This window comes from Eubalaena glacialis, chromosome 13 (assembly GCF_028564815.1).
Source record: "Eubalaena glacialis isolate mEubGla1 chromosome 13, mEubGla1.1.hap2.+ XY, whole genome shotgun sequence".
NCBI lineage: Eukaryota > Metazoa > Chordata > Mammalia > Artiodactyla > Balaenidae > Eubalaena > Eubalaena glacialis.
In genome coordinates, this window is record NC_083728.1 from 21,721,054 (window position 1) to 21,839,192 (window position 118,139).

The 118,139-nt window shown below is 39.4% G+C and overlaps 1 protein-coding gene and 1 pseudogene across 5 annotated transcripts; both read right to left on the reverse strand.

Annotated features, from left to right (window-relative positions):
* Positions 1–2,239: 2,239 nt before the first annotated feature.
* Positions 2,240–106,874, reverse strand: RALGAPB (Ral GTPase activating protein non-catalytic subunit beta). Of its 5 annotated transcripts, none has more exons than XM_061210413.1 (30): positions 106,633–106,874; positions 87,769–87,984; positions 84,050–84,252; positions 76,891–77,054; positions 75,136–75,322; positions 72,452–72,583; positions 62,181–62,359; positions 60,982–61,130; positions 60,639–60,855; positions 56,918–57,119; positions 53,949–54,116; positions 53,315–53,429; positions 52,785–52,932; positions 44,651–44,715; positions 43,324–43,453; positions 41,373–41,494; positions 36,783–36,965; positions 35,373–35,524; positions 29,635–29,822; positions 27,199–27,305; positions 25,485–25,637; positions 23,123–23,332; positions 17,745–17,903; positions 15,969–16,134; positions 13,183–13,305; positions 11,789–11,925; positions 9,988–10,096; positions 9,134–9,212; positions 6,737–6,885; positions 2,240–5,943 (listed from the first exon to the last, which is right to left on the reverse strand). In XM_061210413.1, the coding sequence occupies exons 2-30, from the start codon at positions 87,952–87,954 to the stop codon at positions 5,750–5,752; spliced, it is 4,476 nt and encodes a 1,491-aa protein (XP_061066396.1). In that variant the 5' UTR covers positions 87,955–87,984; positions 106,633–106,874; the 3' UTR covers positions 2,240–5,749. The 5 variants fall into 5 exon arrangements, with proteins under 5 accessions (XP_061066396.1, XP_061066394.1, XP_061066395.1 ...); XM_061210411.1 differs by having other exon boundaries at positions 41,373–41,506; XM_061210412.1 differs by lacking the exon at positions 106,633–106,874 and adding an exon at positions 88,300–88,314 and having other exon boundaries at positions 41,373–41,506.
* Positions 38,327–39,036, reverse strand: LOC133103283 (small ribosomal subunit protein uS3-like; annotated as a pseudogene).
* Positions 106,875–118,139: the final 11,265 nt, after the last annotated feature.

A 118,139-nucleotide genomic window follows, 5' to 3' on the forward strand; every position in this document is an offset into this window, starting at 1 on the left:
ATCTAGAAGCTTCTGCATCTCTCCTTATTAGGGTTTTCAGTGAAGAGCTTCTAAGACTTTAACCTTGTTCCTTTATCTCCCAAGTGGGCAAGACACCCCCAAATGCTGAGCTTCTCTCTCCCCCTCGCCTCTGTCATTCTTTCATTATGGAGTAGTCAGTAAATCTCCACGTCAGGTCCCACGACAGGAAGGAGGCGCTGGACCTCCCAGGGCCTGAGAGCCCCTAAGCTGGAGGGAGACTCTGGCCAGGCTGGGAGCCTGGTGGGTGCAGGAAGTCCACACGAAGAGCGGCTGCTGCTTGTGGAGGGCAGGAAGGCAGAAGCGTGGTATTCTCCAACTGGCCCACCTGCCTCAGCCACTGCCAGCAGAGGGGCGGAGGGGACTGGACGGTACTTGTGAGACATGCCGATTGGCATGCTCACCCTGCTCTGCTGAGTCAGAACCTCCAGGGGGTGAGGCTCGGACTCCACACATCAATGGGCAACCAGTCTGTGGCCGACTTGATTTTGAGACCACGGCATCTCGTGGAGCATAGGTTGGAAAGTCAGGCAGACCCAGTTCCAGGCTGGGGGAGCAGCTGTAGGAAGTGGGTGGTAGACCTAGGGGAGACATGGAGTGGAAGGACCCCCTTAGAGGAAGACACTGGCCCAGGGAGAAGGGTAAGAGGGGTCCAGCCACAGTAAAAATGGGGGCGGGGACAGCTGGGGTTTGGAGGGCCAGTGTGTTTAAAGGGAGTCTTAGCCCAGCTGTGGAATGACCTGAGTCCCCAGCAGAGGAGGGTCAGGGCAGATGGTATTAGAATGTGCATCCATGAAACACGGTAGCCTGGCAAGCTGTGCCACTCAGGGCCCAGGGGCCAAGACCAAGAGCTGGGTGGTCTGGGTTGGGGCGATTTCTTGGCACTGTTGTTCGTTTGTTCGTTTTTGGCTGTGCCAGTCGTAAATGTGGCCCGCAGGATCTTTAGTTGCAGCATGCGAACTCTTCGTTGGGGCATGCAGGACCCAGTTCCCTGACCAGGGATCGAACCCGAGCCCATGCATTGGGAGCACGGAGTCTTAGCCACTGGACCACCAGGGAAGTCCCTTGGCACTGGGTTCTGAAGGGGCTGGGGTCAGAAAGAGCTGAGCAGCACAGCTGAGAAAGGCTCGAACACACATATCCTTGCCAGACCCCAAAACAGGGCCACCATGCAGTCAGCCCAGGGCTAAGCCCCCCTGGCCACCAGAACCCAGCAGCAGGTCCTGTGGTGAGGAGGCAAGCAGGTGTGGACACACACCTGCAGGGGAGGCAACTCACAGCCCTGGCTTCCAGTTGCACTTTGGGGGGTCATGCATTGTCACGTGGAGTCAGTGCCAGGCTGGAGGGGTGGCTCTTGGCAGAGTCATGCACCACAGCTGTTTGCTCAAGTGGTACCACCACCCCCCACGTGTGACCTAGGCATTAGGTGTTAATCTGGCCCCATGGAACCTTCTGCAGCCAAGACCCTACTCAAAGGGCCAGTGGGCAGCAGGAGGACCTCCCCCTGCATCTCTGCTTTCCTGACTGGCCAGCCCTGGCAGAGCTCAGATCTTCTGCAGGCAGGGAGCTCAGCTGGCATTTCTGTGTTCCCAGGACACAGAGAGCCAGCCAGCCGCTCAGCAATTGCTAGCCTCTGTAAGGTGGGCCTCTGTTGGCAGTGCTTTAGTTACACAAGCTCCTTCCAGTCTAGAAGGCCAAATAATTTTCTTTTTAAATTTATCAAATTTTGAGTATTTCATGATACTCTACAAAACCAGGGTGAAAGCCTACTGATCTAAATTATGAAGCACACCCATGCCAGAGACAAACCAAAAGCACACATGACATTTTTAGATAAGAATCTCCTTAAAATTTAATTGACTAAATGTATTACATTCAATATTCCATGGGTTTCTTCTGGACAAAGGGGCTGCATAAATACAAACAAGCCTCTGGGCCTTCTTCCCTAACTGACGAAGAGGAAACACAGGAGGCGAGGGTACACAGGACACCTTCATATTTACATTTCGCCTTTACTTTACAGTTCAGTGCCAGAAATATTTACAGAAAATACAATAAGAAAAAGATCATGTCTTGGCAACATACCAAAATTCATACAAATTGTGTATATGATTTCAAGCAAATAATGATACTGCTTATTTTTTTAGCCACAACTGCCAAGCCCTTCAGAGGAGAAAGATGTTCTTGGTCACTGCAAGAGACAAGGACTTGGGAAACTTGGTTTGCTTCAACAAATATTTATTGGGCGCCTACTGTATGCAAGGCACTGTGGAATCCCAAATTATACCTTTCCCTCACCATTAAAAAAAGAAAAGCATCTGAAAAACATGAGTTGATACTCCGAGAAAAACACTATACAGTACATGGCTTCTTTAGCTACTGAGAACCCACAGTTTGATTCCACATTGAACGGGTGGATTACCTCCAATCTCTCCATCTCGGGAAAAGAGGCTGTCATGGAAATCCCTAAAACAGACCACCTAACGCAACTTACCGTTTCATGTAAACATATAAATCAATTCTTTTTAGGAAGATATAACCTGAACGGGTTTTAAAATGCTGAATGGAGAACTACCAGCAGGAGTGTCAAATTACCTCCGATACATTTTTTACCACCTACATGTCTTTGAGCAAGGCTGACTCCCACTTTCTTTGGGTAAAATTCCACCTTCCAATATAAATAAATACTCTTGAAGACACTGCTTCTCTAAAAATCACTCTGCAGAGTCTGACAAATGCTTCCTCAGTGTATACAGGAAGTAACCACTCATGAAGGCCTCACACACACAACCTGTAGGGAACTGACATTACTGGCCCAGGATGTAGGTATTTTGTTTTTATAAATGAGTCCAGAGGAGAATGGGCGGCCTCAGGGGACCTGAAGACCTGGAAATGGAGGACAGCATGCATGCATGTTGTGTATATATTGCCAGGACGGGAGGGGGTCAAACCACCATGTAACTATCCAGGTCAAAGGGCCAACGGACAGGAGGGGGTCTTAGGAGGAAGCACTGGACAAAAGAGAGCCAGCTGAACAGGAAAAGGCAAAAGCCCTCCTCTCTGTCCTCAGTGCTCCCAATCAGAGAGGGGGAGAGAGCCCCTACCCCCCAAATGTGAGAAGGGACTACGAGGGGCTACCTGCCTCTGTCCCCTTCCTTGTCAACAAATGTCACACTCATCCACACCCTGGTGCACCTGTCACATGCAGCAACTAAACTGTTTAAGCCAAAGACCAAAGTGGTCCTGGTTTCCCCCCAAAGGTTCTGAACCTATTTATCAAGCAAATTTATCAAGTGGACCACTAAAGATTATTATTAGGGACTAAATATGCTCCTCTGGCATTACGGTACTCAACGTGACTTTTACAAAGGCAGTTGAGAGAACTCAGTGACCATGAACTCAAAGCCACACTAGTGAAAGGTCCAAGGGTCCTCACCGCACCCCCTTTTTAGGGAGGTGTGATTTGAGCAGGAGGGGTCAGCACCTGGCGAGGTGCGTGTGCCCCATACTCTGTCTGTGCTGTACACACTGGGGTTTCACGCCTTCGGGAGCAGCACAGCCCTAAATCTATCCCTCCTTCCCTGGGGGACCACAAAGTCTTCCAGATCATAAATGCATTCAACATGGTTGTTCACTGACTTATCAAAGCCATTAGAATTACAAAGAGTTGTCAGAAATTAGAGCAAACTGAAGCATCAGGAAGGCCACCCCAACACACACACCACCGTACATTTTGCTGACAGCAGAACTATGCCAAAGGTAAAAGTGTCATCTGAAGAGTCACACTGAAGAGGCACACCTACATCAGTTATTTTTAACCTCTGGAATGTTATAAGTTGCACATTAATTTATAGCCTTCTTTGTCCACATCCATCAGAACAAGGGCCTATTTTTTCCCATGAAATGTCAATCTGGAATTTCCATGAAAGTTGTTAAACCTCACTTCACACCTGCTGAGCTACTAAAACATTTTTAGGGTAGAACGTGCTAATCATACAACCCCCTCCCCCATGCTACCATCTGGAAACATCAATTTATTGCCCAGATTAAAAAGAAAATCAATTACTGAATAATATTATACCCTGAATGGAAACTGGAGTCATAGAAGGAGGAGGTTACTTTTACCTGAGCTTAAAACAAACACGAAGAAAAAGGTACGGCAAACTTAAAACCAAGAGCTACTATGCCGTTTCTTGCTCATAGATATCAACATGTACTTCTGGAATAGAAATATCTGCACAGGGAATTAGGTCCTATACTATTCCCCACCCTCTAATTAAACTACCAAAACATCAAACCAAACAGACCATTGTAGGCCTGACCTACAGAATCTACTGACATCAGAGTTCAAGTGGGAAATCACCCCTTATACAACTGTGATCACTCCTCTTTGGACTTTTAAATGTCACTTATTTTCTTAACATAAAATAATCTTAATAAAGAAGAAAGCACACAAGAATAGGAGAAATGAGCAGTGTATACGCTAGCACTGTAACAAGAATCCTTGTAAGGAGGTTCTGGGTCTGGCCACCTCAAAACATTTATCCCTGGCAGAAAAGTAGCAGCGAGGTAACAGAAGTATTTCAAAAACCCGGGCAGGGATTTGTTGTGCCTTCAGCCGGCAAAGTCCAGAAAATATGACAACAGCCATTTCTAAAAGCAAGCCACCCAAGGAGGTGGTCACTAATGTTTGTCAATTATGATGAAATCTAGTAGCTCTCTGGGAGAGATCTGAATTAGTAGCGTTGAAAGGCTATTTCCTGAACCCCAAATTAGAATCCTTCATAAACTACTGCAGTTTCCTGCTTGGTCCTGAAATAAGAGACAATGGATGAAACCAAATAATGTTTAACCTTTGCTGTGAATTTATATTTCTTAATATTTAACCAAGAAATTACCAAGGAATTACAAATGGTTAACCTGTCATAATGTCACGGAGCTAGACAACAATGGAGAGAGTGGAGGCATCAAAGCTGTCTTCTAACTTAACTCCACAAACTCCATTTGTATCCTCATTAAAGGACTGGGCCATGCTTCCATTTTAGATCTGTTCCTGGGCTGCCCAGAAACTGAGGCCTTCAGACAGACCTTTGCAGTGATGAGAGTAACTTTTTGAAATGTGGAGAGAGACTATGAAATATTTTAATCTCAGACTTCTTATCTGAGCAAAAAACACTTAAGTTCTTTTCTGTCAGTATGACATTTGGATGACAGCTGGATGACAAATGGACCTACGAGTGAGCAGAAAGTTGAGGTTTCCTTCCTTCTCCTCCATGCTATCAACACGAGTCTTTAAATGTCCTGGAAGATTCTGAGACAGATTTTACTTTTGAACACAACCTCCTAAAAAGTGAGGTATAAAACTATCTTCAACTTCTAATTTGCAAATTTGAAACTACCAATGCACATGTTTAACTGAGATGCATAAAAGCCTTTCTCCTCAAAAGGCTTATATTTAACTAAAATTGTCACTTTTAAAAGAAAGTTTATGGCTAAAACGTATATCATCATTACCAGCAGGAATATGACTGTGTCTGGGAGCCCATTTCACTAAAAAGCCGAAAAGTCTTCTCTCAGATGGGTTTATAATGTGTCTCTTCTATTCTGGTGATTAAACAGTAAGCTCTTGGGGAGTGATTTGTTTTATTGTTACAGTGATCACCTATCAAATTGTTTTGCTTTGATATTATAGCTCCAAACTAGAGTTCAATAGTCCTAGACAGACAGTGGTCTAAGAACTACAGTTCTTGAGTCCAACCTCCTGAAAAAGTGAAGTATAAAACTCTGGCTCCAACTGCTTGTTCCGGTACTTGTTGACAATGTCGGTGATCTTCTGTTTCCGGCGGACATGTGGTGGACTGTAGGAGTCACTTTCCAGTCTCTTTCTTCTACAAATGTTAATTACAGTCTGCCTCACCAGAAAACCTTGAAAACAGAGGGTTTTAGTCAGCTAGGTGAACTATCAGTATTCAAGTGAACTATTCTCTGCAAACTCAAACTATTTCATTCCATTTGCAAAACTCCTCGTCCCCAGAGAGACAGAGCTCTACTAAGATAAAACTGTCAGAAGAAACACACAATGACATGGAAAAACAAAATCAAAATGTAGCCTGACAACCCATTTCCTGCCCTGGACTGTAAACAACTATGCTCGTTTTGCAGTACTGCAAGTTTGTGAATTATAGTTGTGCTCGTACTTAGCAGATTAAGCACACTTCAAAACAGAGCCAAACATGCTTCCTTTTAACAAGAGCCACAGGATTTTCCACACGTGGGACCTACTAAGTAATATCACCATTTCCTTATTTATACTTCTTTTTGGTTCATGAAAATGTTAAAGAAAAAAAAAAAAAAAAAAGAAAAAAAAAACAAAGAAAACTCAATGGGACTTCCCTGGTGGCGCAGTGGTTAAGAATACGCCTGCCAATGCAGGGGACACGAGTTTGATCCCTGGTCTGGGAAGATCCCACATGCCGCGGAGCAACTAAGCCCGTGCGCCACAACTACTGAGCCTGTGCTCCACAACAAGAGAAGCCACCGCAGTGAGAAACCCACTCACCGCAACAAAGAGTGGCCCCTGCTTGCTGCAACTAGAGAAAGCCCACGCACAGCAACGAAGACCCAATGCAGCCAAAAATAAATAAACAAATAAATAAATTTATTTTAAAAAAAAGAAATGAAAAGAAAATTCAATCCTTCAGCCACATATGAAGCTTACCGAGTGCTCGCCTACTGACAATCATCCCATCCACAAGAGGGATGACCACGTTAAATTTTCCAGTGGCTCCTTGAATTTTAATCCGGAATAATCCAGTGTTTAAAGGGTGGATGAAGATGACAGGAACTTCTTTTTCAAGAGCAGTAGATCTTAAGACAAGAAAAAACTCTTTTTACCCCAGATATTCAAGAGCTGAAGTCCCCCATGTGTAATATAAGAATACCAAGGGGACTTACTGCCAGGCAGTATTTGAGAAGAGACAAGTGATCAGTCTGCTCAGAATCTTCTTTCTGGGAGCCCATGGTGAAGCTCCCCACACCAACACCTGACCCTAATTACCTATCACTGGGGTTGGCCTTTTGAAGCTGACCAAAAAAGGGGCTAAAAATTGTGCTTAGAAAACCACTGGGGACACGGGGTGGAAGGAAAGGCCAGAAAAATGTATGGTGGGGAACCATCAATAGCAACCAGCCATGGGACTTTTACTTAGTTCCTCCTTCTTGTAGCGAACAAAAGTGCGGCTGGCCAGAGGGTAGGGAATTCCACCACAGTCAATGCTGGCACCTCAGAGCAGAAGTGGGAATACAGTTTAGGCTCACTATGGGAATCCCTGATATGATTTTTTTTTAGGGGCTGGGGAAAGAGGTCGGGAGGACCTTAGTTTGGGTCAGTTGCAAGTGTCCTCCTCAGCAGAGGTGATAAATGGCTGAATCTTATCACAGTCAAAGCCCTCAAAGTCTCTGAACAGGTAACACAGCTGCCAAGGTCAGCAACTGTACCTTTAGAAGACTGAATTACACATCATGTGTCGGGGCTATGCCGATGCATCTAGAGGTACCCATGTTACTCTTCGATGCTATATGCCAGGGTTTTGGTTTGTTTTTGTTTTGCAACACAGTGAGCTTTCTTTCTAAAGTGATTTTGGCCAAAGGGACAGTGAGTCAATATTTTAAGACATTTAATAAAAACCAATCCTATACTAATTCTGTCCCCAAGACAAATTCTAAACTTTGCTAAACTACTAGTAAAACACAAATTTTACAGTCCAATCATATTACAACTTTTGACCTAAAAAGATTAAAACAACAACAAACAGTACAAGAGACTTAAAAGTTCTCTTCCAAACTAGTTCTAGAAAAGTACCCCTCATGAAATCTATCCTGGTCTCTTCAGCAAGTCACTGTCATGGACGAAAAAAAGAAAAACAGGACTGTTCTGTATTAAGAGAGATTGTAGGAATTAACACCAGATGGATGAAATGGATGCTGGTTTAAACAAACCAGCTATAAAGACTATTTTAGGGAAAATGGAGAAATTTAAATGTGAGCTGGCTACTAGATGAAATTAAGGAATTGCTACTAACTTTATTACTGTGATAATGTTATCTTTATCTATTTGAAAAGTGTTCTTAATCTTCAGAGGTGCATATTTAGAATGTTAGGAAATCTGTAATTTGCTTTAAAATACTTTAGCATAAAAAACATGGGGACTTCCCTGGCAGTCCAGTGGTTAAGACTCCGTGCTTCCACTGCAGGGAGCACGGGTTCCGATCCTCGGTCAGGGAACTGTCAATAAGATCCCGCATGCCACGCGGTGTGGCCAAAAAAAACCAAAACAAACATGGAAGTTTTAAGAATGACTTGCCCTATTCTAGAAATTTAATATGATGTTAAAATAAACCACCTTTACTGACTTCATTTCTACAACAGTAATCTAAAGTCATCTCACGTGCAATACAAACCAGATCATGGAAACAGAAGGAACTTATTCAAAGTTAAAATATCAAGTTTAGCTTGATATAAATTATTTGTTTAAACCAAAGACACGCAAGCAAAAAGCTTTGAAACGGTAAAAGCTGCACAGATACATTCTTACTATTCTTAGAATCATATTATTCTGTTTTTATCCTTTTTGTGCATGAAAAGTTAAAATAAAAATCTTAATATTATAATAAAGTTAGTATTATGTTTTACTTAGAAATATTTTTCCATTAAATAGCTCCTATGTGATGAGGATATTTTAACTGCTATCTATCCAGAATGTTTTGACCAATTTAATTCCATTATTTCTATCTAATATTGCTACTCTATTATCAGCCTTCATTAATACTTAATTGCCTCCACTTCTCCGTCTTTCTTTTTGCCTCAGATAAATTTAAACAGCAATTAATTATGCCATTTAAAAATCCTTGCTAATTTGATCACCTTGTGCATTAATCTACAAACTTCTCTCTTTGATTCTTTTCCCCTAATTATGTTTACTTCTTACTGCCTTCATCCCTTTTGTTTCATTAAAGTCTTTATCTCTTAATTAAACTGCAATCAACATATTGTAAAAAATAGGTTTCTCTATGCTTAAACACAATGCTGATAAACTTTAAGCAAGTAAAGAGCGTACCTCAGAGAAGTGCTACTATTTGCAGTAGTTTCCACACCAGTACTGATTTCTGTCATCAGGTCTGAGAGGGGAAAGTTTTCTGGAAGAAAATCATAGCATTACAATTAATATCTCCCTCCTAGGAAACCTATTTTCCTAATCTCTTCACATAGCAGGCAACAAATATATGGACTGCGCTATCCTAAAATATATAATCCTAACTATTCTTCACAAATTTTAAAAAAAAATTCTCCCTTAAGACATATTTTAGATAAGTTCATCTAAAGCAGAGAGTTTTTACAGAACATCATCTATAGTCTTGGAGGGCTTGGAAATAGCTTTAGAAGTTCTGGAAAGCAACTATCGCACTTTCTTATAAACTCTGAGCTGGATGAGATTCTAGGATAAATACACATTGCTAATGTTCTTATGCAGCTTACATAAAAATCATGAGAAACATATCCATAGCAGAATCCCTAAGGACAAATTAATCTTTACACTAAAATAAGACAGCAGGGTCTGTGGAAAGAGGGTGAGGGAGGTGTTCCCCCTTCTCCTTTCCAGAGGTTCTGGGGTAACTGGGGGCTACATGCAGTGGGACCAAGTGGCCACAAACCAGTAACTGTCATACCAAGAAGAGCTAAAGGCTTTTTGTAACCATGAGTCTCATCAAATCTTCACAACTATGAAATAAGTGCTGGATCACTCATTTAACAGATGAGTGACCTAAGGCTTAATGAAATCCAGGCTTGCTGAACTCCAGTCCCAGCTCTTGGCCACCATATAGGGCCTATGCTGCCACTCCCTTTAGACATTTAACAAGCCATCGTCATCCTATTATAATCTTATTTATGGACAAACTCCTTACACAGTACCTATATCATCATAGCGTTCCACCCAGACTACAGAAACTCTTGTCTCAGGTCCAAGGGGAGGCACAGGGCGCCCCTGAGGCAGCTTCTTCATTCTGGAACTGGGACTGAGCTATATGAGGCAGAGAAAAGCAGAAGAGGGGAAGAAAAACAAATAAAAAACACTGGCTTAATAAAACTACAACCATACATTCATCAAACTACCCAGTGAAATAAGGATCACGTCACGGGAAGTCACTTCTGGAAAAAAGTATAAAATACGTTTGCAGAAAAGCCCTTCTTTGGTTCCTCTGTTTATCAAGTCTCAAACTAGAACAAGGAAATGAAGGTCTAGAAACTTCAAATGAAAAAAAGAAAAGGAACACTAAACAATTATAGTTATAAAAATAAAATTTGATGCAATGTCTTAATGAGTGCTTAAAAAGGATCTGAGTCTATCTCTATGGTCAGAAAGCAGTACGATTTTTCCATTATAGCAACATCACTGATTTGCCTGGGGATCCTTTCAGTGTTGAATTCTTGTCAACAGCTTTTCCTGTATCTACTGATATAATGATATGATTTTTCTTTCCTTAAGTTTGTTAGTAGTCTGCAAAGTATGTGGTAAATAAAAACATGGTGCTTTAAGAGTTGTCATTCTTTGGATTTTAAGAAATAACCAAGCTTTATGTGTTTTATTTCTTTTTCTTATTTCCCTGCATAAAACCTCTACTATCTTGTGAATAGAAGTAGTGAGAGCAAACATCCTTGCCTCCATTTGGGGGGAAAGCTTTCAGAATAATGTGTAAGTATAATATTAGCTGCAGGTTTCTAGTAGAGTTCTGTTTCAGGTTGAGGAAGTTCCCTTCTGATCGTAACCACGTTGGCATTCAGAAAATGAGTAGCAATCCCTGACTATTAGATCTGACTAAAATTCTGCATTACCTGACTTGTTCTTCTCCAAACTGTGTTCTGTGAAACCTTTTTAAGGGTAGCAACTCATGATTTTCAAAATCAGTCTACTTCAGAGAGTTTTATATAAGTTAACTTTTTTTTCCTAAATCAATTTTAAAGGTGAACCTCTCCCATATTCTTTTAAGCAAATACTTACGTTAAAAATAATTTTAAGTGTAGAAAGAGCCAAATTAAACCCCTTTACAATGGAAGAAGGGCTTCAGAAAAGTTTACACTACACTTCATCTTTTTTATTATTTGTTCTAAATCAATTTTCTTACACCTGTAAACTGATCCTGTACTCTTGTTATCACTTACTTGGTCACTTTCCAGTAAGGATTAAGACATAACATGAGGGGAGGACACAGATAAGACATAACATCTGATAAGGTAAGAAAAAAGGATAAAAGTAAAATGCTGTCTTCTTGTAGTAGCTGCTGTGTTGCCTCACTCAGTGCATTTATTCAAACACTGGGCGATTCTTCAAAATGCTATCATCTGTATGTTGTCAGACTTAAGTTGAATTTTGCATGATTAATGCTATGAAATGTATAGTAACTGTTGTACCATTAGTGGATATTTTAGGGACCAAATAAAAACCTAGGCTTGAGACAGAATGGGTGAAAGAACCGAGCATGGAACTGAAATGGCTAAATCAAGGAAAAAAACAAAGGCTGAATTAGAATTAAATATTTGTTGCAAGCTGAAAAAAAGAAAATCATAAGAATTTGATTAAAAAAATTAAGATACTAATGAATCAGTACTGCTATAATTACTCTCTGGGTTAAAGTTAAAAGCTTTTCAGGTGCAATTCTATAATTACTTCCATTTCACTACAAATTTTTGGAGGTTTATCAACAAAGTGACTTACCCTCTGTGAGGAATTAAGATTGTCTGTGTGATTAGGGAAAAGCTCAAGCGTCAGGGATGGCTGTTTCAGAATTCCTGGCATAAGATCCATATTTGAATCACTATCTTGGTCTGAGAGGTTACTTTCCAATGAATCAGCTATAGCGTAAAGAAAAAAAATAATTATAATACCTACTACTTCTTTAGAGCAAATGTGTTTATTAAACTAGTTATGCTAACACTCCAACCTAAGTCACTTAAGCAAAGCATTGCTTCTACAGCAAGGGTTGGCAAAGTTTTTCTGCAAAAGATCAGGTAATAAATATTTCAGGCTTTGCTGGCTATACAGGTCTCTACTGCATATTCTTCTTTGTATTTTATTTACAACCCTTTAAAAATGTAAATACCATTCTTAGTGTTCTGAATTTTGCCTGTGTGCCGTAATTTGCTGGCTCTGGCTCTACTGAGTTGGTGCAAACAGGCTGGGCCAGAGACACCAGGCAGGGACTCAGTTCATAGAGGACAGATGGGGCCTGGCTTCTGGAATTCAGGTGGTAGATCACAGCCTTGACATGAAGGCAAACAGCTGCTAAGACACTGACCTAGACCATGGAAGGCGCCTCCTGCCAGGGACACAACTGGCCCCAGAGTAAGAGACAGAGACGGGCCTAGAGTGCAAAATTAAGGGTCCAAATACAAAGGTTAGGAGGCTGCCTAGGTAGGCTAGGGTACACAAAAAGTCATTAGCCTAGAGATGAGATCATCAAAGTGTGATGTGCAGCATCCTATCCTATGGATGGTCTCAATGAAGAAGCTGAAGTTTTCCACCTACCGCCTGGTCAGGCACAAAGAAATGAGTTTAATTTGCAGGAAGCAAAGGTTCTAGGCAAAATAAGACTAAGAATTCAGACTGAGAAGTAATGATCACTCCTGATCCTTGAGAAGAACAGGCTTAATCACCACCTTTTCTAGGCTGAAGTTTCTCCTCCTCAGTGTTAGAAGATCAGCCAGATGCCATCATGAGAGCCTTCCAATTGCAGTATTCTCTGGGGTTCCATATAAAGGCTCTCACATGGAAACAAGGAAGCAGGTGAGGGCTTACTCATAATTAGAGAAAGAAATGAATAAACTGGAAAATAGGGCTTCTATGTATTAATCAGATTAAAAAAAGTTAAAAAATGGGCCAAAGTGGATCTCCTTTATTTAAAAATTATTATTAGAGGGCCAGTATTCTTGTTTTTACCTACTTTCCTTTAGTTAAGAGGGGATAACATCCTGTACCTCTGCATAATCTAAAAGCTATCATGCTTTCGAAGCTGAAGAATGTCTTAGATGACTTCAGAATCTCCCCCAATGCAATACTACTGCACAAACAAGTGAATACAAAAATAGTTCCATACAAAAAAATGCCCTTACTTAAGGACTCCACAGAAGAAGGAACCACAAAAGCTATTTCCGTAAGGGCATCAGCATAATACAGCACCTTCTTCTGTCCGTTGAAAATGCTAGCCCCAGCATCTTCAGAGGAAATCACTTCATCTAGGAATGAGAAACACTACATTACTGCTCTAAAAAGTGGGGAAAACCAATATCATCCTGCTTCATGAAATTTTAACTGGTTAATAAAGTGATAATAAATAGAAGGTACATTTTCAACATGAACCAATTAATGTGTAAGAAGAATAAACCATAAATGTTCATTAAATGTCTTTATACTAACTTTATTTATTTTTTAAATTAGAAGTTGTATTTGTTAAAAATTTATTTTATTTATTCATTTTTGGCTGCGCTGGGTCTTCGTTGCTGCGTGCGGGCTTTCTCTAGTTGCAGCGAGCGGGGGCTACTCTTCGTTGCAGTGCACGGACTTCTCATTGTGGTGGCTTCCCTTTGTTGTGGAGCACGGGCTCTAGGCGTACGGGCTTCAGTAGTTGTGGCACACGGGCTCAGTAGTTGTGGCGTGCAGGCTCAGTAGTTGTGGTGCACGTACACTAACTTTAAATCATAAAATCTTAATTTCATACTTTCTGAAACTACTCTAAATCAGACCACTTTTGATTAGCAGGACCTTTAGCTCATCTGTATAAGGCGGATTTAGGGAACAGTCTTTTTGGAAGAGGTAACAGTAATCAAAAGGGAGAAGACTACCACAGTCCCTCTGAAGGGAAGAGGGACAGATGCCTGCGTGTGTGTACTCTTGCTTTCAAGGCATTTCCTGTCCCTGGTCTCTCTCTACTGCTCCTCAGCTTTGCTTCTGTTCCACTTTCTCCAGTGATCAGTGATATAATATGAAAGTGTACAGGCAGTTTAGTAATAGTATCTGCTCTAAGCCAGCAAGATTGAATTAACAAAAGTAACACTCCTGAGAGCTAGTATAGTTTTCAATTAAAATGAACACAATGCCCTGCCCGTAATACATAAAAGATCAACAACCTGACAAAAAACTGGGAAGAGGAAATGAACAAGTAGTTCTCAGGTAAGAAATAAAAATATGAGAAGATGCTGAAACTCAATCATAATTAAAAATAGAAAATTCCTCACCTAACAGACCGGAAGACACCTAAATTGGTGAGGATGTGGCAAACAGAAGTTTAGACCAGAGGTTAGCAAACTTTCTGCAAAGGATCAGATAGTAAATAAGGCTTTGCATGCCATATGGTCTCTGTCACGACTACTTAAGTCTGCCGTTGTAGCATGAAAGCAGTCAGATAATACATAAAGAAGCGTGGCTGAGATCCAATAAAACTTTATTTACAAAAACAGGCATGGGCTGTAGTTGCTGACTCCTGGTTTAGATGCTGGGCAGGCACTTGTGTCTACTGCAGTACACACTGTGGTTACTGCCCCAACATCCACTCCACCCTCCCCTCCTCTACCTTGTTTATTTCTATCAGGATCATTCCATCTCTCTTGCCACAGCGACAGGCTCAGGGTGGTCCAATCACTGCGTATCTCAGGATTTGGGGAGAAGGGAGGTTCTGAGACTCAGCTAATCTCTCCTCTTCAGACTAGTGTGATATGTGAATGTAAAGCCTAGAACTGCCTTATTTGCACTATGAGGAAAGCCAGGCTGGGACAAAGCCAACACATGGAGAACAGATCTAAAGGAAAACTGCAGAGAAATAGAACAGGACTGCTGATCAAATGGCAACAAAAAATGTACACTAATCTCTGGAGTTTTCAGTTATATGAGGCAATAAATGACCTTCAAAATCTAAGCCAATTTGGGTCGGGTTTTCTATTACCTGCAACCTTAAGCATCCAACTGATACATTTATCAAACTAAATCCTTTATCAATTCTACTTATGAGAACTTAGTCTATAAATACACTCAAGCACATATTAAAGGTTACGTGGCAATTAAAATTAGAGCATATCCTCCAATACTTTGATTCAACCTTGGTTGAAAGTAGAAAAAATTACAAGTCACAAGTCACAATGATATTCAATGGGAAACCTTGAGAGAGTATAATCTTGTTGACAGAAAAACTCTGCTAATTCAAAGCACGGACACAGGCATTACCCACTTGAGAAAGGTATTATTAACTTTCCAGTGATTTCAAGAGCCCCCAGAACAAAAAGCACTAGCCAGGTGGGGCAAAGGCCTTAAGTTTAAACTTATACTTGCTCTGGTACTTGTTATCCTGATTACAGTTCCTCAGGAGGATTTGCAGAGATGGGCATGAATCTCTCAGAGATAGTCAGCTGTTTACTACAAAGATTATTATGTAATATCCCAAGAATGTAACTTAAATGACAGCCACAAAGTCTAAAAAACACACCTGTTAATAGAAAACTATATTTATTAGACAAAATACACTTGTTAGGAAACTGTACTGTTTGCTATAATCTATTATAATATTGTTATAGAAAATGGAATTTGTTCACTCACACTCCAAAAAAGGAACTTATTAACCTTGTGATAATTAGGCCATTCATTTTATGTTAATTAACTCTGTCATTATATATGTATATAACATATACATTCATTTATATATACATATACATAAGTATTCCCCATATTAACAGAAAATGTCTGGAAGACTATACAATTATTAAGTGACCTCCTGTGAGGATTAGAGGAAAGAGGCTTTTCCATTCTATACCTCTGCTTGTTTTTTTTAATAAGACTACAAACTAATAGTAAAGGGGGAAAAGTCAAGAGTAACAAAACAAGAAAAAACAAATGAACATATGAGTTTTACCTTGTTCAGGTCCTTCACCATCATCGCAACTGTTAATAGACCAACTGGTGGAAACATGCCCAGTCCAGCCAGGGTGTCTGCCCACATCTACCGCCCAGCCAAGGGAGAGCAAAAATTCTAGGAAATGTGGCTGAACATTTCTGGAAGACTCCACATTCTTTAAAATCTGAAATACATACCAATCATCAGATATAATGAAGGAAACAAAAGAGCGTATCAAAATAAGCTTCATAAAAATCGATTCACTTTGAAGTGTCTGATAAATCAAGCCCAAGCTTAGAATAAACTGGGGACTATATATATCACTGTAGTTAAAAATGCATGCTTCCAAGTTAGATAGATTTGGGTTCAAATCCTGGCTGGGCCTTGGGCAAGTTTCTTAACCCCACTGCTTCAGTTTCTTCATCTATAAAGTGAGTAATAATGATGGTTGTGAAGATTAGGTGAGATAATACAAGAAAATCCTTTAGCTCCCTCCCTAGCAAAATAATTATTGAGCTAGACATATTTACTAAAAGTAAACAAAAAACACTAAGTCCCCGCCTTCACAGAGTCTGATTAGTGAAAAACATTACATAGGTATGTGATTATTTACTTACAAATCTTGACAAATGCTATAAAAAGTATAAACCTATTAAAAATTCAATAATTAATGAGTGGGAAAACATTCTTCTCTTAGTCCAAAGAAGAGAATGCAACCATTCCAGAAAAAAATGAAGTGACCAGAAGGGTCTCTCCTCTTTACCAAGTACCAAACTTAATCCCTGGGCCTCAGAAAGAAAAGTCCCTTGTTCTAAAACAGTGGTTCTCATGGGAGTGATTCTGCTCTCCAGGGGACATCTGGCAATGTCTGGAGACATTTTTGATATCACAACTGGTGGGGCACCGCTGGGACCTAGTGAGCAGAGGCCAAAGATGCTGCTATATGTCCTATTCTATAGAACAGCTCCCATAACAAGGAATTATCCGGCCCAAAATAGCAACAGTGCTTCTGTTGAAAACCCAATGCTAGAGGAAGAAAAAGGAGAAATCCTCTACAAATTAAAAATGAGATGGGGAGAGGGGTAGTGTATCAACATCACCTGGGGAATCTCTTAAAACATAAGATTCTCTTAGCCTACTCCAGAACTTCTCTATCAGATCAGCAGAGATAAGATCCTGGAATTACTACTTTTAAAAGCTCTCCCAAGTAACTTTTGATGCAGCCAGTCCACAGATCACTGATGTAGTTCATACAATGTTAATCAATGGCAAGACCATCTGGAGGCCTAATAAAGTCAAAATATGTGGTGTGTTACGTCGAATACTTCTCAATCCACTGGGCATCGTTGCCAGGCCATTATCTCTTAAACATATCATCTCTTAAACACATCATCTCCTTAGAAGTGTACCTGTTTAGTTCACCCATATCCCTTCATGTTCTTCTAAGTGCCAGGAAACTGATTTGACAGCCAGTTCTCGTTTTCTTCCAATTAAAAATTTTTTTCAGAACTGAAACGTTTAAATAAACAACTTGAAAATTTAGTCAAGATGCAATAAGTAAGTCAAATTCAACTTGCAGGCCACTGGCTGGCAGCTGGAAATTAATCTAAATCTTCCCTGTGGCTAGGGAAGGCAGGTCTCAGCCATTCTAAAGGAGGCCTCAGAGAATCTTATTGTTTTCTAGTCACACTCAGTCCCTAGAAAGCTAAGGAAACTCAACCGGTTTAAGAATTACCTCAAGGGTTTATAAAATTTACAGCATAAAAATTTACCCCCAAAATCCAGAAATCTTACCTCCTGGTTTGTTTTCTGACCTGGCTTCATATAGAAAATAAAAACTGTGTCGAAGGGACGACATGGCAAGAGATCCAGATACCCAATGTCATCAAAAAATCCAGGTATCATGGAGTCAAGGGCAATAAGGTGAGGAGGTAGACGACTATTTGCAGGTTCCTATCGCCAAAGGAAGAAAGGAGAAATTATTATCTCTCTTCATCATTCTAATTATAAAAGCAATACTTGCTCATGTTTTAATAAACATTAAGTAAAAAAAAAAAATTATAAAGTGGCAGCAATAAGCACAACCATAATCCCAAACTACAGAAACTATTTAACATGCTTGTGTACTTCCTTCCAGTTCTCTTATTTGCCTTTTTCTGTTGAAAGACAGTTGAAATCTTAATATGTATATAATTTAAAATCCTATTTTCTCTATAAAATATCAAGCTTTCTAGAAAAAAATTTTATATGTATTTTATTCTTATTCATTGCCCGTGTCAATGCAAAATGGTACAGCCATGCTGAGAGGCAATTTGGCAGTTTCTTGCAAAGCTAAACATAGTCTTACCATACAGTGAAGCAATTACATAACTTGGTATTTTCCCATATGAATTAAAAACATGTCTACACAAAAACCTGCACACAAATGTTTACAGCAGCTTTATTCACAATGGCCAAAACTTGCAAGCAACCAAGGTGTCTTTCTGTAGGTGAATGGATACGTAGACTGTGATACATCCACACAATGGAATATTATTCAATGATAAAAAGAAATGTGCTATCAAGTCACAAAAAGACATGGAGGAAACTTAAATGCAAACTGCTAAGTGAAAGAAGCCAATCTGAAGAGGCTACATACTATATGATTCCAACTATATGACATTCTGGAAAAGGCAAAACTGTAGAGACAGTAAAAAATCAGGGGTTGGGTGGGGGAAGGAGGAGGAAATATGACTAAGAAGATTACACTGGACTTTTAGGGCAGTGAAACTATTCTGTATAATGCTATAATGATGGACACATGTTATTACGCATTTGTCAAAACCCATAGAATTGTACAACACAAAGTGAACTCTAATGTAAACTATGGACTTCAGTTAATAATCCATCCCATACTGGTTCATCACTTGTTACAGATGTGTCACAACAATGCAAGATGTTACAATACGAGAAACTATGTGTGTGGAGGAAGAGAGGTTATATGGGAAGTCTCTCTACTTTCTACTCAATTGTTCTGCAAACCTAAAACTGCTTTAAAAAATAGTCTATTAATATTTTAAGGCATTTTTTGTTTTGTTTCCCCCCATCCCTTATCTTCTTTGAGACCCTGATCTTGCCCAGCAGGTTGGGCCATCCACGATATTTTTCAGGAAAGCATCCCCCAGAGACGGCAAGGATTACTCTCTTCTACAATAGCAAGGATCGTGAGCCTGGTCTTCTAGTCCATTATGTAACATTCCTAACAGGGGTTGAGGCAACACCCTATCATCAAAAACATTACTATTTTTGCAGTCAAACAGAAGAGTATTCACACTATGAAATAAGTAAGACTACAAATAGCCTCGCATCAATTCAGGTCAGATTTTTCCACTAAGTGAATTTTATACAAACATACAAAAGAACTTCTAGTTTTCATTTTTCACTTTGAAATCATGGATAAGGAACTGTAGACCTGCAGCATGCTATGATACACCTTATAGGACAAAGGCTCCTCATTCTTTCTTTTTTAAATACGCTATCTCATCAGCTTGTTCTTCTGGATGATCTTCTGATTCAGGAACATAACATGCGTATGTTTTATATCTCTTAACTCTGAATAACTTTATTTAAAGTTTTTCCCTCTAGGTCTGTGTTTTAATACATTTTCTTAGAATAACTTTTGTCAATATCGCAGTTGTAACTCAGGTATTTTGGCATCATATTTCTAACTGGATATTAGAGCCACAGACATTAATATCTGTACTTTGTGTGTAGTGATCTTAATTCTCATTTACTTTAAACATTCTATTGATTCTCTTATGGCTGTCTAATTAGAAATCATATTACCTGGGAACTGTCTTTTCCTTTCCAATGTTTTTTTTCCTCTTATTTAGTTTCTTTTAATATTTCACGGACCTTCCTGGTTTTGATACTATACTGTAGTTATGTAAGATGTTACCCATTGGGTGAACCTCCCTGCACATTTAAAAAAAATTTTTCTGTTAATCTATAATTATTTAAAAATTAAAATAGGGACTTCCCTGGTGGTGCAGTGGTTAAGAATTTGCCTGGGGCTTCGCTGGTGGTGCAGTGGTTGAGAATCTGCCTGCCAATGCAGGGGACACGGGTTCGAGCCCTGGTCTGGGAAGATCCCACATGCCGCGGAGCAACTGGGCCCGTGAGCCACAACTACTGAGCCTGCGCGTCTGGAGCCTGTGCTCCGCAACAAGAGAGGCCGCGATAGTGAGAGGCCCGCACGCCGCGATGAAGAGTGGCCCCCGCTTGCCGCAACTAGAGAAAGCCCTCGCACAGAAACGAAGACCCAACACAGCCAAAAATAAAATAAACAAATAAATAAATAAATAATTTTTAAAAAAAGAGTTACTTCTTCTCCAGTTATTAAAAAAAAAAAAAAAGAATTTGCCTGCATATGCAGGGGACACGGGTTCAATCCCTGGTCCGGGAAGACCCCACATGCCACGGAGCAACTAAGCCCACTCGCTGCAACTACTGAGCCCACGTGCCTCAACTACTGAAGCCTGCGTGCTCTAGAGCCCGCATGCCACAACTACTGAGCCCGCGTGCTGCAACAACTGAAGCCCATGCGCCTACAGCCCGTGCTCCGCAACAAGAGAAGCCACCGCAGTGAGAAACCCGCGCACCTCAATGAAGAGTAGCCCCCACTCGCCACAACTAGAAAAAGCCCACGTGCAGCAATGAAGACCCAACACAGCCAAAAAAAAATTTTTTTTTAAATTAAAAATAAAATAAAAATAACTTTCCATTAACTAAAAAACTCTCGGTGTTAAACAGTGGCCAAGGTAGATATCCTTCACCTCTGATTTTTCACAAAGGGTGGCTCTAGTTTCCTCATTCCCCATCTCGTTTCCTAAACAGGCTGCCATTTACTGAGATCTACATTACTGGCCCTGGCTAAGTTTTTGGTTTTTTGTTTATTCATTTTTTAAAAATCAGACTGAATATTATTCTACTGAATACTGACTGTTGTATTGACTGATCTGCTAAAATAGGATCAAATTATTTTCTTAATAACTTTACTAATATTTACCAATAACTGACTCTCCTTGAGTTCCTAGGATAAACCTTACTTGGTTGTAGAAGTTAATTTGTTTAACACGCTGCTGAATTTAGTTTTACTAGCATTCTCCTTAACACTTTTGCACATATATTCATAAGCAAAGACTGGTTTATAGCTTTTTCATATGTGTGTGCTGTCCAGTTTAAGTTATTAGAGATAAGCTAAGATTCATAAAATAAACCAGTTTACTTTCTGACTTTTTCGTATGTTCTCTCTCTTTTTTTTTTTTTAAATATTTATTTGGCTGTGCTGGGTCTTAGTTGCAGCACGTGGGATCTTCATCGCAGCATGCAGGCTCTTAGTTGCGGCATGCAGGCTCTTAGTTGTGGCATGTGGGATCTAATTCCCGGGATCGAACCTGGGCCCCCTGCATTGGAAGTGCGGAGTCTTAACCACTGGACCACCAGGGAAGTCCCTTTTTCCTATGTTCTGAACCAGGTGAGAAAGCATGAGAATTATTTCCTTGAAAGCTTAAAAATTTCAAGCAGAATAGATAACATGAAAGGAAAACTGCAATCTCAGAGACAGGGCTGTTAAGGCTCTTCTTGTCTCCCTTCAGTCCACAGAATTTAATATTTTCTTCTAGTATATTTTTATTTACTGCTTCTACTCTGTTCAATTTTCTCCACTAGGAATACCACTAATCATTTGTAGACCGTATCTTTGTTCCTGGCCTTCCATAGTTACCGCTGTATTTCTCATTATTTTCCTCTTTCTGTTGTTTTCTTCTGCGTTTTAAGAGTTTTTTACTTTTTACTCTCCACCACTAACTCAATTTTCTACAACATAAAATATTTTTCATCTACATGCTGAAATCCAAACTCAGTCAGCAATGTTCCCCTCTGCTTTCCTTAAAAGTTAAATGGCCTTTAACCAAGTAGCTGCTGGAGAGTAAGGGCAGGGGGCAACTTATGCAATAAGCAACTTCTTGCCTGGCAATCTTCAGTTGTGCTTTTCAAAACAAACAGGCCTTAGTACAAACTCTAAATCCACATTCAGGGAAGCCATTTCACATTTTTGAGGCCCTGTTTCCACATCTGTGAAACAGAGATACCATTACTTTCCTTGTAAAATTGTTTTAATGGAATTAAGAATAATGACATTATTTACCTTACAGGCTGGTTGACTTTGTACTACGTACTACATGAAGCACCTGATACGATCATAATGAGATGGATACCCTTATCACCCCTATTTTATTTATCTATTTATTTATTTTTGGCTGCATTGGGTCTTCGTTGCTGTGCGTGGGCTTTCTCTAGTTGCGGCGAGCGGGGGCTACTCTTTGTTGCCGTGCGCGGGCTTTTCATTGCAGTGGCTTCTCTTGTTGCGGAGCACGGGCTCTAGGTGCGCGGGTTTCAGTAGCTGTGGCTCGCAGGCTCAGCAGTTGCAGCGCATGAGCTCTAGAACGCAGGCTCAGTAGTTGTGGTGCAAGGGCTTAGTTGCTCCGTGGCATGTGGGATCCTCCAGACCAGGGCTCGAACCCGTGTCCCCTGCATTGGCAGGAGGATTCTTAACCACTGCACCACCAGGGAAGCCCACCCCTATTTTATAGATGAGGAACTAAGACTCAGAAAAGTTGGGCAACTTGCCCAAGATCACATAGCTCGCAAGTAGTGATGCCAGGACATAAACCTAGACGGTCTGATCTCAGGAACTGCACAACAAAAGAAATGCTTATACTTGTTCCTTTTTAAAAGTGGCATAAAAGGGCAGAGTAAATTGTAGGCCATACTTTCAGTAATAAAGTTTACTGGGGAAGAGTTTTAGCATTCTTTTTTCTAATTATCTATAGATTTCATTAATATGTGTGAAATGAGTCCTACATTACCTAGGAAAATTCAGAGGCGCATATATTATTATATTATAAGCAGTCCCCTCAGACAGAACTCTAAATACATTCATGGGAAAACTGTCTTGGAGCTCATATTATAACCTACAGCATCACAGAATTTCATTTCCTTGTATGAAGGGTAAGGTTTTAAACAGTTTTTGGTTTTTAAAATTCCTTCTATCTTCATAAAAATGCTTTAGCTATCAGCAGCTGAATGTTAATTTATGAATATACTTACTCATAAAAGTTTATAGAAATTACCTTCAATGCTTCTAAGGACAAAAATCCAAAGTGTGAAAGGAAAAGGCGTGCTGTTTGGAATTCCTGGGCAGGAGGTGGGGGCTTACAATCTGTAATCGGATCAGGAAAACTTCTCTTCTGCAATTCCTCCTCACTTTGTTGTTCAAGGTGTATTTCATAAGCAATCTGCTGGGCCATGCCATTCCTTAATTTTTCATGTCTCTCTTCTAACTGAAATAAACCGAACATTTCATTTTTTTGGAATTATCATAAAAGTAATAGAATTAATCTTAAGTTTTAAATGAAAATAAAGCTACAAGCAACAAAATAAATGAAGATAATTTTCAGTGATCAACACTGAGTTTCAATTCGGTACAACCAAGAGCATACAATCAAGCAAATACGTTACAAGGTTAAAACAAATACCCAAAACATGTCCCTACAGCCTCAAAAATTGCTCCTTCATCTCCTTGCTGTAAGTGAAACCACTCTATCTCTGCTTCCCTTCACATTGGCAAGACAGGGGGCAAAGCTGCTGCTCTCTGCCAGATCCCTGTCCATCTTCATCCTGCAGTGATCCCCTCATGTTTTGAAGTCCACAACCATATGCATTAGTTGCTATACTCTTGGAGCTATCTCTGCTTCCCTCTGATCCATCCTATTTAAAATTCCATCCTCTGTGGTGAACAGCCTGGCTTATATTCCTACAATCTCCTCAACCTTCACAACTCTGGCCATCCATGACACACTTTGTACCTCAGATGTGCTGTACTTTCAAGAGCTACAATCCTGAAATTCCTTTCCTACAGCTCACCCATACCCTTACTCCCCCTTTACCATCACTGAGAGGCAAACAACCCCTCCCCGTATTTCCCCAAGCCATTAGCATCCTTCTGGCTTCATCCACCTCCCAACCAAAACTAAATCCCCAAATGTGACATCTTAATACCCTCTTCTAAGCATATAACATGGCTATGTTGTTCCTTATTCTTCCTTATTCACCCAGCCAATCTCCACACCATTCAAATTTTTTACTTATGCCTATGGATACTAAGGACTTTTGAAGAAAGTCAGCAGAGTGCATTAAGTAACTTCACTACAGATGATGCTACTTAAACCTAGCTGGGCTGCCTGGAAATTTTAAGAATCATCTTTGTTTCCCTATTTCATTGCTAAGAACTAAGATTAAAATTTACATAAGCTGCTTCAATTTTCCTCCTTTCCAACTCTAAATGTCTCTGAACCTTCACTGACCCTCTCCTCTCCTGTCTTACCAGAAGTGTCCCTTTTCTAGACTCAATCACAGACTCTTGACCCTACTGCCTCCAGGGCTTTACTCTGTTACTTATCACTTCCCCAGCCCACCTTACAGTGTTAGCAGGTGCAGACCCTTTTCCACTGGCTCCTTCCACCTCTAATTCTTCTTGAGTTAAAAAAAAGAAAGAAAAAGAAAAACTAGCCTTGCCTTTCCTTAGCTAAGGCTATTTCCTCACACTATTTTTCACTCTGTACCCTTCCCTTTACTGCTAACAGTAACAGTGTAGTTTATATTCACTGCCTTTTCTTTCCTCTTTAACCATTCATTCCCCAGACCCTTACACTTTAATACTCCTTTGAACTTGCTCTCAAAGGTCACCAACATTTCATGACAAAATCCAGGGGCCTCTTCTTAGTGCTCCTTCTCCTTGATCTCTCTAGCATTTGAAACTGCAGGCAGCCTCCATTCCTACCCTTATATTCTCTCATGCCCTGACATACCTGTCTTCCATTTCTTAAAATTCTTCTCTCTTGACCTAAGCGACCAATTACTTAATCTAGTTAAGTATCTAAATTAATATAAAACCAAATAAATTTTTCCCATTTTCCCAAACCTGTCCTCTTCCTCATGTCTATATTTCTATAAATGGCACTGTTATCTTTGTCACTCAAGCCTGAAATCTAAAGTTCTTCGGCTCTTTTCCTTCCCTCATCAATCCAAGACTGTCTGGATCTACCTCTACAAGACATGCCATATATTTAAACTTCCACTATCAATGAGGTAGTCCTTCCCATCCCCTGCCTAGATTGTCATAACTGTCTCTGAATTGGGCTCCCTTCTCCAAATATCCTCCACTAGGGTCTGATCATATCAGAACACTATTGAAACCACAGACCAGCCCAGGCAGCCCAGTGCCACCTCTCTATAAGATATGTCCAGTTCCTTTCAATCAGCCACAATCTATATTTGTCTTACTACATGGTAACCTCCTGGATGACAAATACCCAGGTCATCTTATGAATCACCTCCAGGAATACCAAAGAAAGGCAGTGTCTTGACCACAGAAGTTGTTGAAGAATGTTAATAGTCATTCTCTTAACAACAGCTGATAATAATTTATCTTACTTCTTCAGTGACGATTTCATGCAAATCTGGAATGCTCAGATCTGCTTTCACAAAAGGAATCTTGTCCACCTCTTCAGGAAATGGTCGATGTTTCACAGTATATTTAAATCCAACATCATTTTTAGGAACTGGACGAGGTTCAGGCACAAAAAGCTGTTAAAATAAAACAAATAACATTATGTTTATTACATTTGGGTGCCATCTGAAATGACATGTATTTCCCTGGTCTCTTAGATGCCTGTGTTTCCCTAGGATTGCATAACACAGAAATTCAGTAAGAATCTGCAAATACTACTGTTAATGGTAAAGGTACCAATGTACTCTATTTTATTTTTATAAAAATGTTCATCAACTTATGACAGATTTTTGTGACTGATAAATGGGTTACGGACCTCCATGGCACCAGGCCTGAATCTTCCATATTCAGTGGTAAGCCAATAGGTAAGCCATTTCAGAGCTTAAGGCTCAAACTTCCTTCTTCCCTAAGGGCTCTCAAATCATTCCATGTAATAAGGTACAAGTTTACATCCACTGGGCATCTCTAGACAGTGAGTTCAATAATTAGAACCTTAGCATGGCTTAATTGAAAAGATATGGCACCGAATCTAGGTCTTCACGGCGCCAAATCCCTGCTTTAATATATATTAGCTGTGACTTCCGTTTTCACACCTGAAAAATGGAAATAATCCACCACAAGACTGTCATAAGGATTAAACAAAAAAATATATGGCACATATTAAACTATCAAACAGTTTTAGTGCCTTTCCTGATCTCCTTCTTCCTCAGTCTTTAATGGCATTCAGTGGCTTATACAGTGCTGCTGACAGAATGTGATTGGCGTGATGCCACCAGGAGCAAATAGGGGTGTGCTCCTCACAGCAAACACATCTCATCTAACAGAGACATCTGGAATGTTCAATTGTTTTAGGCATTTGCTCCAATTTTGTGAGTGTCTCTCTTAAATGCTGGTAAAATTTTATTAAGTTATGTTTTAAAGAATTTTTAGTAACGTAAGTAAAAGCTTACAGTGTGATAAGTGAAAAGAGCAGTATACAAAAATGACTAAAATTCTATTTAAGTGTTATGTACAGAAAGGAACAAAAAGATTGGAAGGAAATCCACTAAAATATTAACAGTGGCTATCTACTTCTGGAGAGTAAGAGTACAGGTGATTTAAAATTTCTTCTTTATTATCTGAATTTTCCAACCTTCTCCCGTGAGCAAATTTTATTCACATAATTACAACTGTTATAAAGAAAATAAACTGTGCCACTGCAAAGAAAGATTTCATTAAATTATACAGCACATTAAAAAATTATAGCACTGTTGCCAGAGACATCAAGGCTCTGGCAAAATTTTTTTCATAATGGCATGTACCTAAATTTTATTATATTAAACACTGCATGAAAAAAATTCGGGCCACTGTTCAGAACAGTAGTTGCTAATCATAAGTGGATGTCAGGGTCACCCGGAAAGCTTTCTGAAAATACACCTGCCTTGAAGACGTCTTTAAAGAGTATTTCAGTGGACCTGGAATTCTAGGCTGCTAAGATGATTCTGATGTGAACTCACTGACTGAGAATCTGGCTAGGATCAAAAATATTTATCTGTGATTTTTGTTGTAATATTATTTAACCTTTAAATCACAACACACACAAACACGTGCACACACACACTCACTCCTAGTCACTTCCCTGTAACTTCTGATGGATACCTTCTGATTTGCTTTTGCTCCTCTGGGTAAAAGGCAAAGTTGTTGTGCCCAAGCAAGTCTTCCAGACATTCCCCGGACCAGCACAGTGACAGAGGGGAAAAAATCATCTAGAATAAAATGTTGGTGGAAAAGTTTTTATTTCTGACAACATATAAAATACACCTATTGTCAATTTTAGAGCCTCTAATAATCAAAGCCCTAGCACAGTGCTTGCCCAACTTTTATCCTTTGTGAACCATCTCTGTGGATTCTGCCATATTCAAGTACCGTTATTATTATTTAAATTTAAACTTAAAATTTTTGAAGGAAATGATGTATTTCTACCTTAAAAGGAAAACCATGAATTTTGGTGTGCTAATTATATATTTTTAAAACACATGTTTAAAAATACATAAAATAATGTTCACCGATGTATCAACCAACATCATCTCACATACTTCCAGCAATACACATACACATTTTTGGGTAACACTATCCTAGCAAATACTCTTAACTTTCAGTGTTGGGAATGACCTAAGTGCAGAAGACAGGCTGGGTGCTTGCGGTGCTGATGTTACATTCACCCATGCCTTTGTGCACCACAGCCCACCACAGGCAGGCACTGTTTCATCCCAACACAAGTTCAGGGGCAGGAAGAAGGGAGGTAAAGAACTCAGGATGGACTTCCTGAGTACCCAGATCCTTCTTCCTATTCCCTTCTTTTGTCTCTGGTGTAGCAGTCAAACTTGTTCAAACTTCTCTCTCTTACTTCTGTTATTAACTATTACAATGAACCATTAAAATACCCTGTACTTCTATAAAATCCCAATTGTTTATATTTTTGGTAGACTTCTAATGCAATGAAATTGCTTAGAATGAGAGTAATAGAGTCCTAAAAAATCTGGAAAAGGGTTGACATTTACCCCTCAGGCCAGGAAACCTGGAGAGGATACTGGGATTTTATAGACTCTTTAGCAGGTGGCTTGGGAGTGGGAAACTAGAGGAATCATGAATAATTGGCACAAACCAGGGAAGAAAGTCAAGCAACACCCAGGTCTAAGGTAGAGAAGGATGAGGTGCCTTAAGAAGGAAAGGCTTGGGACCAGTGCCTCTGGAGTTGGGCAACGATTAAAGGCTCCATCCACTTCATATTAAAGTCACTGTATCTTCCCACAAGAGGAAGGAAACCTGTGATGGTATTCACTCGTCCCTGAACTACTGGGAAACATCTCATTTCATTTTATGGATTTATGAGATCCTACCTACATATACTCAACAGAATTTGCATGGGACTCTAAGATCCTTTTCACGTTTGCAAAAGTAAGAAGGTAAGTCTTTAATCACTGAGGAAATCCTATCACTGTGGGGCAACAATAACAAAGAGACAGTATGAGGTTCAGAAAATTTGGACTCTAGTCCTGGTCATACCATACACTTCTCAAGTAACCCTGGACAAGTCACATATCCTCTCTGAGCCCCAGTTTCTTAACCTGTAAATGAGGGAATTGCACGCTAGGTGATTCCCTGTATGCCCAACGATTCTGTAACCTTCACTTTCCTTTACCTTCCCAGCAATAAGGGTCTCTCGAAGAACATGCTTCCTTTACATACTGGCTGATTCCAATTATCATCAGAAAAAAATGTACTTTGAGGAGTCTGCGTTGCAGTGGGAATCACACACCTTGAGATGGTTTATAATTGGGGGAAAGAGGGGAAGAAAACAGTGCATGTTTTGTCAATGGAAAATCACTGAAGAATTTTCAGGAGGGCACTGGCATGGTCAGATCTGCATTTGAGGATGAATGCAATGGTGGCAGCAAGTAGGATGGAGGTAACGGTAACAAATTTTGGAACTGGAAGGAGGAAGAATCAGATCAGGTAGGAAGCAACTGCAATAATCCAGGTAAGAAATAATAAAGTCCTGCATTTGGCTGTACTGGGAGGAATGCAGAGAAAAGAAGATTCCAAAGTCACTAGGGGGGCAGAAACTTGGAAACCAACTACATAAGGGAGTAACAGGAAGGAGCAGGCAAAGATGACTCCTCCAATTTCCAGCCTGTTTGGGTGGCACCAATAACTGAAAAAGAACAATGTGGAGTGAAGGGCGGGAAAGGAGAGGGGCAGGGTCCAAAGTTCAAGAAGGACGGAAGAGTAATAATGATTTTTATACACAGTAAACAACAGAAATATCCCACTAAAGTAAACTTTTTATAAAATTATGGAGCTCTTTTCTAATAGATATAAAGAGCCTCTAAAAGATTCTATTTAATATGTATATTGCATTTTCTGACCCTCTATTTTTTAGTTGCTATTATCTCATCAGCTAGAAGGCTTTCTGACAAATGCAAAATTACTTAGAATTTGCAGTCTTTCCTTCCCCGATCCTGGAAACAGCTTGCTAATACTGATGAACATGTTGATTTAGCAGTGGAAAAAGCCCAAAGTGCTGAAACTTACTCTGTTCATTTCCAAGAGGTTGCTCCAGCATTGCCAGGACGACACTGTTATCCAAGACAAAGTACCGGAAACTATGCTTGTTTATGGTTGGCAGTCTGGAGTATTTAATCAAAGTGGTCTCATTCACCAGACTACAAGGAGAGGCAGGACCACTGGGTGAAGGAAATGCGCCAAGCAACTGCATAATACTATGGAGAATGCAAAAGATAACAGTTAATCCCCAAAGGGAAATCTTAAGTTCACCTCATGCATCAATCTGCCCTTCTGTTCTTTTGGATTTATTTGACCACAGCCACGTTTCCTCTTTGAGAGTCAGATTTACTCCCTGTGGCGGATGCTGTGGTGTACTGTCCAGATTCCCCTCTCCAAGACTGAAAGACCCAGTCCCCCAGATGCAGGGAGATGGTGGCCATAGCTTTCAGCTGAGTCCTGGAGAGGCCAATGAGAACCACTTCACTCAAGATCACAGCTTCCTCCTGGGACAGTTCTCGTCCAAAGAACTGTTAATGCAGGGGTATAAAGTCCCAGCCCCCTGGCCCCAACATGAGAGAATCCTGAAGGGCCAGGCCAGCTCCAGAGCTCTTTGTTGCAAATGCATCACAGTTTATGTCTTCCCTCTGCTCAATCCTACTTCCTTCATTCCCTCATAAGGGTTGATCCTGAGAGCACTTTCCAATAAACTTCCTGCAAGCAAATTTCTCTCTCTCGAAGTCTGCTACCCAGGGAACCTGACTAATCATACTTCCAAATCATGAAGCTCCTAAAGATATATTTTTAAAAATGTGTGTGCTCCAGGTTTCAGGATAATGCTAAAGCATTCTAGACCTAGAAAAGGATCCAAAGATCAGCCAAGCCCCCTCAATTTTTCAGACGGGGAAACTCAGGCTCAGAAGAGATAAGTGATCATCAAGAGACCAGAAACCAGGGCCTACTGCCTTCTCACTGTGTGGCCATGAAGAGATATCGTCATTTTACAGATAAGGAACTTGATGCACTAGTAGTTACATCTCACAGAACCACTGTAATTATTAAATGAGAATATATAAGAAAAAATGCTTTATAAACTGGAATTCAACTGATCAAGTCTTACCATTCTGAAATGTTTATATCCACAGAGATTTCTGCATACCTTCAATGCATAATAGTAATAACTTACATATACCACTTACCATGTGCCAGGCACTGGGTCTAAGTACTTTACACATTTTATTTAGTTATCATAAAAACCCTACGAGATAGGTATCATTATTATTACCATTTTATAATTAAGAAACTGAAACACAGAAAGAATCTTGTTAAGAAAACTTAAAGATTTTATCTTGTGGTCCTAATATCATCTGATCCTTCATATGTAACTCATTTGAAAATTAGTATTCCCCAACACCATTGCAATCCTCTCCTTTTCTCTTTCATTCTAATGCTTGAACCCAAATCTCTCTGATAATAGAAGGCAACACTGCTCAACAGATACTTTCCTTCCATTTTCTCTCCTCCTAGGAGGAGGACTATCTAAGAATTTCAAGGACCAGGAGAATTTCATGATGAGTTCAGGCCTAAGGATTTATGGAAAACCAAGAGATGAGTAATGGGAAAATGTGGGTTTTCTATAATATGGGACAGAGATGGTTGTCACAAAGCATATGGACCATGTGAGCTTATGTTCCATGCAAGATTCTAAGACATTATCAAATAGGTTGCTGGCGAGGGTACAGGTCACACCAGCCTAACCACATTTTCTCTTCTTGATGATTACTAGACTGGAAAGGCAGAGAAATATCTCTGAAATCAAGACATGCAAGTATTTGGCAGTGTATCATTATAAACTTATAGACAAGATTTAAAAACCTCTGTGAACCTGAAGGGAAACCTCTCATCATGTGCTTTGCGAGTCTTTCTCTGTTCAATATATATATATATTTTTTAAAGAACTAACCATTTATTTATTTTTTTGGCCACGCCGTGTGGCATGCGGGATCTTCCCCGACCGACCAGGGATAGAACCTGTGCCCCCTGCAATGGAAGCGGAGTCTTAACCACTGGACCACCAGGGAAGTCCCTGTTCAATATTTTTCTCAGTATCTATGATTAGGACACACAGGGCAGCCTCATTAAATCTGCAGTTGGGGACTTCCCTGGTGGCACAGTGGCTAAGAATCCGCCTACCAATGCAGGGGACATGGGTTCGAGCCCTGGTCCAGGAAGATCCTACATGCCGCGGAGCAACTAAGCCCGTGCGCCACAACTACTGAGCCTGTGCTCTAGAGTCCACGAGCCACAACTACTGAGCCCGCTCGCCTAGAGCCCATGCTCTGCAACAAGAGAAGCCACCGCAATGAGAAGCCTGCGCACCACAACGAAGAGTAGCCCCCGCTCGCTGCAACTAAAAGAAAGCCCGCACACAGCAACAAAGACCGAACACAGCCAAAAATAAATAATAAATAAATAAATAAATTTTAAAATAATAAATAAATAAAATAAATCTGCAGTTGACCAAAAGTTGAGCTGCAGAGTTAATATATCAGAGTAAGAGTTGGGATCCAAAAGAATCTTAAAAGATTAATAATAATGAGGTAAATCTTACATAAAGAAATTTCAAGTTTAAATGTAAAACTCTGTACATTACATATTACATCCAAATACCCCCCAAAAAATAAGTATAGGATGAGAAAGACAAAAGGTAAATGCGTTAAAAAAAGCCTCTAAGATTTTAGTTGACTTAGTACAAATCACCAGGTTCTCAAAAACCCAATGCAGTCTCTAAGTACACTTTAATGAAAATATAATATTCTACAATTTAAAGGTCATTGACCTTTAAAGAGGTACACAGCCAAACCTGCGCCATTGAAAGGAAAAAGATGAGGATGATAAAGGCACTCTAAATCCCTGTCATATGAAAAACAGTTGAAGGTACTGGCCGAAACAAATCAGAAAGAACATGAGCATTGTCTTCGGATATCACCACTCCTCGGAAAAAAGGGTTTCATTATTAAAAGTCTGAATCAGAACCAATGGGTGGAAGTTAAAGCGGGAGAGATTTCAGCTCAGTGTAAACTTCAAGTTTTTAACAATTAAAATGAAATGGGCAAACTTGGGGGTTAAAGTATCCCAAAATTAGAGGCTAAATAACTTGCTAAATAAGTCTTAAAGGTGACTAAGCAGAGGGGCTGCTGAAATGTCTTCCAAGAGTCCTAATGTATATTATACAACAAGGGGAAAAACACCAACCAGCTGATCTGCATTCCGTAACTATCTCCTGTGTGCTCAGCACTGTGAGGGGTGTGAAGAGGGAAATGTGGCCTTTACCCAGGTTGGGGAGGTAACACTAGCATGTTATCAAATATAACCAGGTGTGATCATGACACTGTAGAATTCATGCAGTGTGGTAAGGTCAGACTAATTGAGCACAGAGGTGTGGAAAAGAAGCAGAATGACCAAAGAAGGTCCATGGAAGTAGTGGATATGATGTGAGCACCGAACAATGGAGGATGTGGCCAAGAGGAGAAGAGGGAAGTCCTGAAACCCAGGGGAAGTATATAGACAGGTATGAACATGTGCACTTCACAGCCACAAGTGGCCTGCCAGCTGTAGCAGAAGGGATGTGCTGGGAAAGATCAGACAGTTTGAGTGGGGGACTCAAGGAGGGCCTTGAAAACGAGACCAAAAATTTCACACCATATGGCAGTAAACAGCAATCTATTCAGTTTTCAATCACTCAAGCAGCAGAATAAGCACAGTACCTAAGATGATGAGTTCAGCAACAGAATGCAAAATGAAAAGTGTGAGAGACTGAAAACAGGGAAATCAGGCAAGAAGTGATAAGGGCCTGGACTGGGAATGCTATCTGAGGTCAGAGCAAATGGAGGAAATACTTTCAAAAGTAAAGTCTATTGGACTCAGTCACTGGCTTCATATGGGAAATAATAGATAAAGCAGAGATAAATCAGAAAATGAGTCAAAGTTTTGTGTTTGCATAACTGGAAAACAGCAATGATACTGACATAAAGCTGTAATTGTGAGGGAACAGAGAAAATGTGATTTGGATATGTTTCATGATGACTCTTCAGGGCCCTCTTCAAGACTTAAAACTGAAGATGGCTTTTGTAGAGCTGCCAGCAGAGATAAGACAGATGAGCCACCTGGATAACTACTGGCTAGTCCTGGAAGCATCCCAGGACTCTCTACTTATTCCGAGCTCATATCCAATCCTCACTGCCAATCATATTCTCAATGGAATGTCCCATCCAGCCTAGGATGGAGCAAACTTATTTTTATATAATGCAGAGTCCCAGTGAGAAATGTCCTTCCCCCTGTCTCCATATTTCTTACTCTTCAAGGTACACACATCAAGTCTTAGTTTTTTAATAATGCTTTTAAGTCCGCCCCAGCCCACACATGGTCTTCTCTCTGGACTTTTATTATTTCTAGTACTCAATCGCATTTTTCTAATTTTCTAGTTATTAGCCAAACCTCCACAAAGTCAATGAAAGCCCATCATTAGCATAGTGAGGACTGAACTAAAGCAAGTGCGCTTCTAAAACTTTACTGAATGACCTAAGCCCGTGAGGAACTGAAATAAACCCAACTTTATTGTGCACACTTTACTGTGAAGCTTTCAACAGGTCACAGAACTCATAAAAGATTCTGGGATCTTGGTAAGGGCTGATTTACATACAAATCTACAAGCTGTCTTACCTACCACTTTACCAAGAAGACCAAGATGAGCCAACCCAGACTGACTTGACATTCCTCCTTCCTGTTTTTATGTTGTTCTGGGGTCTCATCCACATTTACCCTTTCATAAGCCTCATCTTTCCATCTGTACCAATTCCACCTAATCTTCTCCACCTACCTCTTCCTTTCAGTTGACAAACTGCCTTTCTTCCCTCTTTCTACTCTGCTCACTAACTGGCCAAACACACTCTTTCAATTCTCTAATACTTTTTCAAGATACCAACCTGTCTCTGTCCCTTCACTACCAAACTGCTCGACACAGGAGTCTTCTCTTGCTGCCTAACCACCCTGCAACCTGACTTATAGCTCAAACTTTATCCATTCTCTAAGAGTCAGGTCAATGTCATTTTCCTTAGGAATCTTATTTTGATTTCCCTGAATCTGGAAGTATTCATTTCCTCCTTCCAACACCCCGGCATTTCATTTGTACCTCTTCTCTTGGAGCATTTAATCTAACTAGCATTATAGATATTTGTGTTCACATCTTATCTTCCCTACTGGACAAGAAGCTCTTTGAGGGTGATAACTGAATCTGATTTATCTTTACAATCCTATTACCAGTTCATAAGAGGAAGTTTATAAATCTTGCTGAATGAACCTATAACATGTAATATAAATGGTATAGCAGAGAATACAAACCACTGAGCTGGCAAGTAGGAGACCTAATGGTGTGACCACGGACATACCCTGTCTCTGGACTCAGCCATCAAAGTGAGGGGGTGGGTAAGGCTCTCCAAGATCCTTTCCAGCTCTAAAATGATATGACTTGAATTAACTGACAACCAGCATAGAAAAACAAGGACCCAAACTCTCAGTCCCAAGTTCCTGGTTTCCTCTGGTCCAAAAAACAAGACATTTTCTTTTCCATTTTATTTCTGGAGAAAAAGTATCCTAAACGGGGTTGTGTCACTTAATGCTGAACAACTGGGGAGGAGATGAAACAACATAGGATCACATCTAATCCCATCTAACTCTTAGGCACAATCCCTGTGCAGTCACTTTCATACCATGTTAGGGTGGCTTCAGCAGCATCCTTTACCCTCATAGATGCAGGGTTTGGCTCCTTATCTCCTTTGTACTTGACCTCTTGCTCACTGTTCTTGGACTTGCTTCCTGAAATACCCAGTTCCACAATCTCCAGCACTTCCTTAAGACAGTCCTAGAAAAAGGAAAAGCAGATTAGCTTTTGTAATACACCTATCTTATGAGACGACAAGAAAATACATGAAAGTGTCAATATGGGTGTGTTTTGGTGGTGGGACTCTAATTTCTCATTTTCTTGAATAGGTATATATTAACTTCATAATAATTTATTAAAATAAACTTGTCCTCCCCCCAATTTCTCTTTAAAACACTAAATTTGAGTGTTAAGAGATTTAGATAATAAGTAATGATAAATTCAATTCAATTTTATCAGTCACAATTCTTGTAGAATTACCATGGACTGTAAATCGTGAAAGGCCGAGTGAAAGAGATGTAACAGTAATTCAGTTAAACCTAGATGGTGTAAAACATGTTACATTATCCAAAGGGAAGCTCATAGGTTATTGACATTTTAAAGCAATTTCTGGTATGATAACTTTACAAGTCATCATGAAAATGACTAAGAATTAATCAACAGTATTATTTTTTAAAAACTATATAAAGCTCTCTATAATTTTCCAATAAACCTGGTATCTCTTCTTTTATTTACACTGTGAATTCTTTATAACTGTCTGCCTTCCCATAAGAAAAGTATTACATGGAACAATGGTAGAGAAAGCAGCCTAGATATCTGTGTCTACTTGAAAAGAAAGACACGTGTGTGAAATGAAATTTTTAGATACAAGCAACCTTTATGAACAAGCAGTGCTCTAGGTTTGCAGCCTGGCTATCAACTGCCCTTCTTGGTTTGATGACAGGTGACCAAAGCACCTACTGGCCATCTCTTGACAGTTCACAGATAAATTATTCAAAGCCCCATCTTTGAAAAGAACTTCTCTATGGGTTAATTTGCAACCAAATACAGTTGACCCTTGAACAACATGGGGGTTAGAGGCGTTGACCCTCAGTTCAGTCGAAAATCCACATGTATAGTCAGCCATCCATATATGCGGTTCCTCCTTATCCACAGTTCCACATTCACGGGTTCAACCAATCAGGAATCATGTAATAGTGTAGTATTTACTATTTTTAAAAATTTGCATATAAGTGGACCCACACAGTTCAACCTCATATTGTTCAAGGGTCAACTATATAAGTACGATGACAGTTTTTGAATTATGCTCACTAGGACAAGTGTTCTCCTGAAATATAAAAAGTATATTCTGTTTAAAGTATGCAATGTTGTATTTACATTTAGATATTCTCTTTCAAAAGATATTTTCCAAACATACATTTTTGTTTCTGTTTACTGGTTTAAGATCTAGTAGACTAACCTTTTCATCAAGCATATCAGGGTGCTCTGTCAGCCAGACACAGAGACACTGAAAAGCTGCCACTATCATGGAGTGAAGATCCCGGGAGTGAAGAGGAGCTGGCCGACTACACTGGTACACAATGTAGCTGCACACGGAACTGATGGCTCGCTTCCGGTCACCTGAGTCAACCATCACCTTCACCTGAGCGTATTCGTACGGTGAACACAGTTAGCCAGGAACCACTGTACCAATGTCAAAGCCTCAATACTGAGGCCCAGCCTTTCTGAGAATATGACACACCACAGGAAGCCTTGCTTTTTAAAGTATTATTTATATAGAAGAACATAACATTTCAGATGTATTATCATATACTACTCTATAAAAATAGAGGGCATTTTTCAAACCCTAAAACAGTATTTCACTTTAGCATACTTTTTCATGCTCTAAAACCTAAACTCCTGGGGTGCAGCTACTCATCACTGCCACAAATCACAAGAATAGCTGGCAATGGAACATGTGCACATTTTTTAAGCCCCCTAACCCAACCCCACAGCAATGCTCTATGGGCTACAAAGTTCTGTGCAGCTGCCCAGAGGTATAATTAACATATAGTAAACTACACATATTTAAAGTGTAAAATTTGATAAATTTTAGCCTAAGTATACACCTGTGAACTATCACAACAATCAAGACGGTGGATATATTCATCACCCCTCAAAATCTCATGCACCTTTGTAATCCTTCCTCTCACTCCTTTCTGCCCCCTCCCTAGGTTACTGCTGATTTGTTGTCACTATAGGTTAACTTGCATTTTCTAGAGTTCTATACAAATAAAATCATAGAGTACTGCACTATTTGGTGGGGGTCGGGGAGAGAGTCTGGCTTCTTTTACTCAGCACAATTATTTTGACATTCATCCACATTTTTCTGTGTATCAGTTGTTCATTCCTTTTTATTGCTGAGTAGTATTCCATTATATGTATTATACCACAATTAATTTATACAGTCACCTGTTGCATTTGGATTGTTTCCAGCTTCTGAGTATTACAAATAAAGCTGCTATAAACATTCATGTACAAGTCTTTGTACACGTATATGCTCTTTTATTTTCCAGGAGTGGACTGATTGAATCATATGATAGATGCATGTTTATTTTTTTAAGGACCTGCCAAGCTGTTTTCTAAAATGGTTGCACCATTTAACATTCCCTTCAACAGTATATGAGAGCTCCAATTCTTCTATATCAACACCAAACATTTGGTATGGTCAGTCTTTTAAATTTTAACCATCCTAAAAGGTATGGAGTGGTATCTCACTGTGATTTTAATTACATTTCCCTAGTAAGTAATGATAATGAACATCTTTTCATGTGCTTATTTGCCATCAGTATATCTTCTTTGGTAAACTATTTGTCCAATCTTTTGCCCATTTTAAAATTGGGTTGTTTGTTGTATTATTGAGAGCTTTTGCTGTCATTGTTATACTGTCTTTTTAAAAGATTGTATTAAAGGTCTTTACAAAGCAACATCCAGACTCCAGATCAAGGTGCCAAGAAGACCATGTTATGCAGTGGGGACTGGCTCGAGCATGGCAGGTAGCTCTGGCTTCCTATCCTTCTGTCCCAAGATGGAAATGGTGGATAATATCTCATCCTTAGAGTCCACAATGTTCATGTGGTCAGAAAGGGGCTTCTTAGGGCCAGTCTTACCACTTGGATCCCAGGACAAGATGATCTTCACTCTGATGCCCAGCACAACGCTGACACACAGGGGTATCAATATAGTAGTTAATGGGGTCCCCACTGTGGATCATCACACCATCCAGAAACTTCATGGATTCAGCCCTCTGTCCTTGGAGTTTCCCTGACATCCATGACCCTGTAGCCCTTGGCCCCCCTCTCCATGATGAACTGCAGCACCCCACAGCAGGCTCTCTGCAGAGCAAGCCCTCCTAGCAGTTTGTAATGCAGAGATTCTGTCTGGGCAATGGCACACAGACCTCGTGTAGCCACCTCTTCAGCACAAAGCTCTACGTAGCCCTCAGAGAATCCACACTTCTTCTGAACTACATCAGTCAATTCCTGGATTCTTCTCACCAAGAACATTCTGCTCCTGAAGGCCAAGGTAATGATTTCTGTCCTGGTTGGTATAATTCAGACCTCAATTCCAGAGCAGTCATCTTCAGCCAGCCTCTGAGTGAGGAACTCATTCAGTTTAATTCTGAAAAAGCCATCAACAACAAACGTCCTATTCTTGGAAATTTTCACCACCATATTACTACTGCACACACCAAAACAAAAGGCTATTACTGAGTTTTGAGAATTCTTTATATGATCTGGATACAGGTCCCTCACCACATACATACTCTGTAAAGATTTTCTCCCAATCTGTGACTTGTCATCTCATTCGCTTAACAGTATTTTTTGAAGAATGGTAGTTTTTAATTTTAATAAAGTCCAATTTAATAGTTTGTTCCTCTATGGTGTAATATCTAAGAAATCTTTGTATAACCCAAATCTCTGTACAACCAATAAAGATTTTTCTCCCATTATTTCTTCTAGAAGTTTAGAGTTTAGGTTTTATATTTAGGTCTACAATCCATTATGAGGTAATTTTTGTACATAGTACAAAGTATGAATCAAAGTTCTTTTTTTTTTTTGGTATATGAATATCTGATTGTTCCAGCACCATTTGTTGAAAACACTATCCTTTCTCCTTTGAATTATCATGGCACCTTTGTCAAAAATCAGATGTCCATACATGTGTGGATCTATTTCTGGACTCCCTATATACTACGCTGTTGATCTAGTTGTCTAACCCTATACCAATACCAGACTGTTTTGATTACCATAGCTTTATACAGCAAGTCTTGAAATCACGTAGTGTTAGCCCTTTATGGTTTGTTAGGTCCAGAGAGCACTCCATCTAGGACTAATTATTCCTTACCACTGCAAGTGTACTGAAGGTCACAGGCAACAGTACCTTGCTCTCAAAGACAGTGTGGTCCTGCATGTCTCACAAATGGCTATTCTTACCTTCTGCATCAATACTGCTCCTCACAAAACTATGGCCATTTCATCTATCCTTGAGACTCTCTGAGGTAAAGGCAAGCTCTAAGTGGTGGTGAGAACATCTCAGGTTTTCTTGCCTATTTTGTCTCTCATAACTTAGGTAAGTCACACCCTCTGTTTACCTGTCCCCTCATCTGTAAAACGAGGGCTTAAATTTTATCTCAGACAATATCACCTTATGTGTGTACATCACCTTTGTGTTTACAAAGTGTTCTATATATTTCATTTCATTTCATCCTCACATCACCAGGTGTTATACAGAAGATAATCCTGCCCATTTTATAGATAAGAAAACATTTAGATGTTAGTGAAGATGTGGAGAAACTGGAACCCTCCTATATCACTGGTGGAAACGTAAAGTGATTCAGTCGCTGTGGACAACAGTTTGGCAGCTCCTCAAAAAGTTAAATATAGAATTACCATACGACCCAGCAATTCCACTCCTAGGTATATACCCAAAACAACTGAAAATTGGTATTCAAATAAACACATGTATGTCCATGTTCATAGCAGCACTATTCACAATAGCCAAAAGGTAGAAACAGCCCAAATGTGCAACAGAGGGACGGACAAATTGGTACATAAATATAATGGAATATCATTCAACCATAAAATGGAATGAAGTTGTGACAGACTCTACAACATAAATCAACCTCAAAAACATATTAGGTGAAGGAAGCCATACATAAAAGGTCATAGGTTGTATGATTTAATTTATAAGAAATATCCAAAATAGGTAAATCCATAGAGACAGAATGCAGATTGGTGGTTGTTAGAGATTAGGGGAACGGAGACCAGGAAACAACCGCTTAATGGGTACAGGGTTCTTTTTGGGGTTATAAATGTTTTGGAACTAGATAGAGGTGGTGGTTGCACAACATGGTGAAAGTACTAATAGGCACTGAATTGTTCACTTTAAAAGGATAATTTTATGTTATGTGAATTTTACCTCAGTAAAAAAAAAAAGAAAATACTTAGAGAAATGCAAATGGACACCCAGTTCTAAGGTTCCACAGAACTGAAAAAGAGCTATGAAAGAAATTTGAAAATATAGCCAATTTTCACTTATCTCTGATAATGGAAGATGGAAGAATCACAGGTAGTCCCAAATGGCCTATTTTAGGATAAGCGTTTCTTTTGTTGCCAAATCTGCATTTGTTCATTGAAGTTAGATGATCTTATAATGGCACAAAATGTTGTTGAAAATTTAAGGGTATTATAAGCAAATACAAAATCAACAGGTATAAATCAACAGGTATTCTATTATTATGTACAAATGAATAGCAAGTATCGAAATGTTTCCAGTAATTTAACAGCAAAAAATATCATTCACACTCTTTGAACCTATTAAACAAAACAGTAAAGATCATTTTGTAAAATCTCACTTGGAGGCTCATTTTTGCACACCTTGATATCAACTGCATTGAATATAACCAACACCCCAATACCCCAATACCCCAAGAAGGGGTCAGGAGGTACAGAAAAAAGAGCCATAGTCCAAGGCCGCCGGGCTAAAATAAAAGGATTGTCCTTCTCACCTTCGCCAGGCCAGAGAGGAGCTCTAGAGCTGCCAGTGATATGCTCATGTCTTGCCGCCACTGGGAATTGAGTCTTTGGGTGACGAGATGAATGCTGCGAATCAGGAGCCCGGCAGCTGAATCTGTATTAAGAGCTAGGATATAACCCCAATGCCACATCCCACAGGGAGGGAAAACAACTAAGCATTAGTAACGAGAAGCACAGCATTCCACTAGGCACAGACCACAGCAGCCACAGTGAGCATGATGGGCACCCACACAGCGCTATGCTCCCCGCCCCACTGGCCTGAGCGTCAAGCCTGACTGAACAACAGTGCACAGGGCATACACACTGGACCAGAGCAGCTTCTAGCTCCCAGCTCAGGTACTTTCATACAGACATCCACTGGGATTTGAAAGTTTCAATATCATTCTTATAACAATGTAAATCTTAAAACTTCTAAATTAAATCACAGAGTTACATTTAAAAAAAAAAAAAGCAAAACAATGAAAAGGCTATCAATTATTTCGTTGGAATTTTATAGAGGAAAGAATTCAAATTTTAGAATCTCCTCAGATGTTGGGAATTACCCTAAAGCATCTATTGAAATTATTTTCAGGGTTTAAACCACCAAAAGTTACATGCAATCCCTTTTCAAACAAATTTTAACATTGAATTCTCTAAGACAACTTTAATACTTCTAAAAAAATTAAATAACCAAGTTATTGTGTTTTTATTTAGCCTCCAATTCTATATTTAAAAGTAATTACTACTTAGTTAATAATAAATTAGGACAAATTAAATTGAATTTATAAAGGAAGCTTTAGGGACATTATACCTGTCGATCCTATCAGAAAGAGGGCAGTGACAACAAAAAAAGGAATGATCATTAAAGAGAGACATTCATGCAACACTAACACAAATCTGGATTTCTTAGGAAAAATACTTTATGACATTACAAGCAGAACTCACTAACACCAGTTCAAAATACTGAAACAAACAATAACCACTTCAAACATTTATATTAGAACACATATAATAATGCGAAAATTTCTTTAGTTTAAAAGTGTCTTAGAAACATGAAAAATAAAACAAATTTTCACCTACACTTAAATCCACAAGCATAATGAGTAAGACAGCAATTTAAATAACTTCTTCATAAATGCAATTATTTAAATGTGTTTAATAGCCACATAATGACCTTATGTATCTGACATGCTGAAGGATACTTAAAACAAACTTAAATCACTGAAATATGCCTGGACTCCTGGGCTCATGAACTCTCCAAATGATTAAAAAAATTAAGCTCATATCTAAGGAGCTAGATTTCATCCCAATCTAGCTGGATTAATACTCACAGATTCAATACACCATTAGTATTTATGTGTAAAAACATAAAGGCACCCATAAACTCACAGAACCCATAAAGTAACTGCCCAGGATAAAGGACATTATTGAATAGGATGCTCTAATGGCAAGTGTTTCCTTACTCTTTCTTACATTTTGTGACTGAAGAGTCTAACCAGATATAGTAGGGTATATAGCCTTCAAACACAAAGACAGACTCTCCTCTGGGTTGCCATCTAATGCATAAACCATCACCCACCCTTACCACACTGCAAAAACTGATATACTGGCTGACTCTGCCATTAGACTCTGAGGCAGAGCGTAAATCCTATTTGACTCTGTACTACTAGCGCCTGGTACAGAATTCAGAAATGTTTCCTAACCACACATTATAATCACTTATAAAATCTAAGAAACCACCCCAAATCTAACTACTAAAAGCTACAGAGCTAAATGTTTTCTTTTTCTTAATGTTTTGGACTAATAGCCTCTCTGTTACACTTAGATACATAAAAGTAATGAACTTAAAATCTGGTTTAAAATTTCTTTGCTTGTTTTGTATATCTGTGCATTAAAAGTTATTCTATAAACTTTAGATTTCAAAAAAAAACAAACATGGATTACCATAATCTCTTAGGAGAGCCTGAGCAGGTCTTTCACTGTCAGGAGTTGTGGGCTCCGTGCTTCCACCACTTGCTGAACTAATACCACTATTCGTGCGACTATGACTCTTCAAGTTATTTTCTCCACCACCCTAGTCAAATAAAAATGAATCAAATATTTGACAGCTAGACCCATAGTTTACAAGTATAGACAGAAGTCAATCACTAAAGCCATGTTGATAAAATGGAATGTGCCAGCTAAACAGCACAAACTGATACATAGATAAAAATTGACAAAGGATTAAAACTGCTGTGGTGTTTTCACATAAACACCACCTACTGGAGGTATCAAGGGTCTGATGATTAGAGGGTGCCCATTCTGGGGTTTTCTTTGCTGCTGTTTAAAAGGGCCAGACCTTTTCCATCTTCACTAGACTTCACTAGCTAATGACTCTGGGTCCTTAAAGAAATACTCTAGTGCCTCCCAAGCAAAACATCAGAACAGGAATACAATCTTAAAAAAACAAAACACAAATAAACAAACAACTTTCAAATGTAGTTATATGATAAAACACAAACAATAAAACATATGATTAACTCCTGTATGTATAGGGGCTAACAAAGGTATCTGTTAAAGACATTCCTCATTTTCTTCCCCTACAAACACAATTCATTTTATCCAGATAAGGTGACTGTTGTTAGCCACCTACTGGGACATGAACATAATTTCCTTAATAATAACTTGACCACCCATCCAACATCCACCCATCTCACTCCAGTATACTCTATTAATTCCCCACCCACCCACCGCCCCACCTCTACTCCAGGTAGAGGGATCACATATCTTGAAGACAGAAGCAGGGGGAACTGGGAGTCTCTGGAAAGTTTTTTTGATTTAGAAGCATTGGTGCTTTGGGGGGATCTTCAAACTTTGGTCTAGAGGGGCCAGAAAGAGCTGATGAGATAGAAAAGAATAAACTAGATGCTGTTTACAGCCAACACTAGATCTACAAGGGATACAAGGAATTATGGAGTAGGGGGCTTTTTCTAGATTATTCAAGCCAATTCACCAACACAGCAAAAGAAAAGCTTTAAGTAAACACTGTCCAGGAATAAAGACAGTGTTTAGCTGGAATTTCTCTCATGCAGAATCTCTCAGGGACCTGATGAGGCACTGAAAGGTAAGAAACCTCAAAATAGATATTTTAAAAAGGATCCTTTCTGAATCAGTGAGCTGAATTTACAAACAAATGCCTTTAAAAAACACAAGGACAGACATTTTGGAATATAATTTACATAAAAACAGAAGTTGATAGTCTCTGACAAATTACACGTTGTATGCTTCTTACCATCTCCATCTGGCAACCAATGGCTTCTAAAAGTGCTGAATCTTGAACAATATTTAACATTGCCCCTGAAACAACAAAAAAATACATTTAAATACATGACAAGAATACTAAAATGGCTAAAACATCTCCATTAATACAGAGATAAGAATATTACTTTAGCTGAGTATTCCTGAAAGTTCCATAAAATTACTAATAAATCCATTGGTTGGTCAGAAAAGATGTTCTTTAGAAATGACCTAATCTCCTGATCTCTCCCCCAAATTTTAAAATGACGTTTTCCTAAAATAAATCTGAAGGTCAAAAAAAAAACCAAAAATCTGAAGGTCAAACTTTGCTTTATATAAAAAAATGACCATTTTCAGAGGAGGAACCAAGATGGCGGAGTAGAAGGACATGCTCTCACTCCCTCTTGCGAGAACACCAGTATGACAACTAGCTGCTGGACAATCATCGACAGGAAGACACTGGAACTCACCAAAAAAGATACCCCACATCCAAAGACAAAGGAGAAGCCACAATGAGATGGCAGGAGGGGCGCAATCAGAGTAAAATCAAATCCCGTAACTGGTGGGTGGGTGACTCACAGACTGGCAAACACTTACACCACAGAAGTCCACCCACTGGAGTGAAGGTTCTGAGCCCCACGTCAGGCTTCCCAACCTGGGGGTCCGACAACGGGAGGAGGAATTCATAGAGAACAGACTTTGAAGCCTAGTGGGAATTGACTGCAGGACTTCGACAGGACTGGGGGAAACAGAGACCCCACTCTTGGAGGGCGCACACAAAATAGTGTGCACATCGGGACCCAGGGGAAGGAGCAGTGACCCTGGGGGAGACTGAACCAGACCTACCTGCTAGTGTTGGAAGGTCTTCTGCAGAGGCGGGGGGTGGCCCTGTTTCACCGTGGGGACAAGGACACTGGCAGCAGAAGTTCTGGGAAGTACTCCTTGGTGTGAGCCCTCCCAGAGTCTGTCATTAGCGCCACCAAAGAGCCCAGGTAGGCTCCAGTGTTGGGTTGCCTCAGGCAAAACAACCAACAGGGAGGGAACCCAGCCCCACCCATCAACAGTCAAGTGGATTAAAGTTTTACTGAGCTCTGGCCGCCACAGAAACAGTCAGCTCTACCCACCACCAGAGCCTCCCATCAAGCCTCTTAGATAGCCTCAACCAACAGAGGGCAGACAGCAGAAGCAAGAAAAACTACAATCCTGCAGCCTGTGGAACAAAAACCACATTCACAGAAAGACAGACAAGATGAAAAGGCAGAGGGCTATATACCAGATAAAGGAACAAGAAAAAACCCCAGAAAAACAACTAAATGAAGTGGAGATAGGCAACCTTCCAGAAAAAGAATTCAGAATAATGATAGTGAAGATGATCCAGGACCTCGGAAAAAGAATGGAGGCAAAGATCGAGAAGATGCAAGAAATGATTAACAAAGACCTAAAAGAATTAAAGAACAAACAAACAGAGATGACCAATACAATAACTGAAATGAAAACTACACTAGAAGGAATCAATAGCAGAATAACTGAGGCAGAAGAACGGATAAGTGACCTGGAAGACAGAATGGTGGAATTCACTGTGGCGGAACAGACTAAAGAAAAAAGAATGAAAAGAAATGAAGACAGCCTAAGAGACCTCTGGGACAACATTAAACACAACAACATTCACATTATAGGGGTCCCAGAAGGAGAAGAGAGAGAGAAAGGACCAGAGAAAATATTGGAAGAGATTATAGTCGAAAACTTTTCTAACATGGGAATGGAAATAGTCACCCAAGTCCTGGAAGCGCACAGAGTCCCATACAGGATAAACCCAAGGAGAAACACGCCAAGACACATAGTAATCAAATTGGCAAAAATTAAAGACAAAGAAACATTATTGAAAGCAGCAAGGGAAAAACGAAAAGTAACATACAAGGGAACTCCCATAAGGTTAACAGCTGATTTCTCAGCAGAAACTCTACAAGCCAGAAGGGAGTGGCATGATATACTTAAAGTGATGAAAGGGAAGAACCTACAACCAAGATTACTCTACCCGGCAAGGATCTCATTTAGATTTGATGGAGAAATCAAAAGCTTTACAGACAAGCAAAAGCTAAGAGAATTCAGCACCACCAAACCAGCTCTACAACAAATGCTAAAGGAACTTCTCTAAGTGGGAAACACAAGAGAAGAAAAGAACCTACAAAAACAAACCCAAAACAATTAAGAAAATGGTAATAGGAACATACATATTGATAATTACCTTAAACGTGAATGGATTAAATGCTCCAACCAAAAGACACAGGCTTGCTGAATGGATACAAAAACAAGACCCATATATATGCTGTCTACAAGAGACCCACTTCAGACCTAGGGACACGTACAGACTGAAAGTAAGGGGATGAAAAAAGATATTCCATGCAAATGGAAATCAAAAGAAAGCTGGAGTAGCAATACTCATATCAGATAAAATAGACTTTAAAATAAAGAATGTTACAAGAGACAAGGAAGGACACTACATAATGATCAAGGGATCAATCCAAGAAGAAGATATAACAATTATAAATATATATGCACCCAACATAGGAGTACCTCAATACATAAGGCAACTGCTAACAGCTATAAAAGAGGAAAAGCTTTAAATGACACAATAGACCAGATAGATTTAATTGATATTTATAGGACATTCCATCCAAAAACAGCAGATTACACGTTCTTCTCAAGTGCGCATGGAACATTCTCCAGGATAGATCACATCTTGGTTCACAAATCAAGCCTCAGTAAATTTAAGAAAATTGAAATCATATCAAGCATCTTTTCTGACCACAATGCTATGAGATTATAAATGAATTACAGGGAAAAAAATGTAAAAAACACAAACACATGGAGGCTAAACAATACGTTACTAAATAACCAAGAGATCACTGAAGAAATCAAAGAGGAAATCAAAAAATACTTAGAGACAAATGACAATGAACACACGACAATCCAAAACCTATGGGATGCAGCAAAAGCAGTTCTAAGAGGGAAGTTTATAGCTATACAAGCCTACCTCAAGAAACAAGAAAAATCTCAAGTAAACAATCTAACCTTACACCTAAAGAAACTAGAGAAAGAAGAACAAAACAAACCCAAAGTTAGCAGAAGGAAAGAAATCATAAAGATCAGAGCAGAAATAAATGAAATAGAAACAAAGAAAACAATAGCAAAGATCAATAAAACTAAAAGCTGGTTCTTTGAGAAGATAAACAAAATTGATAAGCCATTAGCCAGACTCATCAAGAAAAAGAGGGAGAGGACTCAAATCAATAAAATCAGAAATGAAAAAGGAGATGTTACAACAGACACTGCAGAAATACAAAGCATCCTGAGACTACTACAAGCAACTCTATGCCAATAAAATGGACAACCTGGAAGAAATGGACAAATTCTTAGAAAGGTATAACCTTCCAAGACTGAACCAGGAAGAAACAGAAAATATGAACAGACCAATCACAAGTAATGAAATTGAAACTGTGATTAAAAATCTTCCAACAAACAAAAGTCCAGGACCAGATGGCTTCACAGGTGAATTCTATCAAACATTTAGAGAAGAGCTAACACTCATCCTTCTCAAACTCTTCCAAAAAATTGCAGAGGAAGGAACACTCCCAAACTCATTCTATGAGGCCACCATCACCCTGATACCAAAACAAGACAAAGATACTACAAAAAAAGAAAATTACAGACCAATATCACTCATGAATATAGATGCAAAAATCCTCAACAAAATACTAACAAACAGAATCCAACAACACATTAAAAGGATCATACACCACGATCAAGTGGGATTTATCCCAGGGATGCAAGGATTCTTCAATATACGCAAATCAATCAATGTGATACACCATATTAACAAACTGAAGAAGAAAAACCATATGATCATCTCAATAGATGCAGAAAAAGCTTTTGACAAAATTCAACATCCATTTATGATAAAAACTCTCCAGAAAGTGGGCATAGAGGGAACCTACCTCAACATAATAAAGGCCATATATGACAAACCCACAGCAAACATCATTCTCAATGGTGAAAAACTGAAAGCATTTCCTCTAAGATCAGGAACGAGACAAGGATGTCCACTCTCACCACTATTATTCAACATAGTTTTGGAAGTCCTAGCCACAGCAATCAGAGAAGAAAAAGAAATAAAAGGAATACAAATTGGAAAAGAAGAAGTAAAACTGTCACTGTTTGCAGATGACATGATACTATACATAGAGAATCCTAAAGATGCTACCAGAAAACTACTAGAGCTAATTAATGAATTTGGTAAAGTTGCAGGATACAAAATTAATGCACAGAAATCTCTTGCATTCCTATACACTAATGATGAAAAATCTGAAAGAGAAATTATGGAAACACTCCCATTTACCACTGCAACAAAAAGAATAAAATACCTAGGAATAAACCTACCTAGGGAGACAAAAGACCTGTATGCAGAAAACTATGAGACACTGATGAAAGAAATTAAAGATGATACCAACAGATGGAGAGATATACCATGTTCTTGGATTGGAAGAATCAATATTGTGAAAATGACTATACTACCCAAAGCAATCTACAGATTCAATGCAATCCCTATCAAATTACCAATGGCATTTTTTACGGAACTAGAACAAATCATCTTAAAATTTGTATGGAGACACAAAAGACCCCAAATAGCCAAAGCAGTCTTGAGGGAAAAAAACGGAGCCGGAGGAATCAGACTCCCTGACTTCAGACTCTACTACAAAGCTACAGTAATCAAGACAATATGGTACTGGCACAAAAACAGAAACATAGATCAATGGAACAAGATAGAAAGCCCAGAGATAAACCGACGCACCTATGGTCATCTAATCTATGACAAAGGAGGCAAAGATATACAATGGAGAAAAGACAGTCTCTTCAATAAGTGGTGCTGGGAAAACTGGACAGCTACATGTAAAAGAATGAAATTAGAATACTCCCTAACACCATACACAAAAATAAACTCAAAATGGATTAGAGACCTAAATGTAAGACTGGACACTATCAAACTCTTAGAGGAAAACATAGGAAGAACACTCTTTGACATAAATCACAGCAAGATCTTTTTTGATCCACCTCCTAGAGTAATAGAAATAAAAACAAAAATAAACAAATGGGAGCTAATGAAACTTCAAAGCTTTTGCACAGCAAAGGAAACCATAAACAAGAAGAAAAGACAACCCTCAGAATGGGAGAAGATATTTGCAAACGAATCAATGGACAAAGGATTAATCTCCAAAATATATAAACAGCTCATTCAGCTCAATATTAAAGAAACAAACAACCCAATCCAAAAATGGGCAGAAGACCTAAACAGACATTTCTCCAAAGAAGACATACAGATGGCCACAAAGCACATGAAAAGATGCTCAACATCACTAATTATTAGAGAAATGCAAATCAAAACTACAATGAGGTATCACCTCACACCAGTTAGAATGGGCATCATCAGAAAATCTACAAACAACAAATGCTGGAGAGGGTGTGGAGAAAAGGGAACCCTCTTGCACTGTTGGTGGGAATGTAAATTGATACAGCCACTATGGAGAACAGTATGGAGGTTCCTTAAAAAACTCAAAGTAGAATTACCATATGACCCAGCAATCCCACTACTGGGCATATACCCAGAGAAAACCGTAATTCAAAAAGACACATGCACCCCAATGTTCAATGCAGCACTATTTACAATAGCCAGGTCATGGAAGCAACCTGAATGCCCATCGACAGACGAATGGATAAAGAAGTTGTGGTACATATATACAATGGAATATTACTCAGCCATAAAAAGGAACGAAATTGAGTCATTTGTTGAGACGTGGATGGATCTAGAGACTGTCATACAGAGTGAAGTAAGTCAGAAAGAGAAAAACAAATATCGTATATTAACACATGTATGTGGAACCTAGAAAAATGGTACAGATGAACCAGGTTGCAGGGCAGAAGTTGAGACACAGATGTAGAGAACAAACATATGGACACCAAGGGGGAAAACTGCGGTGGGGTGGGGATGGTGGTGTGCTGAATTGGGCGATTGGGATTGACATGTATACAGTGATGTGTATAAAATTGATGACTGATTAAAAGAAAAAAATAGAAAAAAAATAGTTAAAATGGTAAAAAAAAAAAAAAAAAGACTGTTTTCAGGTATTTTTTAATTGGTGTGAAAGACCAGATGTAAACATCTCAATTTCCAGGGTAATATAAACTAAGAAAAATATTATGTAATACTTTCAAAACCAGATTCTGATATTTCCATTCTCTTTTTTTAATAAATTTATTTATTTTTTAAATTTATTTTTGGCTGCACTGGGTCTTTGTTGCTGCGCGCGGGCTTTCTCTAGTTGTGGTGAGCGGGGGCTACTCTTCCTTGTGGTGCGCGGGCTTCTCATTGCGGTGGCTTCTCTTGTGGCAGAGCACGGGCTCTAGGCACGCAGCCTTCAGTAGTTGTAGCACGCAGGCTCAGTAGTTGTGGTGCGCAGGCTCAGTAGTTATGGCGCACGGGCTTAGTTGCTCCGTGGCATGTGGGATCTTCCCGGATCAGGGCTTGAACCCATGTCCCCTGCGATGGCAGGCAGATTCTTAACCACTGGGCCACCAGGGAAGCCCTGATCTTTTCAATATAAAATAACAAAATAAAAATCACAGCTATATCTTTCTGACCAACTGCTTTTTACGAATGGTTTAGGGCTCGCCCATGGCTGCATGTTCTGAAGGCAAGCTGTATGTATTTATTACCAAGGAACTCATAGCCCTAGAAAGACTAGGACAGAAACAAGATAGTGAGCCTAGCACACTGCTTCTCATCCCAGTGGGGGAGTGCTCTTGTGCACTATGGATAAAGAAAGGACAGACACAGCTTTGCTAATCTATGGCAAGACCGACAATTGATTCTTCCTTGGAACACACATAGGGAGCTTCTTCAGAAAAAGGATAGAGCAGAATTAAATACTCTATCAACTGTAGAAATTATCTGATTTCAAGTGATGTTATTTGAATAACCTAAAAAAGTATAATTTGGAGGCTCTCTCACATCGAGATTTAACCTCTGTTCCTTCAACTCCTTTCCAAAATGAAAGGATTTACTCTTCCCTGTTTATTCCCCTCTCTTGCTGCATAACATACTATACTTCCTGAGTACCCATTCCAACCACTACTGCCACCACCAATTCTCTGGCCTTGTCATCTCCTCTCCTGGAATGAAATCCTAACCTCACTGGCACCTATTCAAATCCTGCCCTACAAGATGCAATTTAACTTCCACTTCCCTCTATGAAGTTTCCTTGCTCTTTTGGTTTCTTCTTTCTCAACCCTGAAGACACTCAACATGACACGCAATCAGCACTGCCTTCTGCTGTTATCTGAGTACTCTGTGAAGATGTTCCAATCTCTGCAATGAGACTTGCTCAAGGATAAAAGCCATGCCATTCTCTTCTTTCTCCTTGGAGTACCTGCACATAGGACCATGCCCTTGGCTTTGATAAAAAACCAGAAGTACAGTAAGAGACAGCTGCAGTAACCAAGCTGAGAGGTGATAAGGGTTTAAAATATGTAAGTGGCAATAATAATAAGGAGCCACTTAAGACAGAGAGTCAGTATGATTAGAAAACCAACAGGAAATAAGAAGGAAAAAGGGAGGAGGCACAGCAACAGCTACTCCTCAATCTCCTCTTGGCTGTTCAAACATGGCTTCCAGAATTACACCCCACTCCAAACATTTTCATATGTACGTAATAGGCAGGAGGAAGAGGCAGAGGCAGAAGTAATGAGGGCAGAAAGGAAAGAGAAGAGAGGGAAGGGGAGAAGAAGGGGAGGAAAGGGGAGAGAAGGAGAGAGGAAGGGCAAGAGGGAACGTGAAAAATGAAGAACACAAATAAAACTAAGCCAACATGACCTACCAAGGCAACTAGGATGCTTTCCTTCCCTCATCTCACCCCTTCAAAATTTTTCACATATAAAAGCAAACAAATTCTGCCTCTGATTCAGAATAAGTAGGGCTATATTATGCTTAGGTTCCCATCCCTGACCCCTGCCTCCTCAACATGCCTGAGGTCAACATACCTGGGTTTTCACTTACAAAAAAACGTGTGAACACAAACCTAGTATCATTTGAGTGTTGTTGGGGTCTGTCTCCGTTTGCAAGGCACCTATTAGTATATTCACAAGTCTCAACTTCAGTGACAAAAAAGTTATTGGTTTATCATAAGAAGAGCTGTCATCATTACTAAATTTTCCTTCCAGGACCACCTACGGAAGAAACAAATAACATTTAACATCGTCTGCTGTGGTACGCTATGCCCATGTAGGAACTGCTACAGTGGACACACAGATCAGTCTAACAAGCAAGGCTTTCAGTCTGACTAATATTAGCCACTGTGCTAAGTGTGTCACTAACTCACACAACATATGAGATCAGACATCACCAGCCCATCACCGCTTGAAATGGTAGGCCAAGGGCATGCTGGCTCACTGACAGAAGAAATACCTCAACAAATCAACTTTGTTGATTCACTTGAAATAATTTGAAAAATTTTTTAAAAGCTCCTGTTCCATTTTAAAAAATTCAATTTGACTTGAATTAACACACAAAAGAGAATACAGAATATAAGAAACTTTAATAAAACTTTACCTCGGATTTGACTGTGCCAAAGTGATGTGGGAGGGGCAACAAAGAAAGCAGGATATTAATGGAAGATCTTCTCAATTCTGTTGGATTTACATAGCTTTTGAATTTTGAGAGTTCTCTGCCAAAAAAAAAATAATAAAGACAGTCATTAGTATTTCTGAACTAAAGTATGTTTTTAGCTATTGCCAAATATACATTATGCCAATTTTCCACAATACATGTACTGGGTTTGGTTTTATAAAGAATGCAGTAATTACTTTCCACTGAGTTTATATTCTGCAATTTGTGTGTGTGTGAGAGAGAATCTCTAGGTTAAACTGTTATGGAATTAAACTAGAATCTGATTGATTGATTGATTTTAAATGTAAGGCCTATTCCACAAAAGACCTCTGGGCTGGGGCTGTTCTTACCCCTCTAGACCAGACCAAGAAGGATTCAACACGCCCGTGGACAAAGAGAACTGAAAGACTTCAGGGACGAGATAGGCCTGGATGTTCTGCACTCAATTAATATGGCCTGAGTCCCCTTGGGCCATGAAGACAACTGGACAGGATAAATTGGGAAACTGGGGAGGAAGCACCAAAACAGACCAGGCCAAAACCGACAACTGACATACTAGTACAGAATGAAAGCTTACCTGTCAGGCAAAATGGTTTCAAGAGCTGAAATAAAGTAAGGAACCACAACATCAATCCCTTTCAAGTCACAGCAGAACAAAGGAGGGGAGTTTAGAATAACGCTGGCCAAGACAGGATGGCACACATAATCATTTATCTGCAAACCTTGAATTAAAAGCATGTAAAATCTAGGAAAGCAAGAAAAAAATTTTAAACAAACTGCTGATCAATTGTTTTCATAATTGTTAATATTTTCTACACAGTCATCTTAAAGTCTATTTCCAATCTTCACTACTTCTATCCTTTAAAAGGTATTACTGGAGTTAGAACAATTCAGAATCAAATACACTAAGAACCAAGTTATATTTCCTAATCAAAAGAAAAAAAAGATTCACGTCTATTACACTTTCTTGAAGTTTTAAGCCTTGCAACTCAGTTACAGGTGCCTGCAAATGAAGTAAGTATTGATAAAAACAAAAGGCTGCAGTAATTATCAATAAACTGGAGGAATTACTGAATTGATTTCCATGTCAGTAAAATTTTGTAGCGTTTCACAATTCCTGAAAAAAAGTGTGTTGTGTCCCTTTCCCCCTCCCCCATTATTTTTGGGGGCACAATGAAAGAAAGAAACCTCATTCGACCCTGTATTCACCACGATATGAAGGTCACTCTGAATAAGAATCCTTTTAGGAATGTACTTGAACATACCTTACTTTCAACATCCTCCCCTAACCCCCAATGAACTAAGCATTCAATCTTCCATCATTCAAGAGCAACTACACTAGTATACTCTTCTGCTACTGTAAGGTACCTTTCTCCACAAACCTCCTCAGAAACAACTTCCTCACCACCTGGTCACTGCTCAACCCATTTCAATCTATCTTCTCTTTCTAGAACTCAACTAAAACCATGTTATAGCAAATAACCAATGGCCTCTCAATTGCTAAATCCAAAAGACATGTCTAAGTCTTAACTTTGCCTTTTTAAAAAAGCATTCAACCCTTTGATTACTCCCTTCTGCTCTTAATTCTTCTCTGGCTTCTATGGCTAGTTCCTTTAACAGATCTTCTTACTCCACGTGCTTCCTAACACTGGTGTTCCTCAGGCTGCCAACCTCAGTTCTCTAAGCTATCTCTTCTACTAGCCTGGTTTTAAACACTACTTAAGCCACCAAACATAATCAGATCAGTCTCTAGCTCCAGATCTACTAACCAAAAGCATACTGGAGACCTGAGGGCAGGACATGTCTACTGATTACTCTAGTACTCCCTGTGCACAGTGACTGGCACAAAGTAGGAATTTAATAAATATTTGTTGATAAATAGCCCGCAGGCACCTCAAATTCAACAGGTTCAACACTAACCCAATCCCTGGCCCCCTCACAAATCCCCTCTTCGGTCACACTACCACCCACCCAATCTTATGGGCCAGATGGAAGGCTCGTGTTCACAGCCTTCTCCCTTACTGCTATTGATACCGTTTGGAGTATCGCCCCAACCCATCGTCTCCCTCCTAAGAAATGTGCCCCCACCACATGGGGTGCCAGTATCCAATGTGACCCACCTTCACAGCTGTAGCTGATTAGACCAGAGGTAGACACCTGATTAATCAGATCCTCTTTCTCAGGAATCTGAAATTAGGATTCAGAATGCTAATTGGCCCTGCTGGTCACCTAGACAAAGGTCACGGAAATTTGAACTTAGAAGCATACTACAATATAAGAACATGATCTGCAGGTAAGAGAAGAATGAAGCAGTTCTGGGAGACCATGATGACAGAGAAACAAAAAGGAGGAAAGTTGTTTTGGTCCCTGAACACTTTCTAGCTCCTGGTTCCTGCCCTTCGTGAGACCCTGCTGCACGTCCTGACCTTAGAAAGCATTCAATAGCGTGAGTTTCTCATAACTCATTCCCCTTTTGCTTAAGTCACATTGAAAGAGCTTTCTGTTACTTAAAGTCAAGTGCCTATTAAGATACTGCTTACTTCCCTGCATGTACCATTCTGTTTCATATCTGTATTCTTCTACACTTTTTCCTTCTGAGTCAGTTTAATCCTCTCTCCTGAGAACCTAGTATGTACAGACACCTGAATGTTCTTATTAATATAAGTATCACTTCAGCAGCTGTGTGAATGATCAGTTGAGGAGGGCAAAAGACAGTCAAGAAAAATAGGAGGCCATTACAAGTTAATTTAGCAAAAAAGTGACAAGGCCTGAAGTGTCATGGTGGGGACAGAGTGGAGAGATTTTCGAGGGTTAAGTAGCAGAAAGGCAAGAGTCAGTTGACCATCTAAAGATACAGAGGGAGAGAAGAGAAGCCTAAAGACTCCTAGTTTCTGGCATAAGAAACTGAATGGATGGCAGAGCCATTCAAAAAGACTGGTTGAAGTCATAAATTTGGATAGGATGACCCTACCCAACTTGCTAACATAGTCTAAATACTAGTCATCTTTTATAAGTCCAGCACAATCATCCAATCCTCTGTAACTCTCTCCTGAACCCCCAGGGCAAGTGTATGCTGCTGCTTCCTCTGAATGCCTATAGCACTTTTTCTGTGTCTCTCTCTTACCAGCTTCCTATTGCTATTGGATTGGTGTTACTTGTGTACATGGCTTTGCTCACTTGAGAAAATAAGCTCCTTAGAGGCAGGATTGACAGCTAACATTTCTGGACCATCTATAGTGTCTAGTACTGTGGTAAAAATGTATTAAAAATTTAGTGTGGCCCTTCAAATCTCTCTGTAATTAACAAACGTCATGTAAGATGGAATTAACAATACCTCTAAAATAAAAAGGGTGTTAGGGGTCCTCACCAAATCTGGTAAGGCAGGTAAAAAGGAAGAATTCAAGCAAAAAATTTCAGTTACTTACATACATTTGCAGGTATTTCAAACCAACATTTACTTATCAATTCAACCTACTAAGCCATGCTACAATAGTTTCACTATCACAACTATATAAATGGAAAAATAAACAAAAAAAATTCTAAGACCTGGATAAATAAGCTGGCAGAATCTCTTCTCCAGTCTTCTTGCTACAAAAAATCCTACACAGTGTCCCACAAGCCTCAGCTCTTCCTGCTTCATAGTTATCAGGAAATTCACTTGCATCAAACATAGGATTGGAAACCATGGTGTCTGTGGACATTTGTGACCCTTTCCGTCGAAACTCCATGCTAGCTTGTGTTGTAATGGCTGGGGAGAAAAAAGGAGGGTTTTATTATATTTGTTGATATGTAAATAGGCTCATGGGACCCTGGACACAAAGATCAAATGTTGGTGTCATTAAATAGCTACTTGAATAGAATCCAATAATGCTTTTGTTTAGCAATTATGTCTTAATTTTTTTTTTTTTTTTTTAAAAGGGCTCTCTGAAATCTTCTTTGAAAAGGGGTAACAATTTACAGTGGTACTGTCAGTTTAACAGATTCTACAAGATGCATTTTTCAACTGAATTTCTGATTAGCAGAGTACATTTGTATATATCTGTATTCACATACATACAGATATATAACACAGAATTTGGCTTTTCTATTATTTATTCTGTTTTTTTCCTCTCCCTAAAAAATGATGCTTAAACATTAAGAAAAATAGGTACTGCAAATTTACACATTACCCCAGACAGACATCATAATTGAATGGGTAATCCCATGCCAGGTTGTATACTTTAGGGAGAGGGCAAGGTAAGGATAAGAAATGGGTAGGGAGGAAGAGAGAGCATTCCCACCACCCACCCAACTCCAAAACACACACCAAAGAATCGCCCAACCAAGCAAAATGAGAATGAATTTTAACAACCACAGACAGCAGCTAACTTGAGGTTGATAAATCAGAAAATTAGATTGGTAAGAAAGATTATCATGGTCATTCGTTGTCACTGAAACAGAAGCCCTTCGAAAGTTGCTTTTATTTTTAACTAAAGATTTCACAGTGTATTGAAAATCACTCTGAAATCTTTTATCACTCTACATGAAATGTTTAAATTATTTGTAATAACAGATTTAACAGAATGCAGAGTCAAGCGTAAATCTTTATGCAACTTCCCATGAGCCATTTTTAGTCCTGAATAAGCTATCCAGCAATAATACATTTGAAAAACACTACATGCAGAATGCATACAAATCAAACACTAAATCTGTATAAAAATACGCTTAAAGCTTTAAATTAAAAAAAAAAAAAAAAAAAAGCCAAAACACAGTTAGTGCAAAATCCTGGAATTCATGACATGACCAGACTAGTGTACGAAAATAATGGGACTGATTCAGGCAGATTAATTTGCTTTTGCCAACAATCTTCCCCATTCAAAACACAGAAAAGTATTTTTCTTCCCAAGTGCAAAAACTACAAGAGACAATGACAATCAAAATTTTTAATGGAATTATGAAAAAAATAAAAACATGACTGCAATTAAGGAGAAGCTTCTGGTTCCTACTTACAAGATTTATAAGAAAGAAGAATTTGGATAAAAGATGCTGCAAGATAATAGAAATAAATGGAAACAAATCAAAGGACAGTAGTAATTATAAAATACTTTAAAGATGGTGAAATTTTACAATAAGTTAAGAAGCTTTTTAGCTTTTTAAAAGTTAGATTAAAAGCTTTATGATACCACAAGCTAGTTCAAAAACAGGAAATTGTGCATTCAGATCCAAAATTATGATTTTTGTATCATGCAAAACAATGAACGAAGAAAATTACACTACAAAAAATTGAGGTTTTGAACTGCCCATAACGTGCATTAAAATTTTAGTTCATTAACCCTTCCCAGCTCAATGTTACAATTACAAAGCACAGTGTACTGTCATGTAACTCTAAAGCTAACCAGTTCACAGAAGCAAACATTTTAAGTTAGAGGTGAACTACATGGCAGAATTCCTTGATGGCAGCCAGTACTTAGAGAGCAGACTAACAGAGTCAGTATTCTCAAACTTCCCACCACCCCCAAGACCTCAAGAGTAGCACCCAACAGCACTCTAACCCATTCAGCTATCTGGACACCTCCTATCTCCTGGGTAATACAACAGCCTTTCTCATCTCTGAACACAAGGTGGGGGAAGAAGAGCTTCTATCCTTTCCCCACCAAAGAAAATGGTAAGAGTTAAAAGTAGGAATTTGTAGCCCACACATGATTTGAATTCTAGTTTCTATCTTTTGGCACAAGAGGGTGAGAAAAGCTGTTAAAAACTCCCTAGAGAGTGGGAAGATCTATAAATTCCCTTTAAGCAAGCCCACCAAGGAAGCAGCAGGTTGAACCACTCTGGATTCAGGGATTTTAGTGTCAACAGCTTGATACCCAAAAGTTACACTGTAAAGAATTGTATCTTAATAAAAATAAAAAATAAAAATATGACTAACTCAATCTAGAATATACAATACAAATTAATAAATATAAACATGGGTCATAAAATTCAAAATATAAGGCACATGAACATAAGAAAACATAAGCCAAAATGTTTTTTAAATGTTTTCATTTAGTCATCAAATAAGTACATTTACTTATCCATAAGTCAAACTTGCAAATAAAATATGGAAATGGTAGAATATAAAGTGTCTGCATTTGAACAAAATAAACAAAGGAATCCCTAAACTCAATCATGCAATCTCAAATTATATTCCTGAAAACGCCTTTATATGCACTACTTTTCTAAATTATTTAAAGATTTGTAAGAACAACCAAAATAATTTACATGTATATAATGCTAACAGTCATAGACCCTTAGTTCCAAGATGATACATAATAACAAAGAATGCATTTCTGAGAGAAAGCAGAGACCCTTATGACCATTTTATTAGTTTTATCCTTGAAATTAACACTCTCCCTAGAGATGCATAATCTAATGCAATTAGGCATCCTTTTATCTCAAGTTATTTCCAATCCCAGTGGAAAAGTGCTTCTCTTACCAACCAACCAATATTAATTATATTATTACATAAAGCACAGTTAATTCATAAAGCATAGTGCCTGGCACAGAGTAACTGCAGATCAATAAGTGCTAGCCATTTTTATTGTTCAGCTCTATAAAACAGTCATAAATATTCAGTATATTCTGCAGTACCCCAGCCTTCCATCCTGCACCCTATGCCACTACTTCCATGTATAATGGTAAGATGACAAAAATCAGATTTAGATAGAATTTCATTCCTATAATAAAATCTAAATGAAGATATCAGGGTTGAGTTATTAATTCTTCACCAGTCTTATTTACTTACAGAGAAAATATATTTTTCAAAGTGTGCCCTTGAAATAAAGTTGTCTAGACTAAAACCTAAAAGGTTAGAGTCTTCTGTGAAGCAGAAATTTTCTGATATTTATATGTAGTAATGAGTGAATGGCTGTCAAAATCTAAGAAAACACTTCTTACGAATAAATTTCTGGTCAATTATGTTTAATTCTTTATATCAATATTATTATCCTGGCTGACATGAAGGGAACTTCCAGGTCACCTACTGAAAGGAATCTGGTTTAACAAAAAGTGGCTAACCTGAAGTGTTAGACAAAAGCCAGACAAAAGCCAAACCTCATAGAACAAACATAAAAAGGACAAGTAGGGAAACTTTCAAAATTACTTCAGCTGGAAGGGGTTAAGCACAAGACACTGCTTGGTCAGAGACAGAGAGCTTTTTAAGATACATATTAATCTTGCAGGTAGGAAAGATTAAAAAGAAAAAAAAGAAAAGAAAAAAATGACAACGTATTTCTTGAGCAATATTTACCAGTCATGCTGCTGTCTCTGTTTATCCCATTATGAAGTTTACAGTGAACAAATGCTGCATCAAATAACCATGATCCAAAGAGATTCAAGATGCTGTTAACCTTTGGTCTCTGTGGGGCAGGCAGTGGCCGGGGCTCTGAACTAGTCTGATTTGGACTTGACAGAGGAGAGGTGGAGGATGTCTGGTGCTGAACTTTTGAGGCGTGAGCAGTACTAACCTATTAGAAGAACACAAGAATATAGCCACACTCATGAAAAGTTTGAGAAAACAGCAGGATTTTTTAAAAGGAGGGCAGATTAAAAAGCCCATTTTATACAGTATAACAATGGTCATGAAAACTTACTGTGCTTGTCTTCATGGTGGCCTTATTCACAGTAACAGCCCGGTGCCTCCGGTTATGTGGTGGGGTGGTATTGACAGCAGTGCTTTGAGGCATACTCAATCTATTCACGGGTGTTGGAGGAGCACTGTCTGATCGGGGTCTAGAAATGCCTTTAAAGAAAGATAAATGGAGTTATTCTTCATAGTTCAAAATATGTGGTCAGTAAATCTTCCTCAAGCAACACCAGTGAAGGCTCACAACAGACTACAGCAGAGACTGCTAACTGCCTCCCAATATCAATTTGTCCTTTCTTCCTGAGTTACAAAACACAAATTTTAGCTAGACATGGCTACCCAGAATAAACAACTGCCCTTTGAAGGCTCCCTTACAGCCAGATGTGGCCATGTTCTGACCATAGAGAAGTGGGCAAATATTGGGTGGGTCTTCCCCAAGAAATCTCCTTAAAAGAACCAATCAAAGGTAGATGCTCCTTCCTTCCCAATTCCTGAACAGGATAGCTGGAACTCTTTCAGCCATCATGGCCCATGAGAGTGTGTACAAAGGATGAAGAGCCAGAAGATGGAAGGGCCTTGGGTCTCTGACAATGGTGGAACTGCTATAGCAGCCCTGTATACAGCTTAGTCCTGCACTTAACACGTGTGAAAGTAAACTACCTTGTTTAAACCACTAGTACTTTTGGCTAGGTGGCAGCCAAAGTTAACTGAACTAATATATTACCTCTGTAATATATTAATTGCACATAACAAAACGTTTTTGAAAATGATAGGTATTAAATATCGCTGCCTTTTAACAGGTTAAAAAAATTCTGACTTTTCATGTGAAAAACAGTTTAAAACAACGGTTCACAAAAAGTATAAACTGCTTCCTAATGATTCACATAAGAATGATACCTAATGCATTGTAATCTGTATTTTCTTGGATTACTAGTGAGAATGAACACTTTTCTCTTTTGCAAATTATTTATTCATAGTCTTTGTCCATTTATCTACCAGGTCTTATTCTTTTTCTTTGCATTATTTGATCTATTTATATAATAATAACAAAAACCCTCTAGCTATCACACTCGTTGCAAATAATTTTTCCCAGGTTATTATTTGTAATCAACTCTGTTCATCTTTTGCTTTGGGCTGTCCACAAAAGTTTCTAAAACTAGACTCTAGAGTTATCTTCAAACATCTAGCAACATACACAAAATTCACCTAAGAATGCATCCACCAGACAGCTGATTCCACGCATGGCACGAAAAAATATTTGAGGCAGATGTTTAAGGCAGGGATACTGATTCAATTCTTGCGGCATTCCGCTCACATTTAAGAACTGTTCCTGAAATTTGGGAGTAGAGCTTATAATGGCTGGGTTACTCAAATCCACGGGATTACTATCAAAAGAGAGAGCAAGAATTAATTATACATTTAGAAATTTCTTTAGCAATAAAATGCATGCAATCTAATTTAAGAACAGGCTGTTTGTGCCTGTTTCTTTGATTCAGAGAGGAGATTAATCTGTATTTAATAAACTAGGGACTCAAACATCAACACTACTTTACAGAAGACCTGCAGTGTGCTTACATGAACCTACTTTGCCTATTCAGAGAATGAGAATCAAAATAAGACTAGTTTTTAATTTTTTTAACGTATACATGGATATTTTGTAATATGTTTGGAATTAAGCAATGGAATGGTAAAACTATAAATAAATCAACAAGAACCCCAAGGAGAAAATCTTACTTTAATATTAACATTTCCAATTTTTTAAAAACTATGTGAAAATTGGGATTAGTGTTTGTGTTCATGTGCACATACTAAAGCCATACATTTCAATGTATTTATTTTTTTTCTGTTCCATATTTTTTTAATTTATTTATTTTAACATCTTTATTGGAGTATAATTGCTTTACAATGTTGTGTTAGTTTCTGCTGTACAACAAACTGAATCAGTCCCATGCCTCTAGGTGGTTACAAAACACCAAGCTGATCTCCCTGTGCTATGCAGCTGCTTCCCACTAGCTATCTATTTTACGTTTGGTAGTGTATGTATGTCCATGCTACTCTCTCACTTCGTCCCAGCTTACCCTTCCCTCCCCACCCCCGTGTCCTCAAGTCCATTCTCTACGTCTGCGTCTTTATTCCTGTCCTGCCCCTAGGTTCATTATATCCATTTTTTTTAGATTTCAAATATATGTGTCAGCATACAGTATTTGTTTTCCTCTTTCTGACTTACTTCATTCACTCTGTATTAGACTCTAGGTCCATCAACCTCAGTACAAATAACTCAATTTCGTTTCTTTTATGGCTGTATATATATGCCACATCTTCTTTATCCATTCATCTGTTGATGGACACTTAGGTTGCTTCCATGTCCTGGCTATTGTAAATAGTGCTGCAATGAACATTGTGGGACATGGTTCTTTTGGAATTATGGTTTTCTCAGGGTATATGCCCAGTAGTGGGATTGCTGGGTCGTATGGTAGTTCCATTTTTAGTTTTTTAAGGAACCTCCATACTGTTCTCCATAGTGGCTGTATCAATTTACATTCCCAATAACAGTGCAAGAGGGTTCCCTTTTCTCCACACCCTCTCCAGCATTTATTGTTTCTAGATTTTTTGATGATGGCCATTCTGACCGGTGTAAAGTGATACCTCATTGTAGTTTTGACTTGCATTTCTCTAATGATTAGTGATGTTGAGCACCCTTTCATGTGTTTGTTGACAATCTGTATATCTTCTATGGAGAAATGTCTATTTAGGTCTTCCACCCATTTTTGGACTGGGTTGTTTGTTTTTTTGACATTGAGCTGCATGTGCTGCTTGTATATTTTGGAGATTAATCCTTTGTCAGTCGCTTCGTTTGCAAATATTTTCTCCCATTCTGAGGGTTGTCTTTTCATCTTGTTTATGGTTTCCTTTGCTGTGCAAAAGCTTTTAAGTTTCATTAGGTCCCAATTGTTTATTTTTTTTTAATTTCCATTTCTCCAGGAGGTGGATCAAAAAAGATCTTGCTGTGATTTATGTCATGGAGTGTTCTGCCTATGTTTTCCTCTAAGAGTTTTATAGTGTCTGGCCTTACATTTAAGTCTTTAATCCATTTTGAGTTTATTTTTGTGTATGGTGTTAGGAAGTGTTCTAATTTCATTCTTTTACATGTAGCTGTCCAGTTTTCCCAGTACCACTTGTTGAAGAGGCTGTCTTTTCTCCATTGTATATTCTTGCCTCCTTTATCAAAGATGAGGTGACCATATGTGTGTGGGTTTATCTCTGGGCTTTCTATCCTGTTCCAGTCATCTATATGTCTGTTTTTTGTGCCAGTACCATACTGTCTTGATTACTGCAGCTTCATAGTAGAGTCTGAAGTCAGGGAGCCTGATTCCTCCAGCTCCGTTTTTCTTTCTCAAGATTGCTTTGGCTATCTGGGGTCTTTGTGTTTCCATACAAATTGCAAAACTTTTTGTTCTAGTTCTGTGAAAAATGCCATTGGTAGTTTGATAAGTACTGCATTGAATCTGTAGATTCCTTTGGGTAGTACAGTCATTTTCACAATGTTGATTCTTCCAGACCAAGAATATGGTATATCTCTCCACCTGTTTATATCGTCTTTAATTTCTTTCATCAGTGTCTTATAGTTTTCTGCATTCAGGTCTTTTGTCTTCTTAGGTAGGTTTATTCCTAAGTATTTTATTCTTTTTGTTGCAATGGTAAATGGGAGTGTTTCCTTAACTTCTCTTTCAGATTTTTCATCATTAGTGTACAGGAATGCAAGAGGTTTCTGTGCATTAATTTTGTATCCTGCTACTTTACCAAATTCACTGATTAGCTCTAGTAGTTGTCTGGTAGCATCATTAGGATTCTCTATGTATAGTATCATGTCATCTGCAAACAGTGACAGTTTTACTTCTTTTCCGATTTGGATTCCTTTTATTTCTTTTTCTTCTCTGATTGCTGTGGCTAAAACTTCCAAAACTATGTTGAATAATAGTGGTGAGAGTGGGCAACCTTGTCTTGTTCCTGATCTTAGAGGAAATGGTTTCAGTTTTTCACCATTGAGAACGATGTTGGCTGTGGGTTTGTCATATAAGGCCTTTATCATGTTGAGGTAGGTTCCCTCTATGCCTGGTTTCTGGAGAGTTTTTATCATAAATGGGTGTTGATTTTGTCGAAAGCTTTTTCTGCATCTGTTGAGATGATCATATGGTTTTTACCCTTCAATCTGTTAGTATGGTATATCACATTGATTGATTTGCATATACTGAAGAATCCTTGCATTCCTGGGATAAACCCCACTTGATCATGGTGTATGATCCTTTTAATGTGCTGTTGGATTCTGTCTGCTAGTATTTTGTTGAGGATGTTTGCATCTATGTTCATCAGTAATACTGGCATGTAGTTTTCTTTTTTTGTGACATCTTTGGTTTTGGCATCAGGGTGATGGTGGCCTCGTAGAACGAGTTTGGGAGCGCTCCTCCCTCTGCTATATTTTGGAAGAGTTTGAGAAGGATAGGTGTTAGCTCTTCTCTAAATGTCTGATAGAATTCACCTATGAAGCCATCTGGTCCTGGGCTTTTGTTTGTTGGAAGATTTTTAATCACAGTTTCAATTTCAGTACTTGTGATTGGTCTGTTTATATTTTCAATTTCTTCCTGGTTCGGTCTTCCATTGGAAGGTTGTGCTTTTCTAAGAATTTGTCCATTCCTTCCAGGTTGTCCATTTTATTGGCAAACAGTTGCTTGTAGTAATCTCTCATGATCGTTTGTATTTCTGCAGTGTCAGTTGTTACTTCTCCTTTTTCATTTCTAATTCTGTTGATTTGAGTCTTCTCCCTTTTTTTCTTGATGAGTCTGGCAGGTGGTTTATCAATTTTGTTTATCTTCTCAAAGAACCAGCTTTTTGTTTTATTGACCTTTGCTATTGTTTCCTTCATTTCTTTTTCATTTATTTCTGATCTGATCTTTATGATTTCTTTCCTTCTGCTAACTTTGGGGTTTATTTTGTTCTTCTTTCTCTAACTGCTTTAGGTGTAAGGTTACGTTGTTTATTTGAGATTTGTCTTGTTTCTTGAGGTAGGACTGTATTGCTATAAACTTCCCTTTTAGAACTGCTTTTGCTGCATTCCATAGGTTTTGGGTCGTCGTGTTTTCATTGTCATTTGTTTCTAGGTATTTTTTGATTTCCTCTTTGATTTCTTCAGTGATCTGTTGGTTATTTAGTAACGTATTGTTTAGGCTCCATGTGTGTATTTTTTAGTTTTTTTCCTGTAAATGATATCTAGTCTCATAGCGTTGTGGTCAGAAAAGATACTTGATACAATTCCAACTTTCTTAAATTTACCAAGGCTTGATTTGTGACCCACGATATGATCTATCCTGGAGAATGCTCTATGAGCACTTGAGAAGAAAGTGTATTCTGTTGTTTTTGGATGGAATGTCCTATAAATATCAATTAAGTCCATCTCGCCTAATGTGTCATTTCAAGCTTGTGTTTCCTTATTTACTTTCATTTTGGATGATCTGTCCATTTGTGAAAGTGGGGTGTTCAAGTCCCCTACTATGATTGTGTTACTGTCAATTTCCCCTTTTATGGCTGCTAGCATTTGCCTTATGTATTGAGGTGCTCCTATGTTGGGTGCATAAATATTTACAATTGTTATATCTTCTTCTTGGATTGATCCCTTGATCATTATGTAGTGTCATTCTTTGTCTCTTGTAACAGTCTTTATTTTAAAGTCTATTTTGTCTGAGATGAGAATTGCTACTCCAGTTTTCTTTTGATTTCCATTTGCATGGAACATCTTTTTCCACCCCCTCACTTTCAGTCTGTATGTGTCTCTAGGTCTGAAGTGGGTCTCTTGTAGACAGCATATATATGGGTCTTGTTTTTGTATCCATTCAGCCAGTCTATGTCTTTTGGTTGGAGTATTTAATCCATTTACATTTAAGGTAATTATCGATATGTATGTTCCTATTACCATTTTCTTTGTTGTTTTGGGTTTGTTTTTGTAGGTCTCTTCCTTCTCTTGTGTTTCCTGCCTAGAGAAGTTCCTTTAGCAGTTGTTGTAAAGCTGGTTTGGTGGTGCTGAATTCTCTTAACTTTTGCTTGTCTATAAAGGTTTTAATTTCTCTGTCGAATCTGAATGAGATCCTTGCTGGGTAATCTTGGTTGTAGGTTTTCCTCTTTCATCACTTTAAATATGTCCTGCCACTCCCTTCTGGCTTGCAGAGTTTCTGCTGAAAGATCAGTTGTTAATCTTATGGGGATTCCCTTGTATGTTATTTGTTGCTTTTCCCTTGCTGCTTTTAATATTTTTTCTTCATATTTAATTTCTGATAGTTTGATTAATATGTGTCTTGGCATGTTTCTCCTTGGATTTATCCTGTATGGGACTCTGCGCTTCCTGGACTTGATTGACTCTTTCCTTTCCCATATTAGGGAAGTTTTCAACTATTATCTCTTTGAAGATTTTCTCAGACCCTTTCTTTTTTTCTTCTTCTTCTGGGACCCATATAATTCAAATGTTGGTGTGTTTAATGTTGTCCCAGAGGTCTCTGAGACTGTCCTCAATTCTTTTCATTCTTTTTTCCTTATTCTGCTCTGCAGTAGTTATTTCCACTATTTTATCTTCTAGGTCACTTATCCGTTCTTCTGCCTCAGTTATTCTGCTATTGATTCCTTCTAGAGAATTTTTAATTTCATTTATTATGTTATTCATCATTGTTTATTTCCTCTTCAGTTCTTCTAGGTCCTTGTTAAACATTTCTTGTATTTTCTCCATTCTATTTTCAAGATTTTGGATCCTCTTTACTATCATTACTCTGAATTCTTTTTCAGGTAGACTGCCTATTTCCTCTTCATTTGTTTGGTCTGGTGGGTTTTTACCTTGCTCCTTCACCTGGTGCATATATCTCTGTCTTCTCATTTTGTTTAACTTACTGTGTTTGGAGTCTCCTTTTCGCAGGCTGCAGGTTCATAGTTCCCGTTGTTTTTGGTGTCTGCCCCCAGTGGGTGAGGTTGGTTCAGTGGCTTGTGTAGGATTCCTAGTGGAGGGAACTGGTGCCTGTGTTCTGGTGGGTGGGGCTGCATCTTGTCTTTCTGGTGGGCAGGGCTGCATCCGGTGGTGGGTGTGTTTTGGGGTGTCTGTGAACTTAGTATGATTTTAGGCAGCCTCTCTGCTAATGCATGGGGTTGTGTTCCTGTCTTGCTAGTTGTTTGGTATGGTGTCCAGCCAAGCTGGAGCTTGCTGGCCGTTGGGTGGAGCTGGGTCTTAGCACTGAGATGGAGATCTCTGGGAGAGCTCTTGCCTACTGATATTACGTGGGACCGGGAGGTCTCTGGTGGTCCAATGTCCTGGACTTGGCTTTCCCACCTTGGAGGCTCAGGCCTGACACCAGGCCGGAGCACCACGACCCTGTCAGCCACACGGATGTCTGAAATAAGGTCCTGGAGCAACACCCCAGCATGTGTGGCAGACAGGTAGGATAGGGCAGCAGACCCATTTCAATGTATTTAAAACAATGGGCTTGAGGTATATTTTATATATAAATAATTTTAAACATTTCCATTAAAAAATAGATTTAGGCTTCCACTCAAAATAGTCTGCTTAACTGTCCATTAAACAGCCTTTCCAACCCAAAGTAATATTGTTAGTCAACCTACAGCCAGCACCTGGAAAGAACTTCCACTAGCTTCAAGACGAAAAGAACTAGGCTGAGAAACATAAATCAGTGGTTTATAGATGCCCTGAGCCTTTGCAACCTTTCTCCATCTACTCAGACTCTGAATTTCACATAACTGCAAGTGGGGACGGGGCGTGTGTGTGCACGTATGGAAAAGGGGCTTCTAGTGTTAGTACACTGTATCCAAAGAACTGTGGTCCACTATGTGGCACAGAGAAGATAAGAAGTCTCTAGTAGCAGTACCTACTGGGGATTAGTTCTATGTTCAAAAATCAGAAAAATAAGCAGTAAGCTTGGAATGGACTACACCTCAGTCCAGCAGAGCTCTGCTAAATTCGTATCTGTTTGATACCGAAAACTGGGGAGGAAGAAACAGGGGTTCAGGGGGAGCCTGCCAGCGAAAGACAGCAGTGCATATGCCCAAGAGGAGCAAAAATGCCAAGAGACAGACAATAGAGCAGCCTGTCCCAAGGCTGCCTTGATCCCTCCCTATCATGATTGAATGTTCACTGCTTCTTGGAGCCCAGTGAGACCTCTCTATCATCACACAATAACCCCTCTTTTTCACCTGCATTTGTTTAAGTAAGTTCCTATTCTGTATATCAAAAAAAACCCTGACTAAAATACTAAAATCTTTCAGCTCAAGAAGAAAGACAGAGCCTGAAGAGATCAATTAATAGTGAAGGAATAGGAAAAGATTATCCAAGAACTACAAACTCTTAAGAAATATATAACTTTCATGCAACAGAGCATAGAAAAAGATAGGTAGTTTCCTATTTAAGTTACCAAAATATAAATTAGTCAAAAAATAGAAACGGAGATAATCTGGGAAAACATTAAAATAGCATTCCATAACCAAGCAGAAGTTTTCTCTAAACAAGGAAGGATGATTCAATAGAACAGCATTCCATAACCAAGCAGAATTTTTCTCTAAACAATGAAGGATGATTCAGTACTGGGGGAAAATTAACATACTATCAATAGGTAAAAGAAGAAAAAACATTTAATTGTTTAAATGGATGCCAAAATATGATTTGAAAATAATTCAGTACTATTTCTGATTTTACTTATATTTTTAAATTTAAAATTTTTTAATTGCTTAGGAAATCAGGAACATAAAAAAGAATAACCATCTAATATCAACAACCAATATCCCACTCAAAATTTCACGCAATAGAGGCATTCCAATGAAAATCAGAATGAAAGGATGCCAAAACAGTATCATTTTAACTCAACAATGTACTAGAAATTCTGCCTAATGTAGTAAAACACATACAAAAATAATTATAACAACAATGGCAACTTTTCAAGCATTAGACGTACTGTTTTACATACTTTATCTTCAATACTTATAACAAGATGGATACTATTATTATCCCCATTGTATAGATTAAAAAGAGACTGAGACTCAGAGAGACTAAACTGCTTGCTCAAGTTCACAAAGAAAAACGTAGCAGAACATGAACTCATATACAGATCTTACTGCAATCAAAGCACTTGTAATTAATTACCACAGATTCGAGTATGAATTACTAGAAAGGAGACATTTATTTGCAGATATGTGTTCATTATATCTAGAAATTTAAAAAGAATCAGTGAAATACTCAGAGCATTTTAAAATCCCAAACATATAAAAAATATACAAAAATAAAATAAGTAAAACACTTTCTTTACAGCAGCAATAGCCACTTACAAGATTTAACAGTAGAAAAAAAGTTAGCCTTTCACAACATCAGCAATAAATACATAGGAATAATGGTAAAAAGAAAAAAATTATGCAGATCTCTGTGAAGAAAACTACAAAACACTTCTGCAAGATATTTAAGATTCTAGGGGCTTCCCTGGTGGTGCAGTGGTTAAGAACCCGCCTGCCAATGTAGGGGACATGGGTTCAATCCCTGGCCCGGGAAGATCCCACATGCTGCAGAGCAACTAAGCCCATGTGCCACAACTACTGAGCCTGCGCTCTAGAGCCTGTGCTCTGCAACAAGAGAAGCCATGACAATGAGAAGCCTGCACACCGCAATGAAGAGTAGCCCCCGCTTGCCTCAACTAGAGAAAGCCCATGCACAGCAACAAAGACCCAACAAAACCTAAATTAATTAATTAATTAATTAATTAAATAAGATTCTAAAAAAGAAAAATACCTACTCTTAGAAAAGCAAACACAATATATTAAGATGTCAGCTGTTCCTAAATATAAATACAAGCTTAATGCAATTCTCATCTTTGGCAGAGTCTGGTTAGATGTTCACTAGCTTCTCTTTTCCTCCTATGTTCTCTTGCAATTAAGTGTGGCATATGTTTGAGTTCCAGCCAATGGAATATGGGTAGCAGTGATTTACATCACACTTCAGGAGCTGGTCCATGAAAACCTTCCACACAATTTTCCTGCTCTCTCTCTTTTCCATCTTCTAGCCAGATACAGAGGCACCTGCCTACAAAGTTAAGGCCCTAATAAAGCCACATGTTGAAGATGGCAGAGACTCTGCCAGCCTGGGTCCCTGAACAACTACCTAAGCAGAGCTGCTCCTTACCCAAGACTTTATTAAACATACTGTACTAAGCCACTAAGATTTTCAGGTTCATCTACTAAAGGAGGACATGTTCCTTACCCTAATTAACACACACTCCAAACCCCAAAAGGTTTTGTGAGGTTCTTCTGTTCACTTGTGTTTTGTAACATGTCAAACGGATTCTAAAATTCATCTCAAATGTTAAACAGGCAAGAAGAGATTTTAAAAAATATTCCAAGAAATGTTTTAGGGAAAAAGATATTAGTCCCACCAAATATCAATAACTATTATAAGGTTAAAATAATTAAAAGTGTTAATCTCCTATAAGAATGAATTAAAAGATCAATGGAATAATATGTGACCCAAAGACAAAACCCATATATATAAAGGAACTTAATGGCACAAAGGAAACAAAGTCAGAAGAAATCATAGGTGAATATCTATCTGATCAAAGAACACAAAGACTTTCTAATCTTAAAGGAAACAGAAAATAATCACAGAAAAAGACAGATTTAAAAAAATAAACTAAAATCACTGAAAGATGAAAAACACACAATACAAACTGAAAAAAAATGATAGAAAGTGGTTAAGATCCCTAACTTATAAACAGGTCATACAGAGTAATTTAGAATCACTAATACACAAATAGAAAAATGAGGCTCGTCAAACCAGAAAGAAAAGATATGCAAGGAAAAAGTTTACAAATCAAGACAGTATACAACAGAACCAAAGTTCCACAGAGCACAAGGATGGGGCTAGTAGAGAGAAAGGTAGGAAGCAATGAAATTGAATTGAATAGAATTACTATAAAAAAAGAAAGAGCATGAAGTATTACTTTTAGCAATTTGTCCCTCTGTGAAATTTTATGGTGTACCCTCAGTGAAATTTTAAACAACGCTACTGGAGGAGAGGTCCTGAGAGCCAGACTGACCAGTCAGTGCTGGTCACAGAGAGGAACAAGCTAGTCTCCAGTCCCCACAGAATGTGACAAAGTCCTGGGAGAGAGATCATCATCCAAGCTGCACCAACAGGCAAGAGAACAAATGCTGCAACTACTATAGGGAACAAGCCTCTAGAGAGTGTGGCCCAAGAGCAGCTGAGGACAGCCTGACCCTGCTGGGACGGGGAGAGCAGGGGCACATGATGTAGATGTGTGTGCTGTCCAATTTGGCTCCATCTGATGACTGGGCTTCACAGCCACACTGTGAACTCCAACAAGGAGTTATAGCACCGTTCCTGCCCTAAGACACTCACTGCGTAAAGACCACATGAAATACAACAACAACAGTACCTCAACATATGTAAAAAGCGAAACCATGTCTGTGCAACACACTCATTATCCATTTCAGGAGGGATCAGACTGGCATCTTCATCGGGAACTTTAAATGGAGGAAATGAAGGACCATATGTAAAGCGTAGCAATCTAGAAAATAAAAAAAATCACACCACCAAGTTCATTTTGTAACAGAATGGAAAATAACATTCAAGCATTAAAATATACTAAGAGAAATATGATAAGAGAAAATAGATGAAACTTGTATTATACCTCATTGAAGTGAATAAAATAAATGAAAACCCTTGTTTATAAAATAGATAAACTGGAAGAGGATTTCCAGTTTTGTAAAGGATTTTTTAAAACATGTATTTCTTTTTTTAAATAATTAATGTTATTTATAATTTAGTTCATATATTTTTAAGTTATATAATTTATGTTTATTTTATTTACTTATAAAATTTCTTTATAATTTTATAAATTTATGTATTTAATTGTAAGTTTATTTTACTTATATGATTTTATTATAATTATCATATAAGTGATTTTATAAATTAAATATTATATCTCATATAAATTTTATAATACATCTTGTATATAACATTATAATATGTATAACATGTAACATACAATGGTGTATATAATTATACATAATTTTATAATATATACTATAACATAAATTACAAATTAAATATTACTTTATAAAATTAAAAATTACCTAAAAGTTTACTTTATAATTGCAAATAACAAATCATATAATCATAATACACAATTATGCTTATGTTGATTATATAATTAGTCACGTAATATAAATAATAAATTCTTTAAATTACTTTTAAAAGATTCATCGCACTGCAAACGCCTTCAACACAACTAAGCTATAATTTATTCATAATAACTGCTACATAACTTTAAATGAAGTTTAGAATTTATGGTCTGTGTGCCATAAAATGAATTTGACAATTCAATTACTTAACTAAATAGTAATATTCCAAATGTATTAAAACTGTTCAAAGCCCTCTGACCCAATTATTAACCTATTATAATTAGAATAGATTATAATCTATTATAGTTATATAATCTAAAGATTATGTCTTAATAAAATAACCAGAATATACACAAAGACTATGTATAAAGTACTCACATATCAACAATATTTTTAAAATAAAACACAGGGAAAAACTTAAATATCAAAACAGCAAGGAAATTATTAAATGAATTACAATTCCATTTATAAAATGAAAAACTATAAAGCCATTAAAAAATGATCTTGAGATCTATTTAGGAAGAAAAAAGGCACATGTAATTACTGGGACAAGAATCAAACAACAGATTAAAAAAAGCAGATAATACTGTATCAAATAATCTCAAACAGATTTTTTAAAAAAGAGAAAACAGAAAAAATACATTCAAACTTTGGTTATTTGTAAGTGATGGATATTTCCCCCTACATCTTCCAAATTTTCTATTATAAGCATGTATTGCTTTTATAATCAAGATAAAAGGATGTATTATTTAAAAATAGATTCATAATATTGACATTCACAAAGATATACCAGAATCAATAGAATATTCCAAACCTTCATCTTAGTTTAAACGATGATAAAGAGATAAACATTTATTAACTCTCAAAACGACCAGTCTACCTTCTGATACATGACACCAGCTACGAATGATCTGTTCTCACCTCCACCACTACCCCACCCCCAATCAAATCTGAATCAGATCAAGTCTCTAGATCTAACCACCAGTGGACAGGAAATACAGGGGACAGAGGAACATGCTAATTAACACAACTAGGACATAATCAGAAAAATCCAAAATGTGAAGCATTCTATAAGACAAACAATCCAGTTCAACAAAAAAACTGCAAGGAAATAAAAATGAGAGAACAGTAACCTACAGTTTAAAATAGGCTTAAGAAACATGTCAACTAAATACAATGTCCAGACCTTGTTTGTGTTCTGATTCAATGGAATCAACTATAAAAAAAATTGAGACATTCAGGGACATCTGAACACTCAACAGCTAACCAATATTAACAAACTATTAACATTTTGTTTAGGTGTGGTAAGTGGTATTGTGATTATGTTTAAAAAAGAATGCTCAGCTTTTAGAGTCATATTAAAAGAAATGAAAAAAACAAGTCTGAAAAAAATGAAGCCTAACAGTTTACTCACAGAATAGTGATGGCATTACATATAAATGGTAAAAAAAAAAAAAAAAAAAAAGTTAAATTATTATAATAAAATACTGCCTACTTTGGTTACACAGGAGAACATTATAGTATGGTCCTATTTCTGTAAAATTATGTATAAACATATATAATAAGACTTCTGGTGAACTTAACTCTTTCTGTTATACCTTTCTTTGGTTTGTTTTTTTAAAATAATGATCACGAATATTTTAATAATCAGAATAAGAGTGGGATTTTGGGGGTGGGAGTGGTAGGGCTCAGAATTTATCTGCCTCTCCAAAATACCTGCTTCATCTAAAATGTTTTGGATTAGACAGGCACTAGCCAAACTGACACATCTATTTTTAAAAAGTGGTTTGATTCTCTATCTAAAGTACAGTAATAAGAGACACAGAATAGAGACTTTTTACCATGTACTCTGTGAATCCCAGAAAGACACAGAACTAGGGGAAAGCTACCCAAGGCCAGACGGATGAAGGAAGGCAAGTGGATGATGATAACTTACCTTGAAGTGAGCGCACAGATGACCTTGCTCCACTGCTCCACCACTGCCGGGTGGTGCCTCCAGTTAGCCACCATCTCCTTGGCTGTTTTCCAGTAAGGAGGTGTTGGGAAGCACCGAGTACAAGCTAGTAACCAAACCTCAAAGAGAACACCAATCAACTTCTCTGCTAGATTCTCAGCAATGCCACCTTACCAACAAAAAGAAAACATCTTTGGCATACTTATTTGTAAAGCAGAATCTTTAATTCACTGACTTGGGAGAACTGGTCAAAAAATTAAAATAACTGCAATGTTAAGTTTTGACTTTCAAATAACCACTTAACAGTGAGAACAAAAAACTATTCTTAGAAGCTCCTATGAAGGAAATCATGGATACATCAACCCATTATCACTTCGAAAGTTTTCAAGTGGCCCTGCTCGATTCGTATTGAATCTTCCAGCAGTGGGACAAGGAGTACAGAGGGAAGAAGGGAAAGGATGAGTGTCTATAATGAACGACTGCTATAAGTCAGTTTCTGTGCACACAGCTCATACACATTAATTCTGCAGGATAGGTGTTTATAATATCTCTTACCAATTATCGATTATACCCATTTTGAAGATGAGAAAACAGGTTCAGGAAATTTAAGTAACTTGCCCAAGTTCACACAGCCAATAAGTAAAGGAATCAGAACAAATACCCAAGACTTTTTACCTCTAAACTTTGCTATAAAATGCTTCAGGTGTTTGAAAGCTACCCTTCAAGGGAGAGGGAGGCAAAGAAGGGAGCCGAAGGACTGGTGCTGGGCAGGACAGAGCCTCAACCATGAAAACAGAGCTGCTCCTCTGTTCCAAGCCCTGGAACTAGGAAGAACAGCAGTGGTCTGTACTCTGCATAGCTCCAAAGGCAAACTTGGGACGAGAAGGAAAAGTTCTAAGGATTCCTATTTCAAATGTGCAAAAATGAAGTTTCAACAATAATAAGCCCCAGAAGTGGATGGATTGCCTGCCTCATGGTGCTGAAGTCCCTGGCATGGGGAGTGTGTAGCAGAGAGACACACTATCTGTGTCTGGCCAGCTATCATCAATACCAGACAGGGTATTCCTATTATGGGGTCCCTTGCAACACTAAAATTCTAGTTTTTTTTTAAGATATCTTCCTGGACACTGCATTTGTGTGAGAGCACAAGCACACTCACATGTGTTAGTAAAGAGACTGCACAGATGAATAAGCAACAAGGGAACTTGGATCTAGAATATCAACTTATTGTCTGTGTATACTGTGCATACAAAGCAGGATGTCTAAAATACACTCTAAAATCTTATAAAATTGGAGGCTTTTTAATGGCTAGGCAATGAATGACATACTGTCATACTTCCAAATAGAACACTTTAAGATTCTGTAGGGTTCATTTGCTAAACAAAATATCTTCTAGCTATCAAGTTTTCAGAGTCTACCTGGATAACTACTTTGTAATCAGGTACATTAGTTGTTTCATATATAGGCTCTATCCTAATATACTGAACAAGTTACTGTTACTGTCATTATCAAACATGCATTAATTCACTGAGTCCCTCCCTATATTAGCAAAATCATCACTGAAGGTAACATAACTTTGCATTGTGCCTTTGAGGGTTTTCCATTCTAAGAACTGTTCATCTTGGTTTGTCAACTGTAGTGCCAAAATTTAAATCCCCACAGAGTCTACTACTCATTGAGACTAAAAGTAAACAGCATTTGGAGCTCAGAAATAAATTAGAAAAAAAATTAACAAACCTTGAACGGTTGGTGGTGCTAGAAGTATGTCATTAATCTGCAGAAGAAACAACAGTAAGACTTCCCAGGTTTCTCGGGCCATAATGGATGACTCACGGGCCAGTTTCTGAATGGCTCTCAGGACCTGTAAGCATAGTCGGATCTGACTGGAGCCCTGTTCCTGTCTGAAGAAGACAGACAGACATCACTGACAAGCCTTGAGGAGAGAATGCAACAGTTAAGGACAGGCGACTTTTGGACACAGCAAGCAATGATCCAATGATACTCCCTAACAGCATCAGCAGACAGAATTAGGTGCACCCTCTTCAGTTCAAAGTTACTTCCTCGTCATACAGTTTGGCCCTCTGGGATCTCAGCCTCCCACTCTTAAAGAGCTTGAAGAGCTCCTGGGGAGATAGAGGATAATACAAAACAAACTTCACCGCTAGATTTTCGAAGTCTGAACTGCGCCTGGCACATACAACAGATACTCAATAGGTTTCTGCTGAATGAATGAGCAAATACCCACAGCCACTTCTGCTGCTCACACAGCAGAATGGCCTTTGTATTCTTTTTAAAAATTTTAAACACACATTTACAAGAATCCTGCACGTGATTTCATAGTGCTCACAGTCCCTCTGAAGCTAATGTCTGCTAGAGAAGAGCCTACAGAACGGAATATCCTAACAGGTCCCCAAAACTGACGAGATATAGAGGCAATTGCCTCAGAAATGAGCACCTGCTACTGCTGCTCTACAAAAAAAAAAGGCAACATAACCCAAGATGGGGGCTCCAAAGGTACCCAAGATACTCCCGAAGAACAGTTTTATAACGCTTTTTAGTCCACAGGACCATGTTTCTCCAACAGAATTAGATCAATATATCAGGTCCAAGCTCCAGCCCTTATCCCCACTGTCCAAAGTGGATCACCGTGAGAATTTCAAGAATCATAGTAAACCCACTGCATCAGCAAATGCTGAACTGCCCTCTGGAGTTCCCATGTGAAACCCAAGACAAGTAACTAATACTACTGAAATAAATCTTGAGCCCAAGTTTCTATATATTATGACTCATGTTACAAATTCATAAAACATGTCTGAATCAGAGTAGGGAATCGCAGAGCTGCCTCAAGAAATCCAGAAAATGAAGTGAGTGCCCTTAGAACTCCCATTACAACCTTAGAATAAAGATTCTCAGATTCTGGGCCATGACCCAGAAAACCAGAAACTTATACTGGAGTTGCCAAAAAATGACAACCTTAAGTTTTCCCTAAAGAAGTCAGATCTAAAGTAAAATGATGAGACATTCACTTAGGCAAAGCCAAGAGTCCCCAAGAGCAGGAAGATGTCCCATGTTCAGTTTGATCTGAATCCAGTCCATGGGAAGCCATGAGGCTCAAGCTTGTGTCTGTTGCTCTGGCTACTAAAGACGAGTAAGAAATACATAACAGCCCCAAACCCATGTAGCCATGTAAGAGGAAACCCAGAATAAGAAAAATACCACTAGCAGTCCTGGGGGTGACACTCTTGCAAGATAGCAATGACACTAGAAGCCTTCCAAATGGTAACCCAGGCCTACCTACCCTTTCTAGGTACTACCTGCCCAGTGGCAGAAAAGGAAACACCTGCTCCTTAGGTACTGTAGCCTCACTCAGACAGCCTAAATTTAAGAGCAGTGTCCAAGTTTCTACAGCTAAGAGAAACAAGGTAATCTTTACTGAAAAATAAACAGAAAGGTCTAAACACCAAAGATGTTCCTTTCCCCTTAATATTTTCAAAAGCAACTTGTGAACTTCAGAAAACTGTTCTAGAACATGGGGTGGTGAACTATGTATGGCCAATGGGTCAAATCTGGCCTGCTATCTGTTTTTGTAAATAAAGTTTTATTGGAACACAACCATGCTCATTTATTTATATATCATCTATGGCTGCTTCTCTACACCAGCAGAGATGAATAGTTGTGACAGACACCGTATGGCCCACAAAGGCTAAAATATTTACTATATGACTCTTCACAAAAAGTTTGCCGACCACTGCTTTAGAAGAACATCACATTTTCTAAAGAAGTTTATTTGAGCAATGAAAACACTAATCAATTTTAAACGATGGGTCACTCTTCACTCAATTATGCAAAAAAAAAAAACAAAACAAAAACTGATAGGCAAAAGAGAAAGGTTACATCCACTCTGACTTAATCTCTAGCAAAGTAGTAGAGGCTGTTTCCTCTATTCTGAGTGTTAGTTTTCATAAAAACAACTAATTAAGTAAACTTGATGACAATTTTGTGAACTATCTGAATCAAAAAAAAAAAAAAATGAAACTTCCAGTAATAGGAGATGAGATCACAACTCCCAATATTTAGCACTGAAAATATTCAGCTCCCTAAGACATTACTGGCCATGAGAACTCTAATACTCAGTTCAGCACCCACTTAGAAGTATGCACACACACACACTTTTGAGAAAATAAGCTACTTACCAAACAGTAAGATGAACAATTTATAAGATAGTCATTGTTTCTCAAAAGAGAAAAGCCAAAGCAAAATCCTAATTAACTCAAATGCCATTGATTTTTCTCATCAATACAAACTAACTAAGCACTGAGAGTTGGTAAGAGTACAAAGAGGAAACAAACACAGTGACTGTACTATCCATGAGACTGTCCCATGCACTAAGAAAAAGCCTAGTAAATTAGTCTCCTAAATGGGATGACAAGAAAGCATTAAAAGTATTATATCATTTTAGAAGAACCTGCTTAGCCACAAACAATATGCCACTTACTTCCCATCATTTCCTGTTATAATTCTATTTGAAATCAATAAATGTAAGCAACCAGCATTTTATTCACCCTAATGTAATACCAGTACTGCTCTAGGTACTGTGGAAGTCCAAACTACATATAACCTAGTTCCGACCCTCAAGTTGGTTAGATGGGGAAATGAGACACACACATTTTAAAAGATAAGCAATAAAACTGGAGAGATACAAGAAGTACACAGGAAGTACCCTACAGGGTCAAAGAAGGTGTGATCACTATGGGCCTGGATGATCAGGTAAGGCTGAATTTAAGATGAACCATCAAGAGAGAGATGTGGACAACTAGGACAGGGAGAGGAGGATGAGGATGGCAAAAGAGTAGGTAATGATGAGGAAGATCTTTAAGGAGTCTTGGGAGAACGTTTAATTTATGAGTCTGACCAAAGAGCAGGGCTCACGGAGAATTAGCAGCAGCCAACCTGGTTAGGGGCCAGATTACAGCAGGCATTCCACACAAGATAAGGAGTTTACAGGCATACCTCATTGTATTGCACTTCATTCTGTTGCACTTCACAGATATTGCAGTTTTTTTACAAATTGAAGACTTGTGGCAATCCTGCACTGATTGAGCAAGTCTATCGGCACCATTTTTCCAACTGTATTTGCTCACTTTGTGTCTCTGTGCCACATTTTGGTAATTCTCGCAATATTTTCATTATTATATCTGTTATGGTGATCTATGATCAGTGATCTTTGATGTTACTATTGTAATTGTTTTGGGGCACTACAAACCACGCCCATACAAGACAGCGAACTTAACTGATAAATGTTGTGTGTGTTCTGACTGCTCCACCGACCGGCCATTTTCCTGCTCTCTCCCTCTCCTCAGGCCTCCCTATTCCCTGAGAGATAGCAATATTAAAATTAGGCCATTTAATAACCCTACAATGGCCTCTAAGTGTTCAAGTGAAAGGAGAATCATATGTCTCTCACTTTAAATCAAAAGCTAGAAACAACAAGGACCTACCTTATAGCACAGGGAACCATATTCAGTACCCTGTAATAACCTATAATGGTAAAGAATCTGAAAAAGAATATACATATATATGTGTGTGTTTATATATGTATGTGTGTGTATATATATATATACACAAAAAACTGAATCACTTTGCTGTACACCAGAGTCTAACACAACATTGTAAAAAGGTAGAAATGATTAAGCTTAGTGAGGAAGGCAAGTCAAAAGCCAAGACAGGCTGGAAGCTAGACCTCTTGCACCAATTAGTCAAATTGTGAATGCAAAGGAAAAGTCCTTGAAGGAAATCAAAAGTGCTACTCCAGTGAACACACAAATGATAAGAAGAGAAACAGGCTTACTACTGATATGAAGAAAGTTTTAGTGTCTGGATAGAATATCAAACCAGCCACAACATTGCGTTAAGCCAAAGCCTACCCCAGAGCAGGCCCCTAACTTTCTTCAGTTCTATGAAGGCTGAGAGCAGTGAGGAAGCTACAGAAGGAAAGTCTGAGGCCAGCAGAGGTTGGTTCATGAAGTTAAGGAAATGTCTCCATTAGAAAAAAAAAAAAAAAAAAAAGTGCAAGAAAAAGCGGCAATTGCTAATGTAAAAGCTGTAGCAAGTTACCCAGAAGATCTAGCCAAGATAAAGTGGCCACACTAAACAACAGATTTTCAATGGAGACAAAACAGCCTACAGCCTTCTATTGGAAGAAGATGCCATCTAGGACTTTCATAGCTACAGAGAAGTCAACTCCTGGCTTCAAAGCTTCAAAGGTCAGGCTGACTCTCTTGTTAGGGGCTAATGCAGCTGGTGACTTCAAGTTGAAGCCAATGCTCATTCACCATTCTGAAAGTCCTAGGGCCCCTAAGAATTATGCTAAATCTACTCTGCCTGTGCCATATAAATGAAACAATAAAGCCTGGATGCCAGCACATCTGTTTACAACATTTTAAGCCCACTGCTGAGACCTACAGTAGCTCAGAAAAAAAGATGCCTTTCAAAATATTACTGCTCATTAACAATGTACCTGGGTCATCCAAGAGCTCTAAGAATGTCACCTGCCATTTCAGTAAACAAACAATATTGTGGCCATAGTCATCAGCTGCTGCAGCTGCCCCCCCACCCCCATGGTGCACCCTGAGGGGACTTCAGGACAGAGAGAAACAAAATAGTGGCCCTAGATAGTTAAGATGCATACCAAAGGAATAATTTCAATGAGCCCAAACTCTTGCACCTTCCCATACACAGAAAGGCACTAAAATCACTAACTTGAGATGTGTTTTTTGATTAGCAGTAATCTTTTGATGTTCCACTACACAGTTTTGTTTTTTTCCCAGCAAAAGTCCTATACATCCTCGCTCCTCCCTCACCTCTTTGGAACAGCCCCTCAGAGCTGAGAAACAGTATCCGGGCTACAGTCTTCAGTAAGTCCGCCGAATAAAACATAATTCTCAACTTTTCGACTGTGCAGTTTTTTCAGTCAACACTGAGATGTACAACAAGATTAATGTTTGCCTGCTAACCCAAAATCCATTCTGCTGCCCACGAATCAAGGAGCAATTTCGACTTTCAAGTTTTATTATTTAAGAAATACATTTCTTAAGACTATAGCTGCCACAGATAGCAATTCCTCTGATGGATCTGGGCAAAGGAAATTGAAAACCCTCTGGAAAGGATTCACCATTCTAAATGGCATTAAGAATATTTATGTCATGGGAAGAGATCAAAACATCAATATCAATAAGAGTCTGGAAGAAGCTGATTTCAACCCTCACGGATGACTCTGAGGGGCTCAAGACTTCAGTGGTGGAAGTAAACGCAGATGTGGTAGAAATAATAAGAGAACTAAAATTAGAAGTGGAGCCCGAAGACGTGACTGAATTGCTGCAATCGCATAATAAAACTTTAATGGAAGAGGAGTTGCTTCTTATGGATGAGCAGAGAAAGTGGTTTCCTGAGATGGAATCTACTCCTGGTGAAGATGCTGTGAAAATTATTGAAATGACAACAAAGAATTTAGAATATTACATAAACTTAGTTGATAAAGCAGCAGCAGGGTCTGAGAGGATTAACTCCAATTTTGAAAGAACTACTGTAGGTAAAATGCTATCAAACAACATTGCACGCTACAGACAAATCGTTCATGAACTGAAGAGTCAATGAATGTGGCAGACTTCACTGTTGTCTTATTTTAACACATCGCCACAGCCACCCAAGCTTCAGCAACCACCACCCTGATCAGTCAGCAGCCATCGCATTGAGGCAGGACCCTCCACCAGCAAAAAGATTTCAGTTCACTAAAGGCTCAGATGGTTAGCATTTTTCAGCAATGCTAGTATTTTTTAATCAAGATATGTAATTGTTTTTTTAGACATAATGCTATTGCATATTTACAGACTACAGTATAGTATAAAAACTTTTACGCACTGGGAAACCAAAAAATTCATGTGACTGCTTTATTTCAATGATCGCTTTATTGTGGTGGTCTGCAACCAAACTTGCAATATCTTGAGGTATGTTTGTACAACTGATCCTACAGACCAGAGCTCTTAATGGAGATTCCTCTTTTTTAATTCAGATTTTCCAAAGTAATCTTCCTTCTAAATTTAAAAAGTTAAAATCTACAGGGCTGGTTTTTGGATGATTCAAAGTCCTCATCATCTGACAGACCAAAAGCCCTAACCAGAACTTTTCCAAAAGGAGGGAAGCCCACTTGCCCCTTCCACAGACATAAAAAACAGCTGAAAACAGATTTTTCTCAAAGGAAATCCCTACAAACAGGCAACTAATGCTTTCTTCTCCATTATTTTCTATATTTCCAAAATCCTTTATAGTGACATATAATTCTTTTAGAATGGGAAAAAAATGTTTTAGGCACAAGTAAGGCAATCTTACATTACAATATTTAAGGTCTCTGCTGCAGAGATAGGGGAAAAACTCAGTAACAAACCGTCAAAAGTATTCTTTTGGCCTACTACAAATGTGCCTATAATTTCAAATCTGCTTACTTCAATGTCTTCATTCTCTCATAAGAAAGATTCATTTTAAGGTAGATGGCTTAGTCGCCTTTAGCTTAAGTGGAGACAAGAATTACGTTAGGCAAAAGTATGTTTTTTTTGACTGGAAGGGAAAGGGGTCACAGTATTTTAACATCTAATAGCTAACAGATCTTAGAAGCAAAGCCAAAAGCCGTTCAAATGAACACACACTTGTTAAAGAGTCCTAGTAAACATTATATAAGCCCATCTCTCTCATTCATATTAACATACGCTTTAACTGAACAAGTAATGAAAGTTACTGTTCAAAGGTCTAACAATGAAATCAGTTCCTATAATACAAAAAAGTAACATTGATGAGTAGTTTATTATGATCCTGATAACAGGCCAGATAGACTAGTATAGCTTACCTTGGTACAAAAAGATTCTGCAGGTGTTTTAGTATACTTTGAACATATAGATTAGGCTCTTTAATAACTGGCAATGGAATAGAATCTTTCGGCAACACTAAAGCCATAATCCAGTCAGTATATACATCAACACAATATTTTACAGTCTCTCCGTCCAATGGAAGGGTCAGTCCATAGCAAATTACTTCCATGGTCCATTTTACCTAAACAAAAGAAAATATACATATAGAATTATTACACATTCCTATCTCTATATCAGTAGACTGATTTAAAATGTTAACCTCTTTTATTGTCAAAAACCTCTCAACTGAAGTATATTCATCTCAACATACATCAGATTAATTCTACAGAATGTACTTTCCATGTATAAGACATACTCAGACAACGTTTCCTAAGCAAAAGATTTAAGAAGAAAATAAATTACTTATTTCTAATTATTAAGCCTATGTTGGCTTTCACCCCTTAAACATTATTATTGTTTGCTCTGTAAAATAAAAAGTAAGTACAGGTCATCTTGATTTTCCATAGAGATTGGAGGCACAGAAATAGAAAATTTTAGATATTTTTCTCCACTTAATTTGCATGCGGGTATGTGTGTCATTTAGGAAATCACTTACATAAATTTAATTATATTCCATTTCCAGATTATGCAACTTTAACAAACAACAGGAAGGAAGATGAACTGCCCCACTCTTATTTTGTGACTATTTTCACTGGCAAAGAAAACAATATTTTAAATGGAACGGCAAGAACAAACACAGGTCAGAAGGGACTGAAGCTGGGTAAGATCTTAAAAAGGCACTTAGCTGCACTAAACGAGTTCCAGCCTCCTGACCTGTCTGAATCATAGGGGCCGAGAGAAGTTGCCTAAGAGACTGCTGAACCACTGCTTGCGGTCATGAACGAATAAGGCACAATGAGAAAGGGGAAATGGCCTAATTTGCAAAAGAGGATGAAACTATATTCCAGATAATGTACACTGGAAAGTTTAAGTGAATTCCAGACAAAACTCTGGGACAAATTACTAAGCAGATGATCAGTGAGCACTTATGAAAGGGAAGCAGGGTCGCTGAGAACCAGCCTGCTCAAAAAGAACAAGTCGTGCCAGACAAGCTTCATTCCTTTATTAAGAGGGTTACTATGAAAGCAGCTGACAAATGTAGAAACCTGGCACTGACTTAAAACCAGTTTCTGAGGTACTTTCATAAATATTATCTAAACATCAAAATAACCGGTGTGAGAGGGTAAACTATCCTCATTTTATTTTTATATTTTATTTTTATTTTCTGGCCACACTGCATGGCTCGTGGCATCTTAGTCCCCCAACTAGGGATCAAACGTGTACCCCCTGCAGTGGAAACATGGAGTCTTAACCACTGGACCGCCAGGGAAGTCCCCACCCTCATTTCATACATAAGAAAACTGAAGTTTAGCAAATTAAGCAATTTGGCCCATGGCACTCGTTTGGAAATGCTGGAGCTGAAAACTTGATCCCTGGTCTTCCAACTAGAAATCTAAAGCTATTCTCACCGTGCCATTAACAGCCTTCTCTGGCAAAGGGGGATCTGGGCTTTAACAAGAAATTTGGTCCTCGTGGACAAGATGGAAAGATACAGTCCAGAAGGAGGTAGAATGGTTGGATTTGTAACTGGTCAAAATAACATGGGAGAATAGCAGTGGATTACTGTACCAAGATCATTTTGGAAGAAGATGCCCAATGGCATGCCAAAGGCTCTGCCAAGATTTTAACTTAGAGAAAAACAGATTACATGCTGACCATTTGTAGATATCACAAAGCTAAAAAAAAAAAAAAACTAACTTGTTAAATAGAAATTCAGGATTCAAAAAGATTATAACAGCTTTGGGTTTCCCTGGTGGCGCAGTGGTTAAGAATCCGCCTGCCAATGCAGGGGACACGGGTTCGAGCCCTGGTCCCGGAAGATCCCACATGCTGTGGAGCAATTACGTGTGCTACAACTACTGAGCCTGTGCTCTAGAGCCTGCGAGCCACAACTACTGAAGCCCGTGTGCCACAACTACTGAAGCCCATGCGCCTAGAACCCGTGCTCCGCAACAAGAGGAGCCACCCCAATGAGAAGCCCGTGCACCGCAATGAAGAGTAGCCCCTGCTCGCCGCAACTAGAGAAAGCCCGTGAGCAGCAACAAAGACCCAATGCAGCCAAACATAAATAAATAAAAAATTAAAATTAAAAAAAAAGATTATAACAGCTTAAAACTAAAGCTGAATCTAACAAGATAAATACATGTACTGAAATTTTTAACCTCAGAACTACAAAGGCTAAGGGTAGAAAATACATAACAACAATATAATATAATAGAAAGTAACATATGACAGCAATAAATGTTAAAAGTGACTATAAAAACAGTGAAGCTGTGACAAATGAGGTGGGAAGGGGCATGGAGGGGGTGGGATTTAGCTGAACAAGAGAAAGAATTTTAAAAGAGGTTGCAAGTCCCTAATTATCACAGGAAAGACCAAGGAGAAGATATCTTTGGTAATATCTTCACACAATAGTTCAATTGTATAATTCGAGAGGACACTGGATTCAAGACCTATTCTCTCATATCCTTTTGAGGGTAGGAAAGGAGAAAAAACAAGGGCTGCACTGAGCACCTTTATCTACTCACATGCCATCTCTTCCCAGGAGAGGGCAGCAAAGAATTACAGACACACCAAGAAGAGAGTGCGCCAGGACAAGTGCTGGTCCTCGGGGTAAGTCTCTGCCAGGGCACTCTGAGAATAAAATGCTCCTCAGTATGAGGGGCTTCCCCTTCGGCAACCCAGGCTCTTTGGCCTACAGAGGGTAAATAAAATGCTTCCTGAGCTATAAACCTTAGTCTCCTATCTAGAGTTGTCTTATATCTAGATTAAGTCTAATCTCTCCTTCACAAGAAATCAAAATGTAAGTGAAAAACAGTGCGGGGGGGGGGGTGTCTGAGAAATAGGTAAACCCAAAGCCTAAAGATTGTATGAATGTCCTCAAGCACAGGGGACAAGTTCTAATCCCGATCTTAGCCAGACCTCATACTAGCAAGCTCTGTATCACTCCATTCTCAGGGCCCCTTCATGACTCCCCACTGGCAACTTAACTTCAGCCCTGTCCCCTGAACCCAAGAACAGAGGACCAGCTCTAGGCCAAGCCACTCCAAAAGCTCCTCATCTTTAGGAACAGCAAACACAACCCCCACTCCAACCACGTGGGCTCACAGCCATACAGACTTAGCTGCTCTGTAGCACTCTTAAACCTAGAAGTCAGACAAGGGTAGACTGGGATGGAGACAGCGGGAGAGCCTAAAGCGCAGTGCACATGTGTAGCCTGAAGACAACACAGATAGGCCTTCAGTCAGAGGCCATCTAGAGGTAGGAATGAAGACCTTCCAAACACAACCTCTGAATGGAAATCTGAAGACTAAGCCTAAGACTTAGGGAAAGGGACCTGACAGGCAAGTCTCTGTCTCAGCTCACAGCTCAAGTGGAGAACTGGGTCCAGCTAGCAGGAAGTCCCAACAGCACAATGGTACAACCTATTCCTCATAACTCCCACAGACTCTGGGCCCCAACCCTCAACCCAAATACGGTCAAATTAAGACGTCACATTACACTGAGCAGAAATCCACTTAAAAAGACAATGTTAAACAAATTATTCTGTAACAAACTTATATTTTCACAGAGTAGAATGAAACGAAAAAACACTTACTTCTTTGTCAGTTTTCAACAAACTCTCACTACCAGCCGCTGAAAGGGTACCTAAGGCCTGCCCGAGAGGATGAACCACCGCATTGGCCACCTCTCGCCCAACGCTCTCTGGATAGCTGTGTAGCACACTGGTGTGGCCCTGATCATTCTGAATCACCAAATGCAGCGACCTCCACTCAGAGTACATTGTGCCGCTAAAGGACTATCCAAATGGCACCTGAAAAGACAAAAGAGAATTACAAGTCAAACTATATTGCTGCAAACTAATAAAACTTAGTAAAATACATATTTACCCTACATAGCAAGATAAAGAAGCTGTAAATATACTGCCTTGAGAAGACTGAGGAAAAAAAACATTTAAATGTCTTGAGAATGTCCTAAATAGCCTCTTAGTGAGATCAGGTAGGAAAGGCAGACCCTAGGACGCAGCTGTCTGAGCACCTCCCCAAAAGAGCCCTCAGAAGCCCAGAGTAGAGCTGGGGCAGATGGCCACCGTGCAAGGGGATAAAATAATCAAATTTGGTACACTCACAGCATGAGGGAACCTTCTACATTCCATGTTCCAGGATAGAAAAAGATAGAAGAAGGGTATGCTCTAAGTAAGAAAGGGAGACAAAGGAAAGGGTTTACTCTAGGCCCCAGATTTTTCAGTTAACAGTTTCCAAGCACCTATTACTTGCTAGAAACATACCCCTGCAATTTCCCACCAATGCCCTCAAATCAGACATAAAATTCTTTGAGAATATTTCATTCTCTACAGCAGTGGCATACATTCTTCTGGTAATGGAACCCCTGGAAGTCAATGTCCTTCAGAAAACATATAAAGACCTGCCACTTACTGAGCATTTACTACATACTACTCATGAAATCACACAACAGCTCTATGAAAATTAAGTAATGCTATCCCTAATTCACAGATGAAAAAACTGAGGCATAGAGAGGTCTGCTGCTTCCCTGAGGCTTCAGAACTATAACATGGTAGAGGTGGGTTTTGAGTCCACATCTGTTGGGCTCCAGGGACCATGCTCTTAACCACAGCATGTACTGCCCCTCCCTAACCTATATATTCTCCATGACATGTCCTGCTTTTCCCTATGCTGTATATTCTCCATGTAAAGATATCTAAGTCTACCATACAAATGAGAAACTTTAGCCACAGAAACATATCTATATGAATGCAATGTAAATATTACAATCATAAATGCCATACCCATGAGGAGAATCAAGGATGGTTAGTCCTTTCCAATTAACTTCTATTAACTTTCATTTTCTACTTGCTCTGAAATCTGTTTGCCCAGCCAGCAGAGTTTACGGATACACTTAAGCTTTAAAAAGTTCTATCCCTTAAACTAGTTTTTCTTCAAACTGGTAGCTTTGTTTAATTTTATCTTACAAAACCTCATTCCAGATCAGTAAGTATCAGTGTTTTTCAAGAGGATATGGTCCTCCTCTGAACCAAGAGGCCCTGAAAATGGGAAGGCAGAAAGGATGAACCAGAATCGAACAAAGTACCTACAATGTGAAGGATGGGTGGATGCGACTGACTGTTAAAGTTGCCTCAATTTCCTTAGGATTTATAAGGAACCCCCCTAAGGATATCCTGATGTTCCCCCCCGCCCCCGGCACCACCGCCCTAAAATAAGCACTCTCAAAAACGGAAGGGAAAATTTGTGGCCCTGAACCAAGATGGCGGAGTAGAAGGACGTGCTCTCACTCCCTCTTGTGAAAACACCAGAATGACAACTAGCTGCTGGACAATCATCAACACAAAGACACTGGAACTCACCAAAAAAGATACCCCACATCCAAAGACAAAGAAGCCGCAATGAGACGGTAGGAGGGGCACAATCACAGTAAAATCAAATCCCAAAACTGCTGGGTGGGTGACTCACAGACTGGAGAACACTTACACCACAGAAGTCCACCCACTGGAGTGAAGGTTCTGAGCCTCACGTCAGGCTTCCCAACCTGGGGGTCCGGCAATGGGAGGAGGAATTCCTAGAGAATCAGACTTTGAAGGCTAGTGGGATTTGATTGCAGGACTTCCACAGGACTCAGGGAAACAGAGACTCCACTCTTGGAGGGCACACACAAAGTAGTGTGCACATCAGGACCCAGGGGAAGGAGCAGTGACCCCAGGGGAGACTGAACCAGACCTACCTGCTAGTGTTGGAGGGTCTCCTGCAGAGGCGGGGGGTGGCTGTGCCTCACCGTGGGGACAAGGACACTGGCAGCAGAAGTTGTGGGAAGTACTCCTTGGCGTGAGCCCTCCCAGAGTCCACCATTAGCCCCACCAAAGAGCCCAGGTAGGCTCCAGTGTTAGGTTGCCTCAGGCCAAACAACCACAGGGAGGGAATCCAGCCCCACCCATCAGCAGTCAAGCGGATTAAAGTTTTACTGAGCTCTGCCCACCAGAGCAACAATCAGCTCTACCCACCACCAGTCGCTCCCATCAGGAAACTTGCACAAGCCTCTTAGATAGCCTCATCCACCAGAGGGCAGACAGCAGAAGCAAGAAGAACTACAATCCTGCAGCCTGTGGAACAAAAACCACATTCACAGAAAGATGGACAAGACGAAAAGGCAGAGGGCTATGTACCAGATGAAGGAACAAGATAAAACCCCAGAAAAACAACTAAATAAAGTGGAGACAGGCAACCTTCCAGAAAAAGAATTCAGAATAATGATAGTGAAGATGATCCAGGACCTCGGAAAAAAAATGGAGGCAAAGATCGAGAAGGTGCAAGAAATGTTTAACAAAGACCTAGAAGAATTAAAGAACAAAAAAACAGAGATGAACAATACAATAACTGAAATGAAAACTACACTAGAGGAATCAATAGAAGAATAACTGAGGCAGAAGAACGGATAAGTGACCTGGAAGACAGAATGGTGGAACTCACTGCTGCGGAACAGAATAAAGAAAAAAGAATGAAAAGAAATGAAGACAGCCTAAGAGACCTCTGGGACAACATTAAATGCAAAAACATTCGCCTTATAGGGGTCCCAGAAGGAGGAGAGAGAGAAAGGACCAGAGAAAATATTTGAAGAGATTATAGTCAAAAACTTCCCTAACATGGGAAAGGAAATAGGCACCCAAGTCCAGGAAGCACAGCGAGTCCCATACAGGATAAACCCAAAGAGAAACACGCCGAGACACATAGTAATCAAATTGGCAAAAATTAAAGACAAAGAAAAATTATTGAAAGCAGCAAGGGAAAAACGACAAATAACATAGAACGGAACTCCCATAAGGTTAACAGCTGATTTCTCAGCAGAAACTCTACAAGCCAGAAGGGAGTGGCATGATATACTTAAAGTGATGAAAGGAAAGAACCTACAACCAAGATTACTCTACCCGGCAAGGATCTCATTCAGATTCCATGGAGAAATCAAAAGCTTTACAGACAAGCAAAAGCTAAGAGAATTCAGCACCACCAAACCAGCTCTAACAACGAATGCTAAAGGAACTTCTCTAAGTGGGAAACACAAGAGAAGAAAAGGACCTACAAAAACAAACCCAAAACAATTTAAAAAATGGTCATAGGAACATACATATGGATAATTACCTTAAACGTGAATGGATTAAATGCTCCAACCAAAAGACACAGGCTTGCTGAATGGATACAAAAACAAGACCCATACATATGCTGTCTACAAGAGACCCACTTCAGACCTAGGGACACGTACAGACTGAAAGTGAGGGGATGGAAAAAGATAGTCCATGCAAATGGAAATCAAAAGAAAGCTGGAGTAGCTATACTCGTATCAGATAAAATAGACTTTAAAGTAATGTTACAAGAGACAAGGAAGGACACTACATAATGATCAAGGGATCAATCCAAGAAGGTATAACAATTATAAATATATATGCACCCAACATAGGAGCACCTCAATACATAAGGCAACTGCTAACAGCTATAAAAGAGAAAATAGACAGTAACACAATAATAGTGGGGGACTTTAACACCTCACTTACACCAATGGACAGATCATCCAAATAAAAATAAATAAGGAAACAGAAGCTTTAAAGGACACAATAGACAAGATAGATTTAATTGATATTTATAGGACATTCCATCCAAAAACAGCAGATTACACGTTCTTCTCAAGTGCGCACGGAACATTCTCCAGGATAGATCACATCTTGGTTCACAAATCAAGCCTCAGTAAATTTAAGAAAATTGAAATCATATCAAGCATCTTTTCTGACCACAATGCTATGAGATTAGAAATCAAATACAGGGAAAAAAGTGTAAAAAACACAAACACATGGAGGCTAAACAATACATTACTAAAAAACCAAGAGATCACTGAAGAAATCAAAGAGGAAATCAAAACTTACCTAGAGACAAATGACAATGAACACACGACGATCCAAAACCTATGGGATGCAGCAAAAGCAGTTCTAAGAGGGAAGTTTATAGCTATACAAGCCCACCTCAAGACACAAGAAAAATCTCAAATAAACAGTCTAACCTTACACCTAAAGGAACTACAGAAAGAAGAACAAACAAAACACAAAGTTAGCAGAAGGAAAGAAATCATAAAGATCAGAGCAGAAATAAATGAAATAGAAACAACGAAAACAATAGCAAAGACCAATAAAACTAAAAGCTGGTTCTTTGAGAAGATAAACAAAATTGATAAACCATTAGCCAGACTCATCAAGAAAAAGAGGGAGAGGACTCAAATCAATAAAATTAGAAATGAAAAAGGAGAAGTTACAACAGACACTGCAGAAATACAAAGCATCCTAAGAGACTACTACAAGCAACTCTATGCCAATGAAATGGACAACCTGGAAGAAATGGACAAATTCTTAGAAAGGTATAACCTTCCAAGACTGAACCAGGAAGAAACAGAAAATATGAACAGACCAATGACAAGTAATGAAATTGAAACTGTGATTAAAACTCTTCCAACAAACAAAAGTCCAGGACCAGATGGCTTCACAGGTGAATTCTATCAAACATTTAGAGAAGAGCCAACACCCATCCTTCTCAAACTCTTCCAAAAAATTGCAGAGGAAGGAACACTCCCAAACTCATTCTATGAGGCCACCATCACCCTGATACCAAAACCAGACCAAGATACTACAAAAAAAGAAAATTACAGACCAATATCACTCATGAATATAGATGCAAAAATCCTCAACAAAATACTAGCAAACAGAATCCAACAACACATTAAAAGGATCATACACCATGATCAAGTGGGATTTATCTCAGGGATGCAAGGATTCTTCAATATACACAAATCAATCAATGTGATACACCATATTAACAAATTGAAGAAGAAAAACCATCATCTCAATAGATGCAGAAAAAGCTTTTGACAAAATTCAACACCCATTTATGATAAAAACTCTCCAGAAAGTGGGCATAGAGGGAACCTACCTCAACATAATAAAGGCCATATATGACAAACCCACAGCAAACATCATTCTCAATGGTGAAAAACTGAAAGCATTTCCTCTAAGATCAGGAACAAGACAAGGATGTCCACTCTCGCCACTATTATTCAACATAGTTTTGGAAGTCCTAGCCATGGCAATCAGAGAAGAAAAAGAAATACAAATTGGAAAGGAAGAAGTAAAACTGTCACTCTCTGCAGATGACATGATACTATACATAGAGAATCCTAAAGATGCCACCAGAAAACTACTAGAGCTAATCAATGAATCTGGTAAAGTTGCAGGATACAAAATTAATGCACAGAAATCTCTTGCATTCCTATACACTAATGATGAAAAATCTGAAAGAGAAATTAAGGAAACACTCCCATTTACCATTGCAACAAAAAGAATAAAATACCTAGGAATAAACCTACCTAGGGAGACAAAAGACCGGTACGCAGAAAACTGTGAGACACTGATGAAAGAAATTAAAGATGATACCAACAGATGGAGAGATATACCATGTTCTTGGATTGGAAGAATCAATACTGTGAAAATGACTATACTACTCAAAGCAATCTACAGATTCAATGCAATCCCTATCAAATTACCAATGGCATTTTTTACGGAACTAGAACAAAAAATCTTAAAATTTGTATGGAGACACAAAAGACCCCAAATAGCCAAAGCAGTCTTGAGGGAAAAAAACGGAGCCGGAGGAATCAGACTCCCTGACTTCAGACTCTACTACAAAGCTACAGTCATCAAGACAACAAGGTACTGGCACAAAAAGAGAAACATAGATCAATGGAACAAGATAGAAAGCCCAGAGATAAACCCACGCACCTATGGTCAACTAATCTATGACAAAGGAGGCAAGGATATACAATGGAGAAAAGACAGTCTCTTCAATAAATGGTGCTAGGAAAACTGGACAGCTACATGTAAAAGAATGAAATTAGAACACTCCCTAACACCATACACAAAAATAAACTCAAAATGGATTCGAGACCTAAATGTAAGACCGGACACTATAAAACTCTTAGAGGAAAACTTAGGAAGAACACTCTTTGACATAAATCACAGCAAGATCTTTTTTGATCCACCTCCTAGAGTAATGGAAATAAAAACAAAAATAAACAAATGGGACCTAATGAAACTTAAAAGCTTTTGCACAGCAAAGGAAACCATAAACAAGACGAAAAGACAACACTCAGAATGGGAGAAAATATTTGCAAATGAATCAACGGACAAAGGATTAATCTCCAAAATATATAAACAGCTCATGCAGCTCAATATTAAAGAAACAAACAACCCAATCCAAAAATGGGCAGAAGACCTAAAGAGACATTTCTCCAAAGATATACAGATGGCCAAGAAGCACATGAAAAGCTGCTCAACATCACTAATTATTAAGAGAAATGCAAATCAAAACTACAATGAGGTATCACCTCACACCAGTGAGAATGGGCATCATCAGAAAATCTACAAACAATAAATCTTGGAGAGGGTGTGGAGAAAAGGGAACCCTCTTGCACTGTTGGTGGGAATGGAAATTGATACAGCCACTACGGAGAACAGTATGGAGGTTCCTTAAAAAACTAAAAAAAGAATTACCATATGATCCAGCAATCCCACTACTGGGCATATACCCAGAGAAAACCGTAATTCAAAAAGACACATGCACCCCAATGTTCAATGCAGCACTATTTACAATAGCCAGGTCATGGAAGCAACCTAAATGCCCATCGACAGATGAATGGATAAAGAAGATGTGGTACATATATACAATGAAATATTACTCAGCCATAAAAAGGAACGAAATTGGGTCATTTGTTGAGACGTGGATGGATCTAGAGACTGTCATACAGAGTGAAGTAAGTCAGAAAGAGAAAAACAAATATCGTATATTAACGCATATATGTGGAACCTAGAAAAATGGTACAGATGAACTGGTTTGCAGGGCAGAAATTGAGACACAGATGTAGAGAACAAATGTATGGACACCAAGGCGGGAAAGCCACGGGGGTGGTGGGGGTGGTGGTGTGATGAATTGGGCGATTGGGAATGACATGTACACACTGATGTGTATAAAACTGATGACTAATAAGAATTTTTTAAAAAATGGAAGGGTAAAAAGGGGAGACTCTGATAGGTTGCCATTCTCATCAGAGGATAACTTATACCCACACAACATTTTTTCTCACCTTTTTTAATAAACATATATATAAATACACACACACACACACACACATATACATATAGTATATAGTATAATATATATACACACACTATAATCTCTTCAATAAATGCACAAGAACATTATACTACAAGGTTTTTTGTTTTGTTTTAGTGTGATTTTTTACCCTTTATATTTGTCTTCATTCCCTATCCAAATAATTCACTTCCCTGAATAGATAATCCATTTAACCAACCTAACACTTCCTTGTGTATTTTGCTCCATCCTAACTCAAATCATATTAAAATAATTTATATACACACATAGCTAGGGACTATATACTCTTCTACATCTTTTTTCCATTCACCAGTACCTCATGAATATCCTTCCAATAAGATTCTTTTTAATGGCTGTGTACTATTCCATGATATGATACAATTTATTCAGTCTCCCAATGATTTACATTTACTTCATTTCCCATACTTTGTCACCAGGAAATAATGATGCAATAAATATGCTTGCTTATATATCCTTTAGTAGTGGCCTTTTAATTTCTATGGAACAAGTTTCCAAGAGTGAAACCACTGGATCAAGGAGTATATGTATTTTTAATGTTAATAGGTCTTGCCAGATAGATTCCCAAAAAGCTGTAACAACTCCCATTTACATTAGGAATGGATGAGAGCCCTTCCCTCCTCTCACTCCCAATCTTTTGCCAAGAATCAGATTTATTTACATATTTGTTTATTTGCCAATTTGGTAGGTATGAAGTGAAATTTCATTATTCTAGCCAAATATTTTTTTTTATTTTATAACTTCTAGCTTTGAGTCTGGCTTAGGTGATTTCTCCCTCCTATCCCCTGTATCAGTGTTTTTCAAACTGTGGGTAATAAAATAAATGAAATAGATAATACTTTTTAATTATATGGAATAGAATATACAATAAAGGCACCACACACAGTAAAGGTAAGCAATGTTCTGAGACTTGTTTCATTTTTTATATATGCATATGTTCTGGGTCATAATGTAAAATACATAAAATATTTACTATGCGTCTAGGTCCAGAAGTTTAAAGACATAACCCTGAAGTGTATAATGTAGTTACTAGATTTCCATGCAAGATAATTAATTCTTCACATTTAAGTTTTATATCATCTGGAATTTACTTCTACAAGTGGTATAGGAAAGATCCAATTTTATTTTCTTAGAGATGTACAGTAAGTTGTATCAACATCATCTATTAAAAACACATCCTTGCAACTAAGCCCATGTGCTGCAACTACTGAGCCCGCATGCTGCAACTACTGAAGCCCATGCACCTAGAGCCCGTGTTCCACAACAAGAGGAGCCACCGCAATGAGAAACCCGCGCACCTCAATGAAGAGCAGACCCCACTCGCCGCAACTAGAGAAAGCCCATGCACAGCAACGAAGACCCAATGCAGCCAAAAAACAAAAAACAAAAAAATAAAAGCACGTCCTTTCCCACTGACCTGAAATACCAATTTTGTCATATATTAAACTCTCATTTATATAGGAATCTATTTACAAATCTGTTCAGTTCAACTATTTGTCTATTCCTATGCTAATGCCATAACGATTTTTAAAAATTAATTAATTTATTTTTATTTTTGGCTGCATTGGGTCTTTGTTGCTGTGTGCGGGCTTTCTCTAGTTGTGGCGAGCGGGGGCTACTCTTCGTTATGGTGCACGGGCTTCTCATTGCGGTGGCTTCTCTTGTTGCGGAGCACGGGCTCTAGGTGCACGGGCTTCAGTAGTTGTGGCACACAGGCTCAGTAGTTGTGGCTCGTGGGCTGCAGAGTGCAGCCTCAGTAGTTGTGGCGCACGGGCTTGGTTGATCCACAGCATGTGGGATCTTCCCGGACCTGGGCTAGAACCCATGTCCCCTGCATTGGCGGATTCTTAACCACTATGCCACCAGGGAAGTCCAGCCATAATGATTTAAATTCAGTGGCTTTATAGAATGTTTTAACATCTGAAAAGGAAGCCCCCTTTACTTTGACTACTCTTTTTCAAAACTTTATCAGTTATTCTCAGGCATTTACTCTTTTATATAAAATTTAATATGACTTCATCCAATTAAAGAAAAAAACCTTGCTAAAATTCTAATTGAAATTGCTTATCCACATTCCCAGTTTTATCTTCTACGGCCACTTTCCCACCCCATCCTCCAAGCTATGACCCAAAGTACTACTGATGATTGCTCAAAACCGACAAGTTTGTTCATACCCTATAATACTGCTCATGCTGTTCCCCACCTCCATCCACCTTATGAAGTCTTCACACTTCATAGCACAGCTCAAATGTCCTCTTTGGTAAAACTTTTTTTGACTCCTCCCATCACCCCTCTTCACCAGCTCTGAGTGCCTACTACAGGTTATTCATATTAAGCTTCACGTTTGGTTATTCATTAGCTTTGTAAAGATATCTTCACCACAAGTGTGTCAACCTTTTTTGAGGGGAAACCTCACTTCCTGAATCTTTGAGAAGTCCTTGGCACACAGTGAATACTGAATGTTTCAGAATGCCAAGGTTTATCAATGGGAAAAAGGAAGATGTTAGAAGGTGTTATGCCACTGAAGGAAGTCCAAAATTTTGCATGTTGTATACATATAAAAATTGAAAATGTCCATTTGCTTTAAGCTATTTATTAGTATAAAAAAAGTAGTTGGATGGTTTTCAAATATTCAAGGAATATTTAAATAATATCTAGCGGCCATTTCGGATAATACATTGTTGGAGGGAAAAAATGTTTTAAGAAAAAAAAAAAAAGACAAGCTAGCTCTCAAACTCCACCGTATACATAAGAATCATTGAGGGGGGGGCCCCTCTGGTTTAAAATGTAGATTTCAAAACTCCATCCCTAAAAAGCTCAATTCTGTAGGTTTGGGTTAGGGCCTGGGAATTTGCATTTTTAAGAAACAGCTACCACCCTTCTCAATTCTGAAGTAAAGACAGGAGTATCTTTCTTGAAAAAACACTATGAAAGACCAATCAAAACAGGATTAATAGCTCTTAAATTCTTCCTAAAGTTTTTAAAAAGTTTTTAAATGTAAGAGATTTAAATTCTTCAAATCTGTTAATGTTTAAATGATTACATGGAAGAAAATGAAATAAATGCTTCAAGAAACATGTAAGGTAGGGACTTCCCTGGTGGTCCAGTGGGTAAGACTCTGCACTCCCAATGCAGGGGGCCTGGTTTCAAACCCTGGTCCAGGAATCAGATCCTGCATGCATGCCGTAACTAAAAAGTCCGCATGCCGCAACTAAAGACCCCACGTGCCCCAACTAAAGATCCCACGTACTGCAACTAAGACCGAGAGAGAGAAAAAGTTGAACTAAAATATTTAACGCATGTAATAGAAAAATACAGCTGCTAAATTTCAACCAAATGCATAAAAGACAAAAAATAATAAGACAAAGATGTACCTTATAATTACAGTTGTTCCTTGGTATCCATGGGGGACTGGTTCGAGGACCCTCCGACAATACCAAAATCACAGATGCTCAAGTCCCTTATATAAAAGTATGTGGCATATAACCTATGCACATCCTCCCATATACTGTAAATATCTCTAGATTACTTATAATACCGAATACAATGTAAATGCTATGTAAATAGTTGTAAGTACAATATAAATGCCGTGTAAATAGCTGCCTACATAGAGCAAATTCAGGTTTTTCTTTTTGGAACTTTCTGGATTTTTTTCCCCAAATATCTCTGATTCATGGTTGGTTGAATCTGCAAATGCAGAACCCACCAACAGAAAGGGCCAACTGCACAGGCAAATTAAACAATGAAGAGAAAATAAACATTGGAAACAAACATTAAAAAAAAAATCAAAGAAACACAAAGTAAAGTAACTAAGGCATCATTTTGTAAATATTAAACTAGCAAAATGAGTGATAAAAACTCACTCTGATTTAGGAGGTAAGGCCAACAGGACACACTCAAGAGTTTAGGGCAATGATTTTCAATTAAAAAAAAAAAAAAAAAAGACTGCTCCCCCAGGGTATTTTGGAAATATTAAGTGCACTTTTGGTTAACGCAACGATTGGGGCATGTTACTGGTATTTATGGTATTTATGGGCAGATCCAGGATATCTAGACATCCTGTAACACAGGTGACAGTCCTGCACAATGAATAATTTTGCTACATTTCACCTGACTTTCTAATGTCTGCCAGAAAATCATTCTGTTCTTAATTGTCTAAGGCTAAAAATTTAACTTCATTTTACTCATAAATACAAAATATTTTGTGCTATTTTAATATACAACACTTAATTTTCCAGTAACACAATTAACCATGCAAACCGAGGAAAGATTCAACTTTTTTATGTTTGAAACCTTAACCATACCAAGAATTGTTCACCATTTCAGAACAATCACATCACCAAAGGCCATACCTTTTGTGGCGTCTGAGTTGCTAATACCACACACTGCTGTCAGGAACACAATCACAAGAACTACATGCTACTTACTTAGCCCTTATTTCAAAATGTCAAATATAAAGTGCCATATTACTGTCTTACTTCTCAAGTTATAAGTAGACACAAGCATCTGACCACTTTGTATGTCCTCTAGTATAGCTCTACCTGAGCATTTTTACCGAAATACCAATTTTATTGGAAGGATAGTAATTTATGGTTTTCATTTGTTATTGTTAGTTTCACAGATTTTTTAAAAATTCTATGTGTTGGTAGGTTATATATTATCTGTTAATTTCAGGATAGTGAAGCGGTCATTAGGTCTGGGAAGGATGAAAACCTCCAGTCTAGGAAACCAAACATGGGGTGAAGTGGGTAGGGTGCACACTGGGGCAAATTAGAGAATTAAGGTTCTCTTTAAAGGACACAATCACTACTCAGCCCTAGCCAACTATTACCTTGAAGGAATGTAGACCCAGTGTTGCCTGATAATCCAGTTTTTCAAGAGACACAGAAAATCTGGACATCTCTGTGAAGTGCACTCTTTAAATGTTGGCAACTAATTCAAGTTTAAAAAAAAAACAAAACAGGATGTAAGCTAAGAAGAACTCATCTATGGGTCAATTTACGCCTCTGATCAAAGATAAAGGCAAATGCTAGTTTTGGTAACTGAATTAGCATGATTCTTGTGGAGGGAAGGTAGGGAGGCATACACTATGAATGAGCCACTGCTGCCCTGAAAGTCACCCTATCCCACCTCTGCTCCAGGGTCTGGGCTTATAACCCAACTATGGAAGTCCTATAACTTCATTTTGTTTCATGTTTGTTGCTGTTAGGGAAAAAAAAAAAAAAGATGAGGGAAGAGTGTAATGTCACAGATTTGGCAGGGTAAGTCCTGTTGGGTCCAGTTTTGTCAGTGGCCAGCCTAGTCTTAAACACACAAATAAGAACCTCCTCTTGCTGTTGCAGCTCAGGCTGTCCAAAGCAACCCAGAGATCTCAGAGAACATCTGTAGTTTCAAGAACCAGAATTGATTCACAGCCTAGGTCCTCCTGGGCAAAGATGTTCATATGCGCATCAACCTTTCAGTATAGCACCATGGCAAAACCCTGCTGGGCCCTGACTGCCTAGTTCACTTGCCATGGAATTGTTTGTAGCTCTATCCTGCCGATAAATTGACACACTTGTAAGGCACCTCAGGCTAATGCCATTTTTCTAACCATTCACCCAAGGATAGCACGAATGTTTTGCCAATACATAGTGGGAGACATAGTAATATCAGGTGCTTTGACCCAGTAATACCACTTAATTTATCCTGATAAACAACTCAATAGAAAAATGCACAAGGCATTCATTCACTGTAGTATTGCACATAAGACGGGGAAGTGATCAGAATTTAACTGTCCATCAATAATGGAATACCTTCACAATTAGGGCATATTAACTCTATATACTATAATGTTGCCATTAAACACAGAGATGAGAAGCATGAAAACAAATAGGAGACTGGTTAAGAGCCAGGACTCTGGAACTAGACTTCTTAGATTCAAATCCCAGTTCCACCACCTGCAAGTTGGAAAATCCTGCAAAAGTTGCTCTACCTCTGTGTCTGAGCATCCTCATCTGTTAAATGGAGATAACAGTAGGATAACAGCCTACTTTGGAGTTGTGATTAGAGAATCAAGACATGTAAGATGTTTGGAACATGTCCTATCTAGTCCATAGTAAGCAATCAACAAACGATAGCTCTTATGGAGGAAGAATACTATGAATCCTCAGATTGGAGATTTGAAATTAACTTAGTAAAAACTGAGGGCAGAGAATGAGAGAAAGTTTAACTTTATCATAGGAATAATACAACAGGAACTGAATTCCTATTAAGGAAATTTGACAAGTATCTAAGACAGGCTGAAGGGACAGCAGGAAAGCAGACTCCAGTGTCTCTAATATATTGAGGAAGGGGAGGGCAGGAAGGATGGGAACATTGCAGGGAGGGTTGGGCACTGTGGTGAGATACTGAAGTCAGACGGTTGAGGGCTTTGACTGCTGTGTTAGGATCCTATGAGTCTCCTTCCCAGCTAGGCTCTGTTGGCTATCAACTTGAGCTGCGAGCAGAGAAGTCTCCACTTTCAAACTTCAGAAGTGATAGGAGGAAAGCAAAGATGACAGTGCTACCCTGCAGATCACTTAATCTCCTTCCCAACTCTGCATGTATCCATTTTCTAGGTAATCTCTGTATGTTTCTACTATCAGGTCACTGTGTGCTGGGTAACAGTTTATGACTTGTAGGTACTACCACAAAGTAACATGAAGGTTTGGTCTAATTGACAAACTACCAAAATGATCAATACAGTGGTAGACACACTAAGACCACAGCTTGGCATTAATTACATCAATTAACTCAGCCAATATTTATTACACGCCTTCTATACACCAAACACAGGGACTATAATAATGAATAAACATCATCCTTGCTCCCAAGGAGCTTCAAATCTAATTACAGAGAACAGTTTTTTTTAACTTTGTAAATTCGTACATCAGTCATTTCATTAAACAAACATTTATTAAACACCCGCTATGTGTCAGGTATTGTCCTAACATGTAGGGAGGCAGGTATGAAGAGGACACAATGGCTGCCCAAGAGAAAGTTTCATAGTGAAGAAGACAAGAGAAATCCATGATGAATAAATCCATGTTACAGCAGTATTCAACATGGTAACTGACGTGATGAGTTACGAAGGTGGCATCCTACAACAGAAAAACTATTGCAGATCTTGCTTGATAACAATGTACCTTCGCATAATTGATCATTTTCAAAGAGCTTTCACATGTTACTTCATTTCAGTTCAATAACAAGCCTAGAAATTTAAGCAAGACAGATGTCACTAGCCTCTACAACTTGCTCAGGGTCACATCAAGTAACAGTAGAGCTGGGACAAGAAACTCCACCTCTTGCCTCGAAGTCCAATGCTCCTTCTTTTGTTCTGACTCCGTACCTCACCATATGACCTTGGACAAGTCACTTGTCATAGTTTCACTTATTTCTTTGTCATAGTTTCCTCACCTGTAAGACAGGGAGAATACCTACAGTACCTAGCTAAAGTGACTTGGGAAAAGGATCAAATAACATAAGTCAATATACTTTGAGCTGTACAAATGCAAGGTATACACTATCAGGCATGCCTTGTTTCTCTTAGGAAAAATAGGGTACAGGGTGCCAAAACACTGAATAAATGAACTGAGTAAATAAATGCTGGATTTTAAGGTGCATAAGTGCATTCAAGGTCATCCATATAACCTTTACAACTAATAAAGGCAAAAGGAACATATTTCATATTTCTGTGGTAGTCCTATTGACCCCCAAGGCAAATATCAATCAAGCTTGGCCAAAAAGGAATGTATTCACCTGTGCACCAGATTCTGTTAAGGATCCTATCAAACACCTGAATTACAAGAAAGGGAGACAGGTTCTGCCTGCATTCCTCCCCAAAAGTGAAAACAGGTAGTTTTTGCTAGTCTGTCCAAGAAAGTATGGATACCCTGCCTGCTCCCACCCCCACCACAGTTCTCATCTTTTATGCCTCAGACTTGCTCTAACACAGCAGCCATAACCACATGTTACTTAAATTTAAATTAAATTATAAATTCAGTTCCTTAGGTAAACTAGTCACATTTCAAGTCCTCAATATCACATGTGGTTAACTGCTACCATACTGGACAGTGCAGATATAGAACAGTTCCATCACTGCAGAAATTTCTATTTGACAGAGCTGCCTTAGATACTATACTTTTACTTTTATTACAACCCTGACTAGACTATAGATTCCTGAAGGAAAGGGGCTGTGTCTTATTTATCTTAGTATCCCCAGTTTATATAGCAAAGTACATGTCATACTACAAGCACTCATATCTAACTTAATATCTCAAACATAGCAGACTACTCTGTCCACTTCCCCCATCCCCAACACACACACACACACAACAACAACAACAACAACAAGAAACAAGACATCCTCTCACATGAGGGGCATGAGGGTGGAAGGGGATACTGAGTCCAGAGGAAGGAGACCTGCATTCTATTCTTAGATGTGCTACAGCCAACCAAGTAGTCTTGGGTAAGTTACCTATTTTCTGCATCTAAAACTTAAACTCCATGTACCTTAATTCTAAAACGCTTAATCGTCTTGCACCAAAGAAAATCATGTATTCTATCGAAAAGGCCTTTACACATGTCAGGGAACACATCTGCTAACACTGATGGGTACCTCAAATTAAAAAGAATCCATTTCTAAGTCTCAGGCTATCATGATTAGAGTCATTTTTGGTCTTTAACTGAGCATGTGTAGTTTTTCACCTTTTCTGGGGGATCAAACTAGAGACTTTAACCTCAGGCTTGAAGATTGAGTTTCTTCCATGTGCTGAGGCCAGAACTGGATACTCTGCCCATATCTGATCCGAGAAACAAGGGCAAGTTTCTTGAGTATCTGAATTTAACATAAATTATCCCATCAGTTTCTACATTAGCCTTAGCCTAAAATTTGAGTAAACAGTACAAAACAGAACCAAAAAAACTGTTTCTACAACAATCTGTATGATGTAAAGAATGTCATTACGTGAAATGTGTTTCTTATTCAGTCCACATACTTTACCATATTTAACTACTATAAAAAACTTTATTGTCCAAAAACCGCTTCATAATGACCTTCACACACATACTCACTCACTCACTTTTATAAACCTTACATGGTTTTAAGACCAGCCAAGAACAAATATAATCTGAATTACCAGGCTGCCTTCCTTTATAATTTGTAAATATGCTGGGCAACAGCAGTTCAGGCATTCTGTAATAAATATATACTAAGTTTGTCAATTCCTCTGACATCAAGGTTTTAATCTTTATTAAGTACTTCTTAAGTCATCTCTCGTGGTAACAGGATGAACTACTACCAACAGCACTTCCATCTACTAGTATTTACCAAGTACCAGCAAGGTAACAACATTTAGTGGATGACAACTAAACACTAGTTTGGACAGCATAGTGTTTAGTAGGGAACACATGCAAAGGCCTAAGGGCAATAAAAAGGTTTCCACTACAGAACTGATTTTATCTGACTGTGATAAAACTAGACATTAAAAATCAACCAATGCTGACTGCACATAGTTAGTCTTCCCTAGTGTCTCGCCAGTTGTAAGAACTCAATGTGTTTACTTAATTGCTGGATGGAAAAGTTAACGGACCTAACTAGAGTATTTTCAAGCAAAAAGAACAAAACTCTGTAGAGCAAGAACTACCAAACACCTTTTGCAAAACTGGAAATAGAGAAGAATCGGTTTGCAGCATGCAGTCTGTGACATAAAAGGGACACAAACATTCCATTCAGTAAAACCTTTGTGAGTCTGCATGTCAAAGAACTGGAAGGAATACAGAGATGAGGAAACATGGTTCAAGTCGCTCACAATCTAATAAAACAGACATAAATACAACACAGAAAAATCACTGGTAAATTCCATTACGATGATGCTAAAGAGCAAACAGGAAAGACCCAAGGTGGTTGGGAGTGAGAGGTGTGAGGGTCACAGAGGCTTCTTGAATGCTGAGAGTTACGCAGCCAGAGATGGGAAGAAAAGACTACGTGCATGTGTGTAAGAAACAGCAGAAGTGTGTGTGTCTGGGCGGAGCAGGGAGAAAGCACAGAGGACAGACTAGGCAGAGAACAGCATATTCAAACAAGACCCAGAGATCAGAGACGCTGTAACCATGAGTACTGTGTATCCAGAAAAATTGCAAACTAACAGTTTTGTATGAGATGCACGCACTTTAAAAGGTCCAGCTGACTCACAAATCCTGCAGAGAAAGTTACTTCCCACCCCCAACAGGCTTTCACAAGGTGTAGTAGTCCGTGGGCCTAATGAAAAGATCTCTGCGGCTGGAAACTGCATTTCAAACAAACTCCCAGAAAATTCTCCTACACACTTAAACTGGAGAAACACCGAAACGTTTTACTGAGATGCAGAATTATCTACGGTAGCAGTTCCCAAACTTTGCTGCACACTGAATTCATGTGGGGATCTTTAAGAAATACTGCTGTCTGGCTTCCCCCACCGACCCCACTCCCAAATACGGTGATTTAATTGGCCTGGCTCTGCTACCTGGGCATCAGGAATCTTTAAAAGCTGCCCCAGGTGATTTCTACGTGCAGCGAAGTTGGAGAGCCACTGACCTAATTGTTAAGAACTTGAATCTCGAGTCAAATTTACCAGCTCCGTGACCTTGGGCAAGGAAGTCACCTAACCATTCAGGGCCTCAGTTGCCTCGTCAGTAAGATGGGGATAATCATCCTCCCTTACCGGGTTGCTGTGAAGTTAGATGGGGTGAACGTAATGGTCTGGCACAATGGCCGGCGTATAGTAAGCGCTTAACAAGGGCTAGCTGTTTATTCTCATTATTAACTCTTCCTCATGCGACAGTCACCGTGCAATGGGCAGCATCGTCCCCAAAGGGAGACAGCCACTCGACCAACCTTGCTGCTGGACCAGATTCTTCGCCAGAGTTGTCTAGCTCCGCTCCAGACCCGCCCCCTCCCCCAGGCTGCCAGGAAAGAGCTTCGCCCGGCCGGGGCAGCTCTCAAGGGCCACCCCGGGTTTGAAAAGACCCGACAGAAGCCGCCGACTCCACGGCCAAGCTCCCCCGGACCCCGTGGGTCCCCCCCAAAATGAGATGCGCTTCCGAAGGGCCCTTGGAGCCACCGGGGCCGAGAAACAAGGCTTAGCCATCCCTAGACCGCCCGGAGGGGAGGAGAAGGGAGGGTCCGGTCGCGACGGGGAGGGCCGCCCGGTTACCTGAGGCGACGGGCGGGGCCCGCATTGCTGGGGCGGGCGCCGCCGCCGCCGCCGCCGCCGCCGCCGCCGGCCGCACTCGGCCTTCCGCCTCACGCCACCCGCGCCATAGGCCCGGCGCTTTCGCTGCCCCGGCCGGCTGTCCTCAGGCGGTCGCTCCGTCCACCCGTCAGCGACTCTCCCAGGGTGCCCGGGTCGACGAAGGCCACTCGGGCCGGCCGGCTGGGCTCTGCTCAGGCAACTTCCGACTGCCAGGGGCGGCAGCGTCAAATAACTCCCAGAACCTAGTGGATCACTGCGCGTGCGCGGCGCGCCTGATCAGAGTCTTGTGGGGGGGGGGGGGGGGGGGCCGAAGCGGCAGCGTCAAATAATTCCCCAGACACGGAGGCGGAAGCTGCGCGTGCGCAGCTATCCCAGATCGCCGCGCGCGGGGTATAGTCCCGCCTCCCTTTCCGGAGGAGCAGGAGGGGTGACGTGAGGGACGCTCCTACCTCATCGCAATACAGGCGTGGAGGCGGTCCACATGCGTCCCTACGAAACAGTTGGGACTCTGCGTGTTTTTGATGCGGACGGAGTAAGGGTCTTCTCTGCAAGATTCTGGCTCCCACTTAGGTTCTAGGAATTTCTCACACCATTACAGCACCCTTCTTTTGAAATGTTGTCCTTTACCCGCCCCCCCCCCCGTTATATTGATAGCATTATGAGCAATGTTCAATTCCAGGCCAGATGTGTGTCACAAAGATGAATCGGACATCAGATTCAGAGCCTGTCATTAAGGAGCTGAGTCTGATATAGGCGATAAGACATTATTAATAGCAGTAATAACAGCAAGAGCTACCGGTTTGAGCACCTACAATGCACCACACATTTCGTAAACAGTACCACTTCCAATCATTTGGTTTCAGCTTCAACGAAGAAAATTATAAATACCATTAGAGAGATACAGCTCAAGTCCCTTGGGAGTGTAAAGGAGGAAACTTGGGCTGAGAAAGAAGAGGAGGGAGAACCTGGCCTTGAGACTCTCCTTGATATTCAGAGAGGAAGGGATCAGGGTAGAAGTGCTGAAGTCACGGTGTGTGAAAAGAGCAGAATGGAGCAAAGAAGATGCTGACTCGTCCTCCTTACCCTCAGTTAGAAGAGACCATGGAGGAAGGAGAGACAAGGGAACTGGTATCCTCACGGAAAAAAAAAAAAGAGTGTTTCCTCAATATTTTGTCTCCTCCCACACACACACATACATACCCAGGAAAGTAACTAGAGGAGAGAAAAGGAAAAGGAAGAATGTTCCAGGACAAGAACAGGCTATATCCAGGATACTTTGTGGATCGAAGCAATACATTTCAATTAAACGCAGTGTGGCACATGTTGTAAGAGGCTCTCAATATTTATTCCAACCACTTATCCCTTGCCTTTCCAAACTACAGAGGCTGGAAAGCAAAGCACACAGTTCCCAACTTCCCTTGCAGCTAGAAGTGGCAATAAGACAAAGTCCTGGCCAATAAGATGTAGGCAGCAGTCCCAAGGGACAGCTTCCCTTCCAGAATAAAAAGGAACTCTTTGGAGAAGTTTGTGACCTTCACCCTTCCCCTACTTCATGCTTGGAACTAAGGCACAACACCAGAAGGTGCAGCAATCATCTTGAGACCATGAGGAGGATTGTGCTAAGGAAGGTGAAATAAAAGAACAAAAGAAGCCTGGTACTTTAGGACATACTCAAGTAGCTGCGCAAACCCTGGACTGCCTTCCTGTTTTATGAGCGGGAAAAAAAATATTTTTTAGACCACAGTTTGTCAAGTTACCTGTTACTTTCAACCAGACTCATTCCTAACGTAATAAATATGGAACATCTGTAATATATCAGACAGGTTAAGGAGCTGATAATGGAGGTGATGGCTTAGAAGAGCAATGGGTGATGGGAACTGGAAAAATGACAGACACAGAGGACTGGGAGGCTGTCAAAGCTTTTAGGGAGATGATGAAAGTACATCTATCTCCCACCTGATGACTTTAATTCATTGCTGAAAATTCTGCCTCTAAGTGAAAAGCTGATAAATGAAAAATATATATATTTCCATTAATTTTTTAAATTTTTATTTATTTAATTTATTTATTTTTGGCTGCATTGGGTCTTCGTTGCTGTGCGCAGGCTTTCTCTAGTTGCAGAGAGCAGGGGCTACTCTTTGTTGCGGTGCGCAGGCTTCTCATTGCGGTGGCTTCTCTTGTCGCGGAGCACGGGCTCTAGGCGCTTGGGCTTCAGTAGTTGTAGCAAGTGGGCTCAGTAGTTGTGGCTCACGGGCTCTAGTGCACAGGCTCAGTAGTTGTGGCACACTGGCTTAGTTGCTCTGCGGCATGTGGGATCTTCCTGGACCAGGGCTCGAACCCGTGTCCCCTGCATTGGCAGGCGGATTCTCAACCACTGCACCACCAGGGAAGCCCTTCCATTAATTTTAATGGGAAAAAGATAGGTGTTCAATTCCAACCCAAGACACCTAAATATTTTTAACAGACAAAAATGTAGCAATGGAACAATGGAAACAAAAATCATATAAGCAATAAATAAGTAATTTTAAATTAAGAATATGGCTTCTACGGGGGTGGGGGGAAGGATAGTTAGGGGGTTTGGGATTGATATGTACACACTGCCATATTTAAAATGGATAACCAACAAGGACCCACTGTATAGCTCAGGGAGCTCTGCTCAATAATATGTAACAACCTAAATGGGAAAAGAATTTGAAAAAGAATAGATACATGTATACGTGTAACTGAATCACTTTGTGGGACTTCCCTGGCGGTCCAGTGGTTAAGACTCTGCGCTCCCAATGCAGGGGGCACAGGTTCGATCCTCGGTCGGGGAACTAAGATCCCACAGGCCACACGGTATGGCCAAATGATAAATAAATAAATGAAACTGAATCACTTTGCTGTAAACCTGAAAATAACACAACACTGTTAATCAACTATACTCCAATATAAAATAAAATGCTAAAAAAAAAGAATGTGGCTTCTACATAAAAATGTAACGTATAAGGACTAATGTACTGACCAAGAAGACAAGATTTAATATTAGGTGAGGGGTGGTGGGTGGAGGAAAGATACAAGTGAGCAGTCATTTTTTAAAGGTGATACTATATTTCTGCATCTTTTTCTTTTCCAATTTTTAAAAAATTTTTCAGTGTTTCTCTTAAACCAACATAAAAATAAAGTTATAACACACACAAAACACCTTGAGGGAAAATTAAACATCAGAACACTTTGAAACATATGCGAAAAGTGTGCATGCACAATGGACTGAAGAGACATATGAAATGCTATACAGAATAAAACATTTGGATTCTCCAAACAGGGCACAATTCAAATCTGTTCTACATTGTAAATTCTAACTATAAAAGTAGAATGAATTGGGGAATTGTCTTCATCTGAAACTGTACTGTCAGAATAATCACTCTGTATCATGTACTTAATTACTGTGTATTAAAAGGTATTGCATTTGAAAAAGGAAAAAAAGTGGAGCAGTTGTATCAACCTTATGTGGCACTTTTTTCCTGAACTGACCTCACCAATATATATAATCCATCCCCCAGTTCTTCTTACAATGTAACCAACATCTTCCCGCTGAGAGATGGGATCCATATTCCCTCTCCTTGAGTCTGGTTGGCTGCTGTGACTGTTCTGGCCAATAGGGCAGAAGTAATGCTTGGTGACTTCTGGGGCTAGGTCATAAAGAGGATTCAGCTTCCACCTGGCTTACCCCCTTTTGCAATGCTCACCCTCAGTACCCAGTCACCATACTGGGAGGAAGCTCAGACCACATGAAGAGAGCATGTGGAGATGTTCCAGCTGACAACCTGAGACAACCTGTCTCAGCTGACAACATCAATGGCCAGACATGTGAGTGAGGAAGGCTTCAGATGATTCCAGTCCCCAGGCTTCAAGCCAACTCACCTGAAAGCAAGCAAAGCAGAGACAAGATAACCCCAGCCCGAATAGCAGATTCATGAGCAAAATAAATATTGTCATTGTTTTAAGCCACTAAGTTTTGGAGTAAATTGTGTGGAACCATAGTAACTGGAACAGTTTTCAAAAGCCATAATTGAGAAAAGTGTTTAACTGAACAGATGTATGAGAGGTATGTCATCTGTAGCCAGTTTTCTTTCCCTTTTCTTCCTTTTTCAGTTGTGCAGAACTAGCTTGGTGTGGATAATGGTTGAGAAGATCCGCTTCTATTTCTCCTGAACCTAACGCAACACTAGCACAGTGTATGTGCTCAACGAACATTTGCTGGATGGATGGGTGGGTGGCTGGAAGATTCATTGGCTCAGCGTTGAACCCAGTTTCTTGCTGGACCGTTAAGTCTTAGTGAATAATATCCAGTGGTAGAGGTAGAAAATATCATTAGATCTAGGTAAGAGGTCCCCTGCCCCAGACCTTGTGCCTCAAGTGGTACTGCATTTTGGATTGGTATTCCCCAAAATTTTCTGAGTGCCCCTCCAAGGCCACCAATGCCATCTTGGCCAGGTGCCCCAATCCAGACCAGGCCCCATGTGGGTCCTGTTGGCCAGAAATTTCTACCTTGAAATCTTCTAAGTCTCACTTCAGTGGTTGGGGCTGGCCAGAGGTGCCGTCCAGGAACAGCTACCCCGTCCCAGACCATGTCCATCCCCGGTGGGTCTCATTCTCCATTTCTTTTCTTTGAAGAACTCTTCAACCCTCTATCTTACCCCCACCCCTCTCTCACTCATGTGTGGGGTTGACCAGATGCCCTGAGATACTCCAGGACTCATATCATGGAGCCCCATAGCCAGCTCTGGTTCCAAGAGGACAGCCAGGCAAGGACCTCACTCTTGCTATCTGATACAGTAGTTCTTTCACCATTTGTGCAAGACTGGGCTGCCAAAATAGTTTTAGTATGCTGATTTTGATGATTCTCACTCACTTTGGAACCAGGCTGGGTTTAAGATTGTGAGCCACCAACAATCCACTGCAGATGCTTGAGCTGCAAGCGTGGACCCAGGTATTGGCTTGCACCTCTCTGTTCAGACCACAGTGCCCCTCTGACCTACTGCAGCCAGAGAAATGGGAGAAAAGGGCAGCAGATGTCCTTTACTCTGTGTGTTCTGCTATCCCTTCCCCAGCTAGCCCCCAGGGTGGTCACCTCACTCCCTTTGGCAGAAGCGGCCATGCCTGTTTCCTCCAAGGACTTCTGAGATGCTGATCTGCAATGCCGATGTGCTCTTTCCATTGATGTACTTTTCATGCCTCCAATCAGTGTGATGACATGGTGCTCTCATCTGTCTTAAGCCATGGAGAACAAGGGATGGATGTATCTTGTATGAAGGGGGCCGCTCTTCTCACTCTGCTCACAGGCCCCTTTCCTGTGCTCCCCGCTGGTGTGGTGTGTGGAAGGCAGGACTGTGGTCAGCATTGAAAGCAATCATAATTCAGGAATGCAGTGATTATGGCCTAAAGAGTTCAAGACATGTAGTCGAAAGGAAAGCTTCATTAGTGTTAGCTTAGTCTGAGTGAAGAGAAGACAAGAACCCAAAGTTGAGGTGAGGGTTCTTTTGCCCCTCGAGAGATCTGTCTGGGCAAAGGGGAGTTCCGGGCAGAGCTCTGGCCCCTGAGGCTTCTGAGGAGGGGCTGCTATCATCATGACAAGCATGGATTTCTGTACATGAGCCCCTGTGGCAAACTGGTGACACCTACAGACCTCTTCTCAGAGTCGTATTTTTAAATGCATCAAATGAAATATGTCAGATTGCAAGGGAGGCCAATTATATTAAAATAAAGCTATTAGAATATTTTTTAAACCTGCAATGTGGTAATATATGTGCCTCTTTAGTAATGCATTAAATAACAAGATCTAGCAGCAGGTCTTATAAGTACCATAATTCTGAAGTAGTTTTGAACTTGAAAGATGTTTTGAAATGTCTACAACGACTCCAGCATGATGTGAAAAATCCATGATTTGTATTGGCGACAAAGTCAAGGTCATGCTAATATTACTGTGATTTGTTGCTTACATTAACAATTAGAAAACATGCGAAATTTCAGTTAGAGATTAGTGAAAATAAAGATGTAATTTATTCCCATGCAAGTTCACAAACCCTAGGTTAAGAAGCCCTTCAATAAATTCTGATAGACCTGACAAACTGTGTGGCAAATTCTAACTCACTCAAAACTATAATCGAGGGGCTTCCCTGGTGGCGCAGTGGTTAAGAATCCGCCTGCCACTGCAGGGGACATGGATTCAATCCCTGGTCTGGGAAGATCCCACATGCCGTGGAGCAACTAAGCCCATGCGCCACAACTACTGAGCCTGCGCTCTAGAGCCTGCGAGCCACAACTACTGAAGCCCACGTGCCTACAGCCCGTGCTCCGCAACAATAGAAGCCACCGCAATGAGAAGCCTGCGCACCACACTGAAGAGTGGCCCCCGCTCGCCGCAACTAGAGAAAGCCGTGCACAGCAACAAAGAACCAAAGCAGCCAAAAATAAATAAATAAAATAAATAAATTTATTTTTAAAAAAAACAAACTATAATTGTTCCCAAATAGGTAGTATGTAGACCTTTAGAGAGGGACCAATGAGCTCTAGGAGCCAGTAAGGGATTCCCAAGAATAAGTTATAGCAAGTAATCCTATTTGGTTTTTGTGATAGAATCAGAGACTAATAGGTTGGGAAGGCCTGTGTGTAACCATATTATGCCTGAAAGGCCCTTGACCCAAACCCTCATGATATCTTTTTAACTGAGATAAAGAGATGTAAGCTGGACAATAACGCAGTTGGTTGACTGCCTAGCGAGTTCAGCCAGTCTCCAAAGGGTCAAAGCCAAGCTGGAGAGTGTGTTCCAATAGCATCCTAGAGGACTCAGCCCTAAGCTCTGGCTGACCCAACAGTTTCTTGCAGAGACTTGGATGAGAACCTAGAAAACCAGCTGAGCCGATTCTCAAAAGACATGAAGCCCCGGGGCTTGGTGAATACTCTGGATAGCAGAGTCCAAATCCAAAGCGATGCTAGGGAGCCAGAAATAAAAATGAACAGAATTTCTCAAGAAGGAATTTAATGAAGATGGATGCATTGGGATTGACATACATACACTATTGATACTATGTATAAAATAGATAACTAATGAGAACATACTGTATAGCACAGGGAACTACTTAATGCACTGTGGTGATCTAAATGGGAAGGAAATCGGAAAAAGAGGGAATATATGTATATGTATAGCTGATTCATTTTGCTGTACAGTAGAAACTAACACAACATTGTAAAGAAACTATACTCCAATAAAAATTAATTTAAATAAATAAAACCAGAATTGGAAAAAAAAGAATAAAATTAAAGAGAGAGAAAATATATATTACCAAGAAGCAGAATGAAATATTGACTTCAGAGAAAAGACTTGTAATAAAAAGAGAAATACGGTCTTCTCAGCAAATCTAGGCTTTTGTACAGTAGATATGTAAGCATCTCTTTTGTCCCTTTTCTGTTTGTTCATCTCTGTTTTTCTCAGACCTTAATCATAAAAATGATATCACTAGGTAACGTTTAACCTAACTCCTGATTTTTGCTTTACTGAATGTACACAATGCCTTGCCTAACCTGTTGATTCCTTTCCTGGATTAGAAGGAGTAATAATGAAGAATTAAGTAGTTAAAGAATGACTTACTATCTACCCCTAGCTTCCCCTTGGTAAATTTGCAGGCAGACCACACGGGCAGGAGAGCATCCAAAGGAAGATCAGGAGAAGTCAGCAGGTCTGCACGCAATGGAAAAATGACAAAGAATATGACCTCCTTAATATTTAACTGAGATTATTTCCCCCTTTTCCCTTTAAAAATTGTCATGGCTGAGCAGAATCTTTGGAGTTGTTCTTAGGACATGAGTCTACTTTCTCCCCAGATTGCTGGCTTTCTGATTAAAGCAACTTTCCTTTCTACCAAAAAAAAGAGAGTTCAAGTCATGATTGGAAGATGTATTACTCCACATTTACAAAACAATATTGCAAATGATAAATTTAACATGACCAGAAAATAAATCATCATTCTCATTTTCCTGCATACTCTGGGTATGATTTATATTCGTAGTTCTCATCAATGAGGCACAGTAAAAATCTTTGAGAGAGTCCTTGGAGGCCAGTATGTAGGGACCACCACCATGGATGCTGCAGCATCATGAGTAATGTATGAATTGTAATGTAATATATAAGTAAAGAAACGTATTAGAGAAATACAAAGTTAAGAAGATCTATATTGCTTCAATACTAACAGGTTCCAAACGGCATACCTTTTTTTGCAGTGGGAAGTAAGAAACTCAGCAAGAATGGCACATTTCACAATAAATAACATGAAGAGATGGTTCTTGGAGTTGAGGAGGAAGAGATGGTGTCTGGATATTACCAAGAATCTTCAGGTGCACTGATAGGACAAGAAATAAAGTCTCAGCACCTCTTCTCTACCCATTATCTAAATCTTCATCAGTAAATCACAATGCTCCACATGGGGCCCATGAATTTTTTTTTTTTTTTTTTTGTCGCGCAGCGTGGCTTGTGGGATCTTAGTTCCCCGACCAGGGATGGAACCCAGGCCCTCGGCAGTGAGGGCACGGAGTCCTAATCACTGGACCTCCAGGGAATTCCCTGTAATACATTTTTTTCCCATTTTTTTACAGTAATCTTTTATTTATTTATTTATTTGTATACTTTATTTTTTTGGCTGTGTTGGGTCTTCGTTTCTGTGCGAGGGCTTTCTCTAGTTGCGGCAAGCGGGGGCCACTCTTCATCGCGGTGCGCGGGCCTCTCACTATCGCAGCCTCTCGTTGCGGAGCACAGGCTCCAGATGCGCAGGCTCAGTAGTTGTGGCTCACGGGCCTAGTTGCTCCGTGGCATGTGGGATCTTCCCAGATCAGGACTCGAACCCACGTCCCCTGCATTAGCAGGCAGATTCTCAACCACTGCGCCACCAGGGAAGCCCTCTGTAATACATTTTTTAAAAAATATTTATTTATTTATTTATTCGGCTGCACTGGGTCTTAGTTGCAGGATGCGGGATCTTTAGATACACCATGCAGAATCTTTTCGTTGAGGCATGTGCGATCTAGTTCCCTGACCAGGGATCGAACCCGGGCCCCCTGCATTGGGAGTGCAGAGCCTTAGCCACTGGACCACCAGGGAATTCCCCTCTGTAATACATTTTTAAGAAAATTGTTTATATAGACAGGGGCTCTACAAAAAATATTTGCCAAGGCCTTGCACATACTAGGACTGCCTTGGCTGGTGTCCTCCTCTTCTCCCTATAGGCCCCTTGAGCTCCTCTGAGCTCACTTCCCCCACTCTTGAAAGCACCATTTTCCAGGCAGTCTTAATTGCCAACTTGGGCCCCCACTGGAGTGGCTGCCCCAGAACATCCCCTCCAGTCAAAAGGTCCAAATCACACATACATCTCCCACATGGACGGAGTGAGCCTACTCTTTTATTTTTAATACCAGGAAATAAATTTAGTGACCAACAAATATGGACAAGCCACTGAGAATGGACGGATGTCTGAATGCCAGGAGCAAAGGCTGTCACTACATGTTTATTTTGAGACCTCAATACACTGCCCTGTTTGCTGCAATCCCCGTTAGGTAGGCAAGGTCAACCTGGATAAGCAAACCCTCCATGGAACACCTTAACAACTGGCCATTTGGGGCAAGTTAAGGGGAAAACTCGGGCTTTTAGTGAGGATGCATTGGCGATGGAAATCTAACTTATACTTTAAAAAGAAATATTTATTGGAAAGCTTATGTCGTCAAATAAGGGGAGGGCAGAGGTCAAGTTGGGCCTTCAAGACAACAAGCACGGGAGACTGGAATTCCTCTGGGACTCCCTGTCCTGCAGCTCTGCCTCTCCCTGTGTGTGGACTTCTGACTCCACACTCACTCTGGTTTTTTGCATACAGTTAGAGACATACTCTAGGTTTATCCCAGGCATGTCTCCATCCACCTTCCACTGAAGGTAGGCAGGTTTGCCACATATGGATGTGCACTGTACCCCTCCTGGGAGCCATTCACATCACACTTCATAGCTGAGAAGCAGAGATGCTGGGGATGCTTGGTTGAGCCCATGCCATAGAAAATGCTTGACTGAAAAAGAAGGATAGGTTTTCTTAGTACATTCTTCTCTGGTGGGGAAGGGTGGTCCTCGACAAGCCCATTCCAAGGGAGCTCAAGGAATCCCACCCTAACCGTTAATGATCTCCCTGGTGAAGCTGCCAGGGAATAGCTCAAAGAATCGGCACTTTGAAGCTTTGTATTCCCAGGCTTGATCACCTCAAGTAGAAGACAGCTAAACCTATGAGAGCAGAACCCGCACAGGGTCTATTAGAAGTGGCGAGAGTTTTACAAGGAGGTGGCACATTCTGAAAAAGGTAGCACTTAAAGGCAATACCTGTGACGTCGGAGCAAACTTCGTTACTTAGAATTTTTTATTTTAAGAAGAGGTTAAACCTATATTCTTGTGTACTTTTTTCACTGTTGAGAAGCTGTCTTTCTTGCATTTGGAAAAGACAGCTTTTTAAAAAAATTATAAAACTCTTGCTCCCAACAAAACAATGTCTTTAGCAGATCTAAATCAAAGATAACGTAAACTCTGGTTTCCCTCAACACCTCTGACGGATATCACAACGGCAACTTATTTCACAAAGCTAGGGTGGGGAAAATATCTCATCCCTTTTCTTTTTTTTTTTTAATTGAAGTATAGTTGATTTACAATGCTGTGCCAACCTCTGCTGTACAGCATAGTGACTCAGTTATATACATATATATATATTCTTTTTTATATTCTTTTCCTTTATGGTTTACCACAGGATTTTTTTAAAATATTTATTTATTTATTTGGCTGAGTTGGGTCTTATTGCGGCAGGCGGGCTCCTTAGTTGTGGCATGCGAACCCTTAGTTACGGCATGCATGTGGGATCTTAGTCCCCTGACCAGGGATCGAACCTGCGCCCCCTGCATTGGAAGCACAGAGTCTTAACCACTGGACCACCAGGGAAGTCCCTATCACAGCATATTGAACATAGTTCCCTTTATCCTTTTTCTTTGTAGAATCGAATAGGAACTGTTCTGTGCCTCCATTTTTTGGAACTGGTGGGCCATTCAATCTCAGTGGTTCACTGCGGTTCTGATTCCCTCAGGGTTTTGCTAAAGTCCCGGAGGAGTGCCCAAGACCATAACACTGGGGAGAAACCCTCTGAACTCCTGTCCACACTGGTCAGTGGAGGTAAGTCTCCTGTGTGATGAGTCACATGCTCCCTTTACTGTAGGGAATTTCTCAATGAAGGCCTTCGAAGTTATAAACTTCTCCTTATGTACTGTTTTAGCTGCATTCCACAAGTTTTGATATATGGTATATTCGTAATAGTTCAAGTCTAAGTGTTGTCTAAAGTTTTGTTTTTACGTATCTTTATGTTGTAGTCATATTGTAATCTATGTGATACTGATGCATTGGTATTTGAGACTCGCTTTGC

What these genes read in the sequence shown, in the direction of transcription:
- RALGAPB (XM_061210411.1), bottom strand. Translation starts at nt 87,954, where the DNA reads ATGTACTCTGAGTGGAGGTCGCTGCATTTGGTGATTCAGAATGATCAG. An exon ending in TGTTGAAAACTGACAAAGAA is followed by an intron (nt 84,253 to 87,768) that starts GTAAGTGTTTTT and finishes TCTTTTGTTTAG; the next exon opens with GTAAAATGGACCATGGAAGT. An exon ending in TGTCAGTAGGCGAGCACTCG is followed by an intron (nt 5,944 to 6,736) that starts GTAAGCTTCATA and finishes TCTGTTTTCAAG; the next exon opens with GTTTTCTGGTGAGGCAGACT.